We start from the raw sequence: 144,179 nt of genomic DNA on the forward strand, positions 1-144,179 counted from the left end.
TGTTTATCTATATATCAAAATTAATGTATGATTATTTTCATTAGATAAATAATTACTTTGTTATTAATGTTTTGTTTGAAGTGTAATTCTATATTGTCATACAAATATTACAACTTTAAATCTTTTTTCTTTTCTTGAAAATTACGATTATTAATTAAAAATAAATTTTAGTTAATTTTATTATTTTTCTTATCTCTTTAAATTTACTTATAATTTTATGTATATAAACTTTTGAAACACATGTTTAGATAAAATAATTATAAATTTTAAGTTCTTTTACAAGTCACTTATCTTTATAAATTTTTTTACCAATATTAAATTACCTAATATTAATGAGAAATGAATTAACTCGACTTGGGTTAAGGTTGAGCATTTCAGGTATGACATCAGCTTGGGCAAGGGTGCGGGTTGGTGTTTGCCAAGTTTGGGTTGGGTGCTGGTTGATTCCCAACCTATCCAACTTGTAGGCCTATGAGAATTTATTGGATTTTTAAAAAATTTCTCTCGTACTTTTAAGTAGAGAACATTGCTAGTTTTTTTTTTTCTTTATAAATATGCTTGAATCCATCAAATAAGAGAGAGAGAGAGAGGAAGATGGAGAAACATAGATACAAAAAGATGACAGAGACTCCTACGAATCAGGTATATATCGTTTAATTCTTTACATGTATATATTTTTCAGTATTTGATTTGATCTTTTGTAAACATCTTATTTGTTGCTGTGATTTAGATTTCTTTTGATGATTAGAAACCCTGGGGATGAATTTCCTGTTCTTTGTTAGTCTTGGGGTTTTTTTTTTTTAATCTTTAACTTACTTTGACCCAAGCAACTATAATAAATATATATATATATGGGAAATGTTCAGCACCCTAAGTTTTACCACACACTTTAACAAACGTTTTTTGTCTTACATGGGTTAGAAGTTTTGGAATGGGCTGATTTTTGGTGAGGATGATCTCTATGATTAGAAGATCATCCTCCCCAAAAATCAGCCCATTCCGAAATGTTTAGCCCCATGTTTACAAGTTGAAAAATCGTGGACCGTCCATTTTTTGTAAATCATTTTTTATGGGGTTAGAAGTTTTGGAATGAGCTGATTTTTGGTGAGGATGATCTCCTCACCATAGAGATCATCCTCACCAAAAATCAGCCCATTCCGGAACTTCTAACCCATATAGGACAAAACGCGTTTGTTAAAGTGTGTGATAAAACTTAGGGTGCTGAACGGGACCCTATATATATATATATGGGAATGCTAACGTCCAAGAACTCAAAGGCACGTTAGCATTCTCCAACACATTTTTTTTCATTAATACCCTTACCTATTTTGTGTTTTAGTGAAAAAAATAAGGATATATTAGTCTTTTATATAATAAATATTTGTTTTCATAATAAATACTTATTTTTTATATAATAAATACTAAGGGCATTTAATCTTTAGATTTAAATGTCTTGCTTGTAATAAATATTTTGAAAATCAATGCAACCAAACATTTATTATATAAAAAATCAACATACCCCTATCTTTTTCACTAAGGGTATGTTTGATTGCATGGAAAGTCACTTTCCATGGAATTTGAAATCCATGGAAAATTAGTAGTGGAAAATAGGTAGGGTTGGAAAATCAAATTTCATTGTTTGATTTCACTTGGATAAAATCATGGAAAAAATATGAGAAAAAAGAAGAAAAGGAGAAGGAGGAAGAAGATGAGAGGAGGGGGAGAGGAAGAAGAAGATGACGAGGAAGAGGAAAAGGGGAGGATGTGGCGACGGTGACGGCGAAGGCGACGGTGGCGGTGACGACGGCGACTGTAGCGGCGGCGACGACGACGGTAGTGACGGCGACAACGGAGGTAAGTAAGGAAGATGGGGGGAAAACGTGGTGGTGGTGGTGGTGGCAGAGGAGGTGAGGGATGGAGAATAAGAAGAAGAAGAGAGAGAGAGAGAGAGAAGGTGGTCGGAGCCGACGGCGACGGTGACGGTGACGATGACGGCGACGGTGACGATGACGACGACGACGATGTTAGTGTAATGGTGGTGGTGGTAGGGAAGAATTGAGGATGGAAAATATGGGTGGATTTCATTTTCCCACCCATATAGGTGGGAAAGTGAAATCCATGATTTAGTGGACTTTTTGAATGGGGTGGAAAATGATTTCCATTTCCATGTGCAATCAAACACTTGAAAAATGTCATTTTCCATGGAAATTGATTTTCCACCCGATTTTCCATGTGCAATCAAACATACCCTAAGTGTATGTTTGATTACGCATGAAAAATAACATGGATTTCATTTTTCTTGGAAAAATGTAATTTTTATGAGTTTGATTGTAAATTTTTTCGTGAAAATCAATTTTTCAACTAACCCAAAAGTCTTTTATTTGTGGGATTTCAAAATCCCACCCTAACCCCAAGGAACATGATTTTCCAATTTAAACGGAATTTTTTTTTCATTCTTTTTCTAGCAACTAGATGACTCGATTGAGCTATCCTTTTCTAACTCTTTTTAATCACCCTTCAACTCCATCTTTTTCAACATAGGAATTCCAAGGTACCGAGTTCGTTCCTCTTCGTTCATCTTATTATTATTATTATTATAAAAATCCTATTAGAAGCCTTTTCTTCTATATCTCCCTTATAGCTGTAACAATGGCTACCAGTGAAAAAGGGAAGAGAAATCATTTTCATACTTCAAGATTTGCCTCTCCATGAGTTAAAATAGATATTGATCTCAATGTTTAAGTTTGAAACTTTGAAAAATCTTAAATTATAGTATGAGATCATCATAGCCTACGATTGTAAAAGAAAAGAAGGGAGAGAGAGAAAAATAGAAGATGGGTTGTTATGACTATATATGGATCAATACGAATATCTAGGGCATTTCAAACATCATTGATGTACTTCAAAATCAAATCATCAAATCTTGGATTGGTTCTCTAATTTATTGGTGAGATGTACTTTACCATAGAGTTGTTGAATCTAGGCCCTATGATTACTATGTCATAGTTGTGTTGAAACTGGGGAAGATAAAAGAGAAATGATACAAAAGGCTTTGGCATTTTTAAATACCAATTTTTTAAGTTAAATTTATCTCTGTCAAACTACTTTTTAAGCAAAATAGGTCACCATTTACTTAAAGCAATTGATTTAGCTACCTTTGAAGAACATTCGTATTCTATTTTTTTAGTAAATTAGGCATATAATGCTAACCTTGCTTCAATAAATGTGAAATTCTTGATCTATTTTTTTCATATTTTGAATGGTTGAATGAATCAATAGTGTTTCATTTCTAAGTTTAGGTGAAGTTCTTTTAACTCTAGATTCATATTATGATGCAGGTTCATGGGAATGACATACAATAAAATAATTTTTTTTTAAAGATATTCAACACAACTTTTTAGGTTATGGTTGAGTTGTAAGCTTGAAGTTCTCTTTAACATTAAAATTATATATTGTATTTTTTGAGATGATTTTTTTAAGAATATTTTTATTTTCAAATAGTATTTTTATTATTTAGGATCCATAATATTTAATAATTAAAAATAATAATAATATGTGAAATTGAAAAATGTTGTCATTTTTCAAGTTGCAATCAAACAATGAATTTTCCAATGTGCAATCAAACGAAGATAAATTTTTTTCTTTAAAAATTCAATTTCCATTCCATTTTTTCATGGGTAATTAAACAAACCCTAAAAGACAAAATGAATAGGCTACTATTGGAAAAAATGTTTTGGATAATGTTAACGTCTATATATATATATATATATGGGGAATGCTAACGTCTGAGATCTCATGGGGTCATTAGCTTTGTCAAACACTTTTTTTTCAATTATACCCCTCATTGTTTTGTCTTTTAGTGAAAAAGATAAATGTATGTTAGTCTTTTATACAATAAGTACATTTATTATGCCATTAATAAATGAAGTTTTTTTGTTGGCATTAATTGCCAAAGCATTTACTACAACAAAGAAATTGAATTCAAAATACTTAAATGCTCATAACATTTATTATGTAAACAAACATTTATTGTGTAAAAGACTAACATGACATTGTCTTTTTTACTAAAAGACAAAACGAGAATGGGTATTATTGGAAAAAAGTGTTGAATAATACTAACGTTTCCATGAAGTATTGGACGTTAACATTCCCTTATATATATGTGGGTAGTGTTCGACAGACAACCTTAGGGGGACAACATTAGGAGATAAAATTTGTCTGATATGGCTTACAAGTTTTGGATTGGGTTAATTTTTGTAAGAATGATCTCTTTGACGAGGAAATAATCTTCATAAAAAATTAGCCATGGACACAAATTGGGGGAAGGACAAAGGAAATAGCAGTGCCTACGTTAAATCAATTGATTCGTCATGGTAGAAAAGAAAACAACGCACGGAGGTTGGTTGTCTATTATAACCTATTAATAGCAATTATTGTAAAGGAGTTGTTAGGTGGAGGATTGTTAGTTTTTACTTGATCTGCTGCTAAACGTTTAATCTAAAACTTCTAATCCCATAAAAAGTGATTTATAAATTAACGATAAAAATTGACAATCCACAATTCTTCAACTTTGTAAACCACTTTTGATGGGGTTAGAAGTTTCAAATTAGGCATCTTTACAAAAAACCAGTCTAATCCGAAACTTTTAAGTCATATAGGACAAATTTTGTCTCTCAGCATTGAAAAAAATGGGGGTGTATATATGTGAAACAATAAAAATAAGTATACAAGCAGAAGCTAATCACAGATATGAGGTAGAAGATAAAGATGAAAAATCATATATTAATTAATCAGATTTATTATCCATATATGATAGTAAATTTTTGTTGGTATTAATAACTATTATGGGTGATCCTCATCGATTTGATCTTTGCACTCATAATCCAATATTTAGTTGCCAATCTTGAAATCACTGCATTTAAGACAAAAAAAAACCTTATTAAATCATCTTTATTAGACCCAAACCTAATCGGGTCGTCATTTTACACCCCAAAGTCAAGTCAATATAATATGTATTGTTCTAGATTCGATCTAAAAATAAATATTTTGCATTGATATTAATGCAATCTGATTTGATTCAATATATATTAAACAACTTTCATGTTAAATATATCATATTCTCTCTCTCTCTCTTTCCTATATATATATATACAAAATGAAAATATATTACATATATATTATAATAATATTAATACTATAAGAAAACATAACAATATTATGTAATGTATAATATATTATTATAATAAAACATTATATTATCTTAACATATTAATTACATTATTTTATATATTAATATTATGTAATAATAATATTATACAACATGAAAATATGCTAGATATACATTATAATATATTGATCCTATAAGAAAACATTACAATATTATGTAATGTATGATCTAATATTATAATAAAATATTATATTACCTTTACATATTTATTACATTATTTTAATATATTTATTATATTATTTAAGTATATTATATATATATCCAAAATCACCATAACGTGTTTTGTAAATTGGGGTTAGAAGTTTTGGAATGGGCTGATTTTTAGTGAGGGTGATTTCTATGGTGAGGAGATCATCCTAATAAAAATCAGCTCAATCCATAACTTATAACCCCAATTTACAAATCAATATAGATAAATGTTAGATGATGATCTTGCCCCAATATATATGAGGAATGCTAATGTTCCAGACCTCGTGAGGATGTTAGCATTCTCCACCACATTCATTTTTTAATAATACTTTTGTCAATTTTATTTTTTAGTATAAAAAAATGTTATATTAATCTTTTGCATACTAGATGCATGTATTATGTTCTTAATAAATGCATTTGTGATATTGGCATTAATTGTCAAAACATTTACTGCAGATAAAATATTTAAATTCAAAGTCTAAGTTTTCTTTAACATTTATTATATAAAAGACACATTTATTATGTAAATAAGCATTTGTTATTTGAAAGACTAACATATCATTTTCTTTTTCACAAAATGACAAAATGGGTAGGGCATTACATTTTGTTCATCAAATTGAATTTGATCTGACATGACCCCTCATTCAGTTGTTATTGAATCGAATTTATATCTTAATATTAAGATTATGGGCATGTTAGCATTTTTTACTACATTCACTTTCGAATAATATCTCTACCCATTTTGTCTTTAATGAAATGTTTGATTGCACAATAAACTCTTAAGGAAAATAGTTTGTTGTGAAAAGTCAAAATTTTTCAGTGTTTGAGTACTAATTTTTTTGAAAAAGTAGAGAAATTGATTTGCCTACGCACATGATTGTACGCCAATCTTTTCTTACCCCCTCTTATGAAAATGATTTGTCACAACAATATAATTTAGATCTCATGTATGCCATCATTTTAACGTTTAAAGTTAACATAATCAGGGTCATTTTGGTCAAAACACAATTAAATCACAACACACAGCCTGTAATCACATTAATTAGATTTTAAAACTACACAAATCTCTTATATCTTATATTATAGTCTTAAAAAATCTTTTAATCATTATTTTAAATTACAAATAAATCCTTTTGATAGTTTAATACATGTGTGACTATATATTCTTACTACTCCTTTAATTTTTTTATTTTTTTTTTGTGTAAAAAAAAATATTTTTTTACCAACTTGGTAAGGTTTCAATCTTACTAAGGTCGTTGAGCTCAATTGGATTACCAAAATGGCAATCCAACCCCATAACCCTTTATATTTGATGGAAAAAAGCTCAAATCTTAATAAATAAATAATAATAAAAAAAAAGAACTAGACAAAACAAAACTTATGCACCCAATTTAAATAAAATAGTACAATAAGATTGTCCTCATGATTTTTCATGGCGTACTTAAACAGTGGAAATGAATTTACCAGTGCGTCATTTGCCAAGTAAATATTTTCTTGGCAATCAAATACGCCCTTAGTGAAAAAGACAAGAGTATATTAGTCTTTTAAATAATAAATGTTTGTTTACATAATAAATATTTTTCCTTTATATAATAAATGCTAAGAGCTTTTTAGTATTTCGATTTAAATGTCTTATTTTGCAAAAAAATTCTTTAACAAACAATACCAATATCATAAATACATTTATTATATAAAAGACTAACATATCCTTATCCTTTTCAACAAAAGAGAAAATGGGCAAGGTATTGTTGAAAAATGAATGTGGTGGACAATGATAAATATTTTGCCAAACGTGTTTCGTCCTATATGGGTTAGAAGTTTCGGAATAAGATGATTTTTTATGAGGATGATCTCTATGGTTAGGAGATCATCCATAATTGACAGTCCACGATTCTTCAACTTGTGAAGTAGGGTTAGAAGTTTCAGCCCATTCAGAAACTTCTAACCCTTATAGGATGAAACACGTTGGCATAATGCTTGGCCCTTGAATGCCTATATATATGTTTTGTATTATTTTCAAAATCACCTTACTTAATATTTTAAAACGTTGAAGACCTTTATAATATATTAAATGATTTAGTAAAATGTAGGATTGTATTATATATTTAAAATTTTAAGAGCAAGTTCTAAAGTAATTGTTAAAAAAAAAAATTATGCATAAATCTTAATATTTGTAATACACGTGCTTTTGCGCATGCCACATACTAGTCACAAAATAATAAAAATAAATAGATTTTAATAATTTAAAAATAACTATTTTCAAAATATAATAATGATAATCCATTATTTCTCTCCACAATTGAAATAAAAAAGGGAGGAATAAGGAAAGATGGTGGGTAAAGAGAGTGCAAATAGAAAAAGTAGGGATGTCAACGAATTGGTTCCATATTGAATCGGTATTATATGATCGCAATATTAAGAAATAAATCCAATTATGCATGGGGTCCATTGCAAATCAAATTCAATTTGATGTACAAAATGTAAATAAATTTCATATATTTAAACAAAGTAATGATATAATTTACATAATTCCTAACATTTTAGTAAATTGGGGACCTAATAGATTGGGACATGGTTGATCCAGAACTAGCCAATAGATCATAAAATCCAAATCTTATTGGCACCCAAATCCCTAATCCATATATGAACTTATCAGATTGATATAAATCGGATTTTGGCCCTAATCTAATCCATTGACAATCATAGGACTGAGACTAGGAGAAAAGATCCAGAGAAAGAGAGTGAAGAAGGATGAGAAAAGGAGAGGGAGAGAAAAAAAGAGAATAAAGAGTAAGAAAAAGAAAGAGATTGTCGTCGCCAATATTAATAATATCATTCGCCTTCTCTTTCATCTCGAATTCTTGAAAATCCTAGATGAAGACCAGTTAGCATGTTTTTAATTCGTACAAGATAATGGATTGGTGGGCCAGGTAAGGGCACATTGCTTTAGGACAGTTGAAGTGAGATGAGCCAATTTTCCATGGATGCCCAGGTGATATGTGTTGTAGAGAACATGTATGGGCACATAGCACAAGAGGACCATACTTGTACGAAAGACAGCCTATGTGCCAATTAAAAACATATTAAGTACCATTGTGTCTATAAGTGATAACCAAAGACTATTTAAGAGGCTAAAAGAAGAGCTAGGGCTAGTTGGAGAGAGGCCCCAAGGTGAGAGCTCTAACATGGAGAGCTATCCTATTGTTCAAGAAAGCGGCCCCTTCTTAATAACCAAAGGTCCTAATTATTAGAGTGTTGGATATTGAAAGATGACGATAATGTTTCTAATTAATGCAGCTAGACTCGTTCATGTAAGAGCGGGCGTGATTTACCTTCTCAAACTAGCTAACCATGTTATTTATTCATCTATAAGCAACCTCACTCATACACTCTTGTTGATAGTAATATGTTATCCTAAAAAGTGTTGAGGATGCCCAAAATGCATCCTTTTCCTATAATATAAATCACACCTTCTATCATACTTTACATATCAATGTATCGATCCCAATTTATGTGATATCAAGATGATAGGTGACTTCCAGTGAAGGAATGAAAAAGATAATTGAAAACTTTATATGTAGAATTAGGATTCGGTAAGGTGTCTCGTACCTATTCTATAGGAAATGTGTCTACGTACATGCCACGTTTTAATTGGATTTAAAACACAATGGGCTCCTAGCCAAGTCATTTTCTATGTGCATGGTAGGCAGCCCAATGTTTTTAATCTCCAATTATGAGCCACATAGACATTGTTTCATCTATTGGAACGGGACACCTTAACAGATCATGACTCTTATAGGTATGCTACTTTTTTTAATGAAATTTTTGAGTCATCGTTTTGATTTCAATCATTCAATAGTGGTAAGTTAGAGAATATTTCTATGTTGTTTAATTTGTGTGGACAAATTAAGAAAAAAAAGAAAAGTTTACTTGGACAAATTGCTCTATAAAAATACATTAGGACATGAGGGGTTTACTTTAACAAATTGATTTACAAAGATTTATATTTTATGACAGATGTTATGAGCCATCGAATATTAAATCAGGTCACTAGTTTCAACGGCTGCAACAACTTGATTCAACTATTTTAGGCCACCACCACAAAAGGGTTAATTTACAAAGATGAACCTCAATTGTCTTTTTTCTGAACTTTGTTCAAAGTTCTCAGCATAAAATGTTAAATCTATATTTTAAAATTCATGAGTCGAACCTAATCAATCGAGTTGATTCAAGTAAATTCCATTTGAATAGACTGAGAAATGTTTTAGATCAGATTTAAAACTCACCACCACTCAAGTATGAGAGTCATTCTCTTAGTCTCTTTTAGACCTCATTTTTAATTCCTGTCTTTAGTCCTTGAGTGTACATGTGATATTTATTATTCTGGTGTAGAAAAACAGTGAATGCGTGTCTCCATCTAAAATATCTATATTATTAGAGCTGAATGATTAAAGACGTGTTTTTAGAGCATTACGCGATGTAAGCATAAAATATATAAAATTAGAAATGAGCACAATATTTTTTTTTTTGCTAACTAGGTGTCTTTGTAAACAACGTATCAGGCTGTATCTAAGCTTTTGTCTAATCCATAGACCATGGTCTTGTCCAAAGACTAGTCCTGGGGCACGTGCAACGCACATGGTAACACAATATAATAATAATAATAATAATAATGTAAAAGTAGTTTCACTAAGCAATAATCTGTGTGTTTGATTGCAAGGCAAACATTGTGGCGAATCATTTATAGTGGAAACTCATATTTTACCATGTTTGACAGCAAAATAAATTAAAAAGACGGGAAAAATTATTTGTCTCGCCCATAAAACTTGTCGTTTCAAGAAAAAAACTGTTTTCTCACCCTCCCCTTAGGAAAATGATTTGCCATACGAGACCAAAATTTGGATCTCATAAATGCCCTATACTTTTGCTTTTAAGCTTAATTTAATCAGAGTTTGATTAGTAACAAAACTACAAAATTATCTTTTTTTACTATAAATGTTTTAAAAACTCTTTAATCATTAATTTAAATTACAAATAATCTCTCTTGATACATGTGCATTTGCACACACTACCTGCTAGTTTAATTAATAAAAAACCTATAAAAAATGTTGAAGGTGATTTTTTTGTTTAATAAGTTTTAATTAAAAATAAAAATAATTTTATTTTTATATTTTTTAAATGTTATTTTATTATAACATTTTTTAATATATATATTTTTTAATTTAGACGTCAAACCTAAATTTTAAAAAATCATTTAATAGATAATATTAATATATTATCATTTAAATTCATAGAATAATTTTATTTATGTATTTCATATATTAATGATAAAATAACATTTAAAAAATGTTAAAAATAAAATTAATCTAGTTTTCTGTATGATTTTTCATGATGTGTTAAATAATGGAAAATGATTTGCCTCTATATCATTTGCTTGGTAAATATTTTTCGTGCAATTAAACACGTCCTAAAAGAAAGTCAATTAAGATATAATAATAATTAGGATATTTGACAAATATTGACTACGAAAAAAAAATATTCAAATTAAAAAGTCCAAACAAAACAATGAGAAAATCCAAAATAACATGAGTGAAGATAATGAAAGCAGATATGAATTGACTTACTTTCAATAATATATGACTTCCTTTGAACATAGTATAATAAAGGTATATGATTCATTTAGTCATACTCAAATGATCCAAAATATGATATTTTGTCAAACTTGATTGATCGTAGTCCTACTTTGATTAGTAAAAGGTGGGCATTAAACTCAACCATCGTCCATTAGTGTTAATTTTTTCTATGAAATTGGATGTGTCTTATTAGTTTCATTTTTTACTAATATTTATATTCAGAGAGATTTACCCGACAGACCCAACTATTACATTTTTATTACAAAAACTCCCTTAAATTTTTGACAATTCCAAAAGAACCTTACTTTATGAAGTTTATTCACCAAAAACCTCACTTTATCAAGTTTGTTACCGACCAACCCCTAGAGTAGGCATCCATGTCATTATACTCAAATTAAAGCAATTAATTTGTTACTTAACATACCTTGGAGTGGATTCAAACCGTATCAATTTGTGGCATTTAAAAACACGAACTGATATTACATGGTTAAAAAGGACAAAATTCTAAGAATTAAAAAAAAAAAAAACAAAAAAGAAAATTAATTTTCATCGTTAAATTTTAGTTTTTAATTTGAGATCGAGTTCAAAAGCCATCTATTTTCAATACTTATGATCAAGCACAATTTTTTTCCTCTTTTTTTTCTTTTAATTTGAATTTTTCCATGAAATCTACAAGTCTGTTTCGTTGGATTGCTAATTTGATAATCCTTGTGGACCCAAAAACCTTTTGTAAGATTTGAAATCTTACAAAGTTAGTCATGGTAGCGTGATTCATAAAGTAAGGTTTATTTAAGTAACGAACTTGATAAAGTCAAGTTTTTGTAATAAAATGACAACAGACAGGTCTGCTCGATAAATCTCTCATATATTTATTTTTATTTATAGTCGTGATAATTTGAGTTAGGCACATGGCATATTCAATCAACACCCCTAACTACTTAACGTGACAAGCTCAAAGATTGTAAATCTCCATTCCTCTTTTTACGAGAAAGTACATTTTTGTATCCCAAGGAATGCAGATCTAGGGTCCGATTGAGTATGCCATGTGCCTAAGTTAGATTATCATGATTCTTTTATTTATTTTTTAATGAATATAATATTTATTTATTTGATTTTTCTGAGTTGACTCAACTCAATTGAGTGGACAAGGTAGGGCCAAGTGATTAGTCTTTGAACATAGAATTAAGTACACCTCAATATTGTTTGGTCCACTTTCCTTGGTTCAAGAAATGCGTAGTCTCTTCCGAGCCACTGATAGCGCATGAAGTACGTACGTACACGTTGTCATATAGACGTCGTTTTCGCTTACCTTTTTGTCTTTTAAGGTAAGATTCTCATCACCTCTTGTGTCCAACTATACAAATCTCTACTTTTGAGCTTTTCGAGACGTTTGATTTAATAAAGCATTAAACAATAAAATATTCTTACATTTACGATCTTCTGTGCAGTAGAAATGGGCCTCCTGGCCTACCAAATTTCATGAATTTATTATTATTTCCAGTGAATCCAACACATTAAGATCTTAATTAATCTAGAAAAGACTATGTTCTGATATTATTTAAGGATTTCTTATTCTTAAGTTAAATTCACATATAATAATTTTCATTTAGAATCTCTTATAATTTTATTTGGATTTTTTTTCTTCTCATCGATTTACGACATTCATAATCATCATTCTTTCATGATATTGGCAATAGTTATGTGCCAAAATGAAATTGTTATCGATCCTATTATATATTTTGTTTAGTTATAAATTGATTAAATCAATTAATAATTCAATAGAATTTCAATTTAGAATTATGAAAATTACGTATTTTTATCTTCAAATCATATATATTTATAATATTGAATGCCATGGATTTTATAGATCAAATCTTGACTTTCTTTTGCAAAGATAACGATACACATTTCATCATGATAATTCCACAATATATTATGCATGACAAGTTCAAAAACACGAGTCAATTTCTTTATAATTTTCATGCATGTTATAACGTAGGTGACATTATTAATTTTCTCGTCATTTATAAACTTTCCCCTTCTCAAGAAACTAGATCAACCTCTTCAGTTCCAATGGCCTAGATCGTTTACTGACATTCTCGAGAATTCATCCATTGGAAAGACTAGATTTAGTTATCTCTCGTATGCATTTACATGACGATCAGTCATGTGACATATTCACGGTAGGATTCTAGAAATTTAATTGCAACCCCACCACCCAAAAAAAGAAGATTATGTTTGGTTGTCTCTCGAATTTTAGATATTTAATTGCACCCAAACCCCACCCACCCAAAATAAATAAATTATTTAACAGTAAAGATTGAGTGGAGCACATAAATACAATAGGAAGTCAACCACAGAACAGTTTTTTTGGACCAACACAGGTCAGCCCTTAAACCTATTTAGAGGGAAAATCAATTAAATATTTAATAACAAATTCATTCTTTTTTAAGTAAAAAATAGAAACAAAAAAGAGAAATAGAGAGGTGTGTTGAAGTTGAAGGATGGCCAGAAGTTCAAGGAAGCTTCCACACGAGAAATGCTATTCTCAAGGAAGAAAGTCTAATGTGGCGCCTCAGAAACGTAGGATTCTCTTGTTTTTTCATCTACTTTTGCTTCTATAAATCTATATTTCTAACAAGTAAATTGTGGGATTGACTTCTTCAGATTCATTTTTTCTATACTTTCAAGAACAAACAAGCCCAGTTTCCAATACATATAAGAAACACTGAAACCTGAGAAAAGAAAATAACTTGTAAGTCTACACATCCCCAATTGTTTGCTTTTATGTTTCAGTGTGTTTTTGAATTTGGGTTTTGTTTATAACATTCAGATTCAATTTGTTCTATATTGGAAATCGATTTTTTTCAATTGGGTTGTTGAATTTTCATTTTTTAGGGAGATGGGTTGTTATCTTATTGGTTTTTTGATAGGTTTAAATCTCTTTTTCAACCTAAATTATTTAGAATTTGGTTAAATGATTATATGCATGTTTATATTGCTGTGAACCTGTTAAGGCCCAGAAATTGGATACTTGAATTTCAGTTATAAATATAATTTAATTTGAAAAAAAACAAAATAATACTAGGGTTGTGTAACAAAATTATAGTGGCGTGTTAGGGATGTATTGATGTCAATAGGTCCATTTCAATGCATCTATGGTTCTTGGTATTTATCTTGGAATACTGTAACATAAATGTTACTCATATATGGTGTGGGGACATATATAAGTTCAATATTGCATTCATATAACAACGACGTTGTTCCGTTCAGAGTAGAAGGGAGGTACAAGATTAGTTTAGCCAAACCCCAAATCCTTTGAGGGTGATGATGGTAAAAAAAAAAATCAAGTTAGGAGTGAGTTTTTATTAAAAACAGAACAACTCAAAAAAAAAAAAAAAAGGAATGAAACTTGGAGTGTCAGACACGAGAATTTTGCCTGTTATATAAGAATTTATACTAAGCTCTTTATAGCTGATTCTTTCTCTGTTTGCAATTGTTATTGCTTAAAATTTTTTTCAATCCATTTTCCAGTTTTTTATTTCTCTATTGTAGTTTTTTGTTCCCTTTGTATTTTGTACATTTTTCAAGTAAAAAATGGTAAAATGTTTGAGAAGTAATATATTGGAATTATAGATATGCTCTCATTTTACGACTCCCATAACATGTTTTCTTAGCAGAGGTATTGCTATGGCGTCTAGTTTAGTCTCGGGAAGTGCGAATTTGCACAGCAAAGTGAAGTTATGTCGAGAACCATATCGTAGTGAATCTTCTTGGGCATCTCGCGTAGCTTTCAAGAGGTGCACTCCAGGAGAAATTTCAAGGTACTTATCGAGTAAGGATTTTGTTCCTAGAGTACATTTATGTTAAGCCCATACTGGATCAAAATTAAAGGTCCTCATTTGATAGGTAGTACAAATGGGTTGGGATCTGTTGAGTTATGGAAAAAACGCATGATCCCAACCGTGTAAACATAAAATTTAACAGATGAGATTTATCCTCGAACTAATTTTCTTGTGATTTGTGTTGTCTGGATACATATAAATCTAGACCGTTGGATTTTATGTTTACACGGTTGAGATCATGTGTTCTCTCATGAGTCACCGGATCCTGACCCAACACAAATTATATTAAGATGTGGTTGAGATGACCAACAAAAGCAGATACAAGGACGCATAAGCAAAGACCCCCCAAAAACACACACTACGACCTACATACCCACTCCCATCTCCCCATAAAGTCCTCAAAGAAGACACCTTTAAGCTTGTGTGATGTTGTATCCATGAAAATGAATATAAATTGAATTTTTTATTTTTCTTTTCATATACTTTAGGATTGTCTATCCAAATCAAGATCTCTAATGAGTTTTATAGTTATATGGAGAAAGTTTCTAGATTGATGCCTGTCCTTTAGTGGCTCCTAATATTCATTGGAAAGTCACTTGTAATAAGGATCCATAATAATTTGGGGATGTTAGGGAGAACATATTGTGTTATTGTTTTGTTCTACCAATTCACATTAGTATTCAACATGTAGATTTAAAGAATTCAAATGCCTGTTATTGCATAAATCTCAAGATTATTCATGATTTTTTAACTTCTGTTTAGGTGATATTTGTGATTTTAACTGAAGACTGTGATCTTGTCCACAATGTTTCAGGTCATGTGGAGTGTCGAAGTTCTTACGGGTCCATGGCCATGATTTTTACCGAACTCCTTTTAGCAATACTAAGGCATCCATAAGAAACGTTATTGTATCCTGCTTGGGTGATGGTGCCACAAAGTATTTTGACTTTGCTGTCATTGGTAGTGGAGTTGCTGGTCTTCGGTATGCTCTTGAAGTTTCAAAACATGGATCCGTTGCAGTGATTACCAAAGCGGAGCCTCATGAGAGCAATACAAACTATGCACAAGGTGGTGTTAGTGCTGTTTTGTGCCCTTTGGATTCTGTAGAAAATCATATGAGGGATACAATTGTAGCCGGGGCTTATTTATGTGACGAGGAAACTGTGAGGGTGAGCTTCAAAATTCAAATACAATTAATTGGCTCTAGAGAGCTTCTATTGTCACACCAACTTTTGATAATGCCACCCCAAGATGTGTGCTAATTCTTTGGTGATTTACATATGAATTGGGGTGGCGTTAGCAAAAGTTGGTGTGGCAATAGAATCTCTCATGGTTCTATGAGTGATGGGATTTTTTGTTAAGTTTCAGTAGCTTTGTACAGGTGGTGTGCACAGAAGGTCCTGATAGAGTTAGAGAACTTATTGCTATGGGTGCATCATTTGATCATGGAGATGACGGAAACTTGCATCTAGCAAGAGAGGGGGGCCACTCCCATCATAGAATTGTCCATGCTGCCGATATGACCGGAAGGGAGATAGAGCGTGCATTATTGAAAGCTGTTGTTGATGATCCTAACATCTTTATGTTCGAACACCATTTTGCTATCGATTTGCTGACTTCTCAGGTTTCCCTCACCTATGATAGATGTTGTTTGCACACACACACACACACACACACAACGGTGGGTCTCACTCTCTCTGTCTCAAGATTTATACCCCATAAACAATGTATCTCAAGGAAAAGTTTTACATTTTTACCCTTTATCTTCTTCATCTTTCCAAAAATACCCTTAACTTTATTCTCTTTCTTCTTCTCCCCTTTTCCAATATTACCTATACAACTATATTGTCTTTCCTCTTCCACCATTTTTACTAATACCTCTGCGACTTTATTATTTTTTTCTCTTTTACCCCTTAACTCCAAAGATTTTTTTTAATAATACCATATATATATATATATATACATATTCCTTTCATCATAATTAAGAATTTTGAAGAGATCAAATCCACCTGATATTGATTGAAAATCTTCTGAAAGGAATTTTAAGCTCCATTTACGTGACTTAGTGCTTTGAAGCATCAACTTTGTATGGTAGCAAATTGTGGATTTTAGTAAGAGCAAAATATGGATAGCTCTTCTGATTGGTTTATCAAATGCATAAAGAGTACCCTGCTTATTGGTGGTGAGGTGGGAGTGGGGAGGGGGATTCCAACTCATTGTTCAATTGGTTCCACTAGGATTATCTCCTGTGCCAAAACATCCATTTTATCAAATTTTTGGGAAGCCAGGCTAGGAAAAAAGACCTATAAAACATATGTTATGATCACTTTATTAGGCGATTGTCAATATAAATCATCGAGGTACAATCCTTGAGTTCCCAGACCCACTCGTCTCTACGGTCTACACAACTAGAAGGACATGTGCTTATCCTTACAAATTTGTTGGGTGACTGTCTTGGTTCATTATTTTTTTTACATCAAAATTGTTAAATAACACTGATATCATGTATGGTTATATATGTCCAAATCGATAAGATAATGCTCTTCCAGAAGGCCAAGTATTAATTCTTGTTGTAGATGCTACTATCAAGAAGAATAGTAGCTTTACACCAAAATATGATTTAAGTGTGTGAATGGGAAATCACTGTTCCCACATGTTCTGTTTTTGCCTCAATGTTGTATAATTAAATTTACTCTCAAAGGAACTAAATCATGTTTTATTGATGAGTTGCAGGATGGTTTAGAAACATATTGCTATGGAGTGGATACACTCAATACCGAGACACAAGAGGTGCATTTGTGTTCTAGTTTAAACTTTTATCCTTTTTTGGTTCTGGTTATGTATATAGGATATCATTTTCTTTTCTTAATTTTCATTCTCTAGTATAAACTTTTGGGAGATGTGGTATTCAGGTGATACGATTTATCTCAAAAGTGACTTTACTTGCATCGGGTGGAGCAGGACATATCTACCCAACTACTACAAACCCACCGGTATTCCTTAATTCCTGATTCCTTCCTGAAATTTGGTCTCCTTATATAACTTGCTAAAATAATGGTATGTTTGTGATCTGATAGGAAATCAATACTTTGATAATGTACCCTTGGATCTAGTTTTTGTAAGATCTATTTGCTACAATACAGATTTTTTCCTTCAAACCATTGATAATAGTTGGGGACGATAAATTTATATAGCTTCTATTAACACACCAACTTTTACTTATAACACACCATTTTATTTGTGAACAATTGTTTAGTTTCAAAAGGATTGGTGTGTTGCAAGTAAAATTTGGTGTGCCCATAGAATCTCTCTAAATTTAATATAGTACACAAATGTTGATAATATTCAGTCAAATATACTCTAGAAATGACTATAATGGTCCTAGACATCGTCATTGAGATTATTCAACTCTTTTATATCTGTTAAATGTAAGAGCTTTATAGAGATTGAGGATGGTTCTTTACATTTGTGTTTCCAAACTTAACATTGCCTGTTTACCACATATCTATACGGTTACTTGTATATATGTATAGACTTCCATACATATGCAGCTGGACTGTAAATGTGTCAAACCATGGTGACAAGTTCTGTGTCAAAATTTTTGCTCTTTAGTGTAAATATCTGTTTCATGAGAGTATTCCAAGAAATCATGTCGAATATCTGTTAACAGGTAGCCACTGGAGATGGAATGGCTATGTCTCATCGAGCTCAGGCAGTGATATCCAACATGGAGTAAGTAAACTAACAATAAAATCTAGTCCGTACACTCCATTTAGCATCTCCGGAAGCATTTTCAACTAAAATAGATGTAAAAATGGGATTCACAACTAAAAGATCTCCTAAGCCAAATATTGAACCAATTGGATGATTATAACCATCCGAATACACAGGGTTGGATTTACAGTAGGGGCTGTGGGGCACTTGCCCCCACAAGAATTTTCATAGTCTATGGATTAGTGAGCTATTACGACAGATTTTAGCGGCGGATAAAAAAATCTGCCACTATTGCCCCCACAATTATTTTTTTCCACTCTTAGTTTCCCCCACAACTATTGTTTTCACTCTTAGTTGTCCCCACGCAAAAATGTCTACTCTTGGTTGCCCCCACATGGCAAAATCCTGGTTCCGCCTCTGCAAATACAAGATGGTTACAATCATTCTACCACATCTATATTTTGCATAGGAGTAGGATGACCCAACTCCCAGCATGTGCCCCACGTGTGCCTATGAGTTGTATGTAGGGCTGTCAATGGATCGGGTCAATTTGGTACCAATCCAATAAGGACAGATTGGATCCAGAACTGATCCGATAAGTATGACTCTTAATGGTTGGTTTTTTATTGGATCTCGATATTAAGATCCAAACCTGATCCAATAACAACCAGATCAGGCGGATCAGACCAAATCCAATTTGATGGACACAATCTAAATAAATTTCATATATTTAAATAAATATATAATATAATTAATTTAATTTGAAACATTTTATCGGATCGTGACATGGTCAATCTAGATCCAATCCAATAAGATATCATATCAGAACCTTATCGGAATTTAAATCATCTATCCAGACCCAAAGTTATCAGATCGGATTTTGGGTCTGATATATATAGGTGGTGCATTATTATGGTCTACCCAATAAGTATCATACATTTCCACTTGGAAGCATGTGATAACTCCATATCTTTTGTTGTGCTTTTGTTTCCCAGATTTGTGCAGTTCCACCCAACTGCTTTAGCCGATGAAGGTCTTCCGATCAAGCCTACCAAGAGCCGTGAAAATGCATTTCTCATCACGGAAGCTGTTAGGGGAGACGGTGGCATCTTATATAACATCGGCATGGAAAGATTCATGCCCCTATACGATGAGAGAGCAGAGCTCGCTCCCAGAGACGTGGTTGCAAGAGGTATAGACGACCAACTCAAACAACGTAATGAAAAGTACGTTCTACTTGATATAAGCCATAAACCAAGAGACAAGATTCTCTCTCACTTTCCCAACATAGCTGCCGAATGCCTCCAATATGGGCTAGACATAACACTTCAGCCAATACCCGTTGTGCCCGCTGCTCATTACATGTGTGGGGGAGTCCGGGCTGGACTCCATGGAGAAACAAATGTGCTTGGTCTATATGTAGCTGGTGAAGTCGCGTGCACGGGGTTGCACGGTGCAAACCGACTTGCAAGCAACTCATTACTTGAGGCGCTGGTATTTGCACAACGGGCAGTGCGGCCTTCGATAGACCACATGGTTAGCTCTAAACTTGGTGCTTCGGATCTTTGGGCCCGACCTGTCATGCCCGTGTCACTTGGACACGAAGTATTGGTGGACATTATACGGAGGACGAGAGAAGTGAGGAAGGAACTACAATCGGTTATGTGGAAGTATGTGGGGATCGTGCGGTCTACAGACCGGTTGAAGATGGCGGAAAAGAGAATTGGGGAGTTGGAGGCCGAATGGGAGGAGTATTTATTTCGACGAGGATGGGAGCCCACAATGGTGAGTGTTGAGGCATGTGAGATGAGGAATCTCTTCTGTTGTGCAAAGTTGGTTGTGAGTAGTGCACTCTCTAGGCATGAGAGTCGCGGCCTCCACTTCACAGTTGATTTCCCTCACTTAGAGGAAAGTAAGAGGATGCCGACTATCATTTTCCCGTGTTCGTCTGTTAAGGAAACATGGAGTTCACAACAACTACACAAGCAACAGCTTTGTTGAAAGTGAAATACTGCATCATCTATCCTTCTAGCCAAAAATTTGTTTCTGCAACTCTCTCTCTCTCTCTTAAGAATGAAGCAATTCAACCATTACAAACATTGCGTACAAGAACACCCAGCAAGATTGTTGGTGGTACACCAAAATTCAGGCATTTTTCAATCAAATGTAATTCTTGTATTGTACCTTTTCTCATTCAAAAGTAAATAAATCCTCTTGTTTGTCATGTTTAAGCATGCATATGTGCGTGCGTGTAGGCAAAAGGGTTAGTGTTAGCAAGTGAAGTTGGGTTCAAGGATGTTAAACTTAGGATATGGGAACAACACTGCACATGTCTTACCAACTTAGCTAAGTTTGGCACTTCATACATGTTTGCAACAGTATCTTCCATGTGTTTTATATGTCTATGAAAGATGGAATCTTGATTGGGTTATGAGAACATGTAGAGGAGACATGTAGATGGCTCTAACTATCACTATTTATGTGGATGTTGATGAGGTGGTATCTCACAAATTATGAGAAAAAATTCAGTCTCTCAGGTGACTGACTTTGAAGTGGTCAGCCCACATCAAAGATTTGTTGTTATAAATTTTCTGTTCTCAGCTGATGAACCAATAGGAACACAACACATGTATTGAAAATATAAATAGTTTTTGGTTGGTGGAGAGAAAATTACGGAGAAAATTTCTGCATGTAATGAGTGCTTTGATTTTACTTTGCTTTTTCTCACTACACGTGGCATAATTCCATTGGTTCACAGCTTAGCACAGAAAATATACAACAGCAAATTTCTGTTGACCAAAAATTTGGAGGAACCTCGTCTTTACATGACGCCTAGTCCCTAACGTTTAGAAACCAATAACATGCCCCCTCTAGGATTTAGTAAAATATTTCAGATACTTCTGTGTTACAAACTGATGACATGTCTTCCTTGACCTTGGTCTTCTCTTATAGACTAATGAAAAATGACCTCAATTCCCTCTCTCGCTTCAAAATTTGAAGGAACCCTCCTCGTTTCAATACACGTGGCGTTTTGAATTTATTTGACGCTCAAAATTTGAAAGACCACTTGAAAATGCCACATGTAATCCAACAGAGAGGGTTTCTTCAAAATTTTGAAGAGGGCTGCCCGCTTCATAAAAATTTCCCCCTCGGACGGACACATGCCACTCTTTTCTTTTATAGGCATCTTCATAAAAATTCAGTACAGACATCCCTCGAATGCAGAACGCCACTCTCTTTTGGACCCATTGGCCTCATGAATGTTTGACCTACTCTTTGGTGGTTCTACACACCAAAAACCATAATCAATACTTCTCAGGGTTGTAACTAAGCATTTTCATTGATGATTTCTAGCCATTGGATATGAAAATGTCTTAGGGATAATCAAATCAAAGCCTAGAAATCACCAATCAGTCTGATTTTTTAATGTATGGGTTAATCACAGCAAGGGCATTACGCCATAATACGTAAGCCAGTCCCCAGATAGCTCTAATCCTTATGACATACAAATACAACCAACCACCTAAAAAAAAATGTAATCACATTTTTGTTTACTAATCACATGTTATTTAATCAAAGATTCTTCGACGTTTAAGAGCGTTTAGTACGAAAATCTGTTGGAACACAATGATTAGAAGGAAATCAGATTCTAAAATGAACAATTTTTATGAACTTTAATGATTCCATAATATTTCTAATAAAACTTTGATTTAATAATGGGAGAAATGTAATACAAAAGTGATGGTAAAAGAGGAAAAAATATAATAAAAAATACAACAATCCTTGACTGAAAAAGTAGTATAATCAAACATTACAACCAAAAGCTCTTCCCTCTTTTATTTCTTTAACCAATCCCAACAAGAATCTAATCAACACACCCACCACTTAATCTTTTTCTTAAATATCCTATTTTTACAAACAATCATGCATGCAAACCATCATCATTATTATACTTTAATATCATCTTCTTGTTTAATATGTGAGTTGGTGTCTAGTAGAGTTTCTAGTGATCTCGCTTTCCTGTTTCGTACCCTCCCCGCTTCTTTTAATAACTCGGTTAACCTCCTCTTTTCATCATCCACGTCGGGATTTGCTGTCCCAAGCTTCTCCTCCCTCATCCCAACAACATATTCTAAAATGTCAATGGCGTCATCCATCCTGCATAAAATGCAAATAACAGAATATTGATACATTTAAAAAGGAAAGTGAATAATAAACCCAACTGGTTTAGATTAGATATCTGCTATTGGCACCCCAGATTTTACTTGTTGCACCCCAATTAAAATAAAAATAAATAAATCAATGTTGATAATAAGTAAAAGTTGGGGTGCCAATTGAATCTCTCTCTCTTATATTTCTATTTGCTAGATTTAGGATTTTATATAGGAGCCTAATCCTAATTGTAAACAACTGCTGAAGTTGTTTGAATGTGTTATAATGCTTTGTAATGTTGAGGTAATAACTTGAATCAAACTTTTGTAATGTTCGAATTTTGTGTTTTAATCTTTAATTAGGGCGTGATAAATAATTTAAGAAATTGGGAGTATAATAAGTAAAAGTTGGGGTGTCAATAGCAGCTCTAGTAGATTATTATATTTCAGTGCAAATGTTTTGCGTTTAGGGTCTATTCTTGTTGCCTTCCCTTACTACATTCTCATAATTATAAAAATAAAAAAAATGACTTCTAAATTTGCTTACTCTCTTACTCTAGCTATTCTAATGACTTCAAGATAGCAAAAACAGTGTCATTGAAGTACAATTAGGCAATCTGATATTGGGCTAATGCCTTATTTACCCCTCAAATGATAATGAGTCGCATCAAACCAAATAGATGAGAGAGCAAAACAGAGCTCAACCAACATTTTCTACAGATAGAACCTAATTTAGATTTTTCAGGAAAAAGAAAGATAATAACTATAAAAGAGTCAAAGATTCTATTGCCAAACCAACTTTTGCTAACGCCACCCCAATTCATATGTAAATTACCAAAGAATAAGCACACATCTTGGTGCGGCGTTAGTAAAAGTTGGTGTGGCAATAAAAGCTCTCGATAAAAATACTAGGAACATTAAAGAGCATACTATTAGGGTAAAACAACACAAATGCAAATCAAAACATTACTAAAGCATAACTTTGAAGAGGGTATGCATATACCTTCCCATTGCATCGTAAGTACCCGCAAGGTTGCTATAAACTCCAAGCGTGTCAGGGTGGTAAGGCCCGTACTCTTGTTCTAAAACAAGCTTAGCTTCTTCAAACATGTCTGCGGCCTCATTTATAGCATAGCGTTGCACACATGTAAGCCCCATCTGATTCAAAGCAATCCCAAAGAATGCAGATTTCTTCTCCCCACTTGCACGAAGCTTTGCAATGGCATTCTTGAAGGAGTCATAAGAGTCCGAATACTTACCCAACATATAATACATGACCCCCATTTGAGCCTCGATCCCGGCAATCGTGCTTTGCTGACCAGGTGCATTGTCATATATCTTCAAAGCCTTTTGAAGCAACTTCAGCGCTTGTTCTGGTTCGTTCATAGATTCGTAGATGGCAGAAACATCAGTAAGACCGCTAGCGATCTCCTCTGGGGGGAACCCGGGAATGGGTTTTCCGTAAATCCGTAAAGCATTCTCACAATAAGACTTGGATTCCCTTAATTTTCCCGTCTTGTTGTACAAATCAGCCAAACGGACAAAAACCGAAGCAACAGATGGATGGTTCTCTCCTTTAGTTGTCTTGAACACAGTAAGCGCTTTCTGATAGGCAAAAACGGCTTCATCGTATCGAGCCAATGATAAGTATGTGTCTCCAATGCTACAGTCAACCAAAGCCACCTCGGTTTCTTGCCCATTTGCCACCATTGCCATGCTAGCTAAAACGAGATGCTCAAGAGCCGCTTCATGGTCTCCCTTAGTGTCATAAATAAGACCCATGAGTCTTCTATCGGCCGCCTCTTCAAGAGATGCAGGTGCACCGTTTTCTCTATGTATCTCAAGAGCCATCTGACATAGCTTCTCAGCCTCATCAAATTGCAACGCTTGTACAAAGGCTTCAGCCAAATACCGACATGTTTCACCAACTCTCGGATCCGTTTCTCCCAAAACTTGTCTTTGGACCTCCAAACCCATTGTGTAACATTGTATCGAATTCTCGAGCTCACCCAACATCGCGTAAGTATCACCCAATTGCATATGCCCTGCAAATTTAGCGAGGGCATGATCTTGGCCTTGTTCCATGACCGGAATATCGATCGAACGCTTGAGAATGGGGATTGCCTGACTATATTGTCCTAAGTTGCAATATATCGCAGCTATGACGTGCAAATCCATTACTAGTTCTAAACTAGGCTTCCCATTTGAACATTTCTCAAATGATTTCTCCGCTCGGAGAGCAAAATCAAGAGCTTTCTGAGGATTATCCCCCGAAGAAATCAAATTTCTTGCTTGCTTAAGCAGAAAAGGTCCAAGATCGGGATTATTTAAGCTTTCTTCAGATTGGTCGTCAGTTTCATTCCGCAATTTCGCCCCTCCTAGAGCCAAATTCCTCCGTTTCTTTACACGGGCAACTCCAACATTTGATTTTTTTGAATCCTTATTTCTCCGCTTATCAATAGGAGGTTTTTCAGGAGAAATTTTGTCTCTAGGAGTTGATTTCACCATTGTTTCAGAGTCCAATTGAAGTTGAGAAGGTCCCTTCGATTGTCTAGGTGAAACAGACGAATTAGTCGCAAATTGAGCTTTATCTGTCTTCCCATGCTTCTTATCAAAAGAACCGTTTTCCTTCTTAGAAAGTGAATCACTTTGAACATCGTCCTCTGATTTATTCATCTCCTCTTCCATGATCTCCACCTCCCTCATCTCCCCTCCAACAAGATGCCGTAATTCCGAATCAATTCTTGATTCCTCACCATCAGATCCAAAACTAGCCCTCGATGGAGATTGATCAGAGCTTTGCATATCACACACGTTCTCATACAACCGCTCAATAGAGGTATCGATCACACCTTCCATGGGCAGATCGAGAGCCTCACTGTGAGGGGTATGTGGGCTTAAAGGACTCTGTTGTGACCTATTCAGAGTCAAGTTTTCCTTAAAAGGTGTCGAATAATCGTTAAATTCATTTACAACCCCATCTCCATTGACACTATCCATAACAAGTCCAGGCATCTTAACACTTGGATTACAACAGAAGAAAAATCAAATTGGATGAAATATCTGCAAAATTATTTCTGAAAATTACCAACCATCCATTAATGGACATCAACAATAACAACAAAGTCTAAACTTGAATAAAAAAAAGTAGAAAAATAATTGAATTTAAAAATGTTCACTATAGATCCAAACAATACTTCAACATAGATTTGAGAGTTCCTAATATTATTCAAAAGGGAAACTGTAAACTGAGTGTAAAATCACAAAAAATTGATCTTTCTCATATACATAAACAAGTTGCACCAAATCTAAAACAATTCTTCTCAAATTCTTCAATTAAACATCAACAATACCAATAAAAATCTCATGAAAGAATGAAATTTCGATTAATTTGCCTAGATATCTCTATGAATCACAAAAAATTTAACCCATATTCAAAATTCAAACATGAAATCTGCACAAGTAAAGGAAAACCAAAAACCCAAAGAAAATTGAAAATAATAAACAATAAACTCCATAAATTTGGAAAAATACAAATAAAAATAAACCCAATCTCTCCAACTGATTTAACAACCAAAACAAAGGATTAAACTGGAAAAAATATACAACTGAATCAAAAATAATAATAAAATATGAAAAATAAATAAAATGTTTGTACCTTAACAATCCACCATGAAAGAGAGAAACACCATGGCGTTTCCTTCTCTGGTTATTATGTGTGCGTGTGTGTGTGTGTGTGTGTGTGTGAGAGAGAGAGAGAGAGAGAGAGCGGAGGGGGAGAAAAGTCTGTCTTCTGTTATATATAAATTTTGTGAGGGAAGGTTTGTGAGGGGGTAAAAAGAAGAGAAGAAGAGAGAGGGAGTGGTTTTGAATTTTAAGAAATGAGTGAGGGGCAAAATGGGAAAGAAAAATTAGATGGAATATTAAAATCCAGTTAACAGTTAACTTTGAATGAGGTTTGCAGAGGTGGAATGTCGAAGCAAATGAAGGCGACTTCCCCCCCACCACCAACTGTCGAATTTTTTTTAATTTTTTTTGTTTCACTGGAACTTGCCACGTGGCATTACCTTCGAATTTTTCTTTAAAAAGACATATATATCCCTCACCCTTTCTAAAAGTGACTTATGCATCATTCTGCCTTTCTCAACATCTTCTCTATTTCTCTATTTATTTATTTATAAATAAAATGGTTATTATTATTTCCATGAAAAAATTACAAAATTATGATATATATTTCAAGAATACATCAACATATCCGATAAGATTAATTTTCACAATTAGTTTCGGGATACGATCATGATTAAATTTATTTTAATTTGTAATATATTGATTTGATCGACTTGAATAAGTTTTGACAAATTTGATAATGATGGGATTCTCAAAGAAAATGACTCAATTGGTAAAATTCCAAGGTGACGGTGCACGAAGTTGAAAAATGTTGATTCGCCAAATCTAGTCAAGAAACATAATGAGTCAACGTTAGAAATTCAACGAATCAATGTCAATTCTCAAATCAAGTAACCCTTGATTTGGTTTTCGTTTGTGATTGTTAATATATTATATTTAAAAGAAAATAAATTTAATTTTAAATATTAAAATGATTTTTTTATTTTTTATGAGTAATTTGGACTTCTTGGCAATTCATTGTTTTATTCGCAAAAATTTGTGTGTTTTTTTTCCCAATAAAAGTATTATCTGTCTGAATACTTAAATGATTCAAAAATTCATGTATTTTAATGGGAATATGCATAAAATAATTTTTTTATGAATATTGTAATATTCAATAAAAAAAATTGACAGTAATCTAAGTTACCAACAAAACTTTAGTCTCCTCCATCAGTTAGATTTCTCAATCTCTTCATCATTACCACTCTTCAACAGCACATTCAGATGGGTATCTCTCTCGCACACACAGTCTCTCTCTGTCGCTCTTTGGCAAATTGAACAAAAGAAACTAAAAATCAGACTTGAAAGTAATGAAAAGATAGATGTCTATATGTTTAAATTTATAATTAAATAATCCTAATTGTTTGCACAATTACCCAAGTGGAGGAATTAATTATTTTTCGAATTCTAAATTTTATTATATGTATGCCAATTATTTTAGACTCTAGAGTTATAGCTAACATAATTGAAAACTTTCTAACCTGAAAACCTTTGGATTATGAGAATTATATTACTATAGGGTCAAGATCCCTTGACTCCTAAGAATGACTCAAGAAAAAAACATATGATCCCAACCTTTTTAAATGCAAAATCCAATGGTTGAGATTTATCCTTGGATAAGTATCTCCGAGATCTGTGTTATCAAGATACTCATAAATCTGAACTATTGGATTTTGTATTTAAAGGGTTGGGATCATGTGTTTTTTTTTTCATGAATCATTCTTCGGAGTCAACGGATCCCAACCCGTCACTATATAGGTTGACTTCCTTTCGAAGTATACCAAATTATTTGTTTTCAAATTTTTTATGTGAGACGTATAAAACATATGCCGCATATTTTTTGTTTAACGAATGTTTGTCTGAATATTTGCAATCCAAGATCGGATAAAATTCAAAAAATTTATGCATTTTGCAAAATTTCAAATTGCTAACAAGGAGTTGGACTTGAAAAATGAGTTTATATCTATTTTCACTATCTCTACTCATGATCTTTCAAGTCATTCTCTCGTTCTTTAAGATCTTCAAATTAAATATTTTTTTTTAATTAAAATTATAATCAATTTTCATCGAACATGAACAAATCATCTTAGTAAACAAATATTGAAAAGGTTCCAAGATATAAAAAGAATAAATGGGTAATTTGAAAATTAAAAAATGAAATGTCAATTATAACAATATTAGGGACAATAAGGGAACTAAAGGGATTAGTACTCTTAATAGGTGCGATATTGTAATCTACAACGACTTGGTATCGAAAGATAAAATAACTTAAAGTATGTGGAAGAAAACAAAGGAAGGCTTTATCGCTAAGGGTACTTTTTCTATTGTCGGAAGAAGGTTATTTTATATATATTTTTTAATACCTAAAATAACCCTATAACTTGTGAGGACTAAAATGTCAAATTCCAAATTCTTGAATTATTAGAATAACCCCCTTGAACATTTGATCCAAGGTAATTAAATGTAGCCCACACCACAATAATGTTTGTGCTCACCCCATTGTGGTCCTATACCACAACAAACATTGTGAAAGGATTTATTAGTTGTTGAGGTAAGCACATTTAAGGTTTGGTTTCTCGTCGTCATCGGATTTGATCTTTTCGGAGAGTTTTTAATGGACTTGAGTAAGTGTGGCATAAAATTAGGGGTGTGATATTATATTGTCTAATCAAATTTTTTCATAATACATTAATTCATAAAATTATATAAACAGGAAAGTAGGATATAATTGCATAAAAAGAGCATCGATAACAACCAACCTTCAATTTCTTCTAGAACATAACCTCACTCTCATAACCAGTCCCTTTAGAGTTAAAGAGCTTTCTTCGCTTAAGTAGAAAATCTAATTGCTTTTCAGAGAAAAAAAAATCGTGAAATGAGTGTTGTCTTCACAAAAATAGAATGGTAATTCATACTTGGGATGTCATTTTTGTTATTATTTTTTATGTGTCATAAAAAAAGGGAGAAATTACTTAAAGGACCCTCATGGAAGGATTTCATTCTAAATAGTCTCTAAGTTTTGCATATTAATTTTAATGTACATTTAGTAAACTTTTTCTTTCTTAATAGTCCTTAGTACTGTCGAGTTCATAATTTTTATTGTCAAATTCGACGTGTTTTTATTTAGTATTAAGTTCACATTTTTTACTATCGAATTCACCACTTTTTATTTATTGTCGAACTCTACGCTTTTTTAATTACTTTCAAGTTCACCATTTTTTAAAATAAAAAATGATGAACTCGGCACTGATAAAACATCCATTTTTAATTTCGAGTTTTTCGACTAAAATACATGAAAAAATTGATTAAAAACTTGAGATGAAAACTTGTTTAAATGATTTCAACTTGAAAGAACTATTATTGATTGAATTTCATCCAAAAACTAAGGGAAAAAAAAAGTGAAAAAACCCTTGAAAATTGTGGCTTCTTCTTTCTTAAATCTTTTCTAATGAAATGGAGTCTCCGAAACTTGATAGAGGTGTCCAAAATCCAATTTTTGGATGAAAACTATGAGTTCGAACAGTTAAGGCATTCACTTGAGAGAAATGTGGGAGATGAGGTTCAGGGACCATTTAAAAAGAAAAAAGTTTACTAACTGTCTTGCCGAGCAATTATTGAAAACTTAGAGACTATTAAAAAAAAAAGTCCCTACGTGAATCCTTAATTAAGTATCCCTATAAAAAGTTGGAGTGACAATATAGGCTCTCAAAAGTTACGACATGGGACGCCCTACTAAAAATATGAATCATACTAGTAGGGTTTGTTTTTAGAGAAAGTTAAAATATCTTTTTAAGATCTCAACCAACTAAAATTAGAACCCACTAAAGGGTAAAATAGTCATTTAGTCCTAAAACATAAAGAAAGCATGGAAACCCATTCCAAAACACTATTGTCCCATTTGTCATTATAGAAAATAACATAAACTGAGAAATATGTACAGTTTACTTAAACATGTTGTGTTTGTCTGTTTTTTAGCTAAAATGACAAATATAATTCTAAACTTCCAATTTTGCCATTTGGACTAACAACTTTTTAAAATGATTACAATACCCTCCAAAGCTAGTCCTTGTCATCTTCTTGAGAATAAGGGTAAAATCGTCATTTAATTGATTTTTTTATTTCTCTGCTTTTTCTATTGTTAGTTGAATGTGATGGTTATGGAGTTTGAGAAAACCAAAGAGACTCTTAAACCTTTAAAAATAGAAAGAGAGACTTAAATGCTGTTAAAGCCATTTAGCTGATATTCATAGATTTATCTTCTTGTTAGTTGAATGAGATGGTCATGGAGTATGGGAAATCTAAAGAACTCTTAAACCTCAAAACTAGAAAGAGACTTAAATGCCCTTAAAGTAAAATAAAATATTAAAATTGATCTTAAATTAGGTTAAGTTTTATAGAAAAGTTTTGAACATTGATTAACGATTTGTTGTTAGGTAAGTTAACAACAAGTACACCTACTTTATCTTGATCACTTAATTATTAAATCTTTTTAGGGTTTGATCGCTAAATTAATGGCACAAATTTGCACCCAATTAAGTTGATATGTACTTTTCAGACCAGCAATCCTTTTAAATATTGGGTCCATCCTCTACCCCAGTGGTTGGGACTCAAAGGTTCCAAATGTAGGCAATTGTTCAACCAAAATGTACCTAACAGTTCAAATCATGTTTTTATTTTCCACGGGTCATATTTCAAGAGGTATTGTTTCCTAACCTCTCTCTCTTTCTTTCTTTCTCTCTCTCTCTCTCTCTCTCTCTTTTAATCGGGTTAGGATTGCCAACCAACTACATAACCAATGATATAGTCAACATGTTTTATGCTACATGGGTTAGAAGTTTCGGAATGAGCTGATTTTTTTGGTACGGATGATTTATGGCGTGAGGAAATCATTCTCACATCCTCACCAAAAATCAACTCATTTTGAAATTTTTAATCCCAATTTACAAAGAATTGTGGATTGTTCATTTTTTTGTAAATCACTTTTTACGGGGTTAGAAGTTTCATGATGGACCGATTGTTTGTGAGGATGATCTTTTCACTATAGACATGGTTTTCACCGAAAACCAGTCCACTTTGAATCTTCTAACTCATATTTTCAAAATATGTTGGCTATATCATTGGCCATGGTGATCCTCTATATATATATATATATATATATATATATATATATATATATGAATGGGGTTCTTACGAACCCCATTACGACACACCATTTGTCTTAGATGGGTAAAAATGTTTGGAATGGGCTGATTTTTTGTGAGAATGATCTCTGTGATGAGGGGATCATCCTAGCAAAAAATCATCTCATTCCAAAACTTCTAACCCCATCAAAATTGATTTACAAAAATTGGACAGTCTAAAATTTTTCAACTTGTAAACATGGGGCTAGAAGTTTCATAATGAGCTTATTTTTGGCAAGGATGATCTCCTCACCATAGAAATCATCCTCACAAAAAATCAGCCCATTCCAAACATTTTTGCCCATATAAAATAAAACGGTGTGTCGCAATGTGAGTCATAATGGGGGTCTACGAAACCCGACCCCATATATATATATGGGTAGCGTTCAATGGCAAACTTTTTGGCAAAACATTTTTTAAAACATGAGTTAGAAGTTTTGGAATGGGCTGATTTTTTGTGAGGATGATCTCTACGGTGAGATCATCCTTACCAAAAATCAGCCCATTCCAAAACTTCTAACCCATGTTTACAAGTTGAAAAATCGTGGACTGTCCATTTTTTGTAAACTGTTTTTTATGGGGATAGAAATTTTGGAATGGGCTGATTTTTGATGATGATGATCTCCTCACCGTAGAGATCATCCTCACCAAAAATCAGCCCATTCCAAAACCTCTAACTCATGTGTTTAAAAAATGTTTTGCCAAAATGTTAGCCATTGAACGCCCCCTTATATATATATATATATGGGAAATGTTCAGTAACAAACATTTTGGCAAAACATTTTTCAAAACATGGGTTAGAGGCTTTGGAATGGGCTGATTTTTGGTGATGATGATCTCCACGGTGAGGAGATCATCATCACCAAAAATCAGCCCATTCCAAAACTTCTAACCCTATCAAAAATGGTTTACAAAAAATGGACGGTCCACGATTTTTCAACTTGTAAAGTGGGGTTAGAAGTTTTGGAATGGGCTGATTTTTGGTGAGGATGATCTCCTCACCGTAGAGATCATCCTCACCAAAAATCAGCTCATTCCAAAACCTCTAACCCATGTTTTGAAAAATGTTTTGCCAAAATGTTTGTTGCTGAACGGGACCCTACATATATATATATATATATGGGAAATGTTCAGCACCCTAAGTTTTGCCACACATTTTAACAAACGTTTTTTGTCCTACATGGGTTAGAAGTTTTGGAATGAGCTGATTTTTGATGAGGATGATCTCTATGATTAGAAGATCATCCTCCCCAAAAATCAGCCCATTCCGAAATGTTTAGCCCCATGTTTACACGTTGAAAAATCGTGGACCGTCCATTTTTTGTAAATCAATTTTGATGGGGTTAGAAGTTTTGGAATGAGCTGATTTTTGGTGAGGATGATCTCCTCACCATAGAGATCATCCTCACCAAAAATCAACTCATTCCGAAACTTCTAACCCATGTAAGACAAAACGCGTTTGTTAAAGTGTGTGGTAAAACTAAGGGTGGCGAACGGGACCCTATATATATATATATATATATATATATATATATATATGGGTCCCTTTCAGCAACAAACATTTTGACAAACATTTTGGCAAAACATTTTTCAAAACATGGGTTAGAGGTTTTGGAATGGGTTGATTTTTGGTGAGGATGATCTCTAAGGTGAGGAGATCATCCTCACCAAAAATCAGCCCATTCCAAAACTTCTAGCCCTATATTTACGAGTTGAAAAATCGTGGACCGTCCATTTTTTGTAAACCATTTTTGATGGGTTAGAAGTTTTGGAATGAGCTGATTTTTGGTGATGATGATCTCCTCACCGTAGAGATCATCCTCACCAAAAATCAGCCCATTCCAAAACCTCTAACCCATATTTTGAAAAATGTTTTGCCAAAATGTTTGTCAAAATGTTTGTTGCTGAACATTTCCCTATATATATATAGTCAGGTTCAAGGGCCATATGAGAAAACATATAAGAAAACTTTCGGCGGTAAATAAAATTTTAAAATATGGGTTAGAAATTTTGGATTGAGCTGATTTTTTGTGAGGATGATGTCTATGATGGGAAGATCATCCAAAAAAAAATTCAGCCCAATCTGAAACTTCTAACCCCATTAAAAGTGATTTAGAATGTGGACCGTCGATTTTTTACCAATTTTTATCACTAATTTGTAAATCACTTTTGATGGATTTAGAACTTTCTGATTGAGCTGATTTTTTGTGAGGATGATCTTCTCATCATAATGACCATCCTTGCAAAAAATCAACTCAATCCAAAACCTCTAACCCTTATTTTGAAAAACGAAAGTTTTCTTATATGTTTTCTCATATGGCCCTTGAACCTGACCCATATATATATATGTAGTGTACAATGGCAAACTTTTTGGCAAAACATGAGTTCGAAGTTTTGGAATGGGCTGATTTTTGGTGAGGATGATCTCTACGGTGAGGAGATCATCCTCACCAAAAATCAGCCCATTCCAAAACTTCTAGCCCCAGTTTACAAGTTGAAAAATCATGGACCGTCCATTTTTGATGGGGTTAGAAGTTTTGGAATGGGCTGATTTTTGTTGATGATGATCTCCTCACCTTAGAAATCAGCCCATTCCAAAACCTCTAACTAATGTTTTGAAAAATGTTTTGCCAAAAAGTTTGCCATTGAACGCCCCCCCTATATGGGTAGCGTTCAATGGCAAACTTTTTAGCAAACTTTTTGGCAAAACATTTTTTAAACACATGAGTTAGAGGTTTTGGAATGGGCTGATTTTTGGTGAGAATGATCTCTACGGTGAGGAGATCATCCTCAGCAAAAATCAGCCCATTCCAAAACTTCTAACCCATGTTTACAAGTTGAAAAATCGTGGACCGTCCATTTTTTGTAAACCATTTGTGATGGGGTTAGAAGTTTTGGAACGGGCTGATTTTTTGTGATGATGATCTCCTCACCATAGAGATCATCCTCACTAAAAATAGCCCATTCCAAAACCTCTAACTCATGTTTTGCCAAAAAGTTAGCCATTGAACGCCCCACTATATATATATATATGTGGGAAATGTTCAGCACCCAACCATTTGTCCTACATGAGTTAGAAGTTTTGGAATGGGCTGATTTTTTGTGAGAATAATCTCTATGGTGAGAAGATCATCCTCACCAAAAATCAGTCCATTCCAAAACTTCTAACCCCATCACAAATGGTTTACGAAAAATGGATAGTCCACGATTTTTCAACTTGTAAATATGGGGTTAGAAGTTTTGGAATGAGCTGATTTTTTGTGAAGATGATCTCCTCACCATAGAGATCATCCTCACCAAAAATCAACCTATTACAAAACTTCTAACCCATGTAGGACAAAACATGTTGGGCAAATTATTGGGTAAATGATTGGGTGCTGAATGGGACCCTATATATATATCTTGCTCGGCAACCAACATTAGGGAGTTAACGTTGGGAGCTAAAATTTGACCAATATGGGTTAGAAGTTTAGGCATAAGCCGATTTTTTTATAGGGATGAGCTCCTCACTATAGAGATCATCCTCACAAAAAATCAGCCCATTCATAGACTTCTAACTCTATCAAAAGTGGTTTTCAAATTAACGGTAAAAATTGATTATCGACAATTCTTCAACTTGTAAACTACGGTTAGAAGTTTCGAAATGGACTAATTTGTAGTGAGGATGATCTCCTCACCATAGAGATCATCCTCACAAAAAATCAGCCAATTCCAAAACTCCTAACCCATATAGAAAAAAATTTGACTCCCGACATTGACTCATTGAATCAGATCAAAAAACATTGACTCCCTAATGTTGGTTGCCGAACGTTGCCATATATATATATATATATAGGATTGGGATCAGCATTATATGGTAAAGTTAAAGAATTTGTATTATTTGGCAAAGTGATAATATGTTTTATAGTTTAAAGATTGAAGTTACTTCCAATCTCATCATCATTGTCGTTAAAGTGACCTTTTTATTTGAAAATCACATGCTAACATACTTAGAAAGAAACATATAATTGATTCTGATTTTATTTATAATGGCCTACCCAATATATATATTTAAGGGATCACCCGTGAGGGTGCACCCTCACTTACCTTGTGCGTGTGATGTGTGGACGTTGCACGTGCCCCGGGACTAGTCCTTGGACAAGATTATAGTCTATGAATTGGACAAAGTCCATATACAAGACCGATCCGTTTTCTCCAAGGATACCTGGTTATCAATATATATAAGGGACGAATCATGGGACATATGTAAAAACAATGTAATAATAATAATTTTTCAAAATATAGGTTAGAAGTTTCGGATTAAGCCGATTTTTTTGTGAGGATGATCTCTATGATAAGAAAATCATTCAAAAAAATATCAGTCCAATCTGAAATTACTAACCCCATCAAAAGTGATTTAGAATGTGGACCATCTATTTTTTACCAATAATTTGTAAATCACTTTTGATGGACTTAGAAGTTTCAAATTGAGCTAATTTTTTGTGAGAATGATCTTCTCATCATAGATACCATCCTCACAAAAAATCAGTTCAATCCAAAACCTCTAAACCATATGTTTTTACATATGTCCCATGATCTGCCCCCATATATGATATATCGTGGGTATCCCCACCCTTTAGGTGAGACTAGTCCCACACACCGCCCCCTCAAAAAGTTTACATGCAACTAGTTGAGTCAATGGTCAATCTTAAAGGGTGGCCCCAAGGAATTCATTGCTTCTTGGGGTTTCAAACTCTTCCTGAGGATCTTATCAAGACTCGGCTTGCCACTAGGCCAACCCCTTGGAATTAATATCTAATATAACGTGAAGATGACGATGTGATAATTGTGAGAGCATGAATAGAAATGAATATGAATCCAAGAGATACAATAAGCAAATTCCCAAGAAAGTCATAACCCCTTAATCGCAATGCTAGTTAAACACATTCTAGGTCCCCTATCCACAATTCTTGACCTATAGAATTATCACCAATTTATGACTCGGGGTATGGGTACTGTGGGGGGAAATTCTTGAGCACCGACACGTGGCTCGGATAAAGGGCCAAGGATAATGATTTTGAGGTCGGACAAACCACGACTCTTGTCCGGTTTATTAACTCCGACGAATGCATGTATTCCAAGCTCGGAGCTGTGCCATCAGCTCGTAGGTCGGTATGACAGGTCTGACAGATAAGCCTGCAATAGACAGCCAGTTCTAACCACCCACGTCATGTCAGACCAACTCTGACTTTCTCAGAAGCGATAGGGCAGTTGCAACAACTCCTGCAGCTGACATGTCAGGGAGTAAGCTAACTACCTCAAGTCACCTCAAGGGGTGGCGCAGAAAACGATCAAGTTGAACGCCTATATAAGGAAGAAAACTATGAGTAAAAGAGGTTCGAATGCTCCTTCTCTAAAACACACTACACTGATCAATTTTGCTAACTTGATCGTCGGAGTGGGCTGTTTTGCAGGTCCCCCGAGCTTAAAGAGAAGGAAAGTGTAGAGCCATTTCGTGCATCTACAATTTGGCGCCGTCCGTGGGAAACTTACAAGGAGAAAAACGACCAATATGGGAAGAGCTAGAGGCGAAAATCGTGGAGAGTCATCAAATCTACCACCAGCAGACTCGCCCCCAAATGCGCCGGATCCAATGCTAGCAATGTACAACTTACTCACAAAGATGAGAGAGGAAATGCGCAGGGGGTTGGAGAAACAAAATGATGAGATAGTGAAAATAAGAAAGGAAAACGAAGAGCTCAGGCAAAGGTTAGGCGAGCGTGCGGAGACCGAGGAAGGCCCAGGGGCAGAGCAGAGTAGCGACCATCCTGTTCGAGCGGCAAGAACGGAGGTAGATTGGACTGAAGATTCAGCAGCAGTAAAAACACAGCAGGGAAGCTCCGAAGTTAAAGAAACCATGACGAGGAAGGAAGTGGAGGAGATGTTCAAAAGGAGGGATGAGGAATTCGCGCGAGGAAAGGATCCCGCGCAAAAGGTACGGAACGCAATTCGGGAACTCAAAGGGACACCATTCTCGCAGGCGATAATGAAATCAGAACCACCCAGGTCGTTCCACATGCCAAAGTTTGAAACTTATGACGGGACGCGAGATCCCATGGACCATATACTGCACTACAGAAGTCAAATGGTGCTGTACCAAAATGATGATCCGTTGCTCTGCAAGCTGTTTCCGTCAACCTTGAGGCTCGGGGCCATGATGTGGTTCCAGGCCTTACCAGCTGGGTCCATTACGAACTTTTCCGAGCTGGAAGAAACGTTCGTTGGGCAGTTCGTGCACCTGCGAAGGAAGAAGGTTGGAGTTAACACTCTATTTAACCTTCGACAGGAGCCCGGGGAGAGTATTAGGTCGTTCGTAACTCGTTTTCGAACGAGAGCCCTGGACGTAGAGGGCATGGACGAGGCCACAGCATGCGCGGCGTGCATCGCTGCGGTGATCCCGGGAACACGGTTGCATGAGTCCTTGATCAAGTCTGATCCTACTCGTCTAGAAGATTTGTATGCGAAGGTGGAAAAGTACATCCTGGTAGAAGAATCTGTGAAGGGCAGAAGAAGAAACACTCAGACAGTGGCTAACAGCGAAGGAGGAGTAGACGCTTCAAAGGTACCGACCCACCCCGGAGTGGAAGGAAGTAAGAAAAGGCGGAGAGATTCGAACGAGCAGTCGTGGTGGAAAAGAGGCCGGGTGTATACCCCGCTCAACGAAAAACTATCCGTAATACTGAGGCACATAAGGAGGGAGCCCGATTTCGTTCAGCCGCCACGGGGGTATAAGGGGAAACCCGGAAAACCATTCTGCGAGTATCATGAGGCTGAGGATCACCCTACTGAGGGCTGCTACAGGCTGCGCCATATCATCCAGGATATGATCGAAGCAGGGAAGCTCAAAGGTTATGTTTCCGCGGGAGGAAGGAGAAGTGGGGAGACTACCGAGAGAGCTGAGCGAAAGCTCGAGCAAAGAAGGCCAGCTAAAGGAGGGCGTCGAGAGACGGAAGAGTGCAGGATAGTTCATACCATCACAGGATTATTAGGGGCCGAAGTGCCGTCTAGGCGGGAGATTCGAGAGAAGGTAAAAAAGATCCGACATATGGTCGGGGTTAACAGCGTGGCGTCAGGAGTACGGGTAGTTGGAACGACAAATCACGGAGCAGATCCCCGGGCAATCGTATTCACAGAGAGTGACCTAAGGGGGACGGCAGGGCCCCATCAGGACGCGTTAGTAATCGCGCTCCCAGTGGGAAACGTCGAGCTCCGAAGAATACTTGTGGACTCAGGGAGCGCGGTGGACATTCTCTTCCTAAGCGCGGCTAAGAGAATGGGGGTTTCAGGTAGTTTGGAGCCAACGCCGACCCTCGTCTATGGGTTCAACGGTGCCGCTAGCAGTTCGGTAGGAGAAATTACACTCCCGATCTCAGCAGGGTCTAAAGTGGTAATGACAAGATTTGTGGTAATAGATGCAGACTCGGCTTATAACGCGATCTTGGGCCGGAGATGGATACACGAGATGAAAGCAGTCCCGTCAACCTACCATCAAGTTATTCGTTTCCCGGGTAAGGAAGGAATAATGGAAATCAGGGGAGATCAGGAGATGGCGCAGAGGTGTTTTCACCTGGCTTTGAAGCAAGACCGAGGCCCCGAGGCCGTCCCACCAAAGAAGAGAAAGGTAACTCCAACTGTTAATGAACATTTGTAGCAATTACAGAAGCAGCCGCTGCGCGAGCAGCGAGTAACAGTTGAGGAAGTCGAAGCCGTGGATCTCGGGGGCGATGGAGGACAGATAGTTAGTGTCGGTACCACGATGTTGCAGGAGGAGAGGGCAGCACTACTCCAACTTCTGAGGGCAAACAAGGATGTATTCGCATGGTCATTGGAGGACATGCCTGGGATAGACCCGTCGGTGGCGTGTCATAGATTAAATGTTGATGAAAGCTTCCGACCTATTAGGCAGAAGCCACGGAGGCTGTCGCCGCGCCTCAGGCAGGGGGTGAATGAGGAAATCGAAAAGCTTTTAAAGGCCGGGTTTATCAGGGAGGTAGAGTACCCAGAATGGATAGCGAACATAGTAGCAGTGCCGAAGAAGGATGGAAGGGTGAGAGTGTGCATTGACTTCACGAACCTGAATAAGGCGTGCCCAAAGGATAGCTTCCCGCTGCCAAGGATTGATAGGTTGGTCGATGCCACTGCTGGACATGAGAGAATGTCGTTTATGGATGGATATTCGGGGTATAACCAGATCCCCCTAGCAGTGGAAGACCAGGAACGGACATCATTCATTACCGAGCAAGGGCTGTTCTGTTTTAAAGTTATGCCGTTCGGTTTGAGAAATGCCGGGGCAACTTACCAGAGACTCGTGACAAAAATGTTCGAAGGATTGATCGGGAAGACTGTGGAGGTATATATCGACGATCTGTTGGTAAAAAGCAAGAGAGCGGGAGACCATCTGGCAGACCTTAAGCAAACATTTGATCGGCTGAGGAGTTTCAAAATGAAGTTGAATCCGAAGAAGTGTGTCTTCGCCGTTTCCTCTGGGAAATTCCTCGGGCACATTATCACCAGGAGAGGTATCGAGGCAAATCCAGACCAGATCCGGGCGTTGGTAGAAATGCCGAGCCCCGCTAACCAAAAGCAGGTGCAGAAGTTGGCAGGGAGAATAGCTGCGCTGAACAGGTTTATCTCCAGGATGTCCGATCGATGCCGCCCGCTCTTCGCGTTATTGCAGAAGGAGAAGAATTTTGCATGGAGTACGGAGTGCGAGGTAGCCTTTAGCGACCTAAAGAGGTATTTGGGGCAGCCACCGATCCTTAGCTCTCCGGAAGATGGAGAGGAGCTGGGGATTTATCTGGCGACCAGTCCATCATCGGTAAGCTCAGTTCTCTTTAAAGTTGAAATGGGACGGGAATATCCTATTTATTACGTCAGCAAGACATTGGGCATATCGGAGGTTAAGTACACCAGGACGGAGAAGGTGGGATTGTCGCTCGTTTACTCGGCGCACAAGCTCAGGCCTTACTTCCTTTCCCACCGCATCCGAGTTGTGACGGACACCCCGCTTAAAGAAATGATGCACAGATCCGAAAAGTCGAGGAGGATGGCGAGGTGGGCTGTAATCCTCGGGGAATATGACTTACAAATTGAGTCCCGGACAGCAATAAAGGGGCAGGTATTGGCAGATTTCCTCGCGGATTTCCCGGTTGAGGATCCGAACTGGGAAGAGTTGGAAAATGAAGACGAAGGGGCAGAAGAAGTGGAGCTATGGGACAAGCAGGCAGGATGGAGAATTTTTGTCGATGGATCGTCAAACTACTCAGGCTCGGGGGTGGGAATAGTAATTGTAACGCCGAGCAATGATATATTGGAAAAGGTCATCAAACTCGGGTATGGGGCATCAAATAATGAAGCTGAGTACGAGGCAGTTATCCACGGGTTGAGAATGGCAAGTGAATTAAAAATCGGCCAGGTAAAACTATGCACCGACTCTCAACTCATAGCCAACCAATGCAACGGGAAATTTGAAGCAAAGGACGAACGCATGGCGAGATACCTGATCTCAGTCAAACGAGAGATTGAAAAGTTCGACCAAGTGGAGATATGCCAGATACCCAGGGACGAGAACAGGCATGCAGATTCATTGGCTTACATTGCCTCAATGCTAGGAGAGACGGAGGGACGGTCTTTACCTGTGGAATACCTGCCTATAGCAAGCATCGAACATGAGGAGAAGGAGTGCGCACAGGCCGAGAGAACGTCGGGATGGATGGAAAAATTCACTCAGTATCTGCGCTCAGAGGTTCTGCCAGCAGACAAGGGGGAGGCCAGAAAATTGCTCCGGCAGGTCGGCAAGTACACTCTCGTTGGGGAGGAGCTGTATAGAATGTCTTTCGGGGGACCACTTCTTAAGTGCCTTTCTAAGGAAGAGTCCGAGCTCATAATGGCGGAAATCCACAAAGGAATCTGCGGTAATCATTCGGGAGGACGGTCGCTCGCCAACAAGATTATCACTCAGGGCTACTTCTGGCCAAGGATGCAGGAAGATTGTAAGAGGTATGTGAGGACCTGTGATCGATGCCAAAAGCACGCCCCCATGCATCTGCAGCCAGCCAGTGAACTCCACCCTATGAAGTCACCCTGGCCGTTCTCGATATGGGGGATGGACATTGTGGGACCTCTGCCTCGGGGAAAGGGGGGCAAGCTATTCATCCTAGTAGCCACGGATTATTTTACTAAATGGGTGGAAGCTGTTCCCCTTACACGGATTCGGGAGGAAGAAGTTATCAAATTCACATGGGAGCACATCATAACGCGGTTCGGGATCCCTTATGCACTGATCTCTGACAACGGAACTCAGTTCAAAGGCAACCGCGTGCAGTCGTACTTCAAGGAATACGGAATCCGTTCTCTGCAATCGTCGCCAAGATATCCACAGGGAAATGGCCAAGCTGAGACATCAAACAAGACAATCCTCGCAAACTTGAAGAAGAAGCTGGAGGAACACAAGGGAAGATGGGTAGACGAGCTACATAGTGTCCTCTAGGCGTACCGAACCACGGCGAGGAGGGCAACATGATTTACTCCGTTCGCACTAGCCTACGGAACGGAAGCCATTATTCCAACCGAGATACAGGTTCCTACAACGAGGACGCTAGTGGCCGAGACCGAGTTCAATGACGAATTGGTGGCACGAAATTTGGATTGGTTGGATGAAACACGGGAAAGGGTCATAGAAAGATTGGCACGGTACCAACAGGTGTTGAAGAGGTCTTATGACCGGAAGGTGCGTCCCAGAGAGTTCAAAGTCGGAGATATGATTCTACGAAAGGTATTTTCTAACACCAAGGAAGTCAATAGCGGTAAGCTTGGCTGTAATTGGGAAGGCCCATACATCGTGCGCAAGATCGGGGAAACAGGCGTGTACTACTTAAAGACGCCGGCAGGGGAGGAGATTCAATCACCATGGAATGTATTCAATCTAAAGAAATATTATCAATAAAGCCATCTTTGCGCCTATGCCTGCTGTTCAAAGAAAAGCCTTGGTCCCACCACGGGGACCAAGCCCAACTGGGGAGTTGGTCCAAGGAAAAGCCTCGGCCCCTCCACAGGAGCCGAGCCCAACTGAGGAGTTGGTTTGAAGGAAAAGCCTTGGTCCCACCACGGGGACCAAGCCCAACTGGGGAGTTGGTCCAAGGAAAAGCCTCGGCCCCTCCACAGGAGCCGAGCCCAACTGAGGAGTTGGTTTGAAGGAAAAGCCTTGGTCCCACCACGGGGACCAAGCCCAACTGGGGAGTTGGTCTAAGGAAAAGCCTCGGCCCCTCCATAGGAGCCGAGCCCAACTGAGGAGTTGGTTTGAAGGAAAAGCCTTGGTCCCACCACGGGGACCAAGCCCAACTGGGGAGTTGGTCCAAGGAAAAGCCTCGGCCCCTCCACAGGAGTAGAGCCCAACTGAGGAGTTGGTTTGAAGGAAAAGCCTTGGTCCCACCACGGGGACCAAGCCCAACTGGGGAGTTGGTCTAAGGAAAAGCCTCGGCCCCTCCATAGGAGCTGAGCCCAATTGAGGAGTTGGTTTGAAGGAAAAGCCTTGGTCCCACCACGGGGACCAAGCCCAACTGGGGAGTTGGTCTAAGGAAAAGCCTCGGCCCCACCACAGGAGCCGAGCCCAACTGAGGAGTTGGTTTGAAGGAAAAGCCTTGGTCCCACCATGGGGACCAAGCCCAACTGGGGAGTTGGTCCAAGGAAAAGCCTCGACCCCTCCACAGGAGCCGAGCCCAACTGAGGAGTTGGTTTGAAGGAAAAGCCTTGGTCCCACCACGGGGACCAAGCCCAACTGGGGGGTTGGTCTGAGGAAAAGCCTCGGCCCCTCCACAGGAGCCGAGCCCAACTGAGGAGTTGGTTTGAAGGAAAAGCCTTGGTCCCACCACGGGGACCAAGCCCAACTGGGGAGTTGGTCTAAGGAAAAACCTCGGCCCCTCCACAGGAGCCGAGCCCAACTGAGGAGTTGGTCTAAGGAAAAGCCTTGGTCCCACCACGGGGACCAAGTCCAACTGAAGATTTGGATTAAGGAAAAGCCTTGGCCCCTACACGGGAGCCAAGATAGACTAAAAAAAAAAAAAAAAAAAAATCTAATCTAGTACGGAGTCGGGGCCCGGTTCTTTGCTAGCATCAAGTCCACGGAGAAATCTTATGGTCGAGACAGGATGTCGGTCTTGGACAAATGACGAACCCAAGGGCTTAAATATAATAAGCTATTTCGTTTGTTTTAAGCAATATGCCTTAACATAAAAAACAGGGAAAAGAAAGCAAGAAAGGACAAGAGTCTCAGAAAAACATCTATTTATATATATTTTCGTTGATTGCATAAGAGATTACAAAAATGGGCCACCAAAAAAGGGGTAAAAGAAAAAGAAAAAAAAAAAAAAAGCTATACATCCGATTCAATCACAACCGCGGCATCTTCGGGGGCTTGGATGTCCACTGGTGCAACTGGGGCTTCGGGAATCGGCTCGGGAGCAGCAGTTGGTGTGGCTTCCGGGGTCACCTCCGGCCTCTTTGCAGCGGCCTCGGCTTTCCTTAGCTTCGCCTTCAGTTTATTATAAGCCGTTTCCCAGGCCTCCTCTGAAGAATCCAGCTGGGCTTGGAGGGAGTTGAGCTGATCTTGGAGTGCTCTCTCCTGCTCTACCTCCTTCGCCTTCACCAGTTCTTCTAGGGAAGAGATCTTCCCCTCCGCCAGAGCTAGCTTGTCTTTATTCTGCTCCAACTCGGATAGTGCGCTATCCAAGCTTGATTGGAGTTTCTGGGAATTGGCCGCAGCCGCATCCCTTTCAGCCTGTAGCTGAAGGAGGCGACCTTCCGTGGACCTAAGGCTGTCCACGGAAGCATCGCGGGATTCCACGAGCTTGGCCACGGCGTGTTGCACCTGATAAGGAGAAGAAAAGAGTTTAGATGGAGGGACAAACCGGAAATAGGATTCGAACCAAGGAAAATAAAAGGCTAGGATAAAAGCTCACCACCGCCAAAGCTCGGAACGCTTCGTTCGAGAATTTTGCCGAATCACCGGCAAAACTCTTGCGGACTTTCTCCACGTCCCGCGGTAGCACGGAAGCATCGAAGATTGCCCTTGCTATGGCCGGGTCGGACAAGGCCGAATCTTTGTCCGACACCGGCCTGCCCCTGATGGTGGGTTGGACTACCCAGGGGGAAGGAGGCGCGACCCCCCTCTGCATCGATCCAGCCGAGGATGCCTGCGATGGCTCGGCCGGATGGCAGGCCTCCTCTGGAACTTGAGGAGGGGGCAGTTGGAGCACTGGGGCTGGGGAACGGGGCCCCCTCCTCAACCTCTTTAGAAGAGGTTGATGGTCTTCCTCTTCTTCCTCATCAGGATCGACATGTCTTACCCCGGGAGTTACAGTTGGTATTGCTGGGGGAACCACAGCAACTTCCTCCTCCTCAGAGTCGGAGGCGAGGACCGGTGGAGGACGTTTAGATTGCAGGGCCATTTCTGCTGGGCGGATTGACGGAGGTAGAAAGGCCGTGACTTGATTGTACAAGTCGGGGTTGGAGAAGAGGTGGGTGATCACCACGGAGTCTCCCGGGAACCTGTCTTTGGCCGGGCCTGCATAAGTCGGACGACACATATTCAGTCTCTAGGCAAGAGAATAGAAAAGAACAAGAGGAGAAACACTTAGTTGCACTCACCGTGGGTGTTGAAGAAGGAATAGGCCAGGGAGGGAAGCTCGTCACCTTGGGCGTTCTCCCACTGACCGGACAACTGTATGGGGAATAAGAACCACTCCTTGTCCGAGTCAGGTAACTCGACCAAGGAAGGCTTCCCTCTCCTCTTCGATAGATAGAAGAAGCCCGGCCTATTCGGGCACTTCTTCAGAACGAATTGGGCCCGGATATCCCAGAGCCCTAGCTGGAGGCCGTCCTCCAGCCTACTGTTCATGTGCTCGAAGGCACTAATAAGTCGGAAGAAATTTCCGCTCATTTGGCCGAGAGCTCTCCGGTAAAAATTCAGAACCTCCCGAGTCAGCCTACTCAGAGGGACTCGGAGGCCTGCTCTAAATTGCCCCCAGTATACCACCGTGGTACCTGAAGGACCTTCCCTGAGCTGTGTGGCCTCATCCACATAGGACAGGCCCACATTGGCTGGGACACCGAATGCGTCCCTCACCATCTCTAATGGGGGACAGGCAGGGGAATAAGATTTCCCCCTGGCCATGGAGGAGGACTAGAAAAGGAGTAAGAAGAGAAGCTAGAGGAGAGGGGTTGCCTTGACTCTGTTACCTTTTCCTTTGCCCTCTTCTTTGAGAATGATCAGAGACCTCTCGCTGAGCAGCTGACGACCGGAAGGCGCAACAAAGGCAGGGCAAGGGCACAGCAGACGCGCGAGCAGAGAAAATAGGGCAGAGTAACGGCAAGGAACGCGAAAGTGAGTAAAAATGGGGAATGGGTGAGATATATATAGGCAAAATAGGCCTCGAGATGTGTGCCCAAGATCAACGGATGGGGTTTCTCATATGGGTTATGATAGGGTATTAAATAACGCTGAGAAACCCGATATGACCGTTCGCCCCATTGCACGCGAATCGAGCCATTCCCCGGGCGCCACGTGTACACCACGCAATAATTGCGCCGTTTAAACCAACAGACAGGACGCTAACTGCGATGATAGCCCAACCGACCGCCGCCCTCGAAAAGTGAAAAGGCTAAGTAACGATTCGCCATAAAGATACCATTAATCTTAGCTAAGACCCTATAAGAGGCACCCACGTGTCAGTTTTCGTTATTAATATTCCCGAGTACCCGATCATGCTGGCCGAGCCCTCGGGAGGGGGTATTGTGGGGAGAAATTCTTGAGCACCGACACGTGGCTCGGATAAAGGGCCAAGGATAATGATTTTGAGGTCGGACAAACCACGACTCTTGTCCGGTTTATTAACTCCGACGAATGCATGTATTCCAAGCTCGGAGCTGTGCCATCAGCTCGTAGGTCGGTATGACAGGTCTGACAGATAAGCCTGCAATAGACAGCCAGTTCTAACCACCCACGTCATGTCAGACCAACTCTGACTTTCTCAGAAGCGATAGGGCAGTTGCAACAACTCCTGCAGCTGACATGTCAGGGAGTAAGCTAACTACCTCAAGTCACCTCAAGGGGTGGCGCAGAAAACGATCAAGTTGAACGCCTATATAAGGAAGAAAACTATGAGTAAAAGAGGTTCGAATGCTCCTTCTCTAAAACACACTACACTGATCAATTTTGCTAACTTGATCGTCGGAGTGGGCTGTTTTGCAGGTCCCCCGAGCTTAAAGAGAAGGAAAGTGTAGAGCCATTTCGTGCATCTACAGGTACCAATTGCAAAGTGGTGATAGAGAAGTTCTCCAATTATGCATGTGACATAAACATTAAAGATAGCATGCGTGTGGCCTCCATATCGGATGGATTTTACACTAAACTTTGAAACGGACATGTGTTAACATTTTCAATCCACAAAGTCAAAGGAAATTGAAATTGAGGAAAAAACACTCTTTGCTAAAAATTTTATTGACTTAGATGTCGAAATGCATTTTAAGGTCAATGAGATTAACAACAGTGTGATGTTGTAATCCAAAGAAGAGCGTTGTACAAAAAATTTGAGATTTTTTTTCCCGTATTATCGTATATGCAATGGAACACATAAATTATGTTGGAATAGTGACAATAGTATGGCATAGAAGCATAAATTTATAGTTGTGTTAGAAAATAATTCATTTTGACTTCAAAATGACAATAAATTCATCTTTTTTTTATTAAATGATATATACAACACATTACAAAAATAAATTATTATCAAAAAATTTATAATCTTTTTAAATGAATTATAAGGTCAATGAGTTTTATTTTCTGTAAATTATGTGCCAATAGGCATGCCACCCACTTGTTAAAGAAAATTAATTATTATGTTTTCTTTTTGATAGAATAATGAACAAATTCCCTCAATGATTAACAAGTATTAAAATATATTTTTAAGAAGATTTTATTTTTAATTCAATTTATTATTATTATTATTATTTACAATTTATATTCAATGGGATTTGATCCAAGCTAATCCAATAAAGAATGAAAAAATTTCTGATTTTTCTTATTCTTGAAGATTCAAGTCTGTAAAGGAAGAATGATCCAATCCAATATCACATTTAAACTTTAAGGCATAAATGTTTCTCTACTTCAGAGAGTTTTATAACATACTCCTCCAGTGAATACTTGACATACCCTAAGTTATCAAACTGATGACTTACCCCTTGACCTCAGTTTTCTCTCAAGAGTATTAAAATTACCTAAATGCCCTCATCATCTACTCCTAGCCAAAAGGACTTTATTTACTCCCCCAAAATTTGTTCATTTTCAATCTCTAGGTTAAAATTTTTTACTCTCACCTTACAATTTAAGATTATTCTCCTTAAACGTTCAAATCTCAAGGACAAGATAAGATTTCTGATTGGGAAAGTAAGACGATGGATTTTTGGATTGAAAAGTAGGCTCAGTGAGCTTCACCTCCCAATTTGGGGACTCTGTATGTATAGATAGTGTAATCATGTTCTCTTCTCGATGGAATAATGCACGTTAAATTGTTTTGTTATGGAGAGGGGCTTACTCTTGCTGGGTCGAAGCGCTATATTTATGTACGTGAGCATGGTAAAGGTGTCGGTTTTCTACAAGGAATTAACGATAATAGAGATTTGAAGACTTTGTGTGTAGTGTAGTCATGTTCTCTACACGATGGAACGAAGAACATCAGATTGTCCTGGTATCGAGGGGGGCTTAGAGGGTTACTCTTGTTGGATTAATGTACGTGAGGAGGTAAGGGGGGCAATTTCTTACTAGAGATTAAAGATAATTGAAAATGTGATCAAATAGGTTAAAAATGATTTATGTAAAGGTCGAAGAGTTTGAAAATGATATATTTTGAAGAGAAAAATGAAAAATCATACGGTTTTGACACAAGATTGAAGACATAAGGCATTTAAGTCATTTCTATTAGTCTTTCGGATAGACCAAAGTCAAGGGGTGTGTCATCAAATTGAAGACACAGAGGTACATGAAATATTCACCAAAAGTAGAGGATTGTGTCTAAATCACCCTTAAAAAAAATTGGTCACTGTCATGTAACTTTGGATGGCTAGGATATTATCGATAATTCTAGGGAATCGTAAATTCAAGATGTGGCCCATGAAAAACAGTCGGCAAATTATTTAAGATGGCCCACCAAGCATATGGAATTTCTAAGCGAATCTATATAAACGTGTGGTACACCAACTAACCAACCATCAATTTTTGTTTTATTTTGTTGATTTTTCAACCACCTCTTGAAAGTCAAATCAGTCAACAACAACAATGACAATACATTTTTCTCCAATAAATATATATATAAATAAAAGAAAATTTATTTATTAATTATTAAAATAATTATGATTTAAAAAAATTAAAAATAAAAATATAACAAACGGACAATTTGACTGCCTGGTTTGAGGTTGCCTAAAAAATAAGAACATTCTCTTGAACTGCATGTTTTCATGGAGCATCTGGTTCAAGAACATGTTTTCAATTTTTATTTTAAATTTTACCTCAAAACTTTCCTTGAACAACATGTTTTCACAAAAATCTGGTTCAAAAATATGTTTTCAATTTTTATTTTATTTATTCAATTTTACCCCTCCCAAAACATTATCTTCAATAACATGTTTTCAAGTTTTTATTTAAAAAGTGTAAAAGTTCACGTTTAAAAGTCACTGATGACACTTTTTAGGAAATCGAGTTATCCATCAAGTTCAAAATATGCCCTTAAACAACATGTTTTCAATTTTTATTTTAAAAAATGTAATGGTTCATGTTCAACAGTTATAAACGGCTTTTTTATGAAAACAAATTGTCCATCATTCTGTTTTTAATTCAAACAATCATTTTTTCACAAATTAATAGAAGGCTTTAGGATGTTCTTCCTCATTTACTCAATTTTGAAGATCTTATTCAATCTAATTCGAATAAATGACTCGAAGAATGATTGTATGCTGGAGGTTATTATGAAGATCTGACATATATCGATGGTAATGTTCGAATTTTAATAATAACGCAAGAGATTACATTGTCGGAATCACATACAATCATTGCTTCAAATTGCATGATTGGGGTAAGTATTGGATCTTTTTAGGATTTTTTTTTTTTTTTTTAAATTGAAAACATCCACTTCTAATGCATGATTGGAGTTAGTATGAGGGTATTTTCAGAATTTTATTTTATTTTAAACACCTACTTATAATGCATGGTTGGACATGTGTGGAGGGCATTTTCGATATTTAACTATTTTTTTCTTAAATATCCAATTCAACGGAATGCTTTTGTAAACATCCACCTCTTAAGTCAAATCAGTCAACAACAACAATGACAATACATTTTTCTCCAATAAATACATAAATAAATGGTGATTTAGACAAATGTGAATATTTGAGATAACCCCCTCAAAGTTTTAAAATGACGATATACTCCTTGACCATGATCTACTTTAAAAGACAAATAAAGAACATTCAATCTCTGATTAAAAACCATTGATTTCTATTCTCAAAATTAGTCATCTTTAATTTCTTCAACCTCTAAGATAAATTATTTCTCTTATTCAATCATCACCTCTTCCATCCTTCGCATTTAAATTCTTGTAAAAATGGGTGTTTTATCGTATAAGATGGCTGAAAAGTCAAAATTATTGTGCCATACATATTTTAAAAATATTTAGAAGATAAGGGTCATCTTATATATAATAGTTGAATTTTTATAACCAAATAGGTTATACCTCCTATTCTTAAATTTTATTTTATTTTTTTAATTTCAAATAAATGAAAAGGGTATAAAAAGTAAATTTATAATAAAAGATAATAAAAAAAATGCAAGTACATGTTTTTTTGACCATATAATAAAAATAATTTTATTATTACTTTTGATGATCTAGAAATACGTTGAAACAACCACTTCTCTTATCTCAAGCTTATTATGCATACTAATGAAATCTTAAGAAAATTTTTAAAAGATTGTACGACCAATTATGCTTTATTAAAATTAAATGTTGGATGATCAAGAAGCATCATTTTAATAAATTAAGCGTTGAGAAATGAAGATATTAAGATGTATGAGTAAAAAAATAAAATTATAAATGAAAGCATTTAAAAATAAAATAATGATTTTCTGAAACCCTCCCTCCCTCCCTCCTTTGACATACACTCCCTGATGTGGCATGTGCTAGAACCATAGATTTTTTCCCAAGATACAAAATTGCGCATATTTATGAGAATGCACTGTTGTGTATCCCAAGGAAAAAACTACGATTCTAGCTCATGCCATGTCAAGGATTGTATGTCAGAGGGGACATCAAAAAATCAAAACTCTTATAAATAAGGAATAACCCCAATAAACAAAGAACTAGGAGAAAGTCGGTTGAGATGATTTAGACATATTCAACAGAGAGTTAAAAAAAGAGTCGTGATGAATGCACACGATCTTAGTATGCAGTTGGGTACACAGTTGATGTGGCAAGAGCACAAGATCATAGATCATTTTCATCGGGATACACAAGAAAAAGATGTGCAGTTATGTGCCTTTACCACATCAGTCACGTACCCAACCGCATGCATTCATCATTATACTTAGAAAAAATATACAAGTCAAAGGCCCAAAAATAATGAGAGGAGGACCCTCAAGAAGTTAGATGAAATGGAAGAACTCACAATAACATAGATGGAGCTAGTGAAAATAAACATAAAAGTGCTTCAATAACAAAAGAGACTCCCAAACAAAATGAAATGGAAGAACTCACAGTAACATAGATGGAGCTAGTGAAAATAAACATAAAAGTAGAGACTCCCAAACAAAATGAAATGGAAGAACATTCATTTAGCCGACCCCAAATTATAATTTTTTTTTTTCTTATTATAAGTGGATTCTATATTTTATATATGAGAAAAACATTTGAATCAATCAAAATTAATTATTTATATCAAAAACACAAAACCCAATTAGCTCAATCAAGTTTCAAAAAAGAGAACTTTAATTTTGGGTGAATTTTATAACCAAAAGGGTCTATTTTATAAACATAAAAGAAAAAAAATCGTAATGACAGCTGTGGGATTTGAACCCACGCCCTTTCGGACCAGAGCCTAAATCTGGCGCCTTAGACCACTCGGCCAAACTGTCGCAACTTGTATAAATAATTCTACTTGTATTAATTTTAACTAATATATCTGCCAGCTTCCCCTTCTAAAGTAAGATATGCGATTAAACCAATGGTATGCTGCCATGTGTATTAAAAACAAGTAAAATCCAAGCACATAAACCGCTCATAAATTATTATTTTTTCTTCGTGACTTCAAAGTTGTCTTGCAATGTGTCAAATCAATTGAGCTATGGGTTTAGGCCCAAAAATTCATCTTGTTTTCCTTTTTTTTATTTTTTTTGAAAAGCAAAATTTTATTAAGAGAGTGAATTGAAATAGTTTGAGTATATTCTACAAAATCCAACTATAATTTCAGAGTTCGAAGAAATATTCAAGTTGAAAGTCCTAAAGAGTGAGCAAAATACCAAAAGAACATGGATGGCGACTGTGAAAACTGATATAAACTCTCTCAACAACTTAAAGACTTGACTTTAAACATAATGGAATGGAGGGATGGGATTCCATTTAGCTAACCTCAAATGTTTGGTATGAGGGTTTATTATTGTTGTAGAGTAAGTCAAGAAAATCTATTAGGACCATGATTTCAAAACTCAGTTTGACGTCTCGTCTCATCCGTAGGCGAGACAAACCATTTAACTAGATTAATAATAATAGCTTTACATATATTTAAATTAAAATAATTATAATTTTTTAATAAAACAAGGTAAGTTAGATGATGTCTAATCATAAAATCATGTTTTATTTATATAATAAATATTTAAATTCTAAAAAAAATTAATTATTTTAATCAAAATCTATCAAATCCCAATTGATTCAGTTGAGATTTTCAAAATATCATCCAAAACATCTCGTTTGTCTCCCGAGATGATGTGAAGGTTGAGACACCGTGCATATCCACATCGTCATTGAACAATGCCGAGATGACCACCCTACCTACTACAATTACAAACCCAATTCCTATGTAAACACCACCACCACCACCACCAACAAAAAAATCCTCAAGAAACACAGTTATGACTACCTTCTACACAGAGTGAACCTTCTTTTCGAGTGGAAAACCATTACCTTGTACTTGGCTTCAATGATTTGCACTGATCTATATAATATCTTCCGAACTCATCTATTTGATCATGTATTTCTCATCACCTTCAAACAAATCATTTTTTCACTAATTAAAGAGATGGAGCCACCCGTATTGTTTCACCAATCAAATTTCACCAGTGAAAAGTTGTTTTAATTTGCTTATGTTATATTAAACCAAAAATTGTCTTAGTCCATGTTGTTCATTTTTAGAATAATGATTTTCTGTCGCCCCCTCTGACACACATCCCTGATTTGGCATGTGCTAGAACCATAGATTCTTTTCCTTGGGATGCACAACTGCACATATTTATGGGCATATGCAGTTGTGTATGCCAAGGGGAAAAAATCAATGCTTCTAACCCATACCACGTCAGGGGTGTATGGGGGTGTGTGTCAAAGGGGGCTTCAGAAAATCACATATTTTCTTTTTAGATCAAATTTAAAGTACACTAGTAAGTAACAAAAACAAGATCAACTATCACATATCTTTATAAATTAAAACTCATATGTATTTAAAAACAATTTAAGCCCACTAATCAGCTCCATACAACGATAAAAAAACATAAATTTATTATATTGACATGCCAATGGACGGAACATTTTCGTTCCCTATTTAAATCCATTAACCAAAACCATGCCGTAAACAATTCTTGAGAAAATATTTAAGTCAATATATGGCACCCACAAGAACATAAAAACTACAATACATTTTGGTAGTTCATAAACCCATAAAAGAATTCTAGATTCTTAAACAAGTAAACTTACGGGTAGAGAGACACTTTGTGATGCACTGCGGAAAACTCTGATGTTGGGAAGGTTTGTAGGATGAGAAGAATGTTGGATCTTGTTCAAAAGCCTCAGAATAACTTTCAAGAATCGAAACAATCTCCTCAAAATTTGGTCGTTTATTTGGGTTAGTTGACCAGCAAAGACGGATGAGATGGCTGAACGCCATTGGACAAGCGGTGGGCAAAGGCGGTCTTGCATTCTGCATTAACCCATCTAATATTAGACACAAGAACAGTACTTTTTTTTCCTCATCATGTAAATTATTGTGGAGATAGATAATTAAAAAAAAAAAAAGAGTAATGATTAAATGACTCCCCCATGTGGCATACTCAATTGACTCCCCTGACGTGACATGTGCTAGAATCATAGATCTGTAATCCTCGGGATACACAACTGCACATCCCCATAAATATTGCAGTTATGTATCTCGAGGAGTACAGATCTACGGTTCTAGTACATGGCACGTCAGGGGAATCGATTGAGTATGCCATGTGGGGGAGTCATTTTATCACGACTTGTAAAAAAATGTAAACTTTTTCCCCCATTTCCTATATTCCTGAAGTGATCAGCATAGCCATAACAATGTGTGGTATTTGAATCAAGAATCAATATCCAACCTGTTTCATTTGCTTGAATTAGGTCACATAATCCAATTAGATTGGGTCTAAAATATTTAAACTGAATTATTTATTTTTTCTTAGATTATTTACTCACAGAATTAAGTTCAAGAACAAATTCTATATGTATATTTTCATAAGTTTTCATGATGATGGACAATGGTTTTTCTCTCTACTTTAGGCTTAACAAGATAAGTGTGGATTGTGTCTAATCGAAAGACTTCCTAAATGTCAGACTCTTTGAAACCATATATGAGCATCAAAAAAGTGATGTAACTTGAGTGGACAAAGTGAAGGATGCACTGATAGTGGGACAGAAATGGTGACTTGGGCAGTTAAATAATTACAACTCATGCATGCCCAAGCGAGACACAGGTGTGCAGATACACCCAACTATGAAGAAAACAAAAAGAAAGTCAGTAAATGCCTCATTAAAGTTTTATATTCATAATCATCATTGACACCTTATCCCCAGTATTGCGCCGGAGGGATGATTCCTTTTTGGCCTTCAACTCACACCTAGAGCAATATCTTTTGTCAAGGATTGTTCCTTTATACCTTTTCTTACTATAATGTCATTTTCTGCCTTACTCTAACATTTCAAAGCATTCAACTTGCACCAAAGTGCTCTGTTTCAGTGATGCCATCATTGGTCTTCATTGTACATACCCCAACAAGCTTGCTTTTCTTTTTATTAGATTAAAGTAACTTTCTTCATTTTATCTCCTAGTGGAGAGTTAAAGTTTCATATTATTTACATTATTAAGTTTCTTTTAAAATGATATTGAATAAATTAGAAGTATCCTTATAACAAGAGGAGTGAAGTGGGTTTAAATGTTAGGTATTAAAGGAAATTTTCTTTAAAAAAAGGTGTAGAAGCTGGTAGAAATGGAGGGGACCTCAACAAAGGAGAGGTGATCGAGAAATTTCATATATATATGGTCAAGATCTGGTGACTCATGGAAAAAACAGATGATCCCAACTGTTTGAATACAAAGTCCAACAATTGAGATTTATCCTCTAGATAAGTATCTCCGAGATGTGTGTTATGGAGATATGCATAAATCTCAATTGTTGGATATTGCATTGTTGGAATAATGAATGATAAATTAGAGTTTGGATTTGTCTCAAAATCTGGGTTCATACCAACAGTCACATGGGTAGTTACAAAATCTATTCATAACAGTCATGTGGACAAAAAATTGTTAAGAGTTGCAATACTTTTTCCAAGAGTTATGTATCTCTTCAAAGAGGTGTATTAAATGTACATTTTCCAAGAGTTATGAAACTCTTCAAAGAGGTGTATTAAATGGTAAATATTGTAATACTTTTTCAAAGAGTTATGTACCTTTCTAACAGCCATGTCCCTCCATGAATAGTTGTTTAACTGTTTAATTGTCATGTTTCTTCTATTTGTAATCCATCCATTATTGCATTCTTTACAGAATTTTTCTTGATCATTCTTCATACTAGTTTCATAGAGAAAGAATGCAAATTATAGTTGTTTCGTTGTTCTTGTGGTTTGAAGTGCTAATATCACAAGAAGGAGATCATTATATCTTGGGAGACAATCGCCAAAGACCGTGAGCACTGGTGCGGGGCAAATATTGTCTGAAGGACATAGAGTCAAACTCTAGTCTCAGTCTCATTCAATTTGCTTTTCTGTTTTTTCGTATACATCACTGTAAGTGTTTTTAAATTTTATTTTAATTCAATTTCCCTTGGATATCGTTTACTTGCTTCTACAAAAAGAGAAAGTTTATTGTCATATTAATAACAATCGAAACGGTTGGGATCATGTCTTTTCTCATGAGTCATTCTTTATAAGCCATAGGATCCCAATCCTTTATGCGTGTGTGTGTGTGTATATATATATATATATATAGGTCCCGTTTGGCAGACAACGTTAGGGAGTCAACACCTTTGTCCTATATGGGTTAGAAGTTTCGAAATGGGCTGATTTTCTGAAACTTCTAACCCCATCAAAAGTGGTTTAGAATTGTGGACCATAGAATTAGAAAATAACCATAAAACATGTGCCAAATTAACCTTATACCTTCTGTGAAACAGCAAAAGCAGCCTGCTCTGGAGTCATGTCGTGGAATGGTGTCAACGCAGTTAAAAGCTCCCAAAGAACTATCCCAAAACTGTATACATCAACTTTCCTTGTATGATGCTTATCATTGATCATCTCTGGTGCCATCCATCGGTAAGTCCCAGTAAATCCCTTTCCACTGCCACACTGAGATTCCAAACATGAGATCCCAAAGTCTGCAACCTTCACACACATATCTTCTCCAAGCAGTAAATTTTCTGATTTAAGATCCCTATGAAGTATTCCTTGAGAATGAAGATAATGCATCCCATGTGCAATATCAAGGGCTAATTTCAAAACAAGGTCTAATGGGACCGAATGGGGCTCCTGCTGATGGAGGTATTTTCTCAGAGAGCCCCCTGACAAATACTCAGTGATTATGCAGAATACTGGAGGTTTCTTGCATGCCGCTACAAACTGCGTGGAGTGTAACAGATGAATTTCATTCAAACATAAAGACGCTACATAGAGCTCAATTCTATAAGATGCATGTTGTGCGGAAGCATAACAAGAGCAAAACATAAAGAAGAAAACAAAACACATAAAGAATACTAGACATCTCACAACAATGCACAAAACTCAAATTTTGAAATGAAAATGACTCGATAAAAATAAGTGCATGCTTCTAGGCTCTAGCAATTGGTGGATAATGATTTATAGTACTTGTGCCAGTTGTGAATTATAAATAACACTTTTGGCAATGATTGAAGATATACTCAGTTAGTAACAATGGATAATGACATAAATGAAGTATATAAAATATTATTGGTTATCAAATACACACTGAGAATATTACTACCACATGCATCTCAATTGCAAGACATTCTACTTACCAATACTAACCATCCATTACTCAGTTCCATACTAGTTACCATGAGTTTATTGACGCTAAGTATTTCAACAAGTATTTGAGCCATGGAATGAGACTTGTCACCACATGAAAACTGAAAAAATGATCTTATGGATCAATAGTAAGTCTCACAAAATTGAGTTTGTTGATGAGCCATATCCTACATACATGCGCGGTGAAGGATGTTTAAAATAGATGAAGTAGCAAAAGTTTGGAACAAATGAACAAATCTAAGGAATTCAGAATTTGATTCGATATATCAGCTAATATATTGTCTCTGAGCTGCAGAGTATCATCCATTTCCCATCTATAACTTTATTTTCCCTCCCATTTCTGACATTAGTTTAGGATACATATAGGTTATCAAGTAGTTTTAGGAGTCTAGTTGTTAATTAGCTAATTAATTATTTTAGGATTCTTTCTATTTTATTAATTTAGGAGTCTATTTTCCAAATCGTTGGAGTCATAAACTTTACATATTTGTGAATCTAATTTGTATTTTCAGAAGCAAATAAATAAATAAATTAGTTTTGGAGGAAGATCCCCCTTGAAGTGGATCAAATTTGTCCATAGGATCCAAGGATCCTATCATTTGGTATTAGAACACCGATATTCACGAGTTGAGAGAAGAGATGCGAGCGATCCGAACAACCCTAGAACGTTTGGTTGTTGATCGGCCACAAATCTAGGAAGCACCACTTGCTCTTGATGTTAGGCATCAAACAGGGGGAAATCAACAAAGAGGCAATAATTCAAGGTCGTCCACTTCGTATTGATTTTTTGAGGTTTGAAGAAGATAATCCTGGAGGCTGGACTTTTCGGGCTAAACAATATTAACGGTTGAACGGCTGGCCTGATGAACAAATGGTTCCCTTGACTTCGGTTCACCTAACTGGAGATGCTATAGCATGGTATCGTTGGATGGCTCATTCGATTGGGTTAATGTCATGCCCCAATTTACTCCGGCCTTATGCTTTCGCTTTGGCTCTCAGGAATTCAAAGATCCGAATGAGGTGTTATCTAAACTCAAACAAACTGAAACGGCTAATGAATTTTTGGACCTATTTGAAAAGCTTTCCGATTACCGATTTACCATAATCATTTTTATTGTTTTGTCTCGAAGGTTACATGAAGACATATGTGTTGGAGTACAACTACTTAGCCCTACCTCACTAATTGAAGCATTCGACTTTGCCATTTGTCAAAAAGAAACGATTAAGGTAACCCAAGAATTTTCTTTGTGCCAACCAACACCTCTTGAGCGTAAAGCACCTCCTGGACTTTCTCATATTCATCGACTTTCCCCAGCAGAGCAAGCGGAGTGACGATTGAAAGGTGATTGTTTCAATTGCAACAGACTATTCAAACCGGGATATCATTGCAAGAAACCTCAACTACTCCTTTCGAAAGTTGATGCGGACACGTTTAAGGACGAAGTTGCTATTGAAATTTTTCCGACTTGAGGACAAGTAATTTTGAAGGAAGGGGTGGATGTTAGGGTGCATAATTCTATTTTTATTTTAGTATTTAGGATACGTATACGTTATATAGTAGTTTTAGGAGACTGGTTGTTAATTAGGTATTTGATTATTTTAGGATTCTTTCTAATTTAGGAAGTTGTGTTAATTTAGGAGTCTACTTTCTAAATCATTGGAGTCATAAACTCCATATATTAGTGAATCTAATTCATATTTTTGGAAGAAAATAAATAAATAAATAAATTAGTTTTGGAGGAAGATACCCCTGAAGTGGATCAAATTTGTCCATAGGATCCAAGGATAATATCACATACAAGGAGCTTCTAGACATCCAACTTCTTGAGAGACCACAATCCTTTCTATTGTTCTCCAAACAATTGTATATTCTTACACTAAAATAGCAATGCAGGATGGATGCCATAGATTAAAAAAAATTGGGACTCCGGATGGACAGCTTGTTACTCTCACAAGCACCCATTTTGAGAAATTTCAATTGGATTTGTGAGTAGTGATGTATAAGTCAATGAAATTGTTGGACAATGTGGAGGTAAGATTTACAAGAGTGTCAAATAATGTATGAACAAGAACTATTCAAATGTTTGCTCTGTATGGAGGCTAATGAAGAACGGGCATCTTGAAGATGGTTGGAAAAATAGAAATGAAAGAAGGAAAAAAAATCAACAAAAGCAAGGGACTCCTGTTATTGCAGGCTAATTCTTTGATGGAATGCTAGAACAAAGGTTTTACTGTGAGGAACAACATACGGTTTTTTAAACAAATACAACACGGACAAAGTGTCAGCTGAAGAAATTGATGCATGGTCTGAAGAGCCTGAAGCTTGGTCTAGTAACTATCAAGGAAATCAGCACCACTAGTAAAAATCAAAATCTCTCTTCATCAAAAAGAGAGTAATATAGGACCAAAAGTAAGTATCACACATAAGAGATATTGTGATCGATAGACATGATAAGCAAAGCATCAATTTTAACTTGAGAAAATTTGAAATGAAGTGATGCGGCAATATTAATTACTTGGAACTGCATGAACAAGCAAGTAAAAAACAAAAGATATCCACCACTACAATGTGGAAATGTAGTTTATCTTTTTATCTTGAACTAGTAGGTGGCATTTGCATTTGCACAAGTTACAGAAATTAGCATTTATGTAGGCATATAATTATCTTTAAAATTAATTTAAGGTATTTTTTAGAAATTTCAAATTGATAGTATAGCTTTATAATGTGTGGTGTCATTTAATATAATGCAAGGGCATTTTATAATTTAAAAGAAAATGATAATTTGGTATCTATTTAGAAAATTCAACAAAAAAGTCTAGCTTTATAACAAGATGTATCATTTACCGTAATGCAAGGGCATTTTTGTATTCTAAATCTAAAATTAACTAAAGTAGATTTACATAAACAATACTCATCCTTCTATCATTATAATAGTAAAGATATCTTCCTTTCACAAATTGATCATGCATTTTAATTTTTACGTGGCAAATGAGGTGTAGGACACTGGACCGGTTGACCAGCCAGACTGGTAGGAGCAATATATATATATATATATATATATATATATATATATATATATATATATAGGGTCAGGTTCAAAGGACAACCATTTCTACACACATATAGACAACGTGTTTTGTCTTATATGGGCAAAAATGTTTGGAATGGACTGATTTTTTGTGAGGATGATCTCTGTGATGAGGAGATCATCCTTGCCAAAAATCAGCTCATTATGAAACTTCTAGACCGTCCAATTTTTGTTGAAAAATTATAGACCGTCCAATTTTTGTAAATCAATTTTGATGGGGTTACAAATTTTGGAATGAGATGATTTTTTGCCAGGATGATCCCCTCATCACAGAGATCATCCTCACAAAAAATCAGTCCATTCCAAACATTTTTGCCCATATAAGACAAAACACGTTGTCTATATGTGTGTAGAAATGGTTGTCCTTTGAACCTGACCCATATATATATATATGGGTGGCATTCGGAGGCCCTAAAGAGAGCCAAACAGTTTTTCAATGTATGGGTTAGAAGTTTCGGAATGAGCTGATTTTTTGTGAGGATGATCTTTATGATAAGGAGACCATTCTCACCAAAAATCAGCCCATTCCGAAACTTCTAACCCCATCAAAAGTGGTTTACAAAAATCGGACGGTCCACAATTCTTCAACTTGTAAACTAGGGTTAGAAGTTTCGGAATGAGCTGATTTTTGGTGACCCCTATTTTGAAAAATGTTTGGTTCTCTTTTGGGCCTCCGAATGCTTCCCTATATATATATATTGAAAGGTATAATGAAATGCTTACTAAAGCAAAAGGATTTGTTTGTTGAGGTGATCAATCGACAAAATGAGGTCCTTAGCTATCAACATTACCATACAATAAGTCTTCAAAAAAGTAACCCTTGAATTCCTTGAATAATTTGCTTCAAAAAATAATAAGCCAATAATGGATGTGATCACTTCCAAGATAGCTCCTTCCCTTCAAAAACCAGATTATTTATCTCCTTCCAAAGACTCCAACATATAGCAAAAGGGGGTTAGATGCCATAATATCCATTGTTTCCCCAAAAATGATTTGGATTGCCAACATTTTGAACATGGATAACATAGATCTTAGGAAGCAATATGAATATTGGAATAAGAATGGAAAATGGGAACATACCTCATAAGAAAAAAGTGATAAGGACATGGTCCACGGATTCACTAGAGACCTTACACACACTACAAAAGTTAACAAATGTAATAGCACAAGCCGTGACATTGACAAGGTTGTTTTGTTTAAGAATGTTGTCCATTAGAAGAATGCAACTTTCAGTGGAATTATTCAATTCCAAATAATGCACACTGGAAATTCTGAATGGAAGTGACTAATAACAAAAAAAACCTTGTCATGAGTGCCTTCCCACAAAATTAGCTCCTCATCTGATGGGGAGAGAGAAACCAATGAAAGTTGGCTAACGAGATTCTCTACCAATGGGATTTCCCAATCATTGAGGTGCCTTTTGAATTTGAAATCTCAAGCCCGAAGTGCCAACTTAGCTAAGTGGTAAGATGTGTGTTGTTCCCATGTCCTAGTTTCAAACCCCCTTGAACCCAACTTCATTTGCTAACTACTACCAACTAGAAATATTTGTACAGATGTTTCTTTTTTTGAAAGATAAAGAGTACCAATCTGGAAATTGTACCTGTACAGATACAACATGACACTACTTATCTACCCAGAATCAGGTTTGTTACCCTTGTCAATCAAATTCCAGTAGGATCTTTGATATCCCCATCCAAACCCCACACCCCCACACTCAAAAGACATTTTACCTCATTACTTTCCCACCCTTGACACATGGCACTACTACCACATGGGAAACCTCCCTAGGGGAACTGAATCCACAATCTCACACAAGGCTAGGGTGCATATCAACCATCTGTCGTACAAAAATAACTCAAGTTTATATGACCAAGATGTGTGTATATGACAGTGTTAATTTCCGAACTCCAGCCAGAACCATCTTATCATAGACCAAAAAGCCATGATGACATCTTTGAAAATCCGATGACAAGGAAACCAACAGTTCCTCGCCTCCTCCCACTAAAGTACAAGGCGCAGAATGGCATCATCGAAAGTAATATTAGAGCATGTGTGGAATGGAGAGTCCAGTTTTGACCTCCTTAGAGTTGGCAGTAGTAATCGAACAGAATTCCCATGTTGGTTATCAGTGGGAGATACACAATGCAGGTCGTCAGGTGTCGGTCTCTGGACGCTGGTCGCTCATGCAAGAACTCTTATGAGCGAATAGCAACTCTTGGGGCCTAGCAGACATGTTCCTATCATGCCCTTAATGAGCTTGCTAACCAACGGGGAGCTACTGATAAACAGATTCGACAAAGCATGAATGAGGTTTTGTGTAATAGTAATGCCATCTATATAGCATCACATATAGTATAGTGTATCTTTAAGAATAAAGTCAATGGAAGTTGAACCAAAGAGCACATTTAAATATAGTATAGAAAAAGTAAAGATTTAGAGATCCATATCCATTACACTCTGTTTCATTCCAATTTCAAACAGAAGTTTATAATTCTGAACTGAAGCATTTATAAACGATATAATGGGTGTAGAATTCGGAATAGAGCTTACAGTGACTATATTAGGATGTCGAAGACGAAAGAGCAAAGCGACCTCCAATGTAAATTGTTTCTCCAACAAAGCAGCCAAGTGTGCATCCTCCTCGGGCTGGCTTATTAGCTTGATCGCCACATCCCTCTGCTTGTAAATTCCCCTATAAATCCTACTGTGGCGCCCCGAGGCAAACTTACTCCCTATGAATAACTGAGACATATCGGCACCCCATTCTTCCTCTCCTTCTCCTTTTATCTCTCCACCAGATGACACCAAGTACTTCGACCAAGAAACAGCTCGCTTATATTCTCCAAGGGAGAGCCTCCTTCTAGATCTATCATTAGTGGGAATTTGCTTAAACCAATTCAAATTCTTCATGGATCCAATCTAAAACCATCAAATCCACACTTGAAAAAAATAATAATAAAAATAAAAATAAAAAAAACTCAAACAAATGTGGATACCAAAAGGCCTGAATTTTGTTTGTTTCTTCAAATCCAGCTAAACTAGACAGAATCAAATCTAATCTCTTGAAGAGAAAAAATGAAAAGGGATTGAAATAGCTGATACAGAAAGGATTAAGATTGTAACTTGAAAGTCCGAATCTTTAATATCAACTACATTTCGAAATTCATGAACTCCTCTTCCTTATACACTGGTCTCGTCCACATAAAGATATAAATGATTCATCCACTCAAAGATCTGAACAATAAAGTGATTTTAACACAAAATTGAAGGGAAAAAACGTAGTTTTCTTCAAAAACCTGGATCAAATTCAATTTTTCCTTAACTCACTGTCAATATTCGAGCTAAAATCACTCATTTTCCTCCAAACGTCATCTTTTCTATGAAAAACCAGAATAGATAGTAATTCCAACCCTTCAATCTCAAAATGACCAGCTCGAAATAAAAAAAAGTCCGAAGAAACTAAATCAGAATTAACGATACTCCACCATTCAACCAAAAACTAGATTTTCGAAACTGAAACAATGTCATCGAAGTAAAATAGAAGGATCGGAAGCTAGGTTCATGAAATCAAGCTCTAAGAAATCTATCAGTGAGATTCAACCAAAATTAGCTCCAAAAACAATACTTTCGAAACTGAAACAATGGTAATGAAGTAGAAGAGAAGGATCGGAAGCTAGGTTCGTGAAATCAAGCTCCGAGACATCTGTAAGTGAGATTCAACCAAAATGAGCTCGAAAAACAAGATTTTCGAAGCTGAGACGATGTAATCGACGTTGAAGAGAAGGATCGCAAGCAATGTTCATGAAATCTAGCTCTTAGACATCAATCAATTGAGATTCAACCAATACTATCTCCCAAAAACAAGATTTTCGAAATTGAACCAATGTTATCGAAGTTAAGGAGAAGAATCGGAAGCTTTGTTCATGAAATCGAGCTCTAAGACATCCATCAGTGAGATTCAACCAAAAATTAGCTCGAAAAACAAGATTTTCGAAACTGAAACAATGTTATCGAAGTAGAAGAAAGGTTCATGAAATCAAGTTCTGAGACATCTATCAGTGAGATTCAACCAAAATTAGTTCGAAAAAACAAGATTTTCGAAACTGAAACGATGTAATCTAAGTAGAAGAGAAGGATCGGAAGCTTTGTTCGTGAAATCAAGGTCTGAGACATCTACGAGAGAGATTTTAGAACTTTTGAGAGAGAGAGAGAGAGACTGTTCAGTTGTTGTTGGAGTTTTTTCAGGTGCAGTGAAAGTGTTTGTTGAAGAAATGGCGGTTCCCTTTCTCCTCCCTAACGTGGGATGATTCACGTATGAGGATACAATCGGGTTTTCTTGTAATAAAGGCTGGTACCTATTTATCTATCCTTAACCCTCATATCCTTTAAATCTTCTAAAATGCCATTCTTGTTCTAAATTCACTCTTCTCTTCTCTACTTTTGCATGACTAAAATACCCTTGTGACTTAAAACTTGGCTTGTCGGTGTTTTAAGGGTAATGATCTGGTGTAACACTTGACACTACTAACTCATGTAAAGAATTGGATATCACCATAGCTTGACAGAAGAGAGATTTACCGGCGAGACCTATATGTTGCAATTTTAGTACAAAAATTCCCATACTCCATAAATCCCTAGGGGTCAGCTGAATGTCAATTTTGAATCCAATACGCGGTGAGAGTCTGTAGGTTATGTGTTCGATACCTAATATGAGCAGTGGCTCCTCCAAGTCACGCACGAGGGCATACCCTCACTTGCCTGATGTGTGTGATGTGCGGGTGTTGCACATGCCCGAGGGAAGGATCCACATACCTTGGTATAGGCCCTAGCTCACCCGAACCCATTAGTCGAACTTAAGTTCATATACCCTGTTGATCAAGAAACAAGACTCCCTTACCTTCTCAAGGTTGGTGATGATCAAACCTTACTTCGTAAATTATACTAGCATGATTAAATTAGTAAGATTTCAAATCTTACTAAGAGTTGTTGGGACCACATGGATTATCAAATTAGCGAATCCAACACCACAATTTGTTAGATATCCTGGAAAAACTCGGATTTAAGAGAAAGAAAAAATAATCAAACAAAAATCATTTTTGAACTTGATTGAACGTGTTGAAAATGGAAGGTTACTAAACTCTCAAATTTAAACTAAAATACAACGATGAAAATTAACTTTCTTTTCGGAAAATAAAAAAATAAAAAAAACAAAGTTCTTAGAATTTTGTCCTATAAAAACAAGCGTCATCAGATCGTGTTTTTGGATACCACAAATTGATGCGGTTAGAATCCACTCATTTGTCTATCTCTTCTTCTTCTTCTTCTCTCCCTGTATGTGTGTTTCTTACCATCTATTTAGTTTGAGTAAATCATGGCCATAGTTTATGTTATTTAAACTAAGGGTTCATTGACTTGATTTGGCTTGGACGTCTTTTATTTGAAAATTTTGGTAAAGGATTTATAGGTTTAACTTTCTGTGGGATCTACAATTTTGATAATATGTAGATAATGATATTTTCCCATGTGGATTCTCAATTAACAAGTTTGTCTATGTCAAATTACATCTAGATATAATATTTCTCTTATTCATTGGATGTCATTCTTATGGCACACACCATGCATCCTCTGCCACACTGCTCCTCCGTCGTTCCCCTTCGCCACCTTCCTCCTCCTCCCTCTATCTCTCTCTCTCCCTCTATCTCTCTCTCATCCCTTCTTCTTCCCTTTTTCACTTTATTTCCTTGATGAAATCAAATACTATATTTTTAATTTTACATCATCATTTTTCATGGATTTCAAATTTTCATGCAATCAAATTAATCTGTAGATGCAGAAATATGATATTCCTCGAGATATGTGAATGTTAGACAACTAATCTCATCCTCTTTGGAAATCCCCCCAGAGAGCCTCTATGTCTAAGTTAGATCTCTGAAATCTCTTAATAAAGTATGTGGATTTTTCTTCAAGAAAAGTTCATACCTTTGTGTTTGCTCCCCCAGTCCTATTTGTAGGAAAATGATCTTGTACAAGTTATCTTCCCTATCTCCTTTAATTTAGAGATTTGATTCATCGGATATCTTCTGGGTAAGAATCATTTCCTAATCTAATGCTTAAATCTCGAAAAATCAAGGATTAGACCTACTCCCTTTTATGAAATTGTATTGATCCGTCTTCCTATCGTATATCCTTGGTCGAGCATTAATCTGAGCATTGTTAAACCCGTATGTCAAAGATGAACATTCGGATATACCATTCTTCAAGCAAACCTTTGATTCGTCATACACGTGTCATCGTTTCCAGTACCAATGATTTCACTCTTCCACAAGACCCCAAATATATAACTCGTTAGTCCTTCAATTTGAGTCAAATACTATTTTCTTAAGGATTGTTTTTGTCAAATAATTAAACAAACCATTAGTCTTGGTGTTAGCTAAACCAAGGGGCACTTTCGTTATTTTAAGAGAGAATAGGCATTTGTAGAACTTTGGGGCTTAAACCAAAACAAAGAACGTTGGGATGATAGACGGTTGGAAGGAGCGGCAGGTGGGGGCCCACACCAACATGAATTATTTGTGGGCGTGTCGGACAACCGTATAGTCGTTCCGTATACGGTTTTCACCATTATCTAACAACATGTTCTTTTTCTTTTAGATAAGAAAGGTGAAATATTTTACTAGTCCTTTATTTGGATAGGCCCCAAATTCAAATACTATTTATATTTTTAACCTAAAGTTGATAAAACTTTCCTTATACCTTACTTTTTCAAGTCACTTATAAATTCCCCCACATAAAATAATATGGATTTTATCTAAAATCTAAATGATCTGAATCCGAATTTAATGGCTTTGATTTTTTTTAAATATATCCAAATAAAAATATGATTCGGATATAGGTTGATGTCCTTTGACATGAGTCGAATATGATTTCATCCCTATATTCTCGTCAAGATCCAAATGATACATTACTTTGCAAAACGTATTTTTATATATTTTTTTTAAGTCATCTTTCATTGATTAATAATGGTTGGGTGTAATAGTTAAGTTTTTTTTATATTTTTTTTTCAAAATGGAAATGTCTTGAGTTCAAGTTATCATTTAATCATATTTTAATGATTTTATTTAAAATAATCTTAAACAATTTGATATTATCCAACCTAAATCAATATTGAATTCGAATATGATTTTAATAAAAGTAAAATGGTTTGGATATGATCTTAGTTAGTATGATCTAAGTCGAATTCAAATCCAGATAAAAAATCCAGATATGGATATGAACACACTCATATCTAATCCGTATCCAACCTGTGTTTAAACCCTATTGTATACCACGATATTATTTAATAATCTTAAATGATCAAAATACCCATCATTTTGTCATTTTTATTATTATCCCCAATTATCCTTGTAAACAGGGGATCGAGTCCATATATGGGTCTTGCCCAGTCCATAAACCACGATTTTGTCCAAGGACCAATTCCAGGACATGTGCAACACTCGCACATAACTCGCGCCAGGTAAGTAATGGGGTGTCCTTACGAGTGGTCCCTGAGAAATTAATGCTCATTACGGTTATTAATCGCTTAATGATCTAAAATTACCATTGAGCCAACCTCTCATGATTTTTCATTAGTTTAGTGTCTACTAATCCTAAATATTCCCATCTCCATCTTCTCATTCTCAATTTACACCGTAAATCTCACGACACAATGGACGTGTTAAAATACAAATTAGTAAAAATTGTTAGCTTGCTAAATTAGGCAAAATCAATATTTGAAAATGAACGGTCATTGAAATCCCAAATTTAAATGATAGAATGATTTTTTTTTCTTTTAATGATTTGACGCACTCACCATATTTAATACGCGCTACATGAAAAAATACTCCAAAGGATCTGCTCCCAAGAGTCATATAGCATAATTGATTCATAAAAAGAATATACTTTATTAGTATAGTTCGTACCATATTGAATAGTCTAGTATGCTCATAAATATATGGATCTCACATAGTAAATCCATTAATTATTGAGAGGAGGACATCGTCGTGACTAGGGTCATCAATGGATCGGATTGCTACTAAAATTGGCACTGTTCCAATAAGAAATCTATTAGATATGGATCCAATTAGATCTATCATTGTAAGTTCTAGATCTAATTCGATGTAATATATGTTATAGGATATAACAAACTTTTATTAAATCGATTTAACCTAATTAAAGTTGATAAAAGTCTATAAAATATATTATATATTTAAATAAACACATATAATATAAATTTACGTCATTTATATATTTTCTAACACCTTATTAAATCATAGAGTTCTGATAATATGACGTCCCCTTCTGACACACGCTCCCACCACAGAGCCGTAGATCATTTGCCTCATGATGCACAAAAAAAAGATTTATAATTATACGTATTCCGAGGAATGATCTACAATTTTATGATGGGGCGTAGGGGGACATGTGCCAGTGGGGGTGTCAGAAAATCATTACTCTAAATCATATCCTATTGAATCGAGAAATGGTTGATGCAAACTGATCCGGTAAATTATCAAATTGGATCATTATCGAAATCCAGAATCTTTGATCGGCCTTCAAAGTTATCGGAATAGAATAGATTTGATTGATAGACATACAAATTGGGCCCACAGAGTGTGCCACACGGCACGCATGGGCAGTAGGGTCGTTGAGTATTAAATAACACCCAGTTCATTACAGCTTGGCCTTTGCTGAAATACGGACATATCTTATCATATAGAAATGTGTTGAGGGTGGTTGAGGGGTAGTGGTCATTTAACAAAGATGGTCTGATTGAGAATATTTGTCTTTTATTGCTGCACATTCTGATGTTATTGGAAGACAAGAAACCAATAAGATTGCACCACGTGTCACTAAGAAATTTGAATCCTTTAACATTATTTAACTGCTAAAATCTCCTCCCTCTCCATGGTTTTTAAACCCGGTTTTGCATCTTGTTTTGCGTTTCGTCGAGGCCGATATCAAGTCATTTCGAACGAGTTTTTCAATATGTTTGAGACGTCTCGTGAGATAAATTAAACGTGAATCCTAAATTTTGGTTAAAAAATGATTTTGTGAGTTGATCTCATTAAGCTCTAATATCGAATTAACTCGGACGAATTTAAACATAATTTTTTTTTTTTTTTTTGTGATAACGAAGGGTATTCGGGCCAGTTTGCGTACACCAGACTAGTCCCTACTCCCCACACTCAGACTATACCCCACTACGTGAAGCGATGCGTGGCCACCAAAGTTTTTTATGGGTAGTGGGATTTGAACTTGAGACCATAGAAAGAGTAGATTCCTTGGCCCCATGTCACGAATTTAAACATAATGGCCCTCTCTCCTATTAAATACAGTCATTTAAAAAGGAAAATAGGGAGGGTGGTTTGGGGGTTTTCAATGCATTGAGATACGAATAAAAAAGCATCTATGGTTATGTGCGCACCTCCACTTCATAAATGTGAGAATCCTAGTAAACCCCGGTGTCAGCCAGCATTACACAATTTAAAATGTTGGAGGCTATGCATGGAATAAACGGATGAGACGGAGGAAAACAAACTTTCCTAGAGATTAGTATTTTTTCCTAGAGATTTTTTAACTTGCGAATTTTTAAGCTGTATCCTCTCATCTCAACCGTTCATTCGTTTTCATAAAATGGACAGTTGAGATGCTAGGGATTTCCAAGAAAAATATCTCCCTAGAAAAGATTGTACTAATTTATGGAAGGTTTGTACTAATCTCAAGGAAAGACAAATGGCTTCCTGAAAAAGATTGTATTAATTTCTAGAAGGTCTATACTAATCTCTAGGAAATTTGGGTTTTTCCTTCTCATCTCAGCCGTGTATTTGATGGAGAACCTCAAGCCCGACCCAGTAATGGCTGGACTGTGTTCATAGTATGCAAGCCTTTATGGGATGGGCTGAGCCAAGCCCATTAGCAAACCAAATCTACCAATTCCCTTTTCAGGGCAAGGTACAATTCCTTTCACTATTGGCTTCCCAATCAAATAAATGGCTCAATTTGAAATACAAATCTCTTCAAAGCACAAGACCCTGAAAGAGGATCTCCACCATAGAATTTTAATTTTAAAAAAATATTGAATTTCATGAAAAAGAAAACACACTTAAAAGCCAAGAGAAACAAAAATAATAAAAGTTTTATTATTATTTATTATTTATTATTAATGAAAATAAATAAATGATGAACAAAAGTTTTAAACCCTTAAATCATTGAAAAAATAACTAATTTCATACACATGAAATAGCAACATTTGTTATCTAGCAATGAATGAAGATTTGGCAACCCATGGAAGCAATGACTCTTGGCCCTTTGTCTCCAATACAATAATATCTACAAATATTATGAGAATTTTTGCTATATGAATATGTGAGAAAAGGGTGGCTCTACTTGTACACACCTAAATGACTCATTGTACCCAGTACCTACTTACTTGCTATACCCACCTTAAAGATAAAATGTCTCATTACACACACCTAATTCTTCTTCTTCTTCTTCTTCTTCTTCTTATTTTTGTCTAGTTCTCATTGCACTCACCCGAGTGGTTACTGAATACTTCTCATTTTCACAATGTTCGGTAGGTACCTACCTACCGAATCTATTTTGAAAGATTCGATAGGTACCTACTAAACCTGTTTGGTAATATTTGATAGGTACCTACCGAATTTGCTAAAAAAAGTTCAGTATGAGCCTATCGAATAAAATCTGTCAAAATCTCTGAGTTCTTCGATCCAAAATCATTTTTTATAAGTTTTAATAGTGATTTTTCCATCTCCCTTGATGATTTAATGGAGAGAGAGAGAGAAATAGAGAGAGAGAGAGAGAGAAGAAGAGGAATAAGTGGATTTTTTTTATAGTAGGTTGTGGTGGTTGCTATGAGTACAAAGAAAATGGTAAAATTGTAAATTACCATTTTTCCATTTTTCACTTAAAATAGGTACAATCAATAGCGGTCCCCATGAGAAAAAGGTGGAGAGTAAGAGATCAAATCTATAGTATATGGTGAAGAGTTAAACTTTAAGGTGTGATTAAAGAGAATTCAGAAGACATTTTTTCACAGACCTCTCCAAAGTCCCCAAATTTGCTTCTGAGGCAGGCATTATTAAGAGAGTTGCAACTTGGGCGGGTCAAACTTGAACTCACTCGGCTGAGTCCAACCCTGGGTCAAGTCAACAGAAGAAAATGCTCGACTCAAATCAAGTTGGGTTCAGACATATGTATCGAGCAATATAATTTGTACAAACTCAAACTTAATACGATTCTAATTCAAAAATATTTCTTATATTTTGATTTCTTTCGCATTCACAATTCATATTTTAATATGTATGTTGTTGTTAATGTATATATCAAATCAACTATGTGATTATTTTCATTAAATAAACAATTACTTTGTTGTTATTGCTTTTGTTTATGTAATACAATAATTCTTTTACAATTTTTTGTTGTAAATTATAATTAATAATAAATAAATATGAAAATTTGTTTATAATTTTACATATGTAAATTTTGAAACACATTTTTTGGACAAATAATGGTAAATTTTAAGTTTTACATACCACTTAGTTTTATATAAGCCCTTATCATTACTAAATTATCTAGGATTAATGTAAATGAATCGACTTGACCAACACAACATGGATTGGGTTCAGGTTGAGCATAAAATGCTCGGGGCCAGGTTGGGCATGGGCACAAGTTGATGCTTATCAAGTTTGGATTGGGCGCAGGTTCATCCACATCCCGACTCAAACCTGTCGAATTGCAGTCCTAATGGTTAAAATTTACAGAGACGGAGAAATATATAATAAGTCTATATAAGATATCAATTCTCTAATAAATAAAAATGTATATCGAAATAAAGAGAATACAATAGAGAATTTTTGTGATAAAAAAGATTGCCTATGTCAATGGGCAATGATCCTAAAACAAAACTACGATGCCTTTATAATCCATTCAAAGACGAAATCACCCCCAAGGCAAAAGTTATGAAATTGTGAATAAAACAACTTCATATAAAGCATGGATGGTAGAAATTGAATTTTTTTAACAAAAATGGAGAAAGAAGACAGTCTTTGATTTGGTTCGACATGTAATTATAGTTGTAACCTAAATAATACTATACTTAGCACCGCTTTTAACAACAACAACAAAAAGGTCTTTTTCAAAAGTGTAATGATTTTCACCCGCCCCCTCTAACACACGTTCTCATCACAGAACCTTAGATCATTTGCCCCGGGATAGATATAATCATAAATCTTTTTCTTGTGTATCCCAAGGCAAATGATTTACTTTTTGTGATGGGGGCATGTCTTAGAAAGGGGGAGGGCAGGGGAGGGGCATGTTCTCACGACTTTTTTCGAAATATGTTAATTTTAGAATGACTTAAAGAAAAAGGGAATGGTTCATGGACAATAATTGTGATAACAATTTTTTGTAAATCACTTTTGATGGGGTTAAAAGTTTGAAATGAGTTAATTTCTAACGAGGATGATCTCTATGGTGAGGAGATTGTCCTCACAAAAAATTAGCCCATTTCTAACCCTAATTTACAAGTTGAAGAATCGTGAACTATTTATTTTTTTGTAAAACCTTTTGATGGGGTTAGAAGTTTCGGAATGAATTGATTATGGTGTGAGGAGATCATCTTTACCAAAAAAAAAACAGCCTATTTCAAAATTTCTAAGTCATATAAGACAAAAATTATTGTCCTCTAAACCATCCACAAAAATATACAACACAAAGCAATCCCTTGATTGTGGAGATTGAGTGACTAAAGATAAGAAAATATAACAAAAAAGAAAAGGGCAAATCACATTTTAACCCCCCTAATGTTTTGATAATACCAATTACCTCCCCTTTCACTTATATTATTTTTTATTAAAAAAATAAATTTTAAAACAAAAACTAAGATGCCCCCCTTGAGCATCCATTGAAAATAAAAAGGAATAATTTAAAAAAGGACAAAATGATCTTTTATCCTTACAGCAATTTGACGAAAGGGGGTAAGTTAACCCATTAGATAATCATAAAGGGATGTAAGTGTCATTATCAAAATATTAAGAAGTCAAAATGGAATTACACCAAATTATAGGGGGGGGGGGTTGTCAAAGTGTAATTTACCCAAAAGAAAATAAACTAAAAATCCTAACACCCCCCCCCAAATTGGAGTGTGAATGTCAAGAATTCTCAACTTGTGTGTGAGAAATGGAAAATAAGTTGTATGTAGTATTCAACCATTTGGGATTTTCCTACAAATGAGATGACAATCCAATTCAATGTGTTTTTTCTACGCTCACGATAGGCATGATTGACGACAATATAGAGAGTAATTTTATTATCGCAAAAAAGTGTTGTTGGCTTGTCACGAGGTACTCCAACATCAGATAAGAGGTACTTGAGTCATTGAAGTTCACAAGAAGTACGTGTCATTGAACGATAACTAGCCTTGATTGGGTGTGTACCTTACAATTAACGAAGTACACGAAGTGTTGCATCTAAATGTGATTTTCGGGGTTGGCTCATGAACCTCGGTGGGCTATTGCTTGGGGTAGCCAATGAACTTGTTGCGTCGATCTTTAGTATGACCATCCTTGTTGAAAATTCTCACAATGCAGATAAGAACGTGTGCCATCTTTTGAATTGTTGTGATGGGATTCGAAGATGTTTTAAGAGCAACAAAGGTAATAGAATCGATGATTGGTGATGTAGCTCTAATTTCACGTTGCCCCTCTTCTAATTAAAGAACGAGAGAGTAGGTTTTGGGAACAAATCAAAGATGCTTTTTCACTCGTATCTCAACGAAAGCATCTATAAAAATGGATGGCCAATAGCATCTATAATTTTGAAGACATAAAAAGTGGAATTGGGATCCTACTACTGGATTCCTATTGTTATCAAAATCATTAATGTTTTAAAAATTGTCTATCAAATCAAATATCTAAAAAATTTGTCGGATCTTGATTCAATTCGGCCAAATTTATGTATGTTTATAAAAAAAAACTTGAAAACAAATACTTTTCGATTCGATTTTTGAAACACTGATATAATTAGGTCCTCAAAGAATATGATCTACACCTTGATCCAATATATATTACTAAGATCAAATCCTTATTGTACTTTTGGAAATAGAAGCAATTAAGCTTTGAGTGAATCCCGTTGTGGGATTAAATGAGAAAGATGAAATTTTATCAAATCAACTTCTAAGAATTTGGAAGAATTAGAAAATTACAAAAATAAAACCATCCGTTTTAAGAATAATGATTTTCTCACGCTCCCTTACACCTCCTAATGTGGCATGTACTATGTTAAACCCATAGACTGTTTTCTTGGGATACACAACAATACATATTTATTGAGATGTACAATTGTGTATCTCGAGGGAAAATCTATGGTTTTAATTCATGCCACATGAGGGAGCAAGTGTCGTCAGAAAATCACAACTCTTCATTTTAACAATAATAGAATGATTAATACAGTCTGCCAACGAGTTTGCCAATAAGCATTTCAAAGATGATGACTTGATCCATCAATAACTAAAGATTGATCATGATCCTTGGGATTTTCGCATGTACATCTCAACAAAATCCCGAGGATCATCCACCAATCTTAGACTAAAAAATATACGAACGCAGCCTTTTTGTACTCTGGCAGTCTGAAACAGATATAGATAGAATACAAAAAATCATAAATGAATTTTTGTTTTTTATGCATACGTGTCATCTTATTATTGGTTTCAAATAAAGAACAGCAAATAGGGTGGTGGACAAATTGTTTTTCTTTTGGTGGAGTACCATCAATCCATCCATCGAGTCCGACTTTGAAGCGGGCAGCCATCTTCAAAATTTGAAGAAACCCTCCTTGTTTAAGACACGTGGCATTTTGAATTTATTTCACGCCCTACATATCACCAAAATTTGAAATAACTCCTTGAAATGCCACGTGTAACTCAATGAAGAGGGTTTCTTCAAATATTTAATGTACACTGAACGCTTCAAATTTTTTTTCCACTCATCACAGACCGTAAAACTATCCCTGCGAATTAAATAAATGCTTCCAACGGTAAAGTTGTAAATTTCGAAAACTCGGCGGCTTTTCCTTTGAGAGTAAACGATAGATGTGAGCATCGTCACGATAATTTTGGATGATCCTCGAGATACGTATTGATCACGAGAACAACAACTGTTCGATCTTCGGTGCGTAATAAAGACGTTGTCCTTCCTCGAATAACTAACGGCGTTAAGTTACGGAGGGAATTGCTATTGACACCCCAATAGCAGATTTTGGGAAAAGTCACATATTTGAATGGTGTGTCTTAATCTTTAATTGGGGTGTGATAAATAATTTAAGAAATTGGGGTGTAATAGGTAAATTAAGGGTGCTGATAGCAGCTCTCAATAAAAAATACATCTTATTTCTCAGCTGGACATCTCAAAGAAAAACTCTCTTACAGAGGGAAACAAACGACCAGACTCGATTTACAGCCCTTGCTCTTGTTCTTCTTCTTCTCCAACAGTTCGATTTCTAGGGTTTTGTTTTCGAACCCTAGAATCTCTTCTCGATCTGTAAAATTATCTGAAACACGCCTGTTTATCTCCAATTTTCCACGAATTCGAGTTCATCGAGTCGGTGGAGTTGATTTCGTGACACAGATTTCCTTCTGATTCTCGCCATGGGAGCTTACGAAGGAAACTATAGAAACGAATCAACTTACGTTCGAGAGACTCGACCTCATTGGAACTCTACGATGGAGAGAGAAACTGGAGATTTGGTAGATACGTTCTCGGGATTAGGCGTTAATGATTCTTCCAAGGATAGCAATCTCTTTCAGGTCATGAAGGCAGTTGAAGCTGCCGAGAGCACAATCAAACACCAGGTTGACATTTATGTTGTCGTCGGTCAAGCCTACATTCTTCTCGTCTTGAATATTGAGTTTGAATCGATTTTGAAATTCGAACTTTTGGGTTTTTCTATTTGTTATATAGATCTTACACTTTTCATATTGAAAAAAAATCAAATTTTGTGTGAAATTTTGGTCATTAGGCCTAAAACTCACACTTTGATACTAAGACAGGTTTACCTTGGGTAGATCAGTTCTTTGATCTTGCTTGATTTTGTTTTGGGAAATTTTTAACAATGGGTATATGGTGATTTTTCCGATTAACGTGTCTGTTGAAACTAATTTCTTGTTCATTGGTGATTAATGGGGATTGAATTCTGTAGTGTGGTGAGCAACTTCAATAGATGTTAGTTTGATTTCTCAGCTTTGTATGAATCTTAGCTTATCCATATCCTTTATGTTTTATGAGTGTTATTGATCATTTTTCAAGGCAAATGATGAGGTGTTTTGATCGTTGAGCTTGATTAGGTGAAGGACCATGAGTTGGTAGAATGGAAATTCTGAAAAAGTTCTATAGAGATTTGAACTTCAATTTAAAAATGAACACAATTCCAGATTTTGCGTGTTTTATGGTTAGGGTTTGATGATGATAATGATGGTGCAAATTTGAATTGTGTGTGTGTGTGTGCGCGCGAGCGTGTGTAGGTCAATTTGCTAAGAACAAAAAATGATTGATTCTTTTTCTTTCCCCATTCTTTTTTTATTTCCTTAACCCGTGACGATCCAATCTGGATTCTCTAATTTTTTGAAGAAAACATCAACCCAAGTTGCGGTTCGAATTGGAATTTTGATTCATACACTCATAGTTCACTTAAGTTCGTTCACCCTAGCTGCCTTATGGCATGGGCATTGTTCATTTTTAACTGTTGATTTTTCTGTCCTAGTGTGGGCAATGATCAAAAGCTTCATTTTTTTTTACTATCATAGTCATTTGTTATTATTATATTATAATGACTGTTACTTTACCATACAATTGTTTCGCTCAAGAGGGCTATTGATTGTTATCTCGTGTCATATATTTGTAGGTGGAAGAGAATAATCGCTTAAGGGCTGAACTTCAAAAAAGAACACAGGAACTAGAGAGATTTGTAAGTGCTTTCATTTGCATCCCTTATATGATTATACTTTTCCATTGTTTGTTATCTGCAGCTTTTGGTATGCTCAATAGATTTTTTTTTCCCACTTAGGTTGTGATTTTTCATGAATCTGATAGTCTTACATGCATTCATTTTCTTTTTTGTTTCTTCTTCGTCTTTTGCTTCTCTCTCTCTCTCTCTCTCTCTTTTATTCCTCCAAGGGAACTTCTTCTTCATCTTTCCTGTTTATTTTTAATATTTCAAATTACATTTCTTTGAACATAGCAGAGATTGATGAGTGGAAGAAAGATAAAATTAGAATTAAATGCACTCCAAAAGGCAATGATAAGCTAAGAGAATGTCGATTGAGATTGTTTGGGTACGTTCAATGAAGGCTGATTACATCCCCAATTAATTAGAAGGTGCAAATTAAAGGTTCTAAAAGAAAGTGAGGGAGACCCAAAAGAATGTGGATTGAGATAGTGATAGTTTGGCTTTGGACATACTGGAATGGAAGAACAAGATTCATTCAACTAAGAACCTTTGGGATAGTGATTCACTGATGATGTTGATGAAATCACATTGCTCCGTGAAAGGTTGATACTTTGATATGCTGCTCGATTGTTGAAAATTTCCAAGTCCAATATAAATGAACTTGAGCAATTAAGATGTAGTCATGTAGATTGGGAAACTTCAATATCTTTCAAATTTGTGAATTTCATGTTCTTCAACTTTGTCCTTTAATTGGGGAATTGGTGATGGTTCTTGTAACTTTATTGTTGGGGAGATATTTGGGTCAAAATTTCAATTCTGAACAAAAGAAAGCCTGGATTGTTAAAAGTTGCTGTCAAGATTATAAATGAATTACTAATTTAGAAAATCTGATTCAGAAAGAACACAGTTTTAAAATCTGAAATCTGGTATCTTGAGGAAGCCGTTAGCCCTTAAGCATGTCCCGACCAACGTTTCCCTCGTTTCCCTTCTACCGCTCAAGGCATCCAAATCTAATTCTAAGGATAACATCTTCCTCACTCTCTCCATCCTTATGGATAATATAATCGCCGTAATGGAAGTGGTCACTTCGGTTATCATATCTCATCATTTTGGTGGTTTCTGTTGGGTATTCCAAGGTTCCAATATCAGAGGATCGTACCCAGGTGGACTCGAGAAGTGTTTATCCACAATAAGCCATGAAAACTCTTAACATTATCCATTTCTCATCTTTATCGTAAATTATTTATTTATCATTTAATTTTTGAAGTTACATTTGGTGAATGCTGCTCTTGTTTTCTTTCAGAAATCAGATGATGCAACGACTCTGAAACCTCATTTGCATGTTTTGAGGGAGGATCATATCTCGAGACATGACAATGAGCATCAATCAGTTTCTTCTGTTCGGAATCAAGAAGATAGGGTTAGATGGATGGATAATACATCCTTTCTTGATCCACCAGGCACACTTATTCCCCACCAAAATGTAATGCCAAAAAATGAAGAGCCTACCTTATCTACTCGTGCAGAAAGCCAGCACTACTCTGGGAGCAACAATATAAATGGAATTCCAAAGGCAAGTGTAGATAATGCTGGCTTCTCTCAGTTCTGCTCTCCATCTTCTAGATCCCTTTCTCCAAGCAGGTATTTCACGTCAGATACACAACTTTAAATTATGGGTTGTTGATATGATATTCTAAAATAATCTCATGTATGGACACAATTTATTTGCAACACATTTTTAAATAATTGTGTTTGTTAGATACCCAAGAGAAGGAGAATATGATCCAAAGAACAATTTAGGACATGGATTGACGCCAATATCGGAAGTAGATCACCAGACCAGCCTCTGGAAGCAGGTATATCAATAGAGAGCTGCTATTGGCACCCCAACTTTTACTTATTACACCCCAATTTCTTAAATTATTTATCACACCCCAATAAAAATTAAAACACACCTTTTTTTTTTCTTTCAAAAGTTTGGTTCAAGTTATTACCTCACATGGTTTAAAGATCCGTTTCATTTTTGTAATGTTTTGTACGAAATGTTTTGGTTTTTTAGCCAACCGAGATGAAACAATCTTGAAAACGAAATTTTCGAAACAATCTACGATTTTTTCTGACCCATGGATCTTGGAGAGAGAGAGAGAGAGAGAGAGAGAGAGAGAGGTACTTGGTTGGCTGATCTGCCATCTTCTCCTCGCCTTTTCTTCCTCTCTCTTGAACGAAAAAAATTCGATTGAGTTTCGTCTCTTGTTATTTTCAAACAGATGAGAAGTCCTTGACCTTGGTCTCCTATAGAAGACTGGGTCATTTAGACCAGTGCCTCATGTTTTGGTAAATATTTGATATACCCCCGTGTTTTAAGACTGATGTTATGACCCTTGACCACGGTCTCTTGGGAAAAAAATTATTTTTTAAATAGTATGAGTGTTTTGAATGTTCGGTATCATTTCAGTTGTAGAAAAAACCGAAACACTGAAACGAAACGGAATTTTAAATCATGATTACCTCGACATTACAAAGCATTATAACATGTCCAAACGATAATAGTTGTTTACTATTAGGATTAGGCTCATATAAGATCTTCAATCTCACTAATAGAAATCTAGACAAAGCGAGAGCAAGAAAATTTCTATCAGCACCCCAACTTTTACTTATTCTCAGGCATTGACTTATTTTTTTTAAATTTTAATTGGGGTGTAATAAGTAAAAGTTGGGGTGCCAATAGCAGCTCTCTATTCTTATTGCAGTGGACTGTTTGATTTTGTGTTGTAGGTTAAGTTTGACGAACCAAATGCTATATTTTCTTGCAGGATCTTATTCTTAAGGTTAGGGAGCATGAAGAAGAGATTTTGCAGCTGCGAAAACATCTTGCTGAATATTCTATCAAGGTGAATAAGGTTCATCTCATCTTGAAGTGTTGCCTGGTCGTATGTTTCTTGCTTGATTTGGCTTACTTAATGAAATAACTGAAATCACAAATACATGTTATTGATAGGAAGCACAAATCCGCAATGAGAAATTTGTTTTGGAAAAACGCATTGCTTATATGCGTATGGTAGGCAAGATTATGTTTCCTCTGCTTTCTTTTATTTTTGTTTATTTTTTTTCTCTTTTCCTCAGTTCATACACTGAATTTTGAACTGAGTGCTTGCTACCAGGCATTTGATCAGCAGCAGCAGGACCTAGTTGATGCCGCATCAAAGTCTCTCTCTTACAGACAAGAAATAATCGAGGAAAACATACATCTTACATATGCTTTACAGGTACTCTTCTTGTTAGTTTGGGAAAATGAGGGCTGTTACACAACTATTTTCACTTTTTATGTCCGAGAGAAGGTGCTCTTTTTATTCCATTTTGCATACATGGTCATTATGATATTAAAGAAGATATCAAAATGCACGTTTGTTTTGATAACTACTTATGTATTACACATATTTTTTATCTAAATAAATAATGGAAGTGTTTTGATAGGTAAAGATTTTGTCTTATTTCTTTTTTTTTTTGTTGTGACATAATAATTACAATATTAAAGAAGATATCAAAAGTTCGTTTGTCTTCACTTTTTAATTTTGTTTTGATAACTACTTATGTATTACTTATTTATTTGTTATTTATCTACAATAAATGATAGTACTGTTTTGATAGGTAGATATTTTATTTAATTTTTTTGATAGATAACATAGAGATTTTGTTGAAAATAGAATGCAACCGAGGAAGCCAAGAGGCCTACCTCCATATGAGATAAAAATGAAACAAAACCAAGAAGAAACAAAAAGAGACAAAAAGGGGCCCTACCACAAACTACAAACTACAAATTGAATCCCATTGAAAATAAGGATCTTCAAAGAAAACCCCCTTAAATTCAACAAACACCTGATAACAAAACGACTCTTGGAAAGAGTAGTCATTCCCTTCTAATGATTTGTAATTTCTTTCTTTCCCAACCCCAAAACATATAATAACGGGAGTAATATACCACAATATCCTCTTTCTGCCAAATAGTCTTAATTTTCCAACGTTGGAGGGACAAAACGGACTTGAGGAAACACCATGACATGTGAAAAAGGATAAGAAGTGAGCTCATATTTACCTCGCAAAAAAGCAATGAATGAACAAATGATTTATGGACTCACCACTAGATTTGCATGTATAGCGAAAATTAATCGACATGATGCTCCTAGCCATGATGTTATTTATAGTTAGAACTTTATTCAAATGAAAAAAAAAGATGCCTGTAGGAGAATCAGGAAATCTGATCTCATAGAATCAGGAAAATAGGATATTCTTCTTGATTATTCTTGATCACTTTTGACTTTCTAGAATATTCTTGTAATCTTCTACAATAGGATAGTTGGTTAATTATTCTAGATTATTCTTGAGTTTCTAGATTATTCTTGTAATAAGATAGTTGGTCTATAAATACCCTATTGGGGCATTTGTAATGATCATCCAAGAATTCTCAATAAATTCAGTTTTTCTACAATGCCTTTAAGAGAACTTTTGGCAAACTGTAGTGGCTGGAAAATAAGATGAAATGGCAACGATAGATTCATTGAAGGGGATCTCTAAGATCCTTCCTGAATTCTGTTTGAGAATTTCCTTTAGGATCGGAAATGGGAATCATATTTGTTTTGGGAGGGTAGATGTTGTGGGGCATATCTTTTTAAAGAGAATATTCCCAATTTTGCGATTTTGTCAAAGAAAAATTATCCTACTATGGATTTCAGGGTTTGAACTGGGAGGAGTTTCTTGGGATCACGGTTTTAGAAGGAACATCCACGATTGGGAGCTTTAGTCAATGACATCTCTCATCAGTCATATATCTGTTGTTCCTATGTTTTTTTTTTGATAAGTCTGTTGTTCCTATGTTCCTAAGAGAGGATGATCAGTGAGTGTATTCAGTTTGCCAGGATGGAAATAATAGTATATTTTTGATATGTACTAATCAATGTTTTTAGATGCTGAGGTGTGAGGCAAGGCAATCAGTTGGTCAGCACCTCAAAGCATAAGCCTCAAGGTGTAAAGCGTAAGCTTCACATGCACACAGTTTTAAATAGATTAAATAGATTATATAATATTTAAAATAACGAAAATAAAAAATAATTAGGGTAGCCATCACATATTTTTAAACTTCAAATGCACACAATGAAATTTCAAGTTTTAATCCACTACAATAAATAATAATATATAAAATATTATTATTTTTTATTTTAGCAAAATAGAAATATTTTGTATTTGAACAATTGAAAGTCTCTACAATAAATAAATATTTTATTTTTATTACAAAATATAATTAAATATTATTTTTCAATAACTTCATCTATATAATACTAAATACTACAAAAAATTATTTATAAATCAGCTCAACTCTATGATTTTCTTTGTATATATTGCTATTTTATATTCAAATTCATTTATAACTATTCCAATAATATTGCATACTAACAATAACAAATAAATAGTAGTAATTTTTTTAATATATAATCTTGCTTAGATATCAAAAAAGAAAGAAAGCAGTAAAGTAGAAAGAGAAGAAGAAGAAGAAGAAGAGAGGAAGAAATGCATATTTTTTTTTTTTTGTATGTATAAAGATTTTATAAATAATGGGAAAGGGAAAGTGTACAAAGGAGGCCGAGGTAGCCCCCAAAAGAGAAAAAACAAAATACAAGGGAAGAACTAAATAAAAGCGAAACAAGACCAAAAGCATAATGAAAAACAAAATAAGCAAAATAAGCAACACTAAGGGTATGTTTGATTGTATGGAAAGTGACTTTCCATAGAATTTGAAATCCATGGAAAAATAATGGTAGAAAATAGGTAGGGTTGGAAAATCAAATTCCATTGTTTGATTTTATTTGGGTAAAATCATGGGAAAATTATCTAAGATAGATGAAGAAGAAGAAGAAGAAGGAGAGGAGGAGGAGGAGAAAGAATATGAGAGGAGAGGGAGAGGCTTGGGGCGGCGAAGAAGAGGCTTGGGAAATGATAAGAGGGAGGGGGGAGGATGTGGTGGTGGTGGCGGGGGAGTTAAGTAAGGAAGAAGATGATGAGGAAGAAGAGGAGAGAACGTGGTGGTGGTGATGACGGAGGTGAGGGAAGGATAAGGGAGAAAGAGAAGGAGAAGGAGAAGGAGAAGGAGAAGAAGAAGAAGATGAATAGAGAGAGAGAAGGTGGCTAGAGATGGTGAAGACGGTGATGACAATGATGACGACGGTGAGGTTAGTGTGATGGTGGCTATGGTGGTGGTGGTAGGGAAGAAGAAGATATTTTGGAGATGGAAAATATGGATTGATTTCACTTTTCCACCCATATGGGTGGGAAAGTGAAATCCATGTTATGGTGGACTTTTTGATTGGGGTGGAACATCAATTTCCATGGAAAAATGCAATCAAACACATGAAAAATGTCATTTTCCACCCTATTTTCCATATGCAATCAAACATACCCTAAGAGTTACACAAACTATCCCATCTAAACACTAAATTTTCAAAGAAGACCCCGAATGGGTTGAATTATATCTCCTCTCTTAGACTCACCGTGGCTATACTTCCTGCAACTCTAGCTTGGTTGAAGTCTTTGGAGTAAGAGATTTGTCATGGTGTCTCCATAAGTCGGATTGTAGCCTGCGCCATATTGAAGAAACTGGAACGGTGTATCAATGCATATGAAAGTCTTTTGGCTTTTCTACAATTGTGATGACTTTCTACTAATCTTCTGAGGTTGCTGCCTCAGAATCCTTGCTGTGCCCAATTGGTGACTGCTCTCTGTTTCCTACTCCTATAGTTTCCCCAAGTGAAGTATATAATTGGGCCTTATTAGCTGAGCCCTCAATCTCAATGAGTGATTCTCTTGGAAGACCCCTGGCCAACCCATCTCGCGATGGACTAGGCCCCTCAATCTTTTTTACTTTTTCTAACCCAAGTTTTTTTGATTTTCCCAAGGTCCACATTCGGCCCAAACCCAATCTTACAACCTTTCTTCAACTTCTCAGCCCTTGTCTTTAAGTACCCAGCCCTCTTCGCAGCCCACACCCTATTCTTTTTTGTGCCTCGCCCAACAAGATTAAAGGCCCAAAACTTGCTCTTCCTTTGCACCCCCTGCGGCACGTGATATTCTAAAGATGTCATTATTGTTTGACAACGACGGACCCCCTTGTACAACTATTTTGAGAGATTACGACACGTTCCTTAGGTTTGTCTTTATTATATGCCACATGCTTTCTCACGATCTTTTTCTTAAAACCAACTTTGGATTTTAATCCAATGCCCCCCCCGCCCAGCTGCGTCGCACCAAAACATAACCCTCTCCTTATCTTTTGTCTTGACTCTCCACGTGTTAACTTTTTGCCGCCCCACCTATCTCCTTTGAAATTCAAATTGATTTTACCCTTAGGTTTGTTTATTAACCCTTGGTTACCTAAGGCAATTGATAACCCCAAGTCTAAATTGTTATGTCCAAGCTACATCTCCTCCATCTTTCCCACACCTAGAGCTTTTTCATCCCTCACATTTTCAATTTCTGATACCAGACTCCCTTCTGGGTTACCCACCCCTGCCTTTGACCCACTTTTACGATTCTCGATGCTAATTACCCTTTACGATAACTCCATAGGAGAATTTCCCACTTTGAACCTGGATTGATCAAGGAACTGAAGCTCCACAAGCCGCCAACTGGATATCCATGTTCCTTGTAGCTTCATCTACTTCCAAAAGCCCCCCCAAAGCATTGCCTATTGCTTCCAATGAATCGTAATCCCACAGAAACATGAGCAGCCCCCAGAATTCCACCCAAGCTCTGAAATCGCGTTACACTTCACCCGCCAGTTTCGAATGGTGATAAAATATTGCCTACTCTTATTGATTCAAGTGTTATTAAGTAATATTGAATCTCCTTTGATCTAGCCAAAAATCACCCCCCCCCCCCTCCTCTTTTATCCATCTCGATTAACCTTCATTCTGAATCTGATAAACCTCCCAGGGCAGTATGAACATCTCTCCAAATTGGCAAATCTGAGGCCTTTCTTATTTCCCTATCTTTTCCCACCCTATCAGTTACTCCCAAATCCCAGCAAGCTTCACCACCCACTGATTTTCCAGTCTTCGTAGAACCCACGACACCTTCTACATGCTTCGTCTTCCAGCCCAAACCAACCCCCTTGCTGCTTACTGGTAAACCCTACTCTTTCCACTTTATCCACCTCTGATAAAGCCTTAGCCATCTTCTCCACCAAAAATGCTTCTTACCCCTTGGTATAAACAAAGCAGGTGAATCTCTCGCAATTCTCACATTGAAGATTCGAATGAAGCCCATTCTTATTTGACCCTTTTTCCGTGATTCTGATACCCCTTTTCGATGACAATTTTCTCCACAACGATTTCTCAAGATGAATCTTTAAGGCTTCAGCAAGGAAAGTTTGAACCCATTTCACTTCTGTTTGATAGAAATCCAAAAAACTCGATCCTTTTCTATTGATTTCCCCTACTGTAACCACCAGCTTGTTCTTATGCCATTGTTTCTGCACCGAAAACTTCTTTGACTCTACAGCAAAGCAGATTTGTAAACTCATTTCCCCCCACGTGAGGCATATGCCTCTTAGATGCCTCATAGTTTGAGGTGTAAACCTTTACTATGTTTTTGTTTCTACTTTTTGCCTCTGAGCAAGTCTCACACGCCTCTAAAAATACTGGTACTAATATTAGATCCTTCTCAATAGATAGTGTTTTCTCTTGTCTAGCTTTGAGGAACTTTTGGGAATTCTTCATTAGCAGTCCTTTCTTGTATCTGTTTTTGGTGTAAATTGTTTAGCAAGTTTAAGGGTGTGTTCTTCTAAGATTTTGCCGTTCGGTGGGATTGGGTTTATTCTATTGCTTTACCTTAGTTGTTCTGTTTCTTTAGTTGGTCTTCTCGACCACTTTTTCAATAAATTTCATTATTGATAAAAAAAAAAAAGGTTTTGGGATCCCTAAGGATTAATATTCTGTCTCCCACACTTACGTCACTCCTTTTCATGGAAGGATTTTTTATAACTACTTCAAAGAGTTCGATGGTCACATAACTTTAGTCTTGGGATTTTTGACATCTTATTGTCCATTAGTTTGAGTTTAATAGATCCATTTTTATTGTTCCAATGAAGCTTGATGAGGTGCATATTGGATCAAACATATTAGGATTTAATATCTTTTAATTGTGCACCAAATTAGTTTTATCAATTTTCTGAAATAAATTGTTAGTTACTTTTGTTCTTCAGGTTGCACAGCAGGAGAGATCGACATTTGTATCATTCTTATTACCTCTTCTGACAGAGTATTCTCTGCAACCACCCATGCCTGATGCCCAATCCATTGTTAATAATCTCAAGGTCTACCGTCTACATGAACATTTTTTTTTTTTTGAATTATAATATTAACTTACTGTTTATCGTTTAAGATTTCAAATCTACTATGCTGCTGATTACTTGTATTTGGGGTAAGGTAACCAAATTCCCTAACCTTCATGTGTAAAAAGGCTCCCTAAGCAAGTCCTAGGACCTAGAGATATGCCATATGTAATTACTTGAACTCACCTAGACACATGAATATTCGGTCTCATCTATTTGAAACACAATCCTAGAAATGTGATGGAGTGATACTAGTTGTTTGATTAGGGCTTAAAACGGGTCGGATATGAGTGTGTCCATATCCATATCCGAATTCATATCCGGATCCGAATCCGACTCGGATCATACTAGTTAAGACCATATCCAAACTATTTTACTTTTATTAAAACTATATTTGGATTCAATTCAACTGCACTTATTGATTCGGATAATGTCAAATCATTTAAGATTATTTTAAATAAAATTGCTAAAATGTGACTTGAACTCAAGACCTCTCCATTTTGAAGAGAGGCCTTGACCACTACACTCAACTGTTGTTGGTTGATGAAAGATGATTTAAAAAAATATAAGAATACATCTTGCAAAGTAATATATCATTCGGATCTTGGCGGATATAGGGATGGAACCGTATCCGAATGCAAGACCAGGTCTAATCCCATGTAGTAAACCCCTCAAATCAGATGAATCTTGTCTCTAAATATATGCAATTTTTGGGCTTTGTCCTCATTAGAAGGTTGCAAAATATAACATCTGGTGGGTCCAGTGGACGCCAATGACTGGCATGAGGCATAGATCTAGGACTGGTGTGGGGAGGCCTTCCTCCCATACATGACACTTAGGCTAGCTTTTCTGCTTGTATTTTGTTTTCTTTTGAACCATGAATAATTCATATTTTTATGTGTTCCCGAATGCTTAGCATTTGTCCGGAAAAATGCTTATTTGAATGGTCAACAACAGTTGTGAGAGGCTTGTGCTATAAACATATCTAAAATTAATGTCTCCATAAAATTTGCAATGTGGGTGTGAAAATTATTTCCCAAATTCAGTCCATACATGTGTTTAGTGAAGCATTGCATAGTTTTGTGGTTAAAGGTGGGTCAAATTTTCAGTGCCTTAGAAGTCGACTTTGAAAAGTACAGTGGCTCGTATAAAATAGTCCCATTGGTTATTATTCACCCTTCCTATTATTACTGTTATTTTAGTTATAAAGTGGTTATGATTTAACAAATATCTAAGATATTTTCTATTAGGAAATTAATGATGGGTAGGTTGCTATCTTTGGTAACTCATGTTTGAAAAGTTTGTATGCACTATTATGAAACTTGAGAAATATCCAATGAAGAAGCATTCTGTTTTGAGATGAAATTGAAGCTTGTTACTTTATTTTTAGTTGGGGATGAAGCTCATTACTTAATGTGAAGCTAAGGGCCTCCATTTTCAGCTTGTCTCTAGTGAAGGGTTTTCAATCTTCTTGTACAAAGAGTTGTTGATCAAGCCACCGGTATTAGTTTGGTATCATAGCACAAACCTGGTAAAAATAAATGAGAGAAAGAGAATACAATCTTACAAAAATGAAGTTTCAAAGGAGGTGAAACATAGTAGCTTATATCGAAACTTACCCACTCAGAAGCTACAAGTCTAAAAATTGTTTGAAATCAATAGTGCATTTCTAGTTATGTTTGGAGGGATATATTATGTTTTAATATGGGACCAACATTTCAAAAATGTTTTCATTGAGATGTCAAATAGATGACACGGTCATTCTTTTGGGGAACAATGGTTGGAATATCAAAGTAATATCATGATTCAAATACAACAACAAAAAACAGATTTGCTCCTGCAATTCATTATGCTGAAAATGGAGATGAAGCTCGGATCCAAGAATGCAACTCTGTTGATCCTCCAGCATACCCCACCAAATCTGCATAGTGTACGAAAACAGATAATGGTCTGTTCTCTTGAATAATATTTATTGTAAGTGTTCTCTTAACTAATATCCTCATATGGTCTACCACATTAACTGATTTACATGGGCATTATCTTCTGCTAAAGGAACTAAAAAGGTGGGCCCACCTTCAACCTCCTAAGTCCCCGTAGAGTGATCTGCAAAGATTTGAAGACTTTAAGAAGTGTCTTACTCTCCACTTTGTTTGACTCAATTACTTATTGGACTGGAAAACATCTCGAGGATTTGACCACTATTGTCAGTGAACTCTAAAGCACCTTCAGGAATTTGGGTGGAGATTAATTTGTGATAATTAATTAGAGAAATTATATTAAGAAGAAAGAAAATGCGGCGTAAACATTGCTTCAAGTGTACAAAAATGGCCAATAAACGTCATATGTAGCCAATGAGTTGGCATTATCATTGGTAAGCCACTGATTATAACTTTACTTTGAGTCTCCTTCACAAATAATGGAAGGTTAAAAAGTAGAGTTGTAACTCTACTTATTATTTGTTACATCTCAGGGGTATAGTTTGGTCATTTTTTTTGGGTTGGTCATCTCGACTTTCCCCTTTATTGTATTTTTCCCTTTATGTATCCAAAAAAAAAAAAAAAAGAGTTGTAACTTTGAAGTCTCTAAGGAATGCATTTTGTCACCAGTTCATTATAATCTTTGATACCAATCTGTTTTGAAGTTGCTAGTGGGTTGGACCTTTCTCATTTCTAAGGTTGCTTCTAATGCTGGCTATAGACCGGGGAGTGCTGAAAGGAAATCTAATTGGTATTTTTGTGCGTTTTTTGCAACTGCTTTCCTCACTTCCAGTTGTTTTCAAATACATCTTAAGTGAAATACTCGGTGATGCATCAATGCTAGCTTTTGATTTTTTTTCCAATCCATGAATGGTCCATGTTCCAATTTTGAGGAATGGGAATCTTATGGTCTAGATCTTATAACTGCTTTCAAGAAATGTGAGAGAAAGATCTACCAGAGGATGTAGAGGTGGGGAGAACTGTCAAGACAATTATTGACTTGGTTAAAACAAGACTGTTTTTAGATGTCAAATAGACTGACTTTACAATCGTACTTGGTTCAATGCATGTTAAGCTGTTTATATATAAAATCCTGTGAATGATGTTTTACTCCAATGGGCTTTCCTCTTGTGCAGGTTCTGTTTAAACATCTGCAGGAGAAGCTCCTTGTTACTGAGGTTTGTTATGTAGATTTGAGGACATAATGACCATAATTGACAAAATTGTTCTGGTTTTTCTCTTTGGGTGGCAAAAAACCTCTTGCTTGGAAAGATGAGCTAAATCAGGATGAATTGGGATAGTAGAGCACTACTATCATTATTGATTAAAAGAGAATTACTATAATTGTTATACAGTAAACATCTGGGCTTGTTTTTTAAAGTTCTATTTATATTTATGTCACAGGAAAAGTTAAAAGAGTCTCAGTATCAATTAGCTCCATGGAATTTGGACTCATTGAACCATCCAAGTTTTACTCCACAATCACCATCTCCTTCCATTGGTGCAGCACTGACTACTGCAGTATGATTGTATTTCTTTCTCTAATTTCTCCCTCTATTTCATGTGGGATTTCCTTAAATTCATTTCTTTCCATGCCAGAACAAAAATGGGCTTGAACTGGTGCCTCAGCCAGCATATTCTCATGGACAGACACCAATGTCTTCGACTTCCAATATTCAAGTAACCCCAGATTGGGGTCCGTCATCCTACAATACTCATCACACTGGTTTGGTTGATTTTGCAAAAACTCCTGAGCCTGATAACTTGGGAAGGTCATCTCCTGCTGCAAGCCGGTGAGCCTGATCATATGGTTACCAATACTCTGAAGTGAAAAAGTACAAAGTACTACTATTTGTTTTTGTGTGTGGATTCTGTGTTCACATGATCTATTGATTGGTTATATACACATGCATTATATGGTCTGCAATATGAGGAGTTTTATTGCACTGACGAAGGTTTAAAATCTCGTCTGCTGGAGGCAAAAAACCGAGACAGTTTCGACTGAAACATTCTGAGACAATCCAAAACATTCCCGAAACATTGAATGTTTTGTTCCAATCTCGGCCTAAACAAGAGTGTTCCCTGAAACGTTCTGAAATGGAACAGAAATTTGTACATTGGCTCTGACAGCAGAGTCATCTAATTCCCTGGGTGCTGATAAATCATTCATGGAACTTGAGCTTGCCTTATGTATAATTCCACTACTACACTAATAATGCACCACATATCATTTACTTTTGGAAAGTGTTATGCTTGGGCCCACTTGACAGAGGTGGTGTTATATAGTTTCAATGTATTTGAATCATGATAATCACTACCAGGATTATGAATAACATGTTAAAATTAGAAAAGTGTTCATAGTTTTTCGCATATGAATCATTATGAATAATTCAATGTATTCTTCCAGCCCTTCTAGGAGGATGGATCATGGAAGGAACAATTAAAGGTGAAGGTAAAATGAATGTTATATCGAAGTGACCTGATTTATGAACTGTTTAATCTTTATGATTGTCTGTGACATTAAAGAGAAAAAGCCCAAAAATCATTAATCTAGCTAACTAAATCAGTTCACATTTTCTGGTTATTCTGCGTAGTTGATGACTGGTACTTGTGTCCAATTGCTAGAAACAGTCTTAAATCCTATTAGGTAACTGGCTTGCAGATTAGATGCTTTATTTTTTGCATGTCATTGTCATTATCATCACTAACAGTGCCTTATCTGACTATCAAAAAGAAGGAAAAAGAGAAAGAGAACAGTAACTTGTTTCATCTACTTGTGTTTGGCAACAGAAATCCTATTTAGCCACTCCATTCTATCAGTTATATCCTCTGCTAACAAGTTTGTATTTTATGATGTTTTTTCTGGGTACTGCTGGAAAATACTGATTTTTTGCTCATTGGGAACTGGTATTGGAAACTAAAACTGTGATGTATTCATATATATATATATATATATGAATATATTTTGATAAGCACTTTTATTATGCAAAAATCACTTTGTATAATAAATCCTTATTGTGCATAAGTCCACACATACTCAAACTGGAGTAACCACTTTTATTATCTCGGGCTATTATACATAAAGAGAGAGAGAGAGGAAGTTGTTGACCATAGAATCATAGCTGGATGGTTAATGTGGAGGTGCGCTTTTGGAGTGTTATGTGATAGATGAATGCCAATCAAATTAAAAGATTTTTTTAATACGGTAATAAGATCAGCCATGAATTTTGGAATTGAATATTTGGTGTTCAAGAAGCATCATATCAACAAATTGAGCATAGTAGAGATGAGGATCCTGATGGATGAGTGGAAAGACTAGGAAAGATAAAATTTGTAACATTCACATCCGAGCAGATGTAGGAGTAGCTGTAATCAGTGATAAACTAAAAGAAAGTTGACTGAGATGGTTTGAGCACATTCAACAAAGCCCAATTAGAAGAAATGTTCAAGTTGAAGGTCCTAAAAGAGCGAGAGGAACAAACAAAATAACGTGGATGAAGATAGTGAAAGCAAAATGAACTCACTTTCAATAACGTAATACTTGGCTCTGAACCGAAGTGGAATGGAGGAACATGATTTATTTAGCTGACCTCAAAATCTTTGGGATACGGCTATGTTGTTGTTGATGCTGTTTTGAAGAGGTTTCCTTCAATGAGAAACATGTAAAAGGATGTTCTTAAATGTTTTCCTTTTTTCTGTTTGGAATTTTCTCCAATGATTGTTAGGTTTTCTTTGGCATCTGAATGCTCCTTTAACTCCACTGCTTCCCATATCATTTAGAATTTAGGTTTGGTCAATTGCAAAGTATGAATTATTTTTGCTATTATGTGTAAGCTGAAAGCCATATTCTCAGTTCACCGAAAGTCAGGGGCACCTTTATACTGTTAGCAAGCTGTACCAGTTTAGTTAGGTCTCTATATGTTTCTATGATGGTTGTTAGTGGTTTGTATTTTGAGAACATTTAGACTATTGTAGGAGTCTTTTACTGTACTGCTCAAATTTAATGTGCTGTCAGCCTCAAAGAGTTGTGATAACTCCAGGAAATCTGCAGCCCAAGATGTACCTGCTCAGCTTGTCACTCATGGTGATTCTCATGCCAAACGTTTTAGTGAAGAGACCACCAGAAAACAGCTTTCTTTTACCGACCTTCCTGTTGGTGAGATGGATGACTCTAATGCTGCAGGACACCAGGGTGGCAGAGAACCCTCTGCCCATTGGGGCTTGGGAAACTCTCCTTATTTGACCCCAACACATGATGATCCAAATTCTTCATTTTCTCCTTTACCACCAGTATTAGAGGAACCTTCTTCCTCATTTTCTGAAGGTAACACCTTTGTTTTAACTGCCAACTTTGGTCTTTGGTATCTTTTTAATTGTTTCTTTATGTTGCTTTTTAAAATGTACTGCCTTTTGCAGCTGCAGAAGATGATCCTTTACCAGGCATAGAGGGCCTCCAAATTTCAGGTGAAGCTTTTCCGGGACGAGAACTTCAAGCGTGTGGATACTCTATTAATGGAACAACCAGTTGTAATTTTGAGGTGCTGTTTTAGGATTTTCAGTTTTTACTATGTTTTAGTTTCCTTTTATCTCATTTATCGTGGCTTTTGTTTATTGAAATTCTTTGGTTGTGTGTTCAATTGCCGAATATTGAGGAGTACGTCGCTTATCATATATGTAGGGTCAGATTTGCCAACCAACTATATGGCCAACCTGCTTTGTCCTATATGGGTTAGAAGTTTTAGAATGGGCTGATTTTTGGTGATGATCATCTCTATGGTGAGGAGACCACCTCACCAAAAATCAGCCCATTCCGAAACTTCTAACCCATATTTTCAAAACATGTTGGCTATATTGTTGGCCATGTAGTTGGTTAGCGATCCTGTCCCATATATATATGTATGTATGTATGTATGTATGTATGTATAAAAGTACTTCCTTTCACTTGAATTATAAATCTTATGAAGTCTTGCCTTTTTGATTGTACTACTAGTGGGTACGCTATTTGGAAGACGGATCTGTGAACTACATTGATGGTAATACATCTTGTTGCTCCCAATTCTTCGTAGTCGCCTATTTTAATTATTCATTTATTTTTATTTTGTTCTATCTTGTTCTTGCTCTTATTTGAATCTGGGTCTTAAATTTATTTTCCTGGCTACAGGGGCAAAGCAACCTAACTATCTAGTTACTGCTGATGATGTTGACTCATACCTTGCAATTGAAGTCCAACCGTTGGATAACAGGAAGCGCAAGGTAATTACTTGCTCAAATATTGGATTACATTATTCCATGCGATGACTTTCTATTATTATTTTCCGTTCAGTTTGCGTCTTGAACTTCAGAAAGCGCAAACAAGATTTGAGGACTTCAGATTGCTGTTTGTTGGGGTGTTCTTCAAGGATTTTGTGTTTAGATGGGATGAAATTTGTTCTTAGTTGGTGCTCTTTTAGTGGGGTGGTCCTCTTCTTCTTCTTGTTATTTATTTATTTTTGTTGTTTTGACTTTTGTTTTCATTTCATGGTTTTGGCTTCTTTTTTGTTCGTCGGAGGACCTCTCATTCTCCTTTTTTTTTAATGAAATCTTATCGAAAAAAAGAAAGATTGCTGTTTGAATTATTGGTTTCATTATCGATCAAGAAAAAAAAATTACTGGTTTCGTTGCATGCTTTTTGTGTATTGATATCTCTTAAGAGCTCATTTGTTGCATACTTTTTGGTTGTTGGCTGGTCCCTACCAAGCTGTGATCACTGAAAAGAAGGAACCAAAGATGGTGAATTCATAGTGATAAAATGAATGATGAGACGACACTTTTTGAGATACTGTAAATAGAATGCAAGCAGCAGGAATGGTGGATTGAGAGCTTGGGGAATGTTGTCCCTCGCTATACATAGACTAAAAATGTATTACTTCCTATGGCGGGAGAGAAGGAAGTGTTGGTTCAAGTCATCCTTCATCCACCAATGAAGCTGCGTTTTGTTGCTTAGATTTTGGATTGCTAAAATCGAGACAAGTTATTTTTTTTTAAAAGAAGAAATTTTATTATGTTCATCATTTTATTACAATTATAGAAATTATGTTGTATGCCATCTTCAAGAAAACATTTTTATTTTAGCCGTTTTATGTGATTGTTAGGGCATTGTTTCTGTGTATTTATTAAGGTTATGGTTGTTCTTGCTTAATATATGATCTGTAGGTTGGTTGATGGTGTTTTGCTTATCCATATGTAATTTGCAATCGGTCATTAGGATTATGGGTACATTTCTTTAATTTTTTATGGGTAAGCTGGATTGAACCCATGACCTAAATTTGTTTTGCAATGTGTCAAAACTAACTGAGCTATGGGTCTTAGCCCTACATTTTTTTATTTGATTTTAGAGTAACATGTTTCTTGTACAATACAGGGTGAACTTGTTAAGGTCTTAGCCAATGAGCAAAGAAAGATTACTTGTGGTAAGCCATAGTATTTCCATTTTCTTAAGTTTTGAAACCTAGATGAACTTTAACGATTTATGTATGGATTGTTTGTCATATACGTTTCATATCCAAAACAAGGCATCTACCAACTTATTGACTGAAATAGCAATTACATTCAATGGTATAAATCATTTTGTAGACATTAATCATCAGATCTATATGAACATTACCTAGTTAATTTACATGGAAGTTATGAAATTGACAACTTATTAGACCAACTGCCATTCATTTATTCTGACGATTCTTAAATTCTTATCTATAAGTCCATGGGAGTATAACTTCTATATAAAACCATCGTTCTTAAATTTGAAATATGTTATTGATGCAGGATGATGTAAACTTAACCCAAGATGATGATTTTCAAATCAAGAATAATCACCAATAACAATAAAATTCATAAAATAAACTCATTCTACCAGATATTATTAAAGAAAATCTAATAAATAATTAAAAAATGATTGTTGCTAAGTTACAATCCTATAGGGCTACTCCCAAATATTAAAATGAGGGATCCTAAGGAAGATAAGACTTCCAAACTAACTTAGGGTCTCAATCTAATACCTGTGAAGATTTTCTTATGCCCGATCAAGGGTTTGAAGAAAATGTTTTAGGCTTCAAGGGTTTTAGTGGTTTCTTGTGGAAGGTTCAACAATCCCAATTGACCATATATCCCATGTGCAAGTAGGAAAGGGCTAAGATAGAAGAATTGAGGATCTAAGTATTCATATTATTATTTTTTCTTCCCTTTTTTGGTCCTGTCATCTCAATTCTTTCATTCTCTCTCTCTTCAATCGCCACCCCCACCACCCCCCTTTGACACCTTAACACTATTCATCACACTAGTTGGGAGTGAGGGTTTTTAGATATTGATGGAAGCTTTCGCTTGAATTAATGAAATTAAATTCTTGCTCTTGGAAATTTCAACCAGCCCTTTTTGGGGACTGATTTTGTGTGATTTTGCTTGTATTGTACCGTGGTTTCCATATTCTTCTTAGTTCTTTCACTAGCGAATGTCTTCAGTCTTAAATCTTTTGTTAAATTTGTACTAATAAGATTGAATTTATGATACTCTCTTCTTACATTGCTACATAGTACATTGTTTTCACGAGTAGTATTTGTTTGTGGTGCTACTGGGTAATACAATCCACATCTGTGTTCAATGGCTGACTGTTATGTACTAGAAAAGTATTGATCTACTGCTACTTAATGAGAAATCTTTATTTCAGTTTCTTTAACATTTATACTGTTCTTTGTTGGCTCAAGATGTGTACCACAAGTCTCCTCCTCAGAGGACCATTTAAGCTGACCATGTACATTTATTGTGTACAGATCTTTAAAAATAAGAAGTGTTCATTGTGCTTCCAAAACTCAAGTTTCTGACGTAGATTATCAGTTGACTAATATGCTTTTCAGAATCTACATTTTTGACCTTTTTCTGATAAATCTTCAATTTGCAGTTGATGACCTTGCTTATTACTTTCTTTTTTCCTTTTTCAATTTATCATCTTGTTTTAGGGTATATTGACATCTGGCTTATAATGTTCTGTTTTTTGTTTGGCTGTCCGCAGATCCCGAAATGCAAGAGCAGATAGAGAAAACCCTTTATAGTGGGCGTGCTTCATATGAAGTTTCCTTAGCGGTATGAATGCTTTTGTAGATATTCTAAATCATCATCGTGATCTCCAATCTTGTTGTTATTAATGTTTTCCATGCAGATTTTTACCATAGACACAACTCTCACTTTAGAGGAATCTTATGGTCGATTATGCCCATTTTTCTTTTTAATGCACAGGCGGGATATCTTGATATCTGGGAGGCAGCTATTTTGGCCATTAAGAGGGAAGGTTATAGTATCAAGTGTATTGGACCTCGTGGTGTTGTTGTCACAGAAAAGTTTCTGCCAAGCACAACTGTATGGTTTCTTATCCTTGTCTGCTTGATGAATGCATAATGTTCAAAATCTAGTTGACTTCTTAGATAGGCCAAGGAGGTCGTAACCTTGGTACTTAATATAAGAACTTTTGCATTGGGCCGTGACCTTTTTTCTGCTCATTGTGTCCTAATAGTACTTATATTTTTTTTTCAGGTTTCAATTACCTTTGGAGATCCTTCATCATTTTCAATATTTAGTTCTGCTGGGGCTGAGTCTGTTTTAAGAACAGATAGCAGGTCGTAAGTGCTGATTGGTTGTAAAGATATTCATATAAAAAAATACTAGAAAATGGAAAAAAAGCTACTTTTTACAAATAGGGACATTAGAATTGGTTCACGTTAGCACAAAGAAAAAGCATCAGTAGCTCATCTTTTCTAAAAGATATTTTGTATTAATAGACCACCTTACCTAACCCTATTTTTAATCCCATCCTTTGATATTTTTTTTTATAAGCACACGTTGACACTAATCTTAGGGCCAAAATGCCTCATTAATCCATACTAAACCATTACTATTGGTATCAAGAAAAACAAATTCTCATCGGAAGACGTATTACTAGACTATAAACCATTTGTATTGCTTAAAATAGTCAAATAATTCTATACAAGTAGAACATTGAAGATCTCCTAGACTAATCCTCTATCGATTGCATCAGAAATTCAGTGTAGGACCTTATGCTCATCCGAATTCACTGCATCGATATGTGGTCCCTTTGTTCCAAAATTTTGGGTAGCTTTTTTGAATTTGGAGTAACTATAGTTCGATATATATATATAAATTTTGGGTGAGGTGGCACTACGACGGTTTATGTTTCCAATTGCATTTAATATATAATAGATACATGCAGTGACTTACTGCCATGTATTGGCTGAAATATCTGAAATGTGTCTGCGAAGCACTAAATTTTCTTGACCATAAAAAATGTCTTGTAGAAATGTTACCTCAAATTTTTTATATTAAACCAACATTTATCAAAGATTTTAGAAGAGTTCACCTTGCAATTGCTCGAGGATGTATTGTTTATGATCTATTTTACACGGTAATTTGGTTAAGCCCCACCTATTGAAAATTGCAGAATGATCCATCTCTAATTTTTCTTCTTGTTTTCTTCCTCCTGCAGGTTAAGAGATACCATTGTGCTTACCATGAGATTGTTTATCATGAGGGTATAACTTTAACTTAGAAACTAAAATTTTGATTAATATTAACTAAATGGTGCACTAGTGCTTCCTTTGTATCCGAAGTTGGCACTTATCTAGTGAAGTAGATTTACCTGCTCATAGATGACTGATTGTTCAAGCTTTATTTTCTCTTAAGTTGACTTCTAGTTGCAATGCATCTTCACCCTTTTCTGTACACAAATCATTTTTTTTTTTTTTTTTTGAACTTTTTCTGGGACATTTGACACTAAGGATGGGACACTTATTAAAATCTGGCAGAGAAGAAATACCCCAAAGAAAGCACTTCCATTATTTAGGTTCCCCTATTATAGCCCCTTTTGGTGAAGGTTCTAAGAGTGCTAGAGCAAGACCAAAAATAAGACGCATTCATGTAGTGAGAGCAGATATGAGCACACTTGAATTAACATAAGAAATGGCTTAGGCATAATTGAGTGGAGGAATAAGATTCTTTAGTCAATGCAAACTTTTTGGTAGAAAAGGCTTTGATTATGATGATGATAAGTCGTCCATAGAGATGGAGAAATTGGTGAGGATTTGACCTATAAAATTAGTGCTTCGTGGATAAAGTGGAGCAGCTCTTCTGGAATATCATTGATCAAGTAAATGTGTAGGGCTTTCAAGAAATGACGTGTTCATAGAATGAGCATGGAAAATTTGTACACATTGTGATGGATGAGTTGTAAGACTAGGAAAGACAATCAGAAATTAATTATAGGAGTAGCTTCTATAAGAATTATAATAAAAGAAAATCATTTGAAATGGTGTGTGCACTGTAATGGTAAGGAATACGTCAGTGCAAGTTTAAGGTTCTAAAAGAGCAAGATGGCCAGAATGATGTGGTTGTAGGTAGCAAGGAAAGAAATCAAGGCACATGCCTTGGCTGATGATTATATGGCTCAAGATAGAATTGAAAGGTAAAATAGGACTTAAGTTGCCGACCTCAGTAATTGGGATATGATGTAGACAGTGATGATGATGATGTCGGTTCACATGTTTCTTTGAATGTGTCACTACGGGCATTTACAATGTAAACCAACCAGACACGTGCAAGTACATGATAACAGTAAGTTTTGAGAGACATGGCAGAGGCTTACCCTGGTATCTCTACTTCGTGACACTAAATAGTGTCGCAGTTATTCCTAAGAGATACGAATGATATCCCAGATTAGGTTGAAAATTTTGGAAAAGAAAAAAGTAGTCATGAAGAGATATGTAATGTCATTGCATCTGTTCAACACAAGGTGGTGCCAATGCCATAATGGAAAAGAAATACATATTATATTAAATGGAGTTTTTTATTAGTTTGTTTTTCTTGTCTGGTAAAGGCGTTGCTTGCCAGCATATCTCGTTTATGTTGAAGGCTAACATGCACGCAGACCCATCTGTCCTTAGAATTCAGTTATTTGTTTATTTTGCTACGATTATTGGTGTCTTTACTTCTAATCCTTCATATAATTTCTTGAAAGGCATAGTTACAAAGGTTATTAACTCTTATTGCAGGCTGTTGAGAAAAGGAAAGGGAAGAAGAAGGGGCTGTTTTTTAACAAGTAGAGCGCATTTTTTAAGCTCGGTTTGGCATTTATTGTAAAGGAGGGCGTGTATTTATATATAGTTGAGCATGTTTGGATGAATACAGGATTGTAGATTTCTCCACAGTTTGTGGATCTAAACGTCATTTTTACGAATTATAGAAAATTTATCTTGAAATAGATGAGATCCATTGTGATTGAATCTCTCCCTGCAATATTCTTATTCTTACAATCTTACTAGTCTTGCTTTTAAGCTTTTTGATTAATACACAAGATTTGTGCTCTGTTCAGTTCTTGTGTGTTTTAATTTTTCACTTTTACATCAACTGCAATTGCAACTGATGAGGGTTATATTTTAACTTAAAGGCTCAGCTACTTTGTGGAGAGATTCTTGGTACTAGAATACTGGTTTGGTGGGAAATCTTCTAAATAGATGTAATTGATTTCTGGTTTTGATTCCCAATATTACACAAAACTTGATCGATACTGACTAACGGTCTCACCATCTGTTCTATGTTTTCTGTAGAGTGGCTCCAATAAACTTTACTTTGCAGAAGATATTTGGGAGGGCGATGTATTGTTATGTGACCCATCCAAACTATCCATCAGTACTTAAAAAATTGGAACAAACGGGTGGTTTGATTGGATCCAATTAGATTTTCTAATAAAATCCATTCAGTTAGTTTTATGTTTTACAAAAAAAATAATAATACTTCAGAAAAAATTAAGTAAATATAAATCAATCCAACCAAACTGAACGAAGAGAGAGGATTAATAATGGAGATTAAAGGTGATATGGGATTTTTATAGAGGAGTTTCTATTGCCCCATCAACTTTTACAAAGAGCACCCCAACATGTGCTAATTCTTTAGTAATATATATATATATATATATATATATATATATATATGGGTCAGGTTCAAGGGACATATGAGAAAACATATGTAAAAACAATGTAATATTAATAAAATTTTAAAATATAGGTTAGAAATTTTGGATTGAGCTGATTTTTTGTAAGGATGATCTCTATGATGGGAAGATCATCTGGAAAAAAAAATCAGTCCAATCTGAAACTTCTAACCCCATTAAAAGTGATTTAGAATGTGGACCGTCGATTTTTTGTCAATTTTTATCACTAATTTGTAAATCACTTTTCATGAATTTAGAAATTTCTGATTGAGCTGATTTTTTATGAAGATGATCTTCTCATCATAGTGACCATCCTTGCAAAAAATCAGCTCAATCCAAAACCTCTAACCCATATTTTGAAAAATCATTGTTTTTTCATATGTTTTTACATATGGCCCTTGAACCGCCCATACATATATATATATATATGTATGGGGCGGTTCAAGGGCCATATGAGAAAACATATGTAAAAACTTTCGTTTTTAATAAAATTTTAAAATATGGGTTAGAAATTTTGGATTGAACTGATTTTTTGTGAGGATGATCTCTATGATGGGAAGATCATCCAAAAAAAAAAAAAAAATCAGTCCAATCTGGAACTTCTAACCCCATTAAAAGTGATTTAGAATGTGGACCGTCGATTTTTTACTAATTTTTATCACTAATTTGTAAATCACTTTTGATGGATTTAGAAGTTTCTGATTGAGCTGATTTTTTGTGAGGATGATCTTTTCATCATAGTGACTATCCTTGCAAAAAAATCAGCTCAATCCAAAACCTCAAACTCTTATTTTGAAAAACGAAAGTTTTTTCATATGTTTTCTCATATGGCCCTTGAACCGCCCCATATATATATAAAAACATTTTCTTTGATGGTTTCATAAGAATTGGGTTGCTCTTAGCAAAATTTGGTGTGACAATAAAATCTCTATTTTTATAATATTTATCCCAATAATTAGGATAAAGTGTAGATAATGATGGCCAATCAAAGAAAATGCATAGTTATGCAGTGGACCATTTTTGGTTAATCGCACTCTCTTAGGTCGGTGTCCATAAAATTAAACAATTTTCAAGAGGGTGGGGAATATCCTTTTTGATTTTTCATAATCCCACCCTTCTTTACTACTAAAATTTATAGGAGACAGTGGTTAAGAAGAAATTGGAACAAGAGAGGGGAATCGGAAAATTGTTGAAGAGAAGGTTGGGAATTTTTTTGTTAGTAGGGGCTAAGGGTTCATGTCTCCTGATAATCTTGGTTTTCTTCTATGCAAATGTTGGGCTCATCACTGCAAACGATGGTTGACTAATAATCTTTATAATAAAGTTACTATTGTAGGATAAACTATGTTTAACCTATTCAATCTCATTGTTAATCTGACGTCTTCAATGTTTTGTAAAGAACCCTTGATTTGTCTATCTCAAAATTCATCATTCTCTTTATCCAAAAATTCAATCTTGTTTTTATTGTTTGAAGGTTCAAAGAAATAAAATCTTAAGTTCGAAGAATTTACTTAAAAATTATTTCTTCTTCTCGAAGATAAAGCGGCCAACTTACATTAAAGTTTTGGAAGAAACATGCTCTTCACATAACACTTGTTCATTCAAGATTTTGGTGAATTGTTTTGATGTCCCTCTATTTTCACTTTCTTCACATGTCCCTTATTCTCGGTCTTGACTTTTCAACCAAAGGAAACAATTCTTTGAAACTTTTGATTTTTCTTATAAAAATCAGTAATCTTCAACCTTTTGGATATGATAAAATTGACGTGGTGATGATGATGATAATGGTAATGAGATGTTGATGATGAAGGCGGTGATGAGATGATCATATAATGGTTGTGATAGTGATGAATATGATGATGGTGATGGAGTTATTAAGGTCATTTTGCATTATTTTATACGAAATCAAAGTCAAGAGGTATCTCAAATATTCTTTAAAAAAGTTTTAGGGAATATCATTACTTTAAAAAAAGAAAACAAAACACCACTTGTGAGTATAAGGGAGGGTTTCTCCTAAATTTTCAAGTGGACTAGCGGCTTCAACGGGCTGAACCTCTTATTTTAGAGGGGAGGGGGTCGGCCTCTTTGAAGGAGCCGAGCCAACATCTCTTAGACAAGGGTCCGACTGCTACAAAGAGGCCGAACCTCTCCCATCACTTGGACGGGGAGTCGTGCAGTTGGCTCCTTATTTGGACAGATTTGGTTCAGATCAACTTGGATCGAGTTGGTTTTGGGACGGGTAGAATCTCAAAGTAATTCTCTCCATATCTAAAATTATTTTATTAATCTCGAGGAATGTTAAATTTGGTTCCTACAATATTATAGACAAGAAATCAGATTCTAGCATCCTAACTAAATCCCCTTTGAATTTTTTCCTTAAAAGATGTTATCTTCAACATTGGATTTTGGTGATAAGGTCGTCACTTGTTCGTCATCTAAGAAACAACGAGAAGTCCCACTGAAACTTGGATATATAGTTTTTCCATGAAATCTAAAGGCCTTGATGTTGGATTGCCAATGTGGTAATCCATTTGAGCTCAACGATCCTTAGTAAGTCTTGAAATCTTATTAAGGAAAATGTTTTTCTTTGAAAAACTCACAAGTATCTATATCTCTAATCGAGTGTTGATTTTGTAACTCAACCTGATAGGGTAATTCAAAAACTCAATGACATGATAGGTGCAGGAACCATATGTTTTTCTCGGGATACACAATTGCACATATTTTATGGGAATATGAAATTGTGTATCTTAAGAAAAAAATCTACGATTCTTGAGTTTTTGAGTCACCCTGCCAATACGTGACTTTACCCTTTGAAAAGTATAGGGGCTATCTTCAATATCAATACAAATTTGAGGGTTAAAATACTATAATTTTTTTTCCAAAGTTAAGTGGGGTCAGTACGTGGCTATGCCCTTTGAAAAATCCATGGGCTATCTCCCATCTCAATCAAAACTTGTGGTCCTAAGTATAATTTTTTTCCAAAGTTCAATGGGGCTATAGGCCTGAACTTTACCTATTTTTAAAAGTAATTTTTAAGGGATAATTATGCGCATAATTCTATATCTACCCCTAACATTTTGACAATTGTACTTACCTCCCCTATAGTTATCTAATGGACTCACTGACATTCCATCTACATGCCGTCAACTAAACAGTTAAAAAAAGATTTTTTTTAAATTTTTTTTATAAAGATTATTTTACACTTTTTAAAAAAAATGTTATTTATTATTATTTTTTTTAATAAAAAATATTCCAATGAAAAAATGGGTTCATGCATGAGAGTGTGAATGCTTAAATGGAGACATTTTTTTAGTTTTAAAATATAATTATTTTTGTATAAAAAAATAATTACATGAGAGGTAAAATAACATTTGTTCACCATTAAATTATGTCAAATCATAGGGGGGTGAAAGTGGAATTTACTCATTTTTAATGATAATAAAAATTAAAAATAATATTTTAATGACATTGAATGTTTTATGTTTGAGTGCTGATATTCTAACTATAAAGTCTTCACTCGGTTGATACTCAGCTGATGTGGCATGGATTTGGGAATCATAGATATGTTTCTTGGAGATACAAACATGCAGATTCCCATAAAAAATGTGCAATTGTGTATCCCAAGAAAATAGATCTATGATTCTGTGTCTATGCCACATCTGACGAATATTGACGGAGTGAAGACTTTTTTATTTGTTATGTTTAACTTTCAACATCATAATTTTGTACCTTTGGAAATGAAATGGTAATACTGTCATTAAAAATAAATGACTTTTTGAAGAATGCATTTTAAATAAAATTGAAAAAGTAAAGCTTGAAAAGAGTGTTCGAATTTTAGGGCAACTTTGGTTTTGGGTGTGGCCAGTACAGTAGAATCTCTTTACCATTGACCTTGACTGTAGTTGACCTCATCTTGTTTGATGTGTAGAAAAAATAGTTAATGGTCCCTGATATAGGAACTTTTCTTTGAAGACCCATAGTTTTTGGATGATAACTTAATAATTTTTTTCTTAGACATATATCATAAAAATTCCATAGGTTATGACAATGGTGAAAAAGGGTCATATTTTTTTTTAATATTCAAAATAGGATTATTTGTTACAGTAACTCATGTTTTTGGAAATGTATTTTTTCTATAATTTCTCTAATAAATCATTGAAAAATAATATTTTAAATTGTAACTTTCTTCCTCCCAACATTTTTTACTATTGAAATAGATAGATAGATAGAAATCCATTCTTTCTATCTAAAAGTCATTGGAATACATCAAAGAAGCTCTAGATTTGAGTAACAAACCCTCATGTTTGATCTATGATCTATTGGAAATTTCAACCAAAGATTATCAATCTCCCCTTTATTTGTTTTATTTATTTTTTATTATAAATATTTTTATATTCTTACAATCTTGATATATTTTTGTTCATAGTTATATAAATGGAAAATGGTAAAAAAAAAAAAAAAAAATTGGTTTCACAAAATTTTTACGGTCTTATTCATAAAATTTACTCAATGTCAAACCTCGATGCTGGAATGTATTATAGCATTAAGGCTTGACGATACCTATATTGTTGAGGTTTGACGTTGTAGATATGTTCACTTATACAAATTTCTGTTAGACAATTTCGTCATAGTTTGACAATACGTATCGTTGAGTCTCGACGATACATTCCAACATCGATAATCGAGACTGTGTAAATTTTATGAATAAAATCATAAAATTTTTGTGAAATCAAATATATATATTTTTTGTTACCATTATTTCAAAGTTTATAAGAATATCTAAACAACTAAAAAAATTAATGAAATAGAGGAGGGATTGATAACCTTGGTTGAAATCTTCAATAAATCGTGGATCAAATACGAGAGTGTGTAACTACAAGATTCACTACTGTCCTCGAATCTAGAGTCTCTTTGGTGACCTCCGATGAATTTTTGGAAGAGAGAATGGATCTATCTCTATTTCTCGATGGTATAAAATGTGGCGATGGAGAAAATTACAATTTAGAAGATTATTTTTCAAGGGTTTATTAGAGAAATTATAGGTGAGGGCATTTTTGTCAAAAACATGAGTATTAAAAAAAAAGTGACCTTTTATTGATATTGCCATAAACCTATGGAATTTTTATGCTAAATGTCATTTTTCTCTTTCCAAATGCTCCTCATTTTAAGAGAAGTTTTGAAGTATCTAAAATAGGATTTTTTTCATATATTTTCCTTTACTTGATTTTTTCAATTGTGATTGCGATCTACTTTAATGATTTGTGACGAATAAAGAATAATAGACACTGTTGAAGATTTAGATATATATTTTGATCTATTTTATGACTTGTAATGACAAATGAAAATTTCTCTAGTTATAATTTTGAAGATTTAAATGTAACTTTTGATCCAAGTGTCTGTTTTTCTAAGTTATGTATTCTTGGTATTTTATAAAGATAAATCCAATGGCATTTTTGATTTTTCTAGTGTCAAACTCACTACTAGTTAGTACAAAATATCCAAAATCCACATATTTTGTTAGCTAAATCATTTTATTTATTATTAATATTTTTATTCTTTTAGACCACCCAATGTTAAAACGTTAATGATTTTTTGACTCGAAAATTTTCACTCGATTTGTAGTCGACTGATTTGGCAAGGGCATATAACCATTGATCGTTTTTCTTGTGAACTCGAAGAAAAAGATCTATTGTTCTATGGCCTTGCCATGTCAGCCGTGTTTTGAGTAAAAAAATCACAACTCATATTAAAGATAGAGAGCTACTATTACCACATCAACTTTTACTAAGATCACCATATGAATTGGTGTGCTATTAATAAAAGTTGGTGTCAATGGAATTAAAAAAATATCATAGTAGACTTCTTAAAGACCTTGACTTGGAAGTTAATCAATGACCTATGTTCATGCATTGAATATAACGATTTTTTATCATTATTTTAAATGACCTTAAAATTATGAATTAACAATGATAGCACGAGCAGAGGCGGAGTCAGGATTTTCTTATAGTGGGGGTAAACTATAATTAATTGTATAGTTGAAAATTTTGAATGGAGGGAAGTGAGGATGTGGGGACAAAAATTTTAGGGAGACGAGGGTGTGGGGGCAAATGGGACATATAATTAATTGAAAATATTAGGGTGTCTCAAAGTTATGTAGGAGCAATTATCCCCACTAACTCCTTATTAGCCCCGCCCATGGCACGGGGCATAACTTTGACTAGTCAAAGTCCTCGTAACCAAACCACCTACCTACCGTTGGTCTAGTAGAAGCAGATCGAGCGTGTGAAAACACTGACAGCTGTATTTATTTCGTAAAGAAAGTGATTTCAGTTAAGATTTCTCTCTTACCTTTTCAGAAAATGTCTTCTTAATTGGATTTTTGAACATGGTTATCATGTTATCCTTTATACGTCAATTTTAACATATATGTTTCTAGTTTGCATTCATACTACAAGCGGTTGAGTGTCTAGTGCCTGCCCCACACTAATTGGGAGTTTGGGATACATTTTTTTGAATGAGTCATATCTTGTTTTGAAATTTGTCAATCTAAATTTAATTTCTTTTCACTCCACACCTTTACTTATTTATCTATGAATATTTGAGATACACCCCCCCCTTTTTATGGATATTATTTTGCTTGAGCATTATTAGGATTTGAAAGAGTCGTAAATTCATTAAATTCAAGGGTGAGAACAATCATCCAAGATATTGATTTTCTATCCGGTATTTTGTTAAGAGATTTGAGTAAAGTGGTTCGATAGAAAAAAAGAGAAAAGTGTTATGCATCCATTTTTTATATCTTTCAATAGTTGCACAATTCTTTATTTATGCTTTCAATAAAAAAAAGGAGTAGCATAATTTAGAGATTTTATGTTAAATATCATTTATGAATATATATTGGTGGAATTTTGACAAAATTTCGGTATTTTGAATCTTTCTATTAGAAAGTTGAGTATTTCTAAGCTTAGGGTAATGTCGAAACTCCAAATTTATGGTTTCAGAATTTCTCTCAATCTTAACGTGCAATATTCTTGAAATCTAAGGATTTTATAGTCTTTTTACTACAAAATAAACTTTTTTTACCAATGGATAAAAATCACCTTTAATTCTAATGATATCATCACTAAAAGTTATATTGATGGTTAAACAAAGTACCATCAATGGTTGGTTGGTGAAGGTTTCAATGGCATTTTTAACGACAATTTTTCATATCTTTTTATTTGACGTACGTATATGGATTACAATTTCAATGCAATCATCATGTTACAGTTATGTGGCTGTGCCTATGTCATGTTGGCCCATTCACTGCTTTACAAGTGTTCAATTATTTAACCTTGTTCATTTGTAGAGTGATCGATATTCAACATCATTAAACAAAAAGCATCGGGGACAGTGACTAAGACATCCCTTAAAAAAGGAGAGGCCTTGAGTTCAAGTACCCACAGGGATTTATCCTTACTTACCTAATATGTGTGATTTGTGGGGTATTGCATGTACTTTAGTTGCCTCACACTTGCTAGTAAAGTCTATATGTTCAGAACCTCCGTCATAAAAAATAACATCATTCACTATGTTTTGACTTAGTTTGAACTTCATCAAATGATTTTTTTCTTTATAAAGTAGGGGTGTCAATTGAGTATGTTGATCCACTAACTTGGTTTGGCCTGTTTGAAAAAAAGAAGGCTTAGTTGTGCTAAATTTTTTTGAGTCCATTAAATCTAGGCCTGGCGAAGGCTTAACAATGCTCAACTTATTTTAGTCTACTAGTATATTTTATTTTTATACATTATGTATAAATAGATTTACAATTTTCTAGAAAAAATAACTAAAATTTGTTATAAATAAGAAGTTACTTTTATTTCTAGCCATTGTTCAATTAGGATAGAAATTAATTTGATCCCTATTTTTTATTTAAAAAAAATATCAAATGACTCCAGACAATTTCAAAAAATGCATAAATCTAATTTCTTTTTAAAACTTGAGGTCCATTGTAGCCTATTAGGGTTGGGCTCCGACACAGCCAACTTTGGTCTGAATAGAAGTATAGGGTTGGTCTAAGCATAACCCGCCTCTTTAGGACTGGATTAGGGGCTTAACCAGACCCACCCATTGATAATGATAGCCTAAGGTAAGTTATATTGTTCAATAAATAAAGGGTGTCCCTATAAGTTTTAATAAAGTATAGGGAGGTCTTACTAATTCTCTCTATTTTGCATGGGATGGTAGTGAAATTGGTCGGCGTAAACGCAGAGTCAACAGTAACAGTAGTCTGGCTATGAGCCGCCACGTATAATGCAAGCCAAACAAATGAAGTAGGGCCCCACTTCAAACCTTTGAGAAATAAAAACAAACACTTCATAGCTGAATTATGCACCTTCCTTCTTCTTTGTGTCTCTTTCTTGGTCTTCCTTTCTACTCTTCACAACTTTAAATACCAATCTCAGGTTTCCAAAACACACACCCCAATCTAAGATACTAATTGTTTCTTTCTCTTTTCTTTTATTTTCTTTTTCTTTTGTGTTTATTTCTTGGTCTCTCTCTGCTTATTTGTTTAAAATAAAAAAAATAAAAAAGAGAGATGAAGAGGAAATACAATAGTGATTCAACTAAGGTTGATAGGAAGACTGTGGAGAGAAATAGGAGAATACACATGAAGGGTCTCTGCTTCACGCTTTCCTCTCTCATCCCTAATAACCACCACAATTCCTTTAAGGTCTGTCTCTTTCTCTCTCTCTCTTGTTTTGCTCTCAAAATGTTTTGGCGGTCATTTTTAATTAGAAAGACTTAGAAACTGAAAGGGTTTACTAAATTTACACTTTGGTTCGATGCGTTCTTCTTGGATCTCCCTCTCTTTCTCGTTTTACAGTCAAAATGTTTTCGGTGGTTATTTTAATTAGAAAGACTTAGAAACTGATGAATTTGCTAAATTCACACTTTGGTTCAATGGGTTCTTCTTGGATCTCTCTCTCCGTTTTACTCTCAAAATGTTTACACTCTCTTGTTTTACTCTCAAAATGTTTTTGGTGGTTATTTTTTATTATAAAGACTTAGAAACTGATGGGTTACTAAATTCACACTTTGGTTCAATGGGTTCTTCTTGGATCTCTCTCTCTCTCTCGTTCTACTGTGAAAATGTTTTTGGTGGTTATTTTAATTAGAAAGACTTAGAAACTGATGGATTTACTAAATTCACACTTTGGTTCAATGGGTTCTTCTTGGATCTCTCTCTCTCTCTCTCTCTTGGTTATTTTTAATTATAAACTATAAAGACTAAAAAACTAATGGGTTACTAAATTCACACTTTGGTTCAATGGGTTCTTCTTGGATATCTCTCTCTCGTTTTACTGTCAAAATGTTTTTTGGTGGTTATTTTAATTAGAAAGACTTAGAAACTGATGGGTTTACTAAATTCACACTTTGGTTCAATGGGTTCTTCTTGGATATCTCTCTCTCGTTTTACTGTCAAAATGTTTTTTGGTGGTTATTTTAATTAGAAAGACTTAGAAACTGATGGGTTTACTAAATTCACACTTTGGTTCAATGGGTTCTTCTTGGATTTCTCTCTCCCTCTCTCGTTTTACCCTCAAAATGTTCACTCTCTTGTTTAACTCTCAAAATGTTTTTGGTGGTTATTTTTAATTAGAAAGACTTAGAAACAGATGGGTTTACTAAAAATTCACACTTTGGTAATGGGTTCGTCTTGGAACTCTCTCTGGCTCAATAATAGTTTTAATTTGTTATGTATTCTTTGTCTTGTTCTTTTGAATTTTGTGCGTTCTCTTTCAAACTATCTCAAATTTTTTTTTTCTTTTTAACAACACATGATTTTATGTTCTTTAAATAAACGAAGATTTGTTGCAAATCAATTTTCAAAACATCTACTTTCTAAAGTGGTATATATCCCAATTGTAGAATTTGAAGATCTCAAAGTGCCTGCGTTGCCCAACCTATCACTAGGAATGGTGTCTTCAAAATCAACAACATTAATTCTAGGATTCCTAATCCTGATATAATGTGTGTTTTATTAGATATCTAGCAATTGCCAATACATTGCTAGCCCAAGCAATATCTAGCAAGTCTTGCTTCTTAGTCAATCCACCTCAGTCTTACACTTCCTCTTCGTTGTCACCATCATCATTTATTTTATTTGGGATGGGCAACATGAATCCTATTTCATTTAACTCTACAAGGGCTATTTCTTCATATTCAAATCTTACAATCTCTATCTACGTCATTTATAATCTTCTTCATGCATTTTGGAATCTTTAACTTGCACTAGAGATCAATTTCTCGGAAGTCTTGTTAATGATTTTATAGTATATGGTTTCTTTAAATATTTTTCATCAGTAAGAAGATAATTTGTTTAACTAATGGAGAAGGTGAACCTTTATTGCATGACCCATAATCCGGCCCATAGGGAAGAAAAATATGTGTGATTCTAGGGCAACTATGTTAATCTCATGGAATACGCTTACAAGCTTTAATTTTCTTAATTTGACTATCAAACTGTTTTTTCCTTCGAATTGATCATTAAATAATTTTTTTTCTGAATTTTCAGGATACATCCCCTCAGCGAGATCGATTGGATCGCGCCGCAATTTACATAAAAGAATTGCGAGAAAGAATAGAAAAATTGAAGATTAGGAAGCAACAAATGATGGGTATTGAAGGAATTACAAATGATACTAGTAATTCAATGATGCCAGGGTTAAGAATGCCAATATTTGAATTAAGAGAGATGGGTTCAACATTGGAGGTGATTTTGATTACTGGATTGAACAAAAATTTCATGCTTCATCAAATGATTAGGGTACTTGAGGAAGAAGGAGCTGAAGTTGTGAATGTTAACTTTTCTTTAGTGGGTGATAAGGTCTTCCACACAATCCTTTCTCGGGTATTTATTAACTTCCTATCATCTTTATTTATTTGTAGATTGATAAATTTAAATTTAAAATACTAATAGGGTTATTTAAACTTGATCTTTGCAGGTCACTAGTTCTAGAATTGGTGTAGAGACTTCAAGGGTTTGTGAGAGATTAAAGGAGTTGGTTTATTAGTTACCAGAAGGATTGATACCATGGAGAGCCAAATCAAGTGGAATGGCGAAATATGATTCATGTTATCAACCTCAATATTTGGGATAAGGAGCGATGATATTGAGCCATGAATCGATAATTAGAACGTAGTTTATATGTATTTTCATGATCCACTAGTGTGATTACTTCAATCACTGCGATCTGCATCTGACGATTTTGTACATGAAGTACGTTGTTTGACATGGTAATGAGTTTTCTCCCTTCTCATTTTAAGGTAATACCAGCAGTATTGTTTGAAAATTCCATGTATAAACAAAGATTTTTCTCATTTTTCCTTCTTGTAAAATAACATTCAACTCAGATGGCAAACTAGACAAAGGTAAAACCATAAAGCATCTGGAGATGACACGCCTTTATGAGCCAAAGAAATTAAATTAGCTGCTTTATTCGCCTCCCTCCAATAGAACTTAAATCTACAAACTTGAAATTTGGTGATGAAGCTTTGGATTTATCGAACAAGGCATACTTCCAAGAAGAGGTCATTACTTCATTAAAAATATTTATCACATAACACAACTTGAAAAAAGCCTATATTTGACAACTCAAGACGTTGAATTTTTCATTGTCAATTTTTTTCCATGGACCAAAACTGTCAAATTAATTGGGGATAGGAGAAATTTAATGGCTTTAAACCTCGAATTGGGGAGCATAACAAATTTCAAAGGCCATGGCCGTCAAAATTCATTATCTAAAATTTGTCGAATTTTCTTGTCAAAATTTTCAGTTTTCACATAGTGTAAGGCGAATCCGATGAAATAGTTAATCTCAAAAAGCCTTTTGATGAAGCAAACTGTAATGCTTGAATAATAGCTTGAAGCTCCATTGCAACTATATCATTTTCTTGAAGATACCCAAAAGCTGCGAATTTACATACTCCACGATAATCTCTTCCAATAAACCCTATTCTAGCACCACCAACCGCAACAGAACCATCTGTACTAATTTTTATTTAGTCTTCATCTCAGCCTAGCCAAACAACAGATTTTGTATGAATAAAAGCTGATTAAAACCTACATTCCCATCTCTTTAGAATCTCCAACTCAAACTGAGAGATCCTTCCTTTAACTTTAGAGATATTTATGAAAAAGTGATCAACTTTTGACGAATTTACGATTCCGGCTCACTGTTCATTTTAATTACCTAAACGTGAACGATAAAGAATTCGGAGGTTTTTAAAGTGACCATTTCGCAGGTTTAAAGTGACAATTACACTTTAAACCTGTAAAATATTCACTTTGGTATGAATTTTTGTATTTTTATTTGTATTTTTATAACAAAAATGTGATTGTTTACATTTTAGTAATTAAAATGAACAGTGAGCCGGAATTGTAAATAACTAATTTTTCAGCCCATGAAATAGTAATTCACCCATTATCAAATAAAAGCTTGACATCCAAAACAACCAGTTTAAACACCTCAACCTCCTCCTTTTATCATAAAAAACCTGAGCTTTTCATTCCCTTTGTATATGATATATAGAAGAAGAGAATGCTACACAAAGCATTTTATACACAACTAAAATTGGAACATGGTATCAATACTCATAGAAAAGGATAAATTCTTAGAAGGTGAGACATCTTTCTAGGGGGGGGGGGGGGGGGGGGACTTACGTTAATCAGGAGTAGCTTAGCAAGTACCCCAATCTACTTCTTAGGGTCTCAATTTAATACCTGTGAAGATTTTCTTAAGCCCGATAAAGGGTTTGAAGAAAATGTTTTAGGCTTCAAGGGTTTTAGTGGTTTCTTGTGGAAGGTTCAACAATCCCAATTGACCATATATCCCATGTGCAAGTAGGAAAGGGCTAAGATAGAAGAATTGAGGATCTAAGTATTCATATTATTATTTTTTCTTCCCTTTTTTGGTCCTCTTGTCATCTCAATTCTTTCATTCTCTCTCTCTTCAATCGCCACCCCCACCACCCCACTTTGACACCTTAACACTATTCATCACACTAGTTGGGAGTGAGGGTTTTTAGAGTATTGATGGAAGCTTTTGTTTGAATTAATGAAATTAAATTCTTGCAATTGGAAATTTCAACCAACCTTTTTTGGGGACTGATTTTGTGTGATTTTGCTTGTATTGTACTGTGGTTTCCATATTCTTCTTAGTTCTTTCACTAGCGAATGTCTTCAGTCTTAAATCTTTTGTTATATTTGTGTTAATAAGATTGAATTTATGATACTCTCTTCTTACATTGCTACATAGCACATTGTTTTCACGAGTAGTATTTGTTTGTGGTGCTACTAGGTAATACAATCCGCATCTGTGTTCAATGGCTGACTGTTATGTACTAGAAAAGTATTGGTCTACTGCTAGATCTCCAAGTTGAAGTATCTTTCTTCTAAATCTGAGTATTTCCTGACTTTTTTTAAGGGATTTCTGGATATTTTTGGAGGGTTTTTACGATTTTTTTGAGTAAAGTTGGGGCTTGGATGATAGGTAGGGAGTTAGAGCTTCAAAATTGAGGTTTGGAGAAGGTTAGAGAGACTTTTTGACCGACTTTTTCTAGGATTTTTTCTGACATTCGAAATTAGGTTGTGGAGGCTCTATATTTATAGAGTTTTTTTAGAAGAATTAAGGTTTGACTAGGTCTCCTTTTAGATAAGGTGAATTAGGATTTTGACTTAAGTCTTATTTGATTGACTAGGTTTCTTTAGATTAGGGTTTTGACTTAAGTCTTATGAGATTGACTTGATCTTTTAAATTATGATTTTAATTCTTACGTACAATAAAAGAATATATTTTTAAGTTTTGTGGAGAACCCCTAATTATATCTTTAATTATTTGGACCCCCAGATGGAAGAGTCTTTTAATAAATATCAAGAGGGCTCCTTTTAAATAAGTGGGCAACCATCAACAATTTTACCTGAGGACTTGATTGACTAATTTTCTTGGTTCAGATTTTTAAATTAATTTTATTAAGGTTTCACTTTATGTTAATCAATATTTTATTTATTAATTTTAAAATTTTAAATTGTTAAAATTGAAAAATTATTGTTTTATCCCTGAAGAGAACTTGTGTTTCAAGTCGTTTTTCGATGTTCCAGGATGTTTTGGAATTGATTTTTCATAAGAAATTCAATGGGATTATGGGTTTGTGTTATTTATGAAATTTTTTGTATGAAATGATTGTAAACCTTATGAGGGGCATTTTTGTAATTTTGTCGAATTTGGTGAAAATTGATGAAATGATTTATTTGATTTCATTTTGTTGTTTTATGTGTTCAAATAGGTTTTCCTAAGTGTAAGGGGGCTCTAAGGATGTTTTGATGTTAGAGGTATTTTGGTAATTTAGGTACTTTTTTTAGTGATTTTTATCGTCAAATTTCTTTTTGTCTGAAAAATGATGATTTATAAGTTTTGCCTCATATTTTCCTATCGTAGCGTGGTTTCTACAGTTTTATTTGTTTGAGATACCTAATCTGAATTTCTGGAACATATCTAACAACAAAATAGAGCATTGCAATATCATCCATCATTGGGAACTGTCACAATCGAGTTGACAAGTTGATTAATTAGGCAAGTGCGAAAATGGAGTGTCTACACATATACTTCAAACCTTTCTTCCTTTCATCATAACCAATGAAAATGCCTTTTTTTGCCTTTGCATCCAATTTTGATCTCATTTGATCTGGTACATGAACAAAACAAATAGATCCGAATACTTTAAAATGTTTGATACTAGGTTTCTTCACAAACATCAACTCATAGGGAGATCTTATATTAATCGGGCTAAGAAGCACCTTATTAATTACATAAGTTGCAGATGCCATACCCTCTGCCCATAAGGCCTTGGGCAAATTATTTGCATGTAGCCAACTTTTACAAGTTTCAACGATGTGCCTAATTTTTCTTTCGGCCACCCCATTCTGTTGAGGTGTATAGGCACAAGATAACTATCTTCTAATACATTTTGCCCGACAAAATGAAAAGAAGTCATTGGAAGTAAGTTCACCACCATTATTCGTCCTCAACCTCTTGATCTTTTTGTTAAGGATACCTTCAACTGTCATTTTAAATTCTTTAAACTTTAAAAATACTTTCGACTTCTCTTTAACAAAATAAACCCATGTATATCTTGTGAAATCATCTACAAACAACAATATATAATGGAAGCTAGAATATGAAGGTGTGTTACAAGATCCCATCAAATCGCTATGGATACACTCCAATGAGACCTTACACTTAGAATAAGATTTGTCAAATGGAAGGCGATATGCCTTACCATATTGACAACCTTCACACACACCTCCATAACCAAAAGAAGTTAATTTGGGCAATCCATTCACCAAAATTTTCAGCACCATGACTTTCAATTTGTCCATGCTAAGGTGCCCCAATCTAGCATGTCAAATTGATGCCCGATCATTTGAACTCATACTATTAACATAGGAGGTAGTCGAAGATCAAACAAATAAATCTTTAACTCTTGTACCTGTATGAACGACATCCGCCTTCAATTATGAAATATTCCGAAGGAATTTCATATCTTTGGGTCCAAATAAGACATAATGTCCCGAATCTACCGCATTAGAAACATAAAAGAGGTTATTTTTCATGCCTGGTACTTGAAAAACATTATTGAGTGTGATGTGATCAGCTCCATCGCCTTTGATGATAACAACTCTTTTTTAAACAGGGTGAACAAAGTTGTCTGTCCTGTTGATAGCGTAATTACCGTTGTAGTTGCAGAAACTTGAGAACTTAGACACGTCACTAGTGAGATGATGCCCACAGCTGGAATTAATGATCCAATCATTCTCAAAATTAATTGATGTCAAAGCATTAATTGAAGTGGCATTTGCTATGAAGCATTTTCCCCACTCCATATTGTCTTTAGGTACACCTTCCTTCTCGGCTACATTTTCTTCTTTCAATTTTACCTGATAATTCTTCCTTATATGCCCTAGTTTACCACATCGGTAACACTCGATACATTTCCGATTTTCATCATTTTTGCCATATGATTCTTCATCATTATTCTTGAAAGAAGTATCATTAAAGTTTCCATTATTTTTGGAATCTCTACCTTGCTCCTTGCCCTTATAATAATTCTTTTTGTTGCTTGAAAATAGAGCATCTTCATCATTTATCGTAATTGAGCATCTAACCATTTGAATGAGCCAAAGAATCTTGAGAAGTAAGAAGGTTCTCGAGCTCCACTAAGGATGGTTGTACATCCTACCCTTGAATAGATGTAACATAAGGAATATATTCCCTTTTTAACCTACGAATTATGTGGCGTTTCATTCGTGCTTCCGAGATACTTTCTTCTGGATCAAGAATGGAAATTTCTAATCAAAGATTTTTAATCTTCAAAAAGAATTGTGAGATAGAGAGCTCACCTTGGCTAGTGTTAGCCAATTCATTTTCTAACAATTACAATCGAGCCACGTCCTTCTTGTTGAACAGCCCATCAAGAGTAATCCAAATCTCACGAGTAGATTTGCAACCCATGATGATATCAAATAAGCAATGAGAAATAGAACGCTTCAAAATTGACTCGCATTTGCATTAGTCTTTCCCCATTTCTTCAAATTTTCAACATTTTCTGGAGTATTTTATGGAGCCACCGTATTATCTCCACCAACAATCTCCCATAAGTCTTCGTCAAGAAGATAAGACTCCATATATGATCTCCATATCTTATAGTGTGGATTGAGTAAGCAACTCAATACCAAAGCCATTGAACTTTCTACCCATATCCATCTTCAGGAGTAATTGATCTTTTTCACCAAGAGAGTCAAGACGATATCAACACCACCCTTGTGGCTTGAATACCATGTGGAGAAAGACAAAATCCAATTTTTTGAAATTTCGCTTCTCAAATAGTATGGAAACATACTAGCCCAAGATTCACAACCAACAACAAGAAGAAGAATAATTAAAAAAGATGAAAAGAAAATTACTAAGTTAATTCAAAATGAAACTTTACAAGTTGGAAATGGGACCTCCGCTTATACAAGATATGGAATTTGGAGTGTTGATGGTATTTACTCACTTTCTCTCTTCTCAAGGACTATTTCAAGGATTTTATTTTGTGAATGAGACTTCCTACATGTATATATAGGTGGTGGGGGAAGTTTCTATCATGTTAGAATGCTTATTCAAGAAGTTTCAAGAAGGTTTCTAGAGGGTTCAAGATGGAAAACGAAAATACATTGGAGCTTAAGGTTGGTTGCATGGGAAAATGGAGATAATTGATGTTAATGGGGTCTATCAATAAAGGTGAAGATTCCAGAAAAGTACATAGGAAAAGGTGATGAGGTAGAGAAGAGAGAGAAAGTGATGTGTGTCAACTACAAATGTGAAGTGGGGCTCATACAAAATTATAAATACCCTCACTACAATCCTTAAAATAAAATAAGACTTCTGAAAATTAACTTTAAAATTTAACAAGTTGTAAGACTAGGAAAGATAAAATCAGAAATTAATTATAGGAGTAGCTTCTATAAGAAATAAAAGAAAATCATTTGAAATGGTGTGTGCATGTGCAAAGAAGGCCAATAACTACAATGGTAAGGATCACTTCAGTGCAAGTTTAAGGTTCTAAAAGAGCAAGATGGCCAGAATGATGTGGTTGTAGGTAGTAAGGAAAGAAATCAAGGCACATGCCTTGGCTGATGAATATATTGCTCAAGATAGAATTGAAAGGTAAAATAGGACTTAAGTTGCCGATCTCAGTAATTGGGATATGATGTAGACAGTGATGATGATGATGTCGGTTCACATGTTTCTTTGAATGTGTCACTACGGGCATCTACGATGTAAACCAACCAGACAAGTGCAAGTACATGATAACACTAAGTTTTGAGAGACATGGCAGAGGCTTACCCTGGTATCTCTACTTCGTGACACTAAATAGTGTCACAGTTATTCCTAAGAGATACTAATGACATCCCAGATTAGGTTGAAAATTTTGGAAAAGAAGAAAGTAGAGTTTTTAAAAAAAAAAAAAAAACACTTCCTATCATAATAATCTATTAGATCAGCACATCAATCCAAAAAATCCAAAATTATTTTTATTAGTATTTTTAATTTGGGAGACATAACTAACCAGAAGTTTCATAAAGTAATCATGAAAAGATAATGTAATGTCATTGCATCTGTTCAACACCTTAAAGGTGTTGCAATGCCATAATGGAAAAGAAATACATATTATATTAAATGGAATTTTTTATTTGCTTGTTTTTCTCGTCTGTTAAGGACGTTGCTTGCCAATATTTCTCGTTTATGTTGAAGGCTAACATGCACGCAGACCCATCTGTCCTTAGAATTCAGTTATTTGTTTATTTAGCTACGATTATTGGTGTCTTTACTTCTAATCCTTTATATAATTTCTTGAAAGGCATAGTTACAAAGGTTATTAACTCTTATTGCAGGCTGTTGAGAAAAGGAAAGGGAAGAAGAAGGGTCTGTTTTTTAACAAGTAGAGCGCATTTATTGTAAAGGAGGGCGTGTATTTATATATAGTTGAGCATGTTTGGATGAATACAGGTTTGTAGATTTCTCCACAGTTTGTGGATTTAAACGTCATTTTTATGAATTATAGAAAAATTTATCTTGAAATAGATGAGATCCATTATGATTGAGGCTCTCTCTGCAATATTCTTATTCTTACAATCTTACTAGTCTTGCTGTTAAGCTTTTTAATTAATACACAAAATTTGTGCTCTGTTCAGTTCTTGTGTTGTTTTAATTTTTCACTTTTACTGATGAGGGTTATGTTTTAACTTAAAGGCTCAGCTACTCTGTGGAGAGATTCTTGGTACTGGAATACTGGTTTGGTGGGAAATCTTCTAAATAGATGTAATTGATTTCTGGTTTTGATTCCCAATATTACACAAAACTTGATCAATACTGACCAACGGTCTCACCATCTGTTCTATGTTTTCTGTAGAGTGGCTCCAATAAACTCTACTTTGCAGATATTTGGGAGGGCGATGTATTGTCATGTGGCCCTTCCAAACTATCCATCAGTATTTTAAAAATTGGAACAAACGGGTGGTTTGATTGGATTCAATTAGATTTTTTAATAAAATCCATTCAGTTAGTTTTATGTTTTACAAAAATACATAATTAGAAAAAATTAAGTAAATATAAATCAATCCTACCAAACGGAACCACAGAGAGAGAGAGAGAGAGAGAGAGAGAGAGAGAGAGAGAGAGAGGATTAATAATGGAGTTTAATGGTGATATGGGATTTTTATAGAGTAATAATGGAGTTTAATGGTGATATGGGATTTTTATAGAGGACCTTCTATTGCCCCCATCAACTTTTACAAAGACCACCCAAACATGTGTGCTAATTCTTTGATGATATATATATTTTTTGAAACATTTTCTTTGATGATTTCATATGAATTGGGTTGCTCTTAGCAAAATTTTTTGTGGCAATAGAATCTCTATTTTTATAATATTTATCCCAATAATTAAGATAAAGTGCAGATAATGATGGCCATTGAAAGAAAATGCATGGTTATGTAGTGGACCATTTGGTTAATTGTACTCTCTTGGGTTGGTATTTATAAAATTAAACAATTTTCAAGAGGGTGGGGAGTATCCCTTTTGTTTTTTCATTATCCCACCCTTCTTTACCACTAAAATTTATAGGAGAGAGTGGTTAAGAAGAAATTGGAAGAAGATAGGGGAATCGAAAAATTATTGAAGAGAAGGTTGGGAATTTTTTGTTATCGGGGGCTAAGGGTTCATGTCGACCGATAATCTAGGTTTTTTTCTATGCAAATATTGGGGTTATCACTGCAAATGATGGTTGACTAATAATCTTTATAATAAAGTTACTACTGTAGGATAAACTATGTTTAACCTATTCAACCTCATCTTCAATCTAACGTCTTCAATGTTTTGTAAAGAACCCTTGATTTGTCTATCTCAAAATTCATCATTCTTCTTATTCAAAAATTCAATCTTGTTCTTGTGATTTGAATGTTCAAAGAAATGAAATCTTAAGTTCGAAGAATTTACCCAAAAATTCTTTCTTCTTCTCCAAGATAAAGCGGCCAACCAACATTAAAATTTTGAAAGAACAATGCTCTTTACATAACATGTGTTGGTTCAAGATTTTGGTGAATTGTTTTGATATCCTTCTATTTTCACTTTCTTGACATGTCCCTTATTCTCAAGTCTTCACTTTTCAACTAAAGGAAACAATTGATTTTTCTTAAAAAAATCAGTAATCTTCAACCTTTTGTATATGATGAAAATGGCGTGATGATGATAATGGTAATGAGATGCTGATGATGAAGGCGGTGATGAGATGATGACGATGATATGATTATAATGGTTGTGATAGTGTATGATGATGAAGGCGGTGATGAGATGATGACGATGATATGATTATAATGGTTGTGATAGTGTATGATGATGGTGATGGAGTCATTGAGGTCATTTTTCATTATTTTTATAGGGAATCAAAGTCAAGAGGTGTCTCAAATATTCTTTAAAAAAGTTGAAGGGAATATCACTACTTTAAAAATAGAAAAAACACCACTTGTGAGTATAAGGGAGGGTTTCTCCTAAATTTTCAAGTGGACTAGCAGCTTCAACGGATCGTAATCTAAGAAACAATGAGAAATCCCATTGAAATTTGGATATATAGTTTTTCCATGAAATCTAGAGGCCTTGGTGTTGGATTGCCAATGTGGTAATCCTTTTGAGCTCAACGACCCTTAGTAAGTCTTGAAATCTTACTAAGTTAGTAAGGAAAATATTTTTTTTTGAAAAACTCACGAGTATCTTTATATCTAATCGAGTGTTGATTTTGTAACTCAACCTAATAGGGTAACTAAAAAACTCAATGACGTGGTAGGTGCAAGAATTATAGGTTTTTTTTCTCTCGGGATACATAATTGCACATGTTTTATGGGGATATGTAATTGTGTATCTCGAGGAAATCTACTATTCTTGCAAGGTACACATCAGTTGAGTTTTTGAGTCACCCTACTAGTACGTGGCTTTGCCTTTAAAAAATATAGGGACTATCTCCAATATCAATACAAATTTGAGGGCTAAAATACTATACTTTTTTTCCAAAGTGGGGTCTGGCTATGCCCTCTGAAAAATCCAAGGGCTATCTCCCATATCAATCAAAACTTGTGGTCCTAAATATAATTTTTTCCCAAAGTTCAGTGGGGGCTACAGGCCTGAACTTTACCTATTTTTAAAAGTAATTTTTTTAAGGGATAATTATGGGCATAATTCTATATCAACCCTTACATTTTGACAATTGTACTTACCTCCTCTATAGTTATCTAATGGACTCACCGCCCTTCCATCTACATGCCGTCAACTAAACAGTTAAAAAATGATTTAAAAAAAAAATCTTTTATAAAGATTATTTGCACTTTTTAAAATTTTATTCCTTTTTTTTATAAAAAAAATTCTAATGAAAAAATGGGTTCATGCGTAAGAGCGTGAATGCTTATATGGAGACATTTTTTGAATTTTAAAATATATTTATTTTTGTATAAAAAAAATTACATGATGGTAAAATAACATTTGTTTACCATGGAATTATGTCAAATCATAGGGGGTGAAAGTGGAATTTAATCATTTTTATTGATAATAAAAATTAAAAATAATATTTTAATAATGTTGAGTGTTTTATGTTTGAGTGCTGAGATTCTAATTATAAAGTCTTCACTCGGTCAATACTCAGTTGATGTGGTATGGATACAAAATCATAGTTATGTTTCTTTGGGATACACACATGTAAATTCTCATAAAAATGTATATTTGTATATCTCGAGAAAATAGATCTGTGATTCTATGTCTATTCCACATCAGACGAGTATTGACCAAGTGAAGACTTTTTTACTTGTTATGTTTAACTTTCAACACCATAATTTTGTACCTTTGGAAATGGAATGGTAATATTGTCATTAAAAATAAATGACTTTTTGAAGAATGCATTTAAAATAAAATTGAACAAGGCTTGAAAAGAGTGTTCGAATTTTAGGGCAACTTTGGTTTTGGGTGTGGCCAGTACAGAAGACTCTCTTTACCATTGACCTTAGTTGACCTCATCTTGTTTGATGTGTAGAAAAATACTTAATGGTCCATTGACCGTAGTTGACCTCATCTTGTTTGATGTGTAGAAAAATACTTAATGGTCCGTGTAGAAAAAACACTTAATGGTCCCTGATATAGGAACTTTTCTTTGAAGACCCATAGTTTTTGGATGATAACTTAATAATTTTTTTCTTGGATGTATATCAAAAAAATTCCATAGGTCATGGCAATGGAAAAAAAGGGCCATTTTTTTTAAAATACTCAAAATAGGATTATTTGTTACAGTAACTCATGTTTTTGGACATAAATGTATTTTCTCGTGCTTGATCCATAATCTATTGAAGATTTCAACTAAAGATTATCAATCTATCTTTTATTTGTTTCATTTTTTTTATAAATATTTTTATATTTTTACAATCTTGGTATATTTCTTGTTCATAGTTATATAAATGAAAAATAGTAACAAAAAAAATTGATTTCACAAAATTTTTATGGTCTTATTCATAAAATTTACTCAATGTCGAACCTTGATGCTAGAATGTATTATAGCATTGAGGCTCGACGATACCTATAGTGTTGAGGTTTGATGCTGTAGATATTTTCACTTATAGAAACTTTTGTTAGACAATTTCGTCATAATTTGACAATATGTATTGTTGAATCTCGACGATACATTCCAGTATCGAGGATCTAGACTGTGTAAATTTTATGAATAAAATCATAAAAATTCTGTGAAATCAATTTTTTTTTTGCTACCATTATATCAAAGATTATAAGAATATCTAAACAATTAAAAAAATTAATGAAATAGAGGAGGGATTGATAACCTTAGTTGAAATCTTCAATAAAGCCTGAATTTATCACGAAGATTCACTATTGTCCTTGAATCTAGAGTCTCTTTGATGAACTCCGATGAATTTTTGGAAGAGAGAATAGATCTATCTCTATTTCGATGGTATAAAATGTGGTGATGGAGAAAGCTACAATTTAAAATATTATTTTTTAAGGATTTATTAGAGAAATTATAGGTGAGAGCATTTCTGTCAAAAACATGAGTTACCATAGCAAATAGACCTACTTTGAGTATTAGAAAAAAAAAAAAAAAACCCAAAATAGGATCTTTTTCATATATTTTCCTTTACTTGGGGTGAGGGCATTTCTGTCAAAAACATGAGTTACCATAGCAAATAGACCTGCTTTGAGTATTAAAAAAAAAAAAAAAACTCAAAATAGGATCTTTTTCATATATTTTCCTTTACTTGGGTTTTTCAATTGTGATCGTGATCTACTTCAATGATTTGTGACGAATAAAGACTAATATACATTGTTGAAGATTTAGATATAAATTTCAATCTATTTTAACGATTTGTGATGACAAATGAAAATTTGTCTGTTTTTTTTAGTTTATGTATTCTTAGTATTTTATAAAGATAAATCCAGTGGCATTTTTGATTTTTCAATTGTCAAACTCACTAGTTAGTACAAAATACCCAAAATGCATATATTTTGCTAGTTAAATCATTTTATTTATTAATAATATTTTCATTCTTTTAAACCACCCAATGTTAAAACGCTAATGATTTTTTGACTCGAAAATTTTCACTCGGTTCGTAGTCGATTGATTTGGCAATGGTACATAACCATTGATCGTTTTCCTTGTGAACCCGAAGAAAAAGATCTATGGTACTATGGCCTTGTCATGTCAGCCGTGTTTTGAGTAAAAAAATCACGACTCATATTAAAGATAGGGAGCTACTATTAACGCATCAAGTTTTACTAAGATCACCATATGAATTGGTGTGCTATTAATAAAAGTTGGTGTCAATGGAATTAAAAAAATATCATAGTAGACTTCTTAAAGACCTTGACTTGGAAGTTAATCAGTGACCCTGTTCATGCATTGAATTTAACGATTTTTATTATTATTTTAAATATGACCCTAAAATTATGGATGTTAATGATGGCACGTGGCATAACTTTGACTAGTCAAAGTCCCCATAACCAAACTACCTACCTACCGTTGGTCTAGAAGAAGCAATTGGAGCGTGTGAAAACACTCGCAGCTGTATTTATTTCATAAAGAAAGTGATTTCAGCTGTATTTATCATGTTATCCTTTATACGTCAATTTTAATATATATGTTTCTAGTTAGCATTCATACTACAAGCGGTTGAGTGTCTAGTACCTGCCCCCACACTAATTGGGAGTTTTGAACACATATTTTTGAATGAGTCATCTTGTTTTAAAATTTGTCACCTTAAATTTAATTTCTTTTCCCTGCACACCTTTTTTTTTAATATTTATTTATGAATATTTGAGAAACACCCCCTTTTTACGAATATTATCTTGCTTGAGCATTATTAGGATTTGAAAGAGTCGTAAATTCATTAAATTCAAGGGTGAGAACAATCATCCAAGATATTGATTTTCTATTTGGTATTTTGTTCAGAGATTTGAGTAAAGTGGTCTGATAGAAAAAAAGAGAAAAGTGTTATGCATCCATTTTTTCTATCTTTCAATGGTTGCATAATTCTATATTTATACTTTCAATAAAAAAGGAATAGCATAATTTAGATATTTTATGTAAAATGTCGTTTACGAATATATGTTAGTGGAATTTTGACAAAACTTCGGTATTTCTAATCTTTCTATTAAAAATTTGAGTATTTCTAAGCTCAGGGTCCAAATTTATGGTTTCAAAATTTCTCTCAATCTTAACGTGCAATATTCTTGAAATCTAAGTCTTTTTACTACAAAATAAACACCTTTTACCAATGGATACAAATCATCTTTAATTCTAATGATATCACCCCTAAAAGTTATATTGATGGTTAAACAAAGTACCATCAATGTTTGGGAGGGTGAAAGTTTCAATGGCATTTTTAACGACGATTTTTCATATCTTTGTATTTGACGAACATAAATGGATTATGATCACAATGCAATCATCACGTTACACTTATGTGGTTGTGCCTATGCCATGCTGGCCCATTAACTGCTCTACAAGTGTCTAATTATTTAACCTTGTTCATTTGTAGAGTGACCAATATTCAACATCATTAACCAATGAGTGTTGGGGATAGTGACTAAGACATCTCTTAAAAAAGGGAGAGGTATTAAGTTCAAGTACCCACAGGGATTTATCCCTACTTACCTGATATGTGTGATTTGTTGGGTATTGCATGTGCTTTAGTTGCCTCACACCTGCTAGTAAAGTCTATATGTCCACAACTTCCGTCATAAAAAATAACATCATTCACTATGTTTTTTACTTGGTTTGAATTTGATCAAATGATTTTTTTCTCTATAGAGTAGGGGTGTCAATTGAGTATGTTGATCCACTAACCTGGCTTGGCCTGTTTGAAAAAAATGACGGCTTAGGACATTAATCTTTAATCTGCAAAGGTAGGGTTGTGCTAAATTTTTTTGAGTCCATTAAATCTAGGTCTGGCGAAGGCTTAACAATGCTCAATCTATTTTAGTCCACTAGTATATTTTATTTTTATACATTATGTATAGATAGATATATGATTTTCTAAAAAAATAATTACCTAAAATTTGTTAGAAATAAGAAATTACTTTTATCTCTAGCCATTGTTTGAGTAGTATAGAAATTAATTTGATAACTATTTTTTATTAAAAAGAAATATCAAATGACTCCAGAAAATTTCAAAAAATGACTGAATCTAATTTCTTTTTAAAACTTGAGGTCCGTTGGAGCCTATTAGGGTTGGGCTCCGACAACTTTGGTCTGAATAGAAGTATAGGGTTGGTCTAAGGTTAGTTATATAGTTCAATAAACAAAGGGTGTGCCTATAATTTTTCATAAAGTATAGGAGGTCCTTACTAATTCTCTCTATTTTACATGGGATGGTAGTGAAATTGGTCGGTGTAAACGCAGAGTCAACAGTAACAGTAGTCTGAGAATGAGCCGCCACGTATAATGCAAGCCAAACAAATGAAGTACGGCCCACTTCAAACCTTTCAGAAATAAATACTAACACTACACATCTGAATTATGAACCTTCCTTCCTTCTTCTTTGTGTCTCTTTCTTGGTCTTCCTTTATACAACTTTAAATACTAATCCCAGGTTTCCAAAACACACACCCCAATCTCAGATACTAATTGTTTCTTTCTCTTTTCCTTTCTTTTCTTTTGAGTTTATTACTTGGTCTCTCTCTGCTTATTTGTTCAAAATAAAAAAAATAAAAAGGAGAGATGAAGAGGAAATACAATAGTAATTCTGCTAAGGTTGATAGGAAGACTGTTGAGAGAAATAGGAGAATGCACATGAAGGGTCTCTGCTTCACGCTTTCCTCTCTCATCCCTAATAACCACCACAATTCCTCTAAGGTCTCTCTCTCTCTCTCTCTCTTGTTTTACTCTCAAAATGTTTTGGCTGTTAGAAACTGAAGGGTTTACTAAATTCACACTTTGGTTCAATGGGTTCTTCTTGGATCTCTCTCTCTCTCTCGTTTTACCCTCAAAATGTTTTCACTCTCTTTTTTACTCTCAAAATGTTTTTGGTGGTTATTTTTAATTAGAAAGACTTAGAAACTGATGGGTTTACTAAAAATTCACACTTTGGTTCAATGGGTTCGTCTTGGAACTCTCTCTGGCTCAATAACAGTTTTAGTTTGTTATGTATTCTTCGTCTTCATTATGTGAAAACTGGAAAATTCGACAGAAAAAATTGACAGGCCAAAGCCACGAATTTTAGAAACTGATGAATTTTGATGGTTTAGGACCGTCGAAATTCTTTGATGTTCCCATACTTGACAGTTCAAAGCTGTCAAATTTCTCCCACCCTTCATTAATTTAACAATTTTGGCCCGTCAAAAGAAAAAATTTGACAATGAAAAATTCGACCTCTTGGTTTGTTGAATTTTATGAAATTTGACGGCCCAAAGCCATTAAATTTGGGTTTTTTTTTTTTTTTTCATATTATGCATTCTCTTTCGAACTATCTCAAGTTTTTTTCTTTTTCTTTTTAACAACACATGATTTTATGTTCATTAAATAAACGAAGATTTGTTGCAAATCAATCATCAAAACATCTACTTTCTAAGGTGGTATATATCCCAATTGTAGAATTTGAAGATCTCAAAGTGCCTGCGTTGCCCAACCTATCACTTGGAATGGTGTCATCAAAATCGAAAACATTAATTCTAGGATTCCTAATCCTGATATAATATGTGTTTTATTATATATCTAGCAATTGCCAATATACATTGCTAGCCCAAGCAGTAATATCTAGCAAGTCCTGCTTCATTGTCATCATCATCATTTATTTTATTTGGGATTGGCAACATGAATCCTATTTCATTTAACTCTACAAGGGCTATTTCTTCATATTCAAGTCTTATAATCTCTGTCCACGTTAGTCTTCTTCGTGTCTTTTGGAATCTTTATCTTGCACTACAGATCAATTTCTCGAAAGTCTTGTTAATGATTTTATAGTATATGGTTTCTTTAAATATTTTTCATTAGTAAGAAGATAATTTGTTCAACTAATGACCCATAATCCGGCCCATAGGGAAGAAAAATATATAAGAAAATATGTGTGATTCTAGGGCAACTATATTAATCTCATGGAATATGCTTATTGGCTTTAATTTTCTTAATTCGGTTATCGAACTGTTTTTCCTTCCAATTGATCATTAAGATTTTTTTTCTGAATTTTCAGGATACATCCCCTCAGCAAGATCAATTGGATTGCGCCGCAATTTACATAAAAGAATTGCGAGAAAGAATAGAAAGATTGAAAATTAGGAAGCAACAAATGATGGGTATTGAAGGAATTACAAATGATACTAGTAATTCAATGATGCCGGAGTTAAGAATGCCAATACTTGAATTAAGAGAGATGGGTTCAACATTGGAGGTGATTTTGATTACTGGATTGAACAAAAATTTCATACTTTATCAAATGATTAGGGTTCTTGAGGAAGAAGGAGCTGAAGTTGTGAATGTTAACTTTTCTTTAGTGGGTGATAAGGTCTTCCACACAATCCTTTCTCAGGTATTTATTAACTTCCTATCATCTTTGATTATTTGTAGATTGATAAATTTAAATTTAAAATATTAATAGGGTTATTTAAACGTGATCTTTGCAGGTCACAAGTTCTAGAGTTGGTGTAGAGACTTCAAGGGTTTGTGACAGATTAAAGGAGTTGGTTTATTAGTTACCAGAAGGATTGATACCATGGAGAGCCAAATCAAGTGGAATTGGGAAATAGGATTCATGTTAACAACCTCAATATTTGGGATAGGGAGCAATGATATTGCGCCATGAATCGATAATTAGGATGTAGTTTATATGTATTTTCATGATCCACTAGTGTGATTGCTTCAATCACTGTGATCTGCATCTGATTATTTTGTAGATGTAGTATGTTGTTTGACATAGTAATGAGTTTTCTCCCTTCTCTTTTTAAGGTTATACCAGCTGTATTATTTGAAAATTCCATGTATAAACAAAGATTTTTCTCATTTTTCCTTCTTGTAAAATAACATTCAACTCAGATGGCAAACTAGACAAAGGTAAAACCATAAAGCATCTGGAGATGTCACGCCTTTATGAGCCAAGAAAATTAAATTAGCTGCTTTATTCACCTCCCTCCAATAGAACTTAAATCTACAAACCTGAAATTTGGTGATGAAGCTTTGGATTAATCGAACAAGGCATACTTCCAAGAAGAGGTCATTACTTCATTCTAAATATTTACCACATAACACAACGTGAAAAAACCTATATTTGACAGCCCAAGACTCTCGAATTTCAAAAAATTTGACAGCCAAGGCGTTGAATTTTTCATTATCAATTTTTTTTTACGGATCAAAACTGTCAAATTAATTGGGGATGGGAGAAATTTGAGTTCTCTAAACCGTCGAATTGGGGAGCATAAAAAATTTCGAAGGCCATGGCCGTCAAAATTCGATATCTAAAATTTGTGGGCTTCGGCCGGATATCTATGCAGATAAGTATAATTGATCAAAAAGATCCCGACTACGTAAACAACTTCGCAGAGTTAGTGGAAATCCCATGATTACTGCCTATAGAGGAGGATAACCTAGGGAGAGTTAGTGGGGGTGGGGGGGATAAATAACACAGTAAACACTATAGAGAGGGATCTTTTTGGAGAAGTTAAAGTGTAACCAATATTAAGGAAGATTCCTCTGCTTCTCTAACTTAAGTGTCGGAGTGATTTTGACAGGTACCATGCCGCCGCAGGGAGGGAGGTGCTAAGGACGACTTCGTATCAGTGCGGTTGGATTCATTGTAGCCGTTCACCAAATTCCGATCACTCAATAGACATTATTGAAGATTTAGATATAAATTTCGATCTATTTTAACGACTTGTAATGACAAACGAAAATTTCTCTAGTTATAATTTTGAAGATTTAAATGTAACTTTCGATCCAAGTGTCTGTTTTTCTTTTTTTTTAGTTTATGTATTCCTGGTATTTTATAAAGATAAATCCAATGGCATTTTTTTATTTTTCAAGTGTCAAACTCACTACTAGCTAGCTAGTACAAAATATCCAAAATGCATATATTTTCTTAGTTAAATCATTTGATTTATTATTAATATTTTCATTCTTTTAGACCACCCAATGTTAAAACACTAATGATTTTTTGACTCGAAAATTTTCTTTCGATTTGTAGTCGGCTGATTTGGCGAGGGCACATAACCGTTGATTGTTTTCCTTGTGTAACCTGAAGAACTTTCTGTGGTTCTTGGCCTTGCCATGTCAGCCGTGTTTTGAGTAAAAAAATTACAACTCATATTAAAGATAGAGAACTACTATTACCACATCAATTTTTACTAAGATCACCATATGAATTGGTGTGTGTTATTAATAAAAGGTGGTGTCATTGGAATCTAAAAATATCATAGTAGACTTTTTAAAGACCTGAACTTGAAAGTCAATCAGTGTCCCATTGAATTTAACGATTTTTTTAATATTTAAATATGAGCCTAAAATTATGGATTTACAATGATGGCACGTGGCATAACTTTGACTAGTCAAAGTACCCATATCCAAACCACCTACCTAAGCAGTTCGAGCGTGTGAAAACACTGCCAGCAGTATTTATAAAGAAAGTGATTTCAGTTAATATTTCTTTCTTTCTCACCTTTTCAAGAAAAGGTCTTCTTAATTGGATTTTTGAACATGGTTATCATGTTATCCTTTAACATATATGTTTCTAGTTAGCATTCATACCACAAGCGGTTGAGCGTCTAGTGCCTGCCCCCACACTAATTGGGAGTTTTGGACACATTTTTGAATGAGTCATATCTTGTTTTCAAATTTGTCACCCTAAATTTAATTTTTTTTTGCTCCACACCTTTTTTATTTATTTATGAATATTTGAGATACACCCCTCCTTTTTATGGATATTATTTTGCTTGAGCATTATCAGGATTTGAAGTTGTGAATTCATTAAATTCAAGGGTGAGAACAATCATCCAAGATATTGATTTTCTATTTGGTATTTTGTTAAGAGATTTGAGTAAAGTGGTTCGATAGAAAAAAAAAGAGAAAAGTGTTATGCATCCATTTTTTTTTCTATCTTTCAATGATTGCATAATTCTATATTTATACTTTCAATAAAAAAGAAATAGCATAATTTAGAGATTTTATGTAAAATGTCATTTACAAATATATATTGGTGGAATTTCAACAAAACTTTGGTATTTCATTTCTTTCTTTTAGAAATTCGAGTATTTCTAAGCTCGGGTTTATGTTGAAACTCCAAATTCATGGTTTTAGAATTTCTCTCAATCTTAATGAGCAATATTCTTAAAGTCTTAAGGAGTTTTTTATTCTTTTTACTACAAAATAAACACTCTTTACTAATGGATAAAAATCACCTTGAATTCTAATAATATCACCCCTAAAAGTTAAACGAAGCACCATCAATGGTTGGCTTGGTGAAAGTTTCAATGGCATTCTTAATGACGATTTTTAATATCTTTTTATTGACTCAACATATATGTATTATGATCACAATGTAATCATCACTTTACAGTTATGTGGCTGTGCCTGTGCCATGTTGGCTCATTCACTGCCCTGCAAGTGTCCAACTATTTAACCTTGTTCATTTTTAGAGTGACCGATATTCAACATCATTAACCAATGAGCATTGGGGACAGTGACTACGGCATCCCTTAAAAAAGGGAGTGGTTTTAAACTTTGATTAAATGTTTTTTTTCTCTATAGGGTAGGGGTGTCAATTTAGCATGTTGATCCACTAACCAGACTTGGCCTGTTTGAAAAAAAGAAGGCTTAGGACATTGATCTTTAACCAGCAAAGGTAGGGTTGTGCTAAATTTTTTTGAGTCTCCTAAATCTAGGTTTGGCGAAGGCTTAACAATGCTCAACCTATTTTAGTCCACTAATATATTTTATTTTTATACATTATATATAAATAGATATACGATTTTCTAGAAAAGATAACTAAAATTGGTTATAAATAAGAAGTTACTTTTATCTCTAGCCATTGTTCGATAAGGATAGAAATTAATTTGATCTCTACTTTTTATTAAATAAAATATCAAATAACTATGAACAATTTCAAAAAATGCATGAATCTAATTTCTTTTCAAAACTTGAGGTCGATTAGAGCCTAATAGGGTTGGGCTCTGACATAGCCAACTTTGGTCTGGATAAAAGTATAGGGTTGGTCTAAGTATAACCCACCTCTTTAAGACTGGATTAGGGGCTTAACCAGACCGACCCATTGATAATGATAGCCTAAGGTTAGTTGTATTGTTCAATGGAGAAAGGGTGTCCCTATAAGTTTTCATAAAGTATAGGGAGGTCTTTCTAATTCTCTCAATTTGACATGGGATGGTAGTGAATAGGCCTGTCAACGGATATGTATCCGATCAGATACTACTATATCCGAATTCGAATCCGAAAAAAAACAATACTATCCGAATTCGAATTCGAATCCGATCGGATATCCCTAACAAACATTCGAATTCGAATCCGAAAAATATATCGGATATCCGATAATATCCGATTCGAAAAAAAAAACCTGCAAAATACCATCGTCTTCGATCTGTCAGAGTTCGCACAGTCGAAACCCCCGAAAAATCACTCCGACTGGTTCGGAGAGAGAGAGAGAGAGAGAGAGAGAGAGAGAGTGAGTGAGTGAATATGTACCTGTAATCTCGTCGGCCGGAGAAGATGTGTCGGAGTTCGCACAGTCGAAACTCGAAACCCTCAGATTTTATCCTAAAAAATCACGACTGGTTCGAATCAGATCGGAGAGAGAGAGAGAGAGAGAGAGAGAGAGAGAGAGAGAGAGAGGGGTACTTGATGATCGCCGGCCGGAGAAGACAGTGTTGTGGAGTTCGATCGAAATTCATCGTTCCGAATCCGTCCCTGTGGTTTGTCTCGTTCAGCTGGTTAGAGAAGATGAAGTTTAAAAGAAAACATTTCGTTGTATAACACGAATACGCATCACCATATATACATATGTAAAACTTTTGTTGTAAAACATAAATACATGGTATATATATTATATCGGAGCGGATATTATCGAATTGGATATCACGATATCCAAATTCGTATCCGAAACGCATTCGAATATTCAAATGACATCCGAATCCGAATCCGAAATTCGAAAATTTCGGATAATATCCGATTTTTCGAATTCGAATTCGAATTCGGATTCGGATTTCGGCTATCCATTGACACCCTTAGTAGTGAAATTGGTCTGTGTAAACGCAGGTCAACAGTAACAATAGTCTGACTATGAATGTTATATATATATATATATATATATATATATATATATATATATATATATATATATATATATAGGGTCCCTTTCAGCAACAAACATTTTGGCAAAACATTTTTCAAAACATGGGTTAGAGGTTTTGGAATGGGCTGATTTTTGGTGAGGATGATCTCTATGGTGAGGAGATCATCCTCATAAAAAATCAGCCCATTCCAAAACTTCTAGCCCCATGTTTACAAGTTGGGAAATCGTGGACCGTCCATTTTTTGTAAGCCATGTTTGATGGGTAAGAGGTTTTGGAATGGGCTGATTTTTGGTGATGATGATCTCCTCACCGTAGAGATCATCCTCACCAAAAATCAGGCCATTCCAAAACCTCTAACCCATATTTTGAAAAATGTTTTGCCAAAATGTTTGTCAAAATGTTTGTTGCTGAACATTTCCCATATATATATATATATATATATATATATATATATATATATATATATATATATATGGGAAATGTTCGACACCCTAAGCTTTACCCTACACTTTAACAAATGTGTTTTGTCCTACATGGGTTAGAAGTTTTGGAATAGGCTGATTTTTGGTGAGGATGATCTCTATGATTAGAAGATCATCCTCACCAAAAATCAGCCCATTCCGAAATTTTTAACTCCATGTTTACAAGTTGAAAAATCGTAGACCGTCCATTTTTTGTAAATCATTTTTGATGGGATTAGAAGTTTTGGAATGAGTTGATTTTTGGTGAGGATGATCACCTCACCATAGAGATCATCCTCATCAAAAATCAGCTTATTCCAAAATGAACTTTCCTTCCTTCTTCTTTGTGACTCTTTCCTGGTCTTCCTTTCTACTCTTCACAACTTTAAATACTAATCCCAGGTTTCCAACAAAGCACACACCCCAATCTCAGATACTAATTGTCTCTTTCTCTTTTCTTTTCTTTTGTGTGTATTTCTTGGTCTCTCTCTCTGCTTATTTGTTTAAAATAAAAAAATAAAAAAGAGAGATGAAGAGGAAATACAATAGTAATTCTGCTAAGGTTGATAGGAAGACTGTTGAGAGAAATAAGGAGAATGCACATGAAGGGTCTCTGCTTCACTCTTTCCTCTCTCATCCCAAATAACCACCACAATTCCTCGAAGGTCTCTCTCTCTCTTGTTTTACTCTCAAAATGTTTTGGCGGTTAGAAACTGAAGGGTTTACTAAATTCACACTTTGGTTCAATGGGTTCTTCTTGGATCTCTCTCTCTCTCTCTCGTTTTACTGTCAAAATGTTTTTGGTGGTTATTTTAATTAGAAAGACTTAGAAACTGATGAGTTTGCTAAATTCACACTTTGATTCAATTGGTTCTTCTTGGACCTCTCTTTCTCGTTTTACTCTCAAAATGTTTTCACTCTCTTGTTTTACTCTCAAAATGTTTTTGGTGGTTATTTTAATTAGAAAGACTTAGAAACTAATAGGTTTACTAAATTCACACTTTGGTTCAATGGGTTCTTCTTGGATCTCTCTCTCTCTCGTTTTACTGTCAAAAATGTTTTTGGTGGCTATTTTAGTTAGAAAGACTTAGAAATTGATGAGTTTACTAAATTCACACTTTGGTTCAATGGGTTCGTCTTGGATCTCTCTCTCTCTCTCTCTCGTTTTACCCTCAAAATGTACTTTCACTCTCTTGTTTTACTCTCAAAATGTTTTTGGTGGTTATTTTTAGTTTGTAAGACTTAGAAACTGATGGGTTTACTAAAAACTCACACTTTGGTTCAATGGGTTCGTCTTGGAACTCTCTCTGGCTGAATAACAGTTTTAGTTTGTTATGTATTCTTTGTCTTCATTACGTGAAAACTGTAAAATTCGACAAAAAACATTGATAGGCCAAGGCCACGAATTTTAGAAACTGAATTTTAATGATTTAGGACTATCGAAATTCTTGATGTTCCCATATTTGACGGGTTAAAGCTGTCAAATTTCTCCCACCCTTCATTAATTTAACAATTTCAGCCTCAAAAAAAAAAAATTGGCAATGAAAAATTCAACACTAATTCGACCTCTTGGTTTGTTGAATTTTATGAAATTTGACAGCCTAAGGCCGTCAAATTTGGGTTTTTTTCACATTGTGCTTGTTCTTTTGAATTTTGTGCATTCTCTTTCAAACTATCTCAAGTTTTTTATTTTTTATTTTTAACAACACATGATTTTATGTTCTTTAAATAAACGAAGATTTGTTGCAGATCAATTATCAAAACATCTACTTTCTAAGGTGGTAGTATATATCCCAATTGTAGAATTTGAAGATCTCAAAGTGCCTGTGTTGCCCAACCTATCACTTGGAATGCTGTCATGAAAATCGAAAACATTAATTCTAGGATTCCTAAGCCTGATATAATATGTGTTTAATTATATATCTAGCAATTGCCAATACATTGCTAACCCAAGCAATAATATCTAGCAAGTCTTGTTTCTTAGTCAGTCCTCCTCAACACTAGTCTTACACTTCATCTTCATTGTCATCGTCATCATTTATTTTATTTGGGATTGGCAACATGAATCCTACTTCATTTAACTCTACAAGGGCTATTTCTTCATATTCAAATCTTACAATCTCTATCCACGTCATTTCTAGTCTTCTTCGTGCCTTTTGGAATCTTTATCTTGCAGTAGAGATCAATTTCTCGAAAGCCTTGTTAATGATTTTATAGTATATGGTTTCTTTAAATATTTTTCATCAGTAAGAAGATAATTTGTTCAACTAATGGAGAAGGTGAACCTTTATTGCATGACCCATAATCCGGCCCATAGGGAAGAAAAATATATAAGAAAATATGTGTGATTCTAGGGCAACTATGTTAATCTCATGGAATATGCTTACTGGCTTTAATTTTCTTAATTCGATTCTCAAACCGTTTTTCCTTCCAATTGATCATTAAGATTTTTTTTCTGAATTTTCAGGATACATCCCCTCAGCAAGATCAATTGGATCGCGCTGCAATTTACATAAAAGAATTGCGAGAAAGAATAGAAAAATTGAAGATTAGGAAGAAACAAATGATGGGTATTGAAGGAATTACAAATGATACTAGTAATTCAATGATGCCGGGGTTAAGAATGCCAATACTTGAATTAAGAGAGATGGGTTCAACATTGGAGGTGATTTTGATTACTGGATTGAACAAAAATTTCATACTTTATCAAATGATTAGGGTTCTTGAGGAAGAAGGAGCTGAAGTTGTGAATGTTAACTTTTCTTTAGTGGGTGATAAGGTCTTCCACACAATCCTTTCTCAGGTATTTATTAACTTCCTATAATCTTTGTTTATTTGTAGATTGATAAATTTAAATTTAAAATATTAATAGGGTTATTTAAACGTGATCTTTGCAGGTCACAAGTTCTAGAGTTGGTGTAGAGACTTCAAGTGTTTGTGACAGATTAAAGGAGTTGGTTTATTAGTTACCAGAAGGATTGATACCATGGAGAGCCAAATCAAGTGGAATTGGGAAATAGGATTCATGTTAACAACCTCAATATTTGGGATAAGGAGCGATGATATTGCGCCATGAATCGATAATTAGAACGTAGTTTATATGTATTTTCATGATCCACTAGTGTGATTGCTTCAATCACTGTGATCTGCATCTGATGATTTTGTACATGTAGTATGTTGTTTGACATAGTAATGAGTTTTCTCCCTTCTCTTTTTAAGGTTATACCAGCAGTATTGTTTGAAAATTCCATGTATAAACAAAGATTTTTCTCATTTTTCCTTCTTGTAAAATAACATTCAACTCAGATGGCAAACTAGACAAAGGTGAAACCATGAAGCATCTAGAGATGTCACGCCTTTATGAGCCAAACAAAATTAAATTAGCTGCTTTATTCACCTCCCTCCAATAGAACTTAAATCTACAAACTTGAAATTTGGTGATGAAGCTTTGGATTAATCGAACAAGGCATACTTCCAAGGAGAGGTCATTACTTTATTCAAAATATTTACCACATAACACATGTGAAAAAAGCCTATATTTGACTGCCCAAAACTCGAATTTCAAAAAATTTGATGGACCAAGGCGTTGAATTTTTCAATATCAATTTTTTTTTATGGACAAAAACTATCAACTTAATTGGGGATGGGAGTAATTTGATGACTCTAAATTGTTGAATTGGGGAGCATAAAAAATTTCAAAGGCCATGGTTGTTAAAATTCAATATTTAAAATTTGTGAGCTTCGGCCTTGTAGACATCTCATTTTCGCACTCGTCTGATTAATCAACTCGTCAACCTGATTGCGACGGTTCTCAATGATGGATGAGTATTCCAATGTTTTTATTTGTTAGTAGATATGTTTCAGAAATTCGGATGAGGTATCTCAAGTAAACAAAACTTTAGAAACCACGCTATGCTAAAAAAATATGACTTAAAACGTAGAAATCATCATTTTAAAGACAAAATAAAACGTTATATGAAAAATTACTTAAAAATGATTAAATTACCAAAATACCCCTAACATCAAAACATTCCTAGAACTTACATTACGCTTAGAAAAATCCTTTCTAACACCTAAAATAATAAATTAAAATCAAATAAACTATTTTGCCAATTTTCACAAAATTTGATCAAATTACAAAAATACTCCTCATAGGGTCCACAATCATTTCACTCAAAAAACCCATAAGTGACAGAAACCGATACTCTCATTTTATTCCTTACGAAAAACTAATTTCGAAACCTCCCAAAACATCGAAAAATGACCTCTAAAAGCAAAAGCCCTCTTTGAGGGTAAAATGGTAATTTCTCAAACATAAAAATTTAAAAATTTGAAATTAATAATTAAAACATTAATTAACGTAAAGTGAAATTTTAATAAATTAAATTAAATTTTAAACAAATAAAATCAATCAATCAAGCTCACATGCCAAATTTTAAGTGATAGTCCACTTGTTCAAATGGAGTCCACCTGATATTTATTAAAAGTCCCCTCCATCTAGGAGCCCAAATAATTAAAGATATAATTAAGGGGGTTCTCTCAAAAACTTAAAAAAATATATTCTTTCATTGTACGTAAGAATTAAAACCTTAAGACCCTAATTAAACTTATCTAAAAAAAACCTAGTCAAATTAAAAAAACTTTCAAAAAACTTTATAAATAAGAACCTCCACAACTCAATCTCGCAGATCAAAAGAAACCATAGGAAAAAGAGATCAGAAACACCCTCCAACCTTTCCAAAACCCTAAATCTGAAGTCCCAACTTCTTACCTAACATCCAAATCCTAGTTTTTGCTCAAAAAATACCTAGCAACCTTCTAAAAACACTCAGAAATCTTCTAAAAAATACATAAAATACTCAGATCTAATAAGAGGATAATTCATCTTGGAGATCAGAAGTGGATCTAGTAAACAGTAGGAAAACTCACACGAGGACACTCTTAGCCAGTACTAAGGAAACTAGTTGTCACAATTAACTAGGTAATTTATTTATTTATTTTTAGGTCTATTTAGCAATGTAATTTTTTTGAAAAAAAGTAGAGATCGACGTTTGTCAGACGGGGTTGGTGTCTAACACCTTCCAACCTTGTAACGTGATCCTCGGACTCATTTTTTTTGTACATCAATGTTTTTATCTATTTAGAGACAATATTCGGTTCCTAGACCATAATAACTAAGTGATGACTCCTAAACACCCAAAAAAGCGGATCCGCGACCCACGGATCAAGGGCGTTTTCAGGCCTGTCGAGTTTTCTTCTCCAAATTTTCAGTTTTCACATAGTATAAGGTGAATTCGGTGAAATAATTACTCTAAAAAAACCTTTTGATGAAGCAAACTGTAATGCTTGAATAATAGTTTGAAACTCTATTGCAACTACACCATTCTCTTGAAGATACCCAAAGGTTGCAAATTTACACACTCCATGATAATCTCTTCCAATAAACCCTATTCCAACATCACCAACCACAACAGAGCCATCTGTACTAATTTTTATTTAGTCTTCGTCTTAGCTTATCCAAAAAATAGATTTTTTTATGAATAAAACCCTATTCAAACCTAAATTTCCATCGCTTTAGAATCTCCAACTCAAATTGAGACATCCTTCCTTTAACTTTAGAGATATTTACGAAAAAGTGATCAACTTTTGACGAACTTACGATTTGGGCTCACTATTCATTTTAATTACTTAAATGTGAATGATAAAGAATTCGGAGGTTTTTAAAGTGACCATTTCGTAGGTTTAAAGTGACAATTTCACTTTAAACCTGCAAAATATTCACTTTGGTTTGAATATTTTTTTTATTAACGAAAACGTGATTGTTTATATTTTAGTAATTAAAATGAACAGTGAGCTGGAATTGTAAATAACTTATTTTCAGCTCACAAAATAGTAATTCACCCATTATCAAATATAAGCTTGACATGCATCCAAACACAACTAGTTTAAACACCTCAACCTTATGCCTCCTTTTATCATACAAAATCTGCGCTTTTCATTCCCTCCACATATGATATATACAAGAAGAGAATGCTACACAAAGCATTTTATGCACAAGTAAAATTGGAACATGGTATCAATACTCATAGAAAAGGTTAAATTCTTAGAAGGTGAGACATCTTTCTAAAAGGGGGGGAACTTACCTTAGTCAGGAGTACCTTAGCAAGTATCCCAATCTACTTCTTATCTTTATTTTCCACGCCAAGGAGCATCCAATCTTGTCTAGAAAAGATGCTCCATGACTACCTTTAGAATGACACAAATGGAAAGTGTAAGTTCTGTCTTGCTTGTTGGAAATTTGTTCTCCAAACAAGGTGGTGGTTTGGGCATCAAGAATTTTAACTAAATGAACTTGGCCCTTCTTAGGAAACAGTCATGGAGATTTATAAATCATGACGAAGGATTGAAAAAAAAGGCCATCTGAGCCAAATACAATTCAAGTTGGTATGCATGGGAAAACAAGGTTGTGAAATCATTCTTTGGGCGTGTACGGAAAGAGTCACGAAACATCTCCCTCTTTTTTTGCAACAAAATAGTATTTAAGGTTGGGAAAGGGAACAAAATACATTTCTAGGAGGATATATGATGTGGCTTATAATCTCTAAAAGAACAATTTCCTCAACTCTTTCAATGTCCCATCCTAAATGTCATGATTCGTATTGGACAAGAATTTTCTTGGGACTGCACTTTTAGGAGGAACATTAATGACTAGAAGCTTCAAACAATGACATCTCTCACTAATGTAGTTTCTATCAGTTATTAGAAGACTAGAGGGTGTGGACTATGAGTCAAAGAGGAGTTTGTGTCAAATCTTTTCACGAATAATTCTTTGAGTGTGTTTGGAAAGAGTTATGAAACATCTCCTTTTTTTTTTGCAACAAAATAACATTTAGGGTTGGGAAAGGGAACAAAATACATTTCTAGGAGGACAGATGGTGTGGCTTATCATCTCTAAAAGAACAATTTCACCAACTTTTTCAATATCCTATCCCAAATGCCATGATTCATGTTGGACGAGAGTTTTCTCGTGCAACTTTAGGATAAACGTTAACAACTAGGAGCTTCAAACAATGGCATCTCTAACTAATTTAATTTCTATAAGATATTGGAAGACTAGAGGGTGTGGACTATGAACCAAAGAGGAATGTTTGTCAAATCTTTTCACGAATGACTCTGACCACCTTTCTCTATCTATTTCCCTGAAAAGAATGTTTAAGGTCCAAAAGTTCTTTTGAATGTATCATTTTTCATCTAGTTACCATCCTTGAATAAAATTATGATCATTGATCAGATCATGGCTTGAGTGGAATTAGTTCAGTTAATCTCTGTTGTCTTTAAAAAGCGATTAAGGTGTTGAGTGTATCATTTTTTTATCACCTTAACAAATTTGCTATCTTCCATCCTGTTTCTAACCATCCATAAGCATTATTCAAAGTGTAGACACCAATTTGAACGGGCCCCCACTCGAAAGGATAAAAAAAATATCAATTTTTTCAATAAAATTCGCCAACAGACCTAAAAAGCCCAATTCATCGAAATGTAGCATTTCGATCAATTCGAAAGTTCTTAAGACCTTCAAAGGTCTCATGGACTCACAACGAGACTCTACACACCCTCACCTTTTTTATTCTTTCTCGAATCTAAAATTACCTTAAGCCTATTTAAAGCCCACCAACCCTCAATTCCCTAAAAATCATTGTCCACCTCACGTTAAAATGAACTCAACCCTAGCCAAGACTCAAACCTAACATAACTCTAATCCCATACAACCCAAACCCTAAACCTAAGTCAATCCAACAAAAAACCTAAGCCTAACATACCAAAGCCTAACACATCAAAGTCCACAATCCCCAACCCTAATCCACAAATCATAACTCATAAACTATTTTCCACATCAACCAATCAACCTTTGATCATCAAATGAACACTTGTCCTCACCACAACTCACTCCTCAAAAATCATTCTACCAACCTAACCCATCACTTTTCTCTAACAAAATCACCCTCACATTCCATGTCATAAACCTAACCCATTACCTTTTTCTAATACAATCACCAACCCATATCACAACCCACACCTCCCCTCATCATTTACTTTAAACCTATTCTTATAAGTCATCCCCACACTACTTTTCTACAATCAACTCACCCAAACATTCCTTCACCACACCTTTTGGGACACATGTCACCATCTCCTTTACCCTTCCAAAATCTAATCACCTACCCCCTTATACAACTCATTCTTTCAATCAAGCACCACACCCTTATCCCACCTAACACTCAATCTCATTCTTTCAACCAAACACTACATCATTTCACCTCATCAAAATGAGATGGTGTGGGGGAGTATTTATACGTGTTGAAGATTGCTTTTGAGGGTATAATGGGGTGAAAATGAAGAAAAGTAGAGAATGGCTAGGGGTTTAAGGATGAGGGGTGTGAAATTTTTTATAAAGATAAGGGTATTTGTGAAAAAAAGGCAAATGGATGATTTTTTTTTAATCCAAATGGATTGGATCCATCCATTTTCCTTCTTTTCACAAATACCTTCATCTTTATAAAAAATTTCACACCCCTCACCCTTAAACCCCTAGCCATTCCCTACTTCTCTACCTTTTCACCCCATTCTATCCTCAAAAGCAATCCTCAACACCTATAAATACTTCCCCTCACCTCCTAAAAATGGGTACCAAGTCTAAGACTAAAAAATTCTTTTCTAAATTTTCTTCTACTCCATTCTCATACTCTCACATTAATCTAAAAAAATATTCTCTCAATTTTACTAAGGACTCAAGAAAGCATAGAAGAAGAAGAAGGAAGGAAAGAAATAAAGATCAAGTTAAGGTCTCAAGGTGGGTCAAAGGAAGTATTGTACCTCCTTTATCTCTTTTCTCTATTTCCTCTTCTACCTCCCCCTCCCATTTCTTTAATTTTTTTTTAATAAAAAAATCCCTAAGATGTGATGTTTCCCCTCTCCTATCTCTGGTAGATTGAACCTTGGTTTGATTGAAAGTATAGGTGTTGTAACCACCTTCAAAATAAAATCATTTTAATCATTTAACTCGTTTTGAAGCAATCGACATTTGGGTTCTTCTCAACCTATGAAAATGAACTCACAACCGTTAGCCAACACTTAAAAAAAAACATGTTGTTCCAAGGCTAAATTCTTATAAGGATCATCTCCTTTAATGAGATGATCCCTATAGTTCGAGCCGATAACAAATCCCTTCTCAGGGAACAAGTCGTCAAACACGTGACACTTTTATTTTATTTACGTTTTCATCCAAAAATGATCAAGTTATTTTCAGGTTACCTTCATTTGATGGAGAGAGAGAGGGGGGTGCCTAACACCTTCCCCTCTCTTTAATTAGACCGCTTACCTAGATCTTAGTTAGATCAGTATCTTATTCGTATGAGAGTCACTAAACGCTAAAAATGACACTTTTCTAAAAATGTACATCAGATGATCACTCACACCCTTTTACAAAAATGAATAGTGGCGACTCCAAACTTTCGTAGAAATGATCTTTGAAAATTGAAAATCACGAATCTACACAAAGAAGAGAGCTTCAAACAATTTTCTCAGGTATAGTGACCCCAAGACTCCATTTCTCTATTTCGTTTTAGTAATACACACCATGGTAGGTCTACAATCAAGGTCTTTCTAATCATTCGTATCATTAAATCCACCACCATCTTGTTTGGAGAACAAATTTGTTTCTAACAAGCAAGATGGAACTTACATTTTCCATTTGTATCATTCTAAAGGTAGTCACGAAGCATCTTTTCTAGACAAGATTGGATGCTCCTTGGCGTGGAAAATAAGGATAAGAAGTAGATTGGGATACTTGCTAAGGTACTCCTTATTAAGGTAAGTTCCCCCACCCCCCCTAAAAAAGTCTCACCTTCTAAGCATTTTATTCACAAGTAAAATTGGAAAGAAAATCAGTTTCTTCCTTTGCTGAACCAACACAAATTTAGAAATATTAATATCAAGCCCTTTCAACACTTTTTTCCATACTCACCTAGAGAATGAGCAACCAAAAATAATGGAGTCATGATGAATGCACGTGGTTGCATATGCGAGTGATGTGGCAAGGGCAGAAAACCATG

The 144,179-nt window shown here is 34.9% G+C and overlaps 6 protein-coding genes, 1 non-coding gene and 1 pseudogene across 14 annotated transcripts; 5 read left to right on the top strand and 3 right to left on the bottom strand.

Moving 5' to 3' along the window:
- The first annotated feature begins 13,484 nt into the window (after positions 1-13,484).
- Positions 13,485-20,832, top strand: AO (L-aspartate oxidase). 2 transcript variants are annotated; one of them, XM_086433404.1, is made up of 9 exons: positions 13,485-13,632; positions 13,717-13,804; positions 14,727-14,873; positions 15,709-16,063; positions 16,276-16,518; positions 17,628-17,684; positions 17,807-17,887; positions 18,565-18,626; positions 19,604-20,832. In XM_086433404.1, the coding sequence occupies exons 3-9, from the start codon at positions 14,740-14,742 to the stop codon at positions 20,607-20,609; spliced, it is 1,938 nt and encodes a 645-aa protein (XP_086289530.1). In that variant the 5' UTR covers positions 13,485-13,632; positions 13,717-13,804; positions 14,727-14,739; the 3' UTR covers positions 20,610-20,832. The 2 variants fall into 2 exon arrangements, with proteins under 2 accessions (XP_086289530.1, XP_086289529.1); XM_086433403.1 differs by having other exon boundaries at positions 14,730-14,873.
- A 1,467-nt stretch (positions 20,833-22,299) lies between these two features.
- Positions 22,300-26,563, bottom strand: LOC147405607 (protein KINESIN LIGHT CHAIN-RELATED 3-like). 2 transcript variants are annotated; one of them, XM_086433405.1, is made up of 3 exons: positions 26,418-26,563; positions 23,763-25,822; positions 22,300-22,766 (listed from the first exon to the last, which is right to left on the bottom strand). In XM_086433405.1, exons 2-3 carry the CDS (start codon positions 25,772-25,774, stop codon positions 22,556-22,558), a joined length of 2,223 nt encoding a protein of 740 aa, XP_086289531.1. In that variant the 5' UTR covers positions 25,775-25,822; positions 26,418-26,563; the 3' UTR covers positions 22,300-22,555. The 2 variants fall into 2 exon arrangements, with proteins under 2 accessions (XP_086289531.1, XP_086289532.1); XM_086433406.1 differs by having other exon boundaries at positions 23,763-25,836; positions 26,418-26,521.
- Positions 26,564-51,734: 25,171 nt separating this feature from the next.
- Positions 51,735-51,814, bottom strand: TRNAL-UAG (transfer RNA leucine (anticodon UAG)). The gene has a single exon. It is a non-coding gene; the product is annotated as a tRNA-Leu (tRNA).
- Positions 51,815-53,364: 1,550 nt separating this feature from the next.
- On the bottom strand, positions 53,365-64,623 carry LOC147405609 (serine/threonine/tyrosine-protein kinase HT1-like). 2 transcript variants are annotated; one of them, XM_086433409.1, is made up of 3 exons: positions 62,864-64,623; positions 56,340-56,525; positions 53,365-53,865 (listed from the first exon to the last, which is right to left on the bottom strand). In XM_086433409.1, the coding sequence occupies exons 1-3, from the start codon at positions 63,221-63,223 to the stop codon at positions 53,617-53,619; spliced, it is 795 nt and encodes a 264-aa protein (XP_086289535.1). In that variant the 5' UTR covers positions 63,224-64,623; the 3' UTR covers positions 53,365-53,616. The 2 variants fall into 2 exon arrangements, with proteins under 2 accessions (XP_086289535.1, XP_086289534.1); XM_086433408.1 differs by having other exon boundaries at positions 56,340-56,795; positions 62,864-64,622.
- An 11,143-nt stretch (positions 64,624-75,766) lies between these two features.
- Positions 75,767-119,235, top strand: LOC147405610 (uncharacterized). Of its 4 annotated transcripts, XM_086433412.1 has the most exons (22): positions 75,767-76,217; positions 77,267-77,329; positions 78,615-78,724; positions 78,836-78,952; positions 79,071-79,167; positions 80,125-80,202; positions 80,310-80,369; positions 80,473-80,577; positions 86,562-86,672; positions 89,803-89,844; positions 90,071-90,187; positions 90,266-90,459; positions 92,707-92,990; positions 93,083-93,204; positions 93,657-93,699; positions 93,828-93,919; positions 95,067-95,115; positions 96,708-96,778; positions 96,932-97,051; positions 97,226-97,308; positions 98,193-98,238; positions 99,754-99,971. In XM_086433412.1, exons 1-22 carry the CDS (start codon positions 76,014-76,016, stop codon positions 99,802-99,804), a joined length of 2,259 nt encoding a protein of 752 aa, XP_086289538.1. In that variant the 5' UTR covers positions 75,767-76,013; the 3' UTR covers positions 99,805-99,971. The 4 variants fall into 4 exon arrangements, with proteins under 4 accessions (XP_086289538.1, XP_086289537.1, XP_086289536.1 ...); XM_086433411.1 differs by lacking the exon at positions 99,754-99,971 and adding an exon at positions 119,173-119,235 and having other exon boundaries at positions 78,615-78,952; XM_086433410.1 differs by having other exon boundaries at positions 78,615-78,952.
- On the top strand, positions 109,079-112,012 carry LOC147405611 (transcription factor bHLH162-like). Its single transcript, XM_086432718.1, has 3 exons — positions 109,079-109,407; positions 111,253-111,588; positions 111,683-112,012. Exons 1-3 carry the CDS (start codon positions 109,273-109,275, stop codon positions 111,749-111,751), a joined length of 540 nt encoding a protein of 179 aa, XP_086288844.1. The 5' UTR covers positions 109,079-109,272; the 3' UTR covers positions 111,752-112,012.
- A 7,627-nt stretch (positions 119,236-126,862) lies between the features above and the next one.
- On the top strand, positions 126,863-129,285 carry LOC147405612 (transcription factor bHLH162-like). Its single transcript, XM_086432719.1, has 3 exons — positions 126,863-127,175; positions 128,509-128,844; positions 128,939-129,285. Exons 1-3 carry the CDS (start codon positions 127,041-127,043, stop codon positions 129,005-129,007), a joined length of 540 nt encoding a protein of 179 aa, XP_086288845.1. The 5' UTR covers positions 126,863-127,040; the 3' UTR covers positions 129,008-129,285.
- A 5,311-nt stretch (positions 129,286-134,596) lies between these two features.
- Positions 134,597-137,309, top strand: LOC147405613 (transcription factor bHLH162-like; annotated as a pseudogene). The gene is made up of 3 exons (XR_015175741.1): positions 134,597-134,732; positions 136,535-136,870; positions 136,965-137,309. The product of XR_015175741.1 is annotated as a transcription factor bHLH162-like (transcript).
- The last annotated feature ends 6,870 nt before the right edge of the window (positions 137,310-144,179 follow it).

This window comes from Akebia trifoliata, chromosome 3 (genome assembly GCF_017979445.1).
Source record: "Akebia trifoliata isolate Shusen 1 chromosome 3, ASM1797944v1, whole genome shotgun sequence".
NCBI lineage: Eukaryota > Viridiplantae > Streptophyta > Magnoliopsida > Ranunculales > Lardizabalaceae > Akebia > Akebia trifoliata.

Coding starts and splice junctions, on each gene's coding strand:
- LOC147405609 (XM_086433408.1), bottom strand. CDS start 63,223: ATGAAGAATTTGAATTGGTTTAAGCAAATTCCCACTAATGATAGATCT. Junction 56,796..62,863: donor GACATCCTAATATAGTCACT/GTAAGCTCTATT, acceptor CACTCCACGCAG/TTTGTAGCGGCATGCAAGAA. Junction 53,866..56,339: donor CTTTTGCTGTTTCACAGAAG/GTATAAGGTTAA, acceptor GGGTTAATGCAG/AATGCAAGACCGCCTTTGCC.
- LOC147405607 (XM_086433405.1), bottom strand. CDS start 25,774: ATGCCTGGACTTGTTATGGATAGTGTCAATGGAGATGGGGTTGTAAAT. Junction 22,767..23,762: donor ACTTACGATGCAATGGGAAG/GTATATGCATAC, acceptor CATTTTATGCAG/GATGGATGACGCCATTGACA.
- LOC147405610 (XM_086433411.1), top strand. CDS start 76,014: ATGGGAGCTTACGAAGGAAACTATAGAAACGAATCAACTTACGTTCGA. Junction 89,845..90,070: donor AGAAGCTCCTTGTTACTGAG/GTTTGTTATGTA, acceptor TTTATGTCACAG/GAAAAGTTAAAAGAGTCTCA. Junction 93,700..93,827: donor ATCTGTGAACTACATTGATG/GTAATACATCTT, acceptor TCCTGGCTACAG/GGGCAAAGCAACCTAACTAT.
- AO (XM_086433404.1), top strand. CDS start 14,740: ATGGCGTCTAGTTTAGTCTCGGGAAGTGCGAATTTGCACAGCAAAGTG. Junction 16,064..16,275: donor GTGACGAGGAAACTGTGAGG/GTGAGCTTCAAA, acceptor AGCTTTGTACAG/GTGGTGTGCACAGAAGGTCC. Junction 18,627..19,603: donor GCAGTGATATCCAACATGGA/GTAAGTAAACTA, acceptor TTTGTTTCCCAG/ATTTGTGCAGTTCCACCCAA.
- LOC147405611 (XM_086432718.1), top strand. CDS start 109,273: ATGAAGAGGAAATACAATAGTGATTCAACTAAGGTTGATAGGAAGACT. Junction 109,408..111,252: donor ACCACCACAATTCCTTTAAG/GTCTGTCTCTTT, acceptor CTGAATTTTCAG/GATACATCCCCTCAGCGAGA. Junction 111,589..111,682: donor TCCACACAATCCTTTCTCGG/GTATTTATTAAC, acceptor TGATCTTTGCAG/GTCACTAGTTCTAGAATTGG.
- LOC147405612 (XM_086432719.1), top strand. CDS start 127,041: ATGAAGAGGAAATACAATAGTAATTCTGCTAAGGTTGATAGGAAGACT. Junction 127,176..128,508: donor ACCACCACAATTCCTCTAAG/GTCTCTCTCTCT, acceptor CTGAATTTTCAG/GATACATCCCCTCAGCAAGA. Junction 128,845..128,938: donor TCCACACAATCCTTTCTCAG/GTATTTATTAAC, acceptor TGATCTTTGCAG/GTCACAAGTTCTAGAGTTGG.